Genomic DNA, 144,179 nt, shown 5'->3' on the forward strand with positions numbered 1-144,179 from the left:
TGTGCGTACTTTATTTTGTCCTGTACTACTGTATGCCGCACGAAAAAAAATCGCACAAAAACAGGTTTGACTGTATACAAAGATTTGCTGAATGTTGTTGCCTTCTGTTTTCTACATTATTTTAGATACCGTCATCTACATACCTACATACGTCACCAGATACCTACATTATTTTAGATACGAGTCAGATTGTGCCAGTGGGAGTAATATTTAGCCATCCAACCCGTGACTTGTCTTTCTGGTTAAGTATTCGAGGAAACTTATTCAAGAACTTGGCCATGCGTAGTACCTGCTTCTAGCCCAACCTCCTACACAAGTACACCTGGAGGTCACCAAATCAGACAGAAACACAAATCGACCACGTTCTGATTGACTGTCGGCACTTCTCAGACATCACCGACGTCAGATCCTTTAGAAGCGCTACGTTGACTCGGACCACTACCTGGTGATGGTTAAGATGCGCCCCAAAATCCCCGTTGTTAACAACATTCGGTACCGACACCCGCCTCATTTAGATCTCGCGCGACTGAAGAGGACCAGCTGGAGGAAACTCCTCTCGAGGATTGTTGGAACACCATCAGAACAGCCATCAACAGCGTAGCGGATAACGTCATCGGGCATGGGGGACGAACCCAATGAAAAGAGTGGGTCGACGACGAATGTAAGAGGGTGATGGATGAGGTGAATGCTGCGCGGGTGACTAAGATGCGCAGTGCCACTCGTCAGAGCGTAGAAAGACATAGACCGAAGAAGATGCAGCGAACCCAAATATTCCGGGAGAAAAGGCGCCGCCTGGAGGAGGAGGAGTTTGCAGTGCTGGAACAGCTGCATCATTTTCAGGAAACACGAAAGTTTTATCAGAAGCATAACGCATCCCGCAGAGAGTTTTTTGCTGCGAGCCGAAATGTGCCGGAATAAAGGTGGTAGTATTCTGACGGACGATCGTGAGGTGACCGAAAGGTGGAAGCAGCACTTCGACGAACACCTGAATGGCGCCCAGGCAGGGGACCATGGCGGCGGAAGAAGCGATCTCGCCTGTGCGACAAATGTAGAAGACGTGCCAGCCCCAACGATAGGCGAAGTTAAGTATGACATCAAGCAGCTGAAAAACAATAAATCGGCTGAGAAGCATGGCCTCGGAGCGGAGCTTATTCAGATGGGCCCGGAGAAGCTGGCCACCTGTTTGCACCGGCTAATTGCAAGAATTTGGGATACAGAACAGCTACCGGAGGAGTGGAAGGAAGGGGTTATCTGCCCAATCTATGAGAAAGGCGACAAATTGGACTGTGGAAACTATCGTCCGATCACCGTCCTGAATGCCGTCTACAAAGTGCTTTCCTAAATCATTTTCCGCTGCCTCTCACCCCTAGGCAACAGATTTGTGGGAAATTATCTGGCCGGCTTCGTGGAAGGACGGTCTACGACGGACCAAATCTTTACCATACGGCAGATCCTCCAGAAATGCCGTAAATACAGAACCCCCACGCTCCACCTATTCATCGACTTTAAAGCCGCCTATGACACTATCAACCGAAAACAGCTATGGAAGGTTATGGATGAAAACGGCTTTCCGGGGAAGCTGATTAGACTGAAAAATGCTACGGTGAATGGGACGCAGTGCAGTGTGCGGATTTCGGGTGGATTGTCGGGTCTATTTGAATCCCGCAGGGGGCTTCGACAGGGTGATGGTCTCTCCTGCCTGTTATTCAACATTGCGCTACAGGGTGTAATGAATCGAGCGGACATCAACACGTGGGGTACGATTTTCCACAAAACCAGTCAATTCGTTTGCTTTGCTGATGACATGGACATTATCAGGAAAAACTGCGGCGGTGACAGAACAGTACATCAGACTGAAACGCGAAGCAGCGAGGATTGGGTTGCAGATGAATACGTCTAAAACGAAGTATATGCTAGCCGGCGGAACCGAAGCCGACCGACATCGTTTAGGCAGTAGCATTACGATCGACGGCGGTGAGTTCGAGGTAATCGACGAGTTTGTCTATCTTTGCTCACTGGTAACCGAGGTCAATGGTACCAGCCGTGAGATCCGGAGGCGTATTATCAGCGGAAGTCGTGCCTACTATGGGCTCCACAAACAATTGCGGTCGAACAGACTGAGTCCCCGTACGAAGTGTAACCTGTACAAAACGCTCATAAGACCGGTTGTTCTCTACGGGCATGAAACGTGGACAATGCTCGAGGAGGACCTACGAGTGCTCGGAGTTTTCGAACGACGGGTACTAAGGATGATCTTTGACGGCGAGGAGAACGAAATATGGAGGCGAAGGATGAACCATGAGCTCGCGCAACTCTACGGTGAACCCAGTATTCAAAAGGTGGCCAAAGCTGGACGGATACGCTGGGCAGGGCACGTTGCAAGAATGCCGGACAACTACCCTGCGAAGATGCCATGACGGAATGCCAAATAAATAAATAATATTCAAGAAAAATAAGTCTTGTGATCGCCATGGGATGGCTGACAAACAATGGGTTTTTATGGCACAATCTCATCCTGGTTTGAAAATATCGGTATATCAAAAATATTCAAAATATAGAATTTTGAGGACCTAGTTTCATATGAAACGGTAAATAAAAGAAATAAGCGGAGTTTGGAGAAATGTGCCAAAATTTATATAACAACATTATCCACAACTTTGGTCAAAACACTATTACTCCAAAGTATACTACTGTTCTACTGTAAAAAAGGCTTTTTTTTCTGTGTGGACTCATCACTGCGACCAGAGTTTAGATCTATTGTGATATTGCCCAGGTGTTTTCTATACTCCGCACTTCATATTATTAGCAATAACACTATTGAAGTAAGTGATACGCTTATCATTCATATCAGTGCTTGTGTGTAATTACCTTTCCGTTTCAAACTTACTATCTACTATACCGAGCCTCTGTCCATCCTAACAATTTCGCCTAGTTACAATTCCCTGGAGAGAACTCTCATATGTTACTCACACCAGTTTTATTATAACAGAGACTTATTTTTGTTAGGAGGAGAGTCAACAGGGGTACTGTAGAAGATGTAGAAGATTGAAGGAAGGGTACGTGGTGGGGAGCCTGAGAATAAAACTATGCTTAAAGTCCTTTGACAACCAAATGGCCTGATTCTACTAAGATTCGAACCCACGACCACCCGCTTACCAAGGCGGACTCTGTAACCTTGCGGCTACGGAGCTCCCGTAAAAAAGCTTGAAAGGGATATCAAATGTGTTTTTAAATCGCTCATTAGGTGAATTTTACATAATGACGATGGAGTTTCATGAAGAATTTTTCAAGTCTTCAGTTTTGAGAACTGTTGATCACTTAAAACAAGAAATACTTCAAAAACCCCATGATAAAACTCTGATAAAACTGCTCTCAAACATAAAAAAATAATTAGCATTAAAACTCTTCATTTTCTCATAATTTCGTCGTTCAATCATTATTATTTTCGTAGCTTTCGAAGTCTCGCTTAAACTCTAACACGTAATACTTTATGTTTTCAAGCGATGAACTGTTTGGTTTCAATAAGACCACTACGTGGCGCTATTGGGCGTATAGTTTTGAGTGTTATGAACCTTAATTGTCCTGAAAATCTAACTGCTTAGATAGTAGCGAATTGAATTTCTCTGAAGAAATTATGCAACTTAAATTACTTTGATTTCATTTTGGAATTCCATACTAAATCGAAAATTTGCTGAAGACTGCCGCATTCTAAGAAGTCGGAATCTTGAACTTTTTTTGAAAGATTTGGAACACTGCGATCTTTTGTGGTATACTTCTTCTTTAGTCTATGTACTCGTGGCAGACATATCACTATTAATGGAAGTGATCGTCGTTGTCAATTTGCATCGTGAGCTTCTCACACGCATAGGAAAACAAACCTGGAAAAATATGGCTTCTAACGCGTCTTATAAAGCATAAGAGTAAAATAATCTCCAACCCCTATAACAGCTACAAAATTGATCTTGAATTAGTATCTCATGACTTGAAAAAGCAACTACAGGCCAGGAAAAAAACCTCGGATGGATGCGATTTAAGACGAAAATGATTCCTATTCGTGCTCACAGCTTAGTTGAAACTGTTTCAAAGAGTTGAAACAAAGTTTATGAAAAATAATTTAAAAATTCAACTGCTGAAGAGAAAATTTTTATTAATTAAATAATATATTTTCTCAACAGATTTTCATGTAGATACTATCATTACCACCTCCCCGAAACGAAAAGCTTACTGCAAGAGGTCTCACATTCATTTCAGGAACAATTCCTATTTGATTTGGTATACTTTTCTTCATTAAATTGTTAAACTTAACGTGGAAGTTGAAGCTTCTGGTTGGTCAATTTTTTGTTAAAAAAGTATTGATTCTCGAATAAAATGTAACATTTCCAATTTTATACTAAAATTTGGTTCAACTCCACTCGTATTTTACGCGGTTTTACCCAAATTTTCAAATGAGACGCGTTAGACGCATTTCTTTTGGAATAGATTATCAGTTCCATAGTTATTTGAATGGCAAATTTGATGAGGCTCTTGCTCCACAGTGTTTGCAAGCAGTTTTGAACAGTTGTTCCTATTACATAAACTCGTTTACTAACTAATGGATTATGCTAATCATTCATTTCAAGGGTTTGCTAATATCCTTTGCAACTTGATCAAAAAATTTTTTCCCCAGAAATCTAAATTTTAGACCTTGTAATTTAGTTTAATGCAAACAGCAACAACTCCAGCATGTTTTGTTTTACTGAACAGCTCTTGATTAGGCTTTTCGATGGCCTTGAGGGTTTCCTCGATACTACGTGATAAGATCAATACTTTCGTAAAATTTCGTCTAAACCTGTTTGTTTTTTCGTAGCAGTTCAATAACACCATGCTAATTTTAGACGCATCAAACCGCTTTCAAAGATTATTTCTGTTTTTTTCCTGTTCATCGTATCAGATAGATACACACAAACACATGGGTTTTTTAAAGTAATAGCTTCTTGCTTCGATAAGAGAAGCTATTTCGACTTCTCAGCAGTAACGAATAAAAAGATTAAAAAAAATTCTGAAGTCATAAATTGCAGCGATTGGCCAAAAATCTTTCCACTAACAGGCTAGATAAAGCTTTTTACTGCTCCCAAGCAATGGCCGCCGCGTAGAGCCGTACAGTGGCCTCCAAATTTGATTGCCTGCTTCTTTGTGCACCCCGAGGAACAACGACGAGTTTTAGGCAGCTTCTCGGCGAGGCGGTACGCTGCGTCTGCCTGGGCACAAGATAAACATTAACATGACAAATGCTAATTCCTTAACCTTCTGCCAGATAATTAGGTAAAATTTGACCGCTTCCCATTGCCGGCTTTACCGCAAAAGGCGTGGTCCGGGTGAAGCTGTCATATCGGGCAGGTAACCCCGATGTCCATCTCGGTAGCACTACCTCCACCGAACGACGGTAGTGTGATTAGCAAGGATGCCTTTGGCACCCCACGCGTCCGCGCTCTGGGACCGAATTTCATGCTGCCTAATTGCAAGAGCCTCGATAAGTTGAAATATTGATTTTCCAGTTCGCTTTCCACGGCCACCGTATTCCACTGCTACTCAATTAATGATTCCCAAATCTAATTATCGGGACGGGATCGTTTCACCGCGTTTCGCTTCGAGGGCAAGCAGCGTAGATTGAGTTTTCGAAAAGTTTCCAACGTTGGCCGTTGAGTTTTGCTTACATTTGCCCTCTATTTCTATTGCGAAAAGCCCACTCCGGTGATTGATTTTCCGAAGGTGCGCGCAAAACGAATTGTTTTCCCGTAGTCCTGCAGGCAATCTGCTCAGTTGCTAGTTGTACCTCTCTTTCTCGGTTCTCGTAGGTGAGCAAAAATTAATTTTTTTTTTGAGAGAGAGAGCGAGAGTAAGAAGTGGACAAAAGATTTGCTTTCTAGCGAGGGCACTAACACACACAGCTGGCACGTAGCAGAAACGGGTTTCGTGTGAAGCAAAAAGCAATCAAGAAAGCAGGAATAGGGAAAGAGATGAAAACGTAAGCTGCTGACGCGCAGACGGGTACCGGGCGGGTATACGAAAGAGACAACCATAGTGCTCGAGACTGGTTGGCTTAGGAAAAGTGTGCGGTAGTGTGAGTGTGCTTTTCAAGACTCGACTTTCGCGTCGCACTGTGTGCGTGGCAGAGCATACCTCTTCTCCAGAGTCTTTCATTGAAAAGTTATGAGGTATGGTTTGTTTTTCTACTTAGTTAGATATAAACATTCGTAAGGAGTACATGTGCACAGCGGATTAACATTAATTATAATTTTTATTGTTGTTTGTTTAATTAATAACAATAATAGGTGCAGTGCGTAGTGCGCGAGGCCAGCAGTAGTGTCGTGCGAGAGCTTGCAACCTTGTGCGGGAGTAACTAACTTGGTATTCGCGGCCGCTGCCGAGCTTGACCAGCACTAGCGAGTCTCGTGTGTCCATTGATCCGGCTTAAACGTCACACCGTCGTTGATCCGCTCCGGTAGAAAACAGCTGATTAATTCACTCCCGCGGGCCGCAAAGAGTTTGTCCGGAACAAACCGCCGAATTCGTCCATGGTGGCTGATGACCGATAAACTTGGATTATACTCGGAAGGTTTTGCGTTAGTTTTTGCTTGTTTCTGTGCTCCACATTACGATGTGCCAGTGATCAAAATCAGGGAACGTCTGGTCTAGAGAGGTGACCCGGTGAAGTTTCTGTCAACGGGAACCGCCAGCGATCTTGTAACTAGTGCATTTCGACGAACGGAAAGTTTTGTGCAAGTCGGATGACAACATTTGGAGCTAAGTGACCATCCAGTGCTGCGTATGATCGAAGTTCAGTAGCTGAACGCGCGCTGAATAACGGATAGTGTGAACAAGTGAAAAAGTGTCAGTGTTCTCGGATCGAAACAGTGCGTGCAATACGGGCCGAAAGGTTTGTTTTTGACCCCCGGCTGGAACCAAGAGGCATAAAAATTTTTCCCTTCGGAGAGCTGCATTCGTCGATCGGGAGGTGAGTGCTAGTTTTGAAAAGTAAGTGACTGTAACGTCGGAAAGTCCATAAAGAACCAAAATTCATGGATTGTAGTTCCTTATGTTCGGGTTCCAATTAAATTTCATATCGCGAAGTCATCGAAGCTGTGACTAATCGATAATTTATGCGCAAGAAAAGTTCGCTTCTTGTTATTCAGAAGCAACCTCTTAGCAGCCGCAATTAACTAGTCACTTTAATTGGCCACTCTCTCGGTGATTCAGTCTACCGAGTAATGAAACCAGTATCATCTGGGTGAAAAACCGCTGTTTATGAACTGATATTAATTTTTTCAATATTTTTAGTACTGGTTTGTGGTTATGCATTAGATTCGTCATGTCTTGCTGCATCATACATCGAATTGGTACAGATCTGAACAGGATGATCATTTCGCTGCTAAAGGTGTTTTAAAGGGTCTCAAAGGACGCCTTAGTGGCATTGTGTATAGAAGCTTAGTAGCAATTGTACTGAAACCTGATTATTTCACAGTTACCAAGCAAATGTTTCTTGTAAACTTGTGTCGAACGACCACTCACTTGATTTACGACAAGCTAAAAGCATAATAAGGCCAACTTTAGAAAAAGAGTTAAGAGAAGTTATTCAAAAAGCCACCAAAAAGAAAAGACCCGGACCTGATGGGTTGTCGTATGAATTTTATGAATCAAACTTTGAAAATCTCAAGAATGACTTGTTTTTCCTGTTCAATGGATTCCTCGAGAATTCATTGGAGCTAAAGAAACTGTTCTTTTGGAGGAATTATTACGCTTACACCTAAGACTCAAGACACAGGAAAGTTAGATCAGTTTCGTGCAAAACCCATGCTTAATACGGACCACAAAATATTCACTCAGATCCTAGCATTTCGTTTACATTCCGTTTTTGAACTGCTATTAGGACCAGTTGAAATAGCTTGAACAGGAGAACAGTCCTATAGAAGACTCAAAACAATTAAGATCAGTTGTTGCAAAGGCACAAGCACCTAAACGTTTTAAAGGGTTCATCCTCAACACCGATTTGAGAAAGCTTTAGACAAAGTAAACCACCATTTTTAAGAATGTTCCAGAAAATAATGCTAACTGTATTAAAAAAATTAATTTATAAACGCCACATCTCGCGTGCTCTTTGACGGATTAATGACATTTGATATGGAAATTGAAAGCTCTGTTAGGCAGGGCTGTCCGTTCGGGATGGTACTTTTCGTACTGTACATTGAACCTTGAATCAGGAAAATTTTTGAGAATATCCGTGGAATTTTAGTATCCAGCAGATTTATCCGGCTGCTAGCCTACGCGAATGATCTGATGATGCTTCTCAGGGACGACGTAGGGTTTGATTTGCTCGTTAAAATTTTCAACTCTTACGCCAATATATCCTGCATGAATTTGAATAAATCATCGTTTTATCAGTTTTATAGATTAAAGTTCTAGGTGTACTTTTATCGGGAGTGTTGATTAAAGATATTCAATTTCGATTGCGTTTGCATAGAACTAGGAATCTTAATGTGATCCAGAAAACATGGCTTGTTAAAATATTTCTGCTTTCAAAGGTATGGAACAATTGCCAAGTTTTTCCTCCGAGCTAGCAACATCTTGCAAAAATATTGAAATGTCAAAGTGTCAAAGGTGTGAGCTTTGTTTATTAAAAAAATTTCTAAACTAAGAAGGAGATCCTAACAATGGGGATACGATGATGCTAAATCATTAAAAAATCCAATCTCTGGGGAGAAATACTACTGAATGGTTGCAGCTTGCTATGCGTGTTACAGCAAATCCTGCGGTGGACTGGACATGACAAATGCTAATTCTGGACTGGACTGTGGATAAGTGGAATATAAACCTAAAAATAGAAAGCAAATTCCCTAACCTTCTAATGGTAAACATATGAGAGAATCCCTCACATAGTTTTATTTATAGTGTAAATCACAAATGTTTCTGCTGTATAACGATTTGGTTGTCTCTAAAGTAGTTAAATACAATATAGGAAGATTTCCCAACAATCTTTGTGATGTCTGTGCTGTTCCAGAAACTTACAGACATATTCTCAAGGAATGTGTCAGTACAAATACAATCCGACTATGTTTCGATAATATTAAAAAAAAATTTTGAATAGTTTCTGAAGAATTTCTAAATGATATTTTTAGTTGGAAAAAAATCACTGATTTCTCTGAAATTCTGAAGATATTCTTAAGTATAAAATAAATAAGAAAAGTCAAAAAATAACGGCCGGCAGCGCTTCGAAAAGTAATGTTCACTTTTTCTTATATGTTGCGTAGTTATCCAAGTAGCTGTTAATACATTCTAAAGAAACATATAAGAAAAGAAAAGTGGTACAATCGGAAATTAAAATCAAATTAAATAAAAACTATAACTTCTTATTTGAAATGAATGTAAATTATTTTGTTATAATGTAACACAAAGCTAAGAAACATGTATCATTTTTGCTTAGAGAAAACTTGCTGGGTTAAGTAGAATGACTGTTGTTTCCGTGCGTTTTTGTTACATTTGTTTGCCCCGTTTTCATTCCTAAAATTTTACTCACTTTACTGCTCAGATGATCTTTTTATTCGAATCCACCGCTTTTGTGCTCATTTCACTTTCCGAGGGGCTTTGATAAATAATTCTTCCAGGCTAAATGAAGTTTGTCTATTTCCACGTTACAAAAACGTAACGTGTTGTCATCCTCTTTGTTGTTACTCAGGACTAATTTCGAACACAAAAAGGTAAATAAATTCAGTAGAAATAATGTTACGACTGACAAAAGTTGTTGTTATGTCAGTACAGGGCTATTTTTTGTAGAAATATTTTTTTCTTGATTGTTCAATAGAGCTTTACGAACTAATTTCATTTTTTGTCATATTGACTTACATTTGAAGTTTAGTAAAGCGGGCAATGTATGTTTCGCGGGAATGCGAAGATGAACGGGAATAGAAGGTGTGACTAGAATTAGAAAAAAATTTCCCTCGTCCAGACGGGACTCGAACCCGCAATCTCCGTTGTCTCCGGCAAGGTGTTTTGGCCAATTAAACTACTGGGTAAGGGTAACTCTTTCTAAGACCAATGTCGAATCACCCTCTACTATTGTGTTCCCGCATCTCAGCACGCCGCGATGAAACTGCACACAATAGAGGAAATTGTTTTGTTTCGTAATGAATTTTTATTTATTTGTCATGGCAATGGCGAAGACATAACTTGCTTAAGAACGTAAAAATTATGATAAAAATGAAGGCAGAAATGAAACTTTGCCACAGGCTAAATGTGTATTCATATCTGTGTGTAGCATCCTTACTTGATCAGGCAAAAATTAACAATATCTGGTATATTTCATTACATGTATCTTTAAGCACTAATTCCCAAATTCAACCGTTAAAAGTATCATTTATTGTCATAGATTTCAGGGTGGCCAAAACCTGGAAAAACCTGGAAAATTGGGGAATGTCAGCTAATTCATTTTTCGATCAGGGAAATCAGGGAAAACTGAAAAACAATAAGGGAATATTTTTCAACCGATACGCGATTCTTTTTCGAAACGCTCTTTAGCGCAAAAATTGATTTCTTTAGCATAAAAGGCTAATTCTGGACCGCTACCGTCCGGTTTCATATCTATACTTTTTTCACTGGGATTTCAGTGTCGTGTTCATTTACCTTTCACTTTTTTGAGCCGACTGCCGGATAATATCAGGGAAATTAGTGTTATATTCCAGGAAATATCAGTGAAACTCAGGGAGTTTGATTTTGAAAACTTTTTCGCTACCCTGTATTTGAATTTTCTGCTTTGCAGTCTCTTTTACATCAGTTCACACACTGTTCACGATAGAGAATGTCCTATCCAGTGGCGCGGAATAGCCAGGAATGCACTCAGTAATACTAACAAATCTCAAGTAAAAATTTAAATTATAAGAAAAAACGCCACTGTCGCATTCAAAACAGTACGTATGGTCATAATATCCGACGTTTCGGCTGTTGGTTGCGGTATTTTTCGAAGGAATTCTAAAATAAATTAATTTATGGGACAAACATTATACAAAATTTCTGGTCTATGTTCACTTAGAAAAACAGTGTTTTTTTTATCGCATGAGCTTTGCGTGCTATTGTTATTTATGCATAATTTTACCATTAGGCTTAAGGCCGAAAAGTCGGTTGTGAATAAAGTTGCCGTTTAGATTATTTACAGGCTCTGCAAAGCTGAAAATTCAAACCTCAAATGCAGGTGAAATCCTGCTAATTATATTTCGACAAAAAATAGACCTGTCCTGACATAACAACAACTTCTGTCAGTCGTAACTTTAATTGTACTAAATTTATTTGCCTTTTTCGTGTTCGAAATAAATCCTGAGTAACAACAAAGGATGACAACACGTTACGTTATTGTAACGTGGAAATAGACAAACTTCATCTAGTCTAGAAGAAATATTATTTATCAAAGCCCCTCGGAAAGTCAAATGAGCACAAAAGCGGTGGATTCGATTGTAGCTAGCAAAAATCTATTTCGAATTATTATCGGGGCATGGAGATTTATGTCTTATTTAATCGCTGAAAAAGCGAAATATTTTAATTTGACAGAACTAAAATCTTCTTACATTTACAAGAAACACAATACGCGAAAGATTGACCCTAAATCAATCTTTGCGTTCTTCTAAATCGCACAAGTTTTGATCTGTTTCGAACAAAACATAGGCGAAAAGGTTTACGCCATGTTTTCGAAGACCAAATGCGTGAATGAGAGCTTGAAGCAGAATTGACAGTTTATTAGAAATCTTCCACCAATCGGTGCTACGACCCTTCAACAGATAGTTTGTCCATAGGAATCTCATTTCTTTCAATGTTGACCTTCAACCTCGCCACTTTTCAGCCGCGGGCATTTCTTTCACATAGGGAAACCGCTCCTATATTCATCCCAGCATCTATATTCATCTCATCGCTCTTGTTTGTAGGATTTACCGTGAAATTTTACTATTTTTCTTCGAAGTAAAATTTTCGAGCACTTGAATCGAGAGGTAAAATTAAAATTATTTTTATTTTGAAAAATTAGTTTATTTTAACGATAAATGAGATGAGTCTAGGTGTTGAAGAGCGGCTTCTCTATACTTTTTTTTTACGTAATCTGCAATCGGTTTCTCTTCACTGATAAGCAGCGTGGTTGGTATCACTGTGATTCATTCATTGGAAAATCGGTGCAAATATTTTTCAAGAGATCAGAGTGATACGAAAAGCGAGCAATTTCTATACGATACTCTCACGTAAGTTGTCCCGTTTTAAGGATGGCTAGGGACACAAATATTCATAGATTTTTTTCATTTTTGCCGGTTTTGGAATGCACTTATTTTCAGTCTCGTCGGCCAGTGTTTTCAATCGCTCTCATTTTCATCAATATTTTTCAACTGATACTGAATAATCGTAATGCTGCCATCTGTACAAGTGTAAACAAGAAAGACGAAGCTATTGCCAGTAATTGGAATAATTTTCACCGATTAAAACATCTGAAAAAGTATCATTACGTGCTTGACGAAATTTGCGTTATAGCTTGGTATCCATCGCCTTTGGTAATATACTTTACTATACTATTATTTTGGTGTTAACGCCATTATAAACGGGAAAGAACAGAAATTCATGTCGCTTGTTGTTACTGCATTCAAGTAGGCGTTGCAATGCGTTTCTCATACAATGCTAAAGACAGTTTTATCCAAAGATAGAGGAACTGCTCCATTACTCATTTCATTAAGCCGATATTTACGAAGAATGCACGGATTAAACACCAAATTTTCACGAAATCATTGAACAAATAAACAAAATACGCTTATATGCTCTCATGGAATCGTTCAGCATTGTATTTTTAGTAAACTTAGCTAGATTTATCCTGAATTTTGTAAAAGAAACCATTTTTCACAACGCTTCCATATCGATCTCAAAACTTAAATCACTGCTCAATTATTCATCTCACGACGCCCCCATATTCATCACACTGGTAATCATGAATGAATCACATTATCATGAATGAACGTAGCCGTAGCCCGTCGTAGTAGGTTACCTAGATATCCGCTGTAGTTGTTTACGTGTAAAATTGGTAACCTAGGTAACCGCTGCAGTGCTGTCGATTTATGTCAATTATGTCGGAATAATTCAACATTTTCAGTATGTTCTTTTCGTATTAACAGAAACTGATTTGGCAACTTTTGATTTTCTTCAATGCAGTGAAAACAGATCAAAAATACATATAGTAGAAATTTAGGAATTGTAGAAATTCATCTCATATATTTCTGCTAATTCGAGCTTGTTTTTGGAAATTTGAGGTGAACATTACAAAGATTAAAGTATTTCTAGTGTAGTGAGTGATTTTGTTTAGTGATTAAAATAAAAAGTGGTCCGCTTGTTATGAAAAAAACTTTGGTTGTTTGCTGAACGAGTCCCGTTGTAGCCGTATAGAACAATGCGCGGATTTTGGTTTCTGAGGTAGGTGATTGAATTAAATGAGTTTTCGAGTGCAGATGACCGACTTTAATATCAAATTTAGGACTTGAGTTTTTGAGGATTCTACTTCATGAGTAATCTAAAGTGAACAAAGAAGAATCCATTCCATGGATTAGCAAACGGGTTTAGTTGGAAAATATGCGTTTTTTCCTGTTTTCAAATATGTTTTCTTATTGTATGAGATTAATAATGGAGCAGTTGCTCTAATTATTGAGCTTTATTGAGAAATTTGTGTGATTTTGCAACGCTAAAAGTATTTCTTCGAAATAACTCGTCACATTATAGATAAAAGGGTTGATGAACAGTTACTCTACAATTATGAGTCAGTCATCGTGAAGGCTGAATGTTTAAAAATAATTCCTAATCTTCTAATAAATTCCTCAAACAAAAAAAAACATTTTTCAGGCAACCTATTACCAAATCCATCAAAAAATTAGCAGGTTCTCCGTGCTCACCAGAAGTCAGGAATGTTTCCTACATCCGGTGACCTAGACCATTTTTGTGATCAAAGTTAAACCTTAAAATGTTTCCAGTTACATGGTGCTCAATTTATTTAAATTGAACAATATTTAGCAAAGTTGTAGTATTTTGTAGTTAATCAAAATTTTGCCTATCCTGCTGTTTTTGACTGTCCCCTGTAAGTAAATCTGTTTAAAAAACTACCACAACTAATGAAAATTGTTCAATTTCTTGGGAATCGACGTATTTCGGTAAAGTGACCTTTTTCTGTGGAGTGACTCATATTTGTATGATTAACAAGTGAATACAAGTGAAAGCTCAGTTCAAGAAAACGTTAAATACACTTTTCAGTTGTACCAGAAAATATAGGAAGGAATATTATAATAGGATTATTTCGCCTAAAAAAAGATTCAAATATAATACACATGTGCATATCTATCAAATTGGATTTCTGCTAATGAACAAAACTATTAAAACATCGTACATTTGTAGTGTGAAATTTCAGCATTTCCATTTTATTATATTTGTTTTGTTTTCCGAGGACGGAACATAAGTTTTATCACAATTGTGATGAGGTTTTGTTGGTTTTTGATCTGTAAATATGAACAAAAAACCTCAACCTCATATCCAAATTATCACTCATTCTAGAGGTTTTGAAAGCATTTCGAAGGCCCGTTTTTTACTCATCGAAATAGTGAATTCACTGTTTCTCCATTATGCTGTGTTATTTTTGAAGCACTTATTATTGCTAACTAAATTATTTTCCTCATATTCTGATGCACTAACACAGAAAACGTTGCCAGCCAGGAGTATATTTACTTAATTTTTTGATACAATTTGATACATAATAGAACTGTTTTGCCTTGTTGATTTTCCCAAAAACACGTAAGTAGGAACAATCTGAATACCAAGCGGATTTCTGTGTAGCTGTATGTTTCGTATCTCGAAAAATTGGACTTTCGATTTGAAATAGCAGTTGGCCCTGACGACTCTTTTGATATTGGTTTGGATTTTACTTGCGAACGTGAAGGAGGGAAATATTTTTGCTTTTGTTTCCACACATAAATTGACAATTGCATATGAGAATTCGCGTAGGTGCGAATAGCCTTAAAAATTTCTTTTACTTGTGTCAGGGCCAATTTGCGCTGTGATCAGGCATTGGGATTAGACTTTCTTCCGGGACTTCAGCTCGTGACGACTGTCATATCAGTGAGTTTTCAGGGAATTATATTATTCTGTTTGAAGAAAATGTAAACGATGCAGATTTGAAATGTACCGCTTGCAATGATCTAGTTTTATACGTTACCCTAGTGTGGTTGAATTTATGTAGTTTAAAAAAATAGAATTTCGCAAAATTTAAAGAAAAACTCTGCGTTTCGTTTTTTTAAATAAATTAAATTTCTACAAAAAATCGCAGTGTTTTTCCGATGATCTACCTATATTTAAAAATATTCAAGGAAGTATCGTGATTCGGTGACGGAGAAACTTGAATATTGCGAAACTTTCAAAATTATAAAAAGTACCAAAAATACAGTTTTGTATTTTTGGTACTTAGTCAGGTTGACAGAGAAAACTGGAAAACCATCGGGGAATTTTTTTTTCTTTTTTTATTCTCGTTTATTATTTTTTTTTTATTCTCGCTTATTTTCCGTCGGTCTAGTTCCGCCACTGTTGTGGCCAATCACCGACGTCCAGGGAGGCGACTCCACACCCAGGACCCTAACTCACGACCCGTTTATCAACGGCTTTACTTCCTCATGCGATGGAAGGCGTGATCTCAGAGATTTTTCGCCTCAGAAAATCTCCCGGTGTCGGCTAGGATTGAATCTAGACCAGTTGGGTTGGTAATGAGTGGATCACGCCACCTCACAACCATCGACACCTATGTCGGCGGTGGGATTCGAACCCAGGCGTCGAGCGTGGTTGGCGGAGACGTTACCAACCACACTAGGCCCCCACTCATGGAGAAAATTTTTGGAACGAGACGCGAATCTATTTTAAACGGCCCATTAGTGCTAAAACGGTTTTTTTCAGTATAAAAGGCTAATACGGGACCTCTGATGTTTGGTTTCATATCCGATCGAATACTTTTTCCACTGGGATTTCAGAGGTGCGTCATTTTCGTTGCACTTTTTTGTGCTGAGTGCTGTAAAATATCGGGAAATTAATGTTATATTTCAGGGAATGTCAAGGAAAATCAAGGAGTTCAATTCTGGGAAATATTTTGCCGCCTTGTTAGTATTTGCAAATCTCAACATTACAAACTCCAAAAACAAACTCCATTGATTGTTTGATTCTGTCACGTTGAAATGGATTAAGTCGGGACAAACTTTTACTGTTTGTTGATGGGATCGTAATGAGAATACATCTTTTCAAAAGAGAAGTACGGATAGCAAGCAAATTGAACTATATTTTATTCATTTGAAAGCGATTCAATAAATTGAAATATTGGAATATAAAAAAGCTTCCATACTATGCCTTAACGAAGTGCAAATTTAAATTAGTCGTCGAGGTTGGAACCGAGTAGGTTTGAGGAACTAATTTTTGTCGTACTAAGGACATGCTGCTTTATTTGTGTCTATTGGGGCCACGCTGATACGTAAAACTGGAACACTTTTAATGGATGTACTCGATCGGAAACTATTCAATTATTAATTTAATTAAAAATATTTTATTTAATAAAAAATATTTAATCTCTGAATTAGCTTAAAATAGTTCCACAGTTGTTCTCTTCTATTTACGTCGTAGTAGTATAAATTTCATCTTAAGTAAACTTCACTCGGTCGCTCGGACACGTGTTCGATAGTTATATACTCGAATTGAAGAGAATATGCTTTAGGTGTCAATAATAAAAATAAAATCAGCAAAAAGCTAACAGACCAAGTACTCACTACGTCGTACTGGCGCAGGCAAGAAATGAAAAGAATCAATCGATGCTTTAGAGAATATGTATGATTTATATACAGTACAGCTTACGAATAAAGTATCAGATTATTCACATTATTCGGTTGTGAGAAATGAAATCAATCAATGAATTGGTGATTGTCGATCTACCCTATTGGAATTTTTCGTGCAAAAATAACTGCTTAGAAAACACTCGATATGATATTTGCAATCAACCCAAGTAAATGTCAATTCCAAAATTGGAAAAAGATTTCAACTGAAGCAGAAGTGACGAACTCAAATGTATTCAAACTATACATTGAATCCCTTTGTTGTTCACATCAAGCAAATTGCCTTACGCAAAATCGAACTACCTTCCGGTGGCCACTCAGGCAATAATACAAACGTGTTACCATTCCCACGTTACCTGCCAGTTCGGAATTCGCGCCGTAAACCCAAACTTCATTTCCCACCGCTGCTGCTACTGCTGCGCGTTTGGGATGCGAACTCACCTGTTCTAGCGTTTCCTACCGGACAGGAAGGAAAAAGTCGTCTTCGGAGCATTTCTCTGTTCCCACAGCCAGCTCCGGCCAAACAATACCAACCGAGCATTCTAGAGTGTCAAAATCTCATTCAAAAATTTCCTCTCATTGTCCGTCACATCCACGCAGGTAATCACGTCTTGCGCGAACCTCACCCGCCGAAGGTTAGAAATCGTAGGGACCTGACCGGACGGGGCTAGAATCGTGTGACTCACAATAGTGCTTCGATCTCTACCTCCTACCCTCCCGTACCTATGCCTGAGCCCCTTCTATCCAACGCACACTGTACTCCTAATCAATGAAATATCAATCAGATTGGTTTCTTTTGCTTCTTCCTTCGCATCCCACCAACAACGATCACCTCCGAAACAAACCGGACGGACAGACAGCAAACCCGTCGGTTAGTTTCACACTTTTCAAAAATTATATGACGTTGATTTCTTCCTCACCTTGTTGACCAGAGTGGATGGGAGTTCATTCATAAAAAAATTGCTGCTTTAGATCCTCCTAGCGGTGCTTGCTTGCTTGCCTCACGGATCTCGGACCTAGAATGCTCGCAACTCATTCCGACGGAGCACAACCGTAACTGGAATGCGTGGACTCATTCGACAGCGAAAACGTTCGGATCTTATTGTCAAGATTGATTGTTTGGGGTATGGATTCCTTTTTCGGACCCCGCTCTGCTGCTACCCTAACCAAACCCTGACAGATCGAAACTGAGCTATATTGGGATTGTGCTGATCGCGCGCTTGATTTGATTCGGAGCTGGTCGAATTCCAATTAGAGCCACTGCGATCGAAGTTTGACTGTTTGTCAGGAACGAATCGTAATACAGTGACAACAACAGTCGAAAAAACAGAACATGAGATGGCGGCAGTTATCTGCCGAGTTCCAAATCCTGAGACGTGATTCTGTCAAAGTATGGGCCCACTAAAAGGGTCAAACGAGCGTCATCGCCGATCGAGGTCAGTCCAACGGCGCTCCGCTCCGATCGTGATTTTTTTTAAAACACGAATCTTTATGAGTGCTTAAGTGCTCTTTATCAAAATATATATATTTATACACATACGAAAACGAGCGGGAAAAAGTCGAGTGAACGGAATCAAACACATCACCACGTCAACCGTCGCCGCCGCCGAGTGAAGTACTTGGCTGACCCGCTGAAGAGACCCGCTCGCTGTGTGCTGTGGGGCCACCACCAGTGGGGCTGAATCTGGGGAGATCCTCGGTATCGGCAAACCCCCGCATCGATCCGTGTGTGTGTTTCGAGCTATTTCGGACGGTTTTATTGTTGTTCGATATTCATGAGAGAACTACGATAAAATCGCACTCTCATTTTTATGGTGCGTGACAGTTGGTTGACAAACAACGGGAATCGATCGATTTTTTTTGTTTCTTATACCGCACCTCTCGCCAACTCTATGGCCGTGCAGTTGTGGAGCGCGTCTTTTTACTGCCATTTTTTTATGGTAAGCGGAGTTCTTTATTTTTCACATTTCACGATCGCTAAGTGCGTCGCAGAGATAAACGTTGCCGGGTTTTTCCGCGAGGAGAGCTCAGACCCCGGGCTCCGACTCGTAAAAATATCAATAATTGGAATATGAACCGGCCGTCCCCATCCCGCACCGCAACCGATCCGGCAGACCGACCGCCGATCGATCCATCACGGGCACACATGAAAGCACACACATTTGCCTACGGTATAATATGTTAAAACACTTACGGAACAACATCATTATTATTCCATTTTCCCCCTCTGCGCGCTTATCTTTATGCATAATTATGTCATTTGAGACACGATACTGAAATGGAAATATTTGTTCCGAACTTCTTGGGGCTTCCAATCCAATGTGCGCTGCGGCTCGTCCGATCGTCCGATGACGCGCCGGCCAAGACGACAACTACAACGACGACGACAACGACGACGACGACGATGATCAGTCGCCGAAGTGAAGTGCCACGGGTTCTGCCGAGGCTGTGATCGTTTATTCGAAGGTGATTTCTCTTCTTCCTCGATATGTCAACTTTTGTGGCTAGAGGGGCTTGGATGGGGGGGGCGTGAGGTGCGAGGCACAATTTATAAGACATTAGGCAAAGAGTTTACAATCTTGGCATGTGCTCTCGAATCAATATGCGGCTTCTCTTCGTTTGCTGGGCTCTTTTGCGAGTTATGGATTTGGGTTTGTTTTTTTTTTAATTTTTGGGTTTTGGTTGGTCGAAGGTGAAACAGTATGTGTTGCTTGGGTGAACGAGTTAGACGGACTGGGATAAAGGGGTGGGGAGGGGGTGTTGAGCTTTGTTTTGCAGATTGGTCTAAAATACCGAATTCGTTGTTAAAAATGGTGTCTAAGTTTTGATTACATGGAAAAAATAACGAATTCAAACCGTTTTGGGACTGCTTTATCAAAAGAATTCTAATAATTGATAATAACTACTTCGAGTATTGATAGTTTGTTATGATTTAGTGTTCAAGACATGACCACAATTTCAATGCAGGATTACAACTGGCAGAAAATATTTAGTTAGCTTTTGGATTCTTGGAAAAAGCTGTTCCAATATATAAAATCTGAATCCGTGCCCATAGCACTATTACAAGCATTCTGTCCTGATCTAGGGATCAATTTACTCCGCAAGATATTATTAAATTAATAAAGTATACTCACACACTTCCAAAATATTTATCAATGAATCAAGACAACAATTATTCTATAATTTTACTTGAATGTTATTTCATATCTTTTGGCAAATCGGAGTTTTTAATATAAATATAAATTCTTCGAAAATTATCCAACCAATTTTCTCAAAAGAACGCAACAACTTTTCGGATACACTAGGTTTGCAACCTTGTAACGAGCTGTCATACTCTGATGAAATATTTCACGTGCATCGTTCACGGTCACGCAACAAATTTTGCTGAAAAGCCAACCAGATGATCTTCACCGTTCCTGTGGTAAAGCGAAAATGAAAATCAAGCGGCAAGCTTTATCAAAAAGATACGCCAAAACTGCTCTGATTCATCATTAGTCGCGTAATGTCACTGTAAAGCACACAAACCGAATTAAAAAAAATCACAGATCACACGTACCTAACAAAATTCAGAATAATAAATTTTCAGAAATGTTGAAACGGTGAAAATCAAGCGAACACATTTTCACTGCGACTGACGGATGACTTTTTATGTACAATTTAAAAAGAAGGAAGAGAGAATGAACATTGTATGACAGTGAAACATTTCTTTATATGGTGGCACTTTTTCACTTTCATGCAAAAGCACTGAAAAATATCAGCTTGCTTGCGAGTAATTGGGAACCTAACCAATGAACACTAACTAGGGTTTTATTTTATTTGTGCGGTACTACAATTGCATTACTTAATATCCGATCTCGCTTTACGGATGCTTTCGGAAATAAAAACATTTTTCGTTATATTCGTTCTTAGAACTACAAACATGTATGTCAAATGCACTGATAAACCAGGAAAAATCGAACAATTATATTTTTGCGATTGATCACACACTTTGGAGTGATGTGAATTCCTAATCGAAAATTTCATTTTGTTTGATGGAAAATGGAATTTAATTAGGTGGACCACTTTAGTATAAGGAGGAGCTGTGGAATAACGCTTCCAATTATTTCTCTCCCTTTACTTTGCATTTTTAGCTTCGCAATTTTTAATAGTGAGTTGGTGTTCAAGATATTGTTACTGCAGTAGCTTTTCTATTTTTTACGTTCAGTTGAATTTTACTATAACGCTGAATAAGAAATTATTTGTAAATAGCAAAAAACAGTCTAACTGTTCTTAATAACTCTTCCTAAATACGAATAATTTGAGGTAAAGTAAAACAGAAATTTACCGAATTGCGGAAAAAAAACTGAGTTTAAAACAATATTAGAAATGGTTGGATTTAAAAAAATATTTAAAACTATGCTAGCGCAAAAATCGGAACCCAGATCGAAACACCAATCTCCGAAAATACTATTTAAATCGTTCAAAAAATTATGTGTGGGAAAATTCGTATCATTGTTGCCAGCAGTGCTGATGAAAATCTGGTGAAACTCTTCGAAAATTACAACCGATCTTTTTCAATTGTCACTGCAAATAAAAGCAGCACTCTTTCATACACGTTGTATCACGCTGACATACTCCGATGAAATATTTCACGCGCATCTTTTATGGTCACACAATAAAATTTGTGATCAAAATGAAACGCCAAAATAGATTTCACTCATCATTAATCTGTACAGCTCCCAAACCAAATTTCAAAAAAATCACAATTCACATAACAAAACTCGTAGTAATAAATTTTGTGAAAAGTTGAGACGCTGAAAATCACACGAACACGATTTCACTGCGACTGACGAATGACTTGACCTTTTTCTGCACTGGGTTTCTTAATATCCCATTTTGTCATCCGGATCCCTTCTAATATATCTAAAAATTTCTCAGAACCACGAAAATTTATATTAAATGTACTAATGATTTTGGGTGAAAAATTAACCTTCTGCAAAAAACAGGAAAAACCGAAAAATTATATTTTGAAGTTGATTACACACCCTGGAATGACGTAAATTCCCAATCTATAATTTCACTTTGTTCGATAAAAAATGGAATTCAATTAGGTGGACCACTTTGGTATAAAGTGGAGCTGTGGAATAACGCTTTCAATTATATCTCTCTCTTCACTTTGCATTCTCTGCTTCGCAATTTTTAATAAATTGTTGCCCTTTTGCAGTTTTATATTTGTATGTAAAGCAACACCAATCTCGGAAAAAAACAGATCCCGAGAGGTAACGATCGGTTACCGTTTTGGAAATTTGAGTGCTTCGAATCCTGAGGGATCAACCATCCGACGGTAGGTGTCAATTTGTCAGCCTCATCTTTCGGGTCCGCAGGATCAAGATCCAGCTCAGATCATTCCAGTTTCGATTAGGCTGCTCTATTAGCTCACCTTCGTTTGGGCTGTGAAATTCGACGCAAAGGACCGTGACCTCTTCTTTTTCTCGTTTGTTTGTTTCTTTGTTGGCAAACGAGAAATTGAGTGATTTCCCGAAAAATTTTGACTCACTCATCGCATATTTGACAGACGGACGATCATAGAAAGGAGAAGAAAGGTTTGCTTGCATTTTCTGTTTAGGTAATTTAAAGCTTCTTTTGTCGCAACCGTCATCCCCGGGACGGATCAACAATGGCCGAGGGGACAACCGGAGAAGGGTCACCTGTACGGGCTGTCTGCCGATCAAAAGCTGCATGAGTGACATTTCCAATTTCATAACGTCGTACTCGGAGCCCGTCTCAGCCGGCTGGTCCATCAAGCGACAGTTCTTATCTAGGTCCGTCAAAATTTCCGACGCTGGAATCCATTAAGGCTCCGTGAAATTTCTGACGGCGCGACGGTTGAATCATCGACCGCGCGGTGACATCGATTGGCTGTGAAGTTTTGGACTTCAATTGCTGGCTCCGGAAAGCCAGGAACGGGTTCAGAAGCGTTTGACACAGTACAAAAATTATTTTTTCCTTGTTCAGCTTGATTCAAAATTACAAATTTTTCATGTTCGAGTATAATATTTTGAGTATCCAGCCAATAATTGATACCGAACCGAAAACCGCTGTAAATGTTCGACGAAGCACACGAGAAAAAACGGAGCCTCGCCAGGAGACGCGACGTGACTTCGAGCGCGAGACGAGCCACTTAAAGCCAGAAACACTTAAAAAATCATCTCGAAGAGATACTTACACCTCTTGTGACATTTCTCGACGCGGGGTCTCTGTCCCCGCCGCCGATGTCCTCAATGCGGCCCACAAAAACCCACCGAGAGTGCGAAACGATCGAGAGACACGCAGCGAAAAAAAAAAACACGAACAACACAAACCACCAACGATGTCTATTTTTATGATTTTTGATAAAGAGACTGAAGTGGAGGTGAGTGATTCGAGTAAAAAGCTCTCGAAACTGAAGCTTTTTGCCGGCGGGGAAGAAATTATGGCGGGGGAAGCGAGAGGAAACCAAAATAAATATATCCATTAGACAGCCGATCAGCGAACGATTAATAGCCGCTGGAAGAGAACGAGGTTGCGAGAAGAAACGGAATAACTCGAGGCAATTCCAGAACGTGGGCGCGGGAAGGTTTTTTTCTCTTCTGAAAGCCAAGAACAACCGCAAACGCGCGGACCTTCAAACGGCAACACTTTGGCGACATTTTTTTATGCTTCTCTTTGGCGACCGCTGACAGCTGCTTCTTGCTCTCGTGAATGTTGTCAGTGACTTTCCGCATGCTTTGGGTGCCCGGGGCCGCGAGCGAAAAGCCGCTAGAACTCGAATTTGACAAATGTTTCAAGGATTCCACCGACCGCAGGAGGAAGAAAACAAAAACCGGCCCGCCCCGGGCGTCAAGGCGTGTCTTGCGACACAGAACGCTGCAGCCGGGTCAGGTTATCTTGTTCGCGGATCTTAAAGAACTACAAATTGCTTGCGTGTTTCTGCTTTGTCTGCTGGTTTTTTAAGAAAAAGCACACTCTGCCGGTGTGACTCGTGCTAACCGTCGGACGGTAGGACATTTCGGGTGATTTAGTTTTCCGTGCTGGCGAAATTCACCGCGAAAAAAAAATACCAATATTAATAATAATAATAAAACCAATTGGTCACCCCGAGAGGTTCGGCCGGTGTGCGGGTCGTTTGGCTCGTGTCCGCCGCCCGGTTGCGCTGAATCTTCTTATCGACGATTTTATTGCCGAAATTCTTTGGAGCGGGAATTTGCCTAATGTTTTTTGCTTTTTTTTTTTTTTCGAACAAATTACTTAGATTTGACAGGAATGTGGGCTCTTTCCTTCGGCTGTTATCTGCGGTCGTTTGTCTAGTCGAGGGTCGGGATGCACGTGCGGCCGTTTGAAGAGATGACGTCGGTCGGTCACAGTTTTTCGTTCCAGCTGGATGTATCTGGAAGATTTAGGTTGTATCAAGCGATAGCGATCGTGGCGCGGTAGATGATCGTCTGAAGCTTTGACAGCTTGAATTAGGTATTAGCTGTAAATGAGTTTTTTGAGCCGCTTTCTTGCTGGTACTAAGAGTTGAATTTTAAATATTCCTGCTAGAACTGAGGTTATCATTGGTCATTGAGGAGGTCTAGCAAAGACTGAGAAATTTAGCGTAAAAATCTCAAAAATCTAATTCAAAAATTTAACTAATGCAAAAAAAAACACATTTTCTAAACCTCGTGTATTTGAAAAATAAATTAACAGTTAAACTCTTGCAATTTTTTTTTACGATCTTTCGAAAGGAATTCTTGCCAATGCTACATTCCGTAGCGGTCGTGTTCCGCTTTAGTTTGTTATACACAGACTCGCAGCCAACTGTTCAGTGTACAAGACAATTGCGGGACTAGCGCAGGCGATTTTACTGACATCAACAGTCTCTCCTGAGCCGACACATACGACGGCTGGATTGTGAGGCCAGCATCGTCCCTCAAGACCAGCTGAGAGGAAATTTAACAATATTGTTGAAAACTGGAACTTCGATCAAAATGTCGGCAACCACGAAGTTGCATTTATATAACTAAAAACAAAAAGATAGATATATTAAAACAAATTCTTGATGTGTACTGTCACAAGAACTAACTTTACTTGATTTTTTTAACTTTGTTATTGAGAAATGTAATAATCAAACGGCGCAAGAGCTGAGAATATGGAGAGTGAGTTAGGACTTCCCATCTGAGCGTTTCTGCTTTACCTGCTTTCGCAGTATGAAACCGAGCATTGTCATGCAGTAGGCTCACTTTTTCGTAGTTCTGCTCGTATTGAGACTGTTTTAAGCGCAGTGCTCGGCTTAATCGCACCAATTGAAGTCGATATCGCTTTCCAGTAATGGTTTTTAGGTTTCAAAGCTCATAATAAATAAGACTAACCTGATCCCAGCAAATACACGGCATAAGCTTCGCAGCGTGTGTATTCGGCCAAACCGAAGTCGTAGAAGTATGACCTAACAGTTCCCATGACATTCCTTTTTCTTGGGTTGCTGAAATAAAACAATTTTTCATCACCCATCACGATGCGATGAAGAAAGCTCTTCCTTTTTGCCACTGGAGCAATCGTTTTATTAATTTTAATTCAGTGTCTTTAAAGAGTTTTGGCATTCCATCATCTAAAAAAACGTCTTTCGTCAACATCTAAAAAAAAGGCTTTCAAGCGACGGAACCAATCACAACATTTGGGCTGCATCTCCGTTGTTTTTCAGCTCTCTGCGTTTCAGCTGTCGCTTTCCTCTGATTGAAAAGAGAAAAGTAACGCCTCCAACAAATCACATTTTTACATAACTAAAGGTATATGAAATCACTAACGTGTTTAAGCGGTTTGTATATTATAGATCTCAGCTAGGTTAAACAAATTATAGTTATGTGAAAATCGACCAGCACTTAATATTGGCGCCAGCGAGAATTAAGTTGCGCACCTTATATATTTTCAAGTAAGAAAACTAGAGTAGTTTGAAGTATTTTGTGTAGGCATACTTGCTTCATACTTTTGACGTAGAATTACGTCTTATGGCAACATTATAGCGGTGCAAATTGAAAAACACAGTCAGTTTTCAACGGATTCAATCATTTTTACAGTGTTAATCGATTGTGATCCATTGAAGTGCGGAAAACTGTGATTTTGTGAAGCTAGCTATTGTACTATTGAAACATGTAGAAGCTTTTTAAGAACGCAAATTTTCACCATTCAGAGCTGAAAGCAAGGCCAAATATCATCCAGTATGAAGTATTTTTAGAGCCGGCGGGATATCAAGTACCCTGAAATCGACCCTAGACGCCATTTAGAATTACAAGATGACGATTATTGGTAATGGGGAGAGAAGTAAATTCATTCACTACATTTTTTGGTGAGGAATACCACATGAAAGTGATAGTTTTTCACATTTTTTCAATTATTTTTGGATTTATTTGTTTTGTAAATTTTATTAATTTAATAAATTTGCTAATTTTAAAAATAAATATGTAATTTCGTGATGCAGTTAATGTTATTGATATTGTTTCCTATGTTTCTAAGGTGGTTTCGACTGAAAAATGGCAAATGGTAGTAATGCTAAGAAGCCGTGAATAAAGTTTGACCGTCATTTTGAAATCCAGTATTGGTTTCTCGAAAATAGCCTAAATGGTCAAATAACATTAATATATTTTCGGAATCGTTATGACGCTTACATGAATCCTATCCTGGATACCATTTTTCGGTGTTTGAAAAACAGTCTAACATGATCAAGTACCTGGCAATGCACTCTATTCAACTGTCTGTGTATGAATAAAAACAGAAAGTCGAGTTCCGAATCGAAAAGTAGCACTAAGGCTTTGCTTTTACTGTTGAAAAAATCATACATATATGTTTTACTTCAAATTTAATAATTTTGGCTGCCCAGTTGCATAAGACCACTCAACCGTTCAATCAAAATTATTGGGCAGAAGCAATCAAATCGTCCAAATATGGAAATTAGTAATCTGTGTTACCTTACCAACCTAGAAAATGCGATTTGACATATTGTTGACAAAATTTAGAAGCACAGATTTCTCGATATTTACTCAAGCTTTCAGAATTGCTGCTTTTAGCTTATCAACAGAAGAATACTGTTTAAGTGTTTAACCTCAGCGTAAATTCTATAAACCAAGATTCCCCCGATGTTTTCAACAGGGTTTAAATCTGCAGAGCAAGCGGGCCAGTCCAGCAAATCAATTTTCTGATCCTTGATCCACTTCTTAATCAAACCATACGGTAACCTCTACCAAAGTTACGGATAGAGACATACTGTTTCTCCTCCCTCAAAAAACACCAGTACCCATTGAATCCATCAGGACCATCTAGGTTGAACTTCTTTTCATTGCTGAAAACAACCTGGATAAGTCAAAAGCCCTTATAAATACCTTTTCCATTGAAGAATTTTTGAAACCGCTTCTAGCCAAAATTACCTACGTAATGAGTGAATTTGTTTTCAAAACTTACCAAGACTTGACGAATTGCCTCCCAGAACACATTCAAATTGAAAATCTCCTTGATTTTCGCCAACGATTTTGATGATTTGGAAGCTGTTCTCACGATTTCCCGTTTATCACAGCTGGAAAGTTTTGATTTATCTAAACTCCTTTTTGTTTTCTCCGTATTCTATGGGATTTGCCAAAATAATCAGTTCCACTAAATGAGAGTGATCAATCCGACGATCCCTGATTAATAATAATTCATCTAGATGAAGTTTTGAAGTTTTGAGGTTTTAATTTGTAATTTCTCTCGGCTTTCAGCACTTTTTCCATCGGTATTTAGTGAATTTAACCTCAAACAAGGTAAAAAAGACGAAAAAACCAACTGGTCTTATTTGAGCTGGACACTGCAAAAACGCCTGCGCGCACACATGTGATAATCTTGCTGTGAATAGCTGTCATCAATACTAACACTCTGAAATATGAGTCGAAAACAGGACTGTTCTTTGTGACGCGGGACTAGTAAAATAGCACCTGGTCTTAGAATATAAACTAAATTGGCAATACAGGCATTTTCCCTCTCGGAAATTAACTTCAGACGCCATATTGAAATCCAAGATGGCTCAACATCGCCCAATATGGATGTTTTAGAACCGTGATAATGCCCTGAGAAACGACTCAAAACAACGGCTCCTAGTTTCTGGAGAGTGTTTCCGCTCTGCGCTGGTTTTTCATGAAATTCGATGTGACATTTGAGCTAACAATTGACCTGTAAGATGTAAATTATGACGTAAAATTTGTGAAATGGGTTGTACTAAAAAGTAGGAGGGTGGTATCCAAGGCACGACCGCATAGTTGACGTAGGACGACATTTGTTTTATATTTCCTTTTGAGGTTTTGTTTCATTTGAGCTTGTTTTACTTTTGGCACGGTCGATTTTGGCACACATGTGCCAAAAACGAGCGGTTATGTTTAGTCACATTTTTTTTTTGGTTTTCTTGATTTTTTTTTAAACCAATTTAAGCTCAACATTTATTTTTGGCATGGTACGGTTTTGGCGGTTCTAGCGTGTTACCAAAATCAAACGGGGTCTGTATTTTTATTACAAATTTGCTGCACTCTATTTTAAAAGAAAAAATATTCTCTTTCATATTGATGAATACCTTTCTTTATAATACAGTAAATTTTCTACAATACGCAAATTGAGCACGATTTAGTAGAAATCAAACTTCCTTCTATATTTATTTGTTTTGTGAAAGATGGCTCACTCACCGATCGTCAAGTGACAAAGATGTGACATAAAAAAATTTTCCTGCAGTTACAAGTTTGTGGAAAAAATGACGATAAAGAATTACAGTTTTTAAACGAAAATGTATATTCACTGAAAATTTCAAATTGACATAGAATTTTATAGACATGTTACCATTCAATTTAGGTCAATTTAATATCAATTAAAATTTTACAGATCGCAAAACGACACCTACGAGTTAACCCAACACGCCTCTTTGTGCGTCGACAGCGGTGTCTTTTGGCTTGGCTGCACAGAAATGAATATCGAGTTCTTCTGCACTGATAGATGACGAGTGACCAGCGCTCTATTCATACATTTGCTTGACGCAGTACTGTTGCCTGTGCCAACATGTTTTCCTTCATGATATCAGTTTTAATAACATTCTAACAGCAGAACGTGAAACTGTCTGATGGTGGAGGTGGTTACGAACTTTCAGAAAACGTTTCACCTTCAAGATAGCAAAATAGTCTAGGCTCAAAGAAGCAAATATTAGTTGACATATTGGGACGGGAGATTCTGTCAATTTTTTTTTGCCACTACTATACAGAATACCACAACAGGCAGTTGGTGTCTACTCATGAAGTCTGTGCCAGGCGTGCTTGCATGCAATTGGTACATAGTTCTTTAAAATCTGACCTTGAAACTTTTATGAAATTTTATGAGTCGATTTGCGACTTAGAACATCTATGATTTCGAGAATTGTCATGTTGTGTGATATTTGGTTATTTTATGTAGATTTTCAAAATAAGTTTACTTGGAGCCTCAAGTCGAGAGAGTTTGCAGAGTAATATCCGGTGGTCAATCTTGTCAAAAGCGGTTTTCAAGTCGCTATAGTTTCCACATTTGTTGATCATATGTTTGATAAAGGACAGCACGCGTTTGTCGTGAAAGGATTTAAGTCGCTTCAGGTTCACTGACAATTGTCTGTTGACCTCGAACTGATCCTTCTACTGCTTGATCCACCTTGATCAAGTTGTGGACCTCCTCCTTGATGAACTACTTCTCGGGTGTACGAAAGACTCTTATTATTCAGTAAATCTATTTTTTTCGTAACTCTTCACAAAGGTGTTATACATTTCATAAGCAATTGGAGTGTCCAAGTATTTAAGTTTGTTGAAAAGAAGCTGAGGGTCCCTTCAGCTATGAGTAAGTTAGCATCACGGCGAGCAAGATTCTTCAAGCCAGTCTTATTGGCCGTGATAAAATGCTAAAGAGGGTTATTAGAAAATCGCCTTGGCCCAAGTCAACAATAATTTGCTTGATGCAATCCCATACCCTAAGAAATAGCTCGATTACCGTACCGGTACTGTTTCAGCGTATTCTGACGTCTGGCTGAAGATTGTTGAAAAGATTTTGTTTGGCTTTCTGGCAGAAAACCATTTTCGGTTGGAGATCTCCAAAATATTTTGCTAGTTGGTAGTCTCATATCTCGAGCAGCAATCGAAAAACTGGGAGGAACCTGGTACTCCGGAAAAGGGTATTTCTCGGGACATCGTTTCCGGGATTTGCAACCCTATTGACTACAAAGGTCTTTAATTTAATTTTGGAGAAATGAACCTACACCTGAACATTATCTCGGAATAAAGTTTTATAAACGTGATCACATTTCAAGATAAGGTAATAAGTTTTTCAGTAAGTGCAACCACATCGAAGTAATGGTCGCAGTGGTCCAAATCTTACAAAAAAGTGCAAAAATCATTTATGAAAGCAACATTTTCAGGTAGTTTTATCAAAGATATTTGATTTTTTACCTCGAACCAGTAAGTAATAACACTCTTAAAAATTACTCTCATTTGCATTACTGTTCTTTGTTGTGTACATTCAAACGTCAAAGCGAGTGAGTGAAAACGTTTTACCAGTTAATCCAAAAATGGGAAAAATTTCCACTGACAATCTCCACGTTTTTTTTGTGAAAAAAAAAAACATTAGAAAAATTCTTATAAAATCACTTTTTCAAGCACACTATAACAGTAGAATCGAGGTTCCAATGGAGCAACATCCTAAGTACGGTAGTTTTCAAGATATTTTAAAAAAAATAATGCTCTAGACTAATAACTCTTCTCTCTAAAACGTTTCGAACTGCATACTAGAATAACCTCCAACCCAATATAATAACGAGAATTCATTTACACTTAACATTACTCGTACCAACAATTTTGACAGACAGTTCTCTCGAATTTCAAAGAACAACATCCACTGCAAACTGCGTACTTGACCAAATTTAACAGCGCGCCGTCGCCGCCGCCGGTCAACCTCGGCCGGGTAGGATTTCTACGGGCTTCATCACCTTGACACATTACTGAAAATGCCGCTTTGATGGTGCCAGCCGCCAACTTTACCCCTCCTTCCTTCTCCCCAGCAGGCCCCACAAACCCGATGCAAATTCCATTCTTGCTGCCACCGGTCGGTCGGTGTCAGTGTGTGCACCCGAGTGCGACCCAGTTGCGGTTGCACCCAGCGTTAACAAATTCAATTAAAAGACTGTCAGTGTCTCGGGGTCCTGCCGTGGACCGTGGTGAATTTTTTGGCAGCTTCCAGGAGCGGTACCACGATCGGGCCCGCCCGCTGAGAAGCCCCAGCAGGGGTTCTCCACTGCGGCCAAAGGTATTTCCGACTGTTGCTGGACAGAGTAGGAGAGAGAGAGACAGAGAGAGTAAATGCTGCTGCTGTTAAATCGTTAGAATATGCAAAGAAGGTGCTACCACTTTTTTCCGTCGCATCTTTCTCCGGCTTCGGCCGGCCTTTCACGGAACGGCCCCGTTGCGGGTCGAAATTAGCTTCAAGGCGATAAAAAATTTGTATCTACCGAATCTTGATAGTCGTTGATTATTTTTACGATTATTTTCATCGCTCTGTCTCCGCTGATCGGAACCTCGTCACACTGTCGCGGCGGTATTCGAGCTCTTTGTGGTTATCGATTTCAACGGATTTTGGGGAATTTGGGAGCTACTCATTTTCAGCGCTGCGCCCCGCATACGGGAAGGGTGCAGTAATAAAAATATCCAATTATGCCATTCCGGGATCGGCGAACCGGTCAAATGATGGTGAATTTCTAATTTTTCCGGCCCGGCTTCTGGATGTTAAATCATTAGAGATTCACACCTCGCGTACGGGATTTTTCTCTCTTCTTTCTTGTGTTGTTTTTTTTCGGCGCAGACATCGTTAAGCTTGTGGCTTAGTTAGACTACAGAGGCTTCAAGTCCGCAATAAAAATATTCGCTCTAGCCGCGTTCGTCGTCGCGCGTTCGGGCAGTTCCGTACCTCTGCGTGCAATAAATGAATACAGTAGCGTATAATATCGTCATATTTTTCTTAATTTATTTCTCGTTTTTATTATTATTTATGTAGACAGAGCTTTTTCTTGGCAGCGTTTTCCTCGCACCAAACTGGAGAATGGCAGAATACTTTTTTGTCGATATCATCGGTTAGGGGAAAGAGCAATACTCCCGACGCGAGAATCTGCTCCATTCCTACGAAAACGCGATGGAATGGGCTAAAGGCAAACAACGTATATCGTGACACCGGGGGGAGGCGGCTGATAAAACCAGTTTGAAATTATAATAATAATAATAATAACAATATTTTTCATATACGGATATTTATAATATTTCTCATCTTGCCGTCTCTGTCAGTGTCCCGCTCGTGCTGCCCTTTGCGCGTACCACTTTGCATTCACCGCTTCTTGCGGCCACTGGACAGCCGCTGCCGTATTCGCTGCTGACACTTTGCCGCAGCATGGCAAGATCTTTTGAAAATCACCGCTCCCGGTTTGCCGGCACAGACAAACGCACAGCATCCAGCCGACCGAGGCGCGATCGTCTTGATTACTGTCAAGCACTTCCACCGCCAATCTTCCGCCGCCCACTCTAGCGGCTTCTCGCTGCGTTGCCCTTTCGAGGTTGACTGTTGTGTTTACCATGCTAGTAGCTCACCGCTCAGTGTCAGATCATCACACCGAGGGGTTCAAAGGTGTACTTTCTAGTCGACCCATCAACTCAGCGATATCAACGCCCGCAGACGGCGAACCCCCCTTTAGAGCACGAACAGAAGCACCTAACGAACACTTGCGGTACACGCGGTAGATGTCGCTTTTGCCGTTAATTGAGGTTAGACTCAAGATTCACCGCTTGGCTGACCGATTAAATTAGATGACAAGCGAAAAAGCCTACCCGTGATACACAAAAGACAGCCCGCGGCTCGGAGAGACTTTGAGAAGTTCCGAAAAATGCCTCTTCCCAAATGCGGTAGTCACCCGAAGCTCACCGAAGCCGGAACAATTGTTTGTTTAAGGCCACAAATTCCACCCGCTTCGTGCTGCCGGCTCTTCGCCAACCCATCCCCGTTTCGCTACCGACGCGGGGAAGCCGAAGAAAAATATCTAATAATTAAGATTAATTTAAATGCAATTGATCATCTATACGGGCACATTCCTGCCAGTGGTTGTTTGCTACACGCCGTAGCCGGTCCGTGCACCAAAAAGGTGAACATTCGCGCAACACCAGAGCCGGGCCCCATGGGCGAAGCAAGCGGACGGGTAGATGAAAAAAAAAACGAGTGAAAGAATAAATAAAAATAAAAATAAATAAATATTTATGATCGTGAGCTGCTACTGAGGATTATAATTAATTATGTAGCTCTTGCTTTTATGATTCGGATTCATTTCTTCCCGCGGGAAGTTGCGGGGCCGAAATAAAAAGGAGATCATGGGGCCATTGAACAATTTTGTTCGGTCCCGAAGCCCCGGTTGCTGTTTTCCCATTTTGCTCTGCCTGCCTGGCAGGAACCGAATTAATGAAGCGTGTAAAATTTAATCAATTCATTCAAATTTTGATTTTTGAGCATAACATACGTGAGCAGCTCGCGGCTACCGACCGGCGCGATCTGTTCGTACCGAATTACCGCACAAAGAAAAGTTTTCTCATCAGCTCCGGCCGCCGGTTTAATTAATGACGCTTCTTTTTCTTCGGAGGCAGGAGTGCGAAAACCCCGAAAACTACTCCATCATCGACCGATTCAGGAGGTTCGGGCGCGACTGAGTCAGCACCAGCCGCCATCTTGCCGTGCCGTTTGCGGCCACCGGTGAGGCTAACCTGTAATTACCTGCACAGTTAATGACCGTGTTCGTGCCTGGTGGTAACTAGCAGCAGCAGCAGCAGCAGCATTGAAGTTTCCTACGATGGCGAACCTCGAGTGCGCTCTCGTTGGGCCCGCAGCTAATTTCGGGGAGGGTTCTCACGAACTCGTACTTTCGCTGTTCGGGCGTAGAAAATTGGCTGTTTACCGCGACGACCAGCGTAAGATGGCGACGGTGAAATAACTGATCTGATTGATTCGGTACAGGACAGACCAAGCTTGAAGGTATGCAGACGTGGAGCTTAGGGACAATACGTAAAAGACCTTTTCAATGATACCTTGTGAATTAATAAGAAGTCGTAAAATCGACATTTTATCACAATTTTTCTTTACAAAAAGTAGATTCAAATTCAGGTTTCAGTAATAACGGTAAAATTGCATGACATTACAACCAACTTTCTTTAGTAGAAGTAGAATCATTTTTGACTATCTTCAATTTCAAAAACTCGATTTTATATCTTTCAAGAAATTAATTTATAATCAATAATCGCGATCTTCTACGATTTGATAGTATTTCCCCTTCAAATTGGGTTGAAGGGTATGACGGTTTTCAGTGAAAATTTTCCCATTTTTCGATGAACACGTGAAACATTTCGTCGCATGCATTCCTTTGGATATTTGAGTGGAATCAACATGATGCAGCCAACACTACAAAGAGCATTAATACAAATGAGAGTTAATCTCAAGAGCGTTATTACTTCCTGGGATGGTCTTTTATCTGAAAATCGGAAGATTTGAGAGTATTGTAGGAGAGTGACATCAATTGCTGAACTTGCGGAGTAGGCCTAAGTTAAACAGAAGAAATTCGAGGTCAACATTTTTGTTCAAAAATTCGAAATCAGAATTTTCATTTCCGTTTCCCGAGGAATCGATTTCCGGGAATATTTCAGTTTTTATTCATAAAATAGGAGAGACACGAAAGAGAACTTGAAAATGTTTTAAGCTGACATATTCACTCTCGAAAATTTTAAAATATATTTTTTTTATTCGTGTACCGTATCCAAGATGGCCAATTTTCCTTTTACATTTTTCATGAGTATTAGTACAGACTTGAATCAAGCTTTTTTTAAAATTTTCAACTGTTCTAATGGCTTCATATCTTTTCTAAGGTTTGCTTCAAGTTTTAGCTCGCAAAACGTGTGATACAGATCAATCCTTTCTGATTATATCACGTTCTGATGCTGAACTCTTTCGATTAAGGATTTTTCCGATCTTACTGACGATTTTCGAGGGTGCTGGACTCCCGCATAATCAATAACCATAAAATGTGCTTAGCAACTAGTTCGGGATATAGTCACGACTCTATGGGATATCGTTAAACCATATGGATTATCATCCGTTTATGGTTATTGATTATGCAGGCTACGTTTTGGAAGATCCTGGAAAAAGTTCTCCTCGCTGAAATTATGGTTTGCTGTTAAGGATAATTTTTTCTAGCGAAGTTCTTTTAAAATTTCAGGCAACGTTTTTCAATTTTCACTTCCAATGAATACAGAACCCTTTCGGCTTCCGATTAAATATATAACGTGCATTCTCCACAGTCACGTAATTTATATTTGTCTGTATTTTATCTGACCTGAATAATGTTTTAATGAATAAATGAAAAATACAATACGACGGAATCTTTCCTGCAGCAGTATCTGGTACCGGAAGGTACGTTAAGGGGTAATATCTACCAAATGCTCAAAAAACAAGGCTTTTTTTTATAAATTTTTTACAGGACATTTGAGATGTAAGGTATATAAATAATATATCATTGGATTGAGCAACTCTTGCAAAATAGAAAAAATATTTTTATTGCTATTTTTGTTACAAAATGGCGGCTGTGCAGCGATTGCCGTGAACCGCTTTTTTTTTAAGTTGTTCCGCGGCGAGCAGTAGAAGTCGTGCCCAACTCCATCTATAACCAAAACAAAAATTTTTTCATTATCTTTATAAGTGTCGCTAGTGAAGTACACATGATTATATTTTTAGAATTTTTCTTCGCAAAATGGTTTAAAAAAAAGTTCGGTTTTGACAAAAAAAAAATCGACTTTGATTGTTCATAACTTTAGTTGTTGTTAATCAATCGCTAAAATCGTGTGTACTTCACTAGATAATCTAATAAAGAAGCTACAGTTTAAATTTCAAGTCAATCCGATGTAAACTTTTTCAGTTCTGCTGCTCGCCGATTTTGAAAACATGGTTTTGAGAAATACGCATTAAAAGTTTCAAAATGCCATAAATTTAAAGAATCGCAATAATACAGCCCCTAATAATTTTTTTACCTTCAGTCAGCTATCCCTGCGCCGTAAAGTTGTCCTTCCTGGGTTTTATTTTCGTCTTCTTCCTTTTTGACATCCGATGTATGGCTGCGCCTAGCCTCTTTCGCGATATCAGACATGCAATGCTCAGCGACTTAGACACAGTTGGCACCCGATCCCACGCAAAACTCAAACTTGTCACTCATATTTAAGTACCGTAAACTGGGGTGACTTTGATCACCGGGGTGACTTTGATCACTGTACCTCTTTTTTGAAAATGTGGTAAAAAAGCGCTCGTAGTGCTTGGGACTTGTCGTAATCTTCACTGAATGCGTGGATATATGTTCGCATTGCTACTACTCATGCATTTCCTGCTATTTCAAGAGTGTTTTTCATGCTAAAATATTAATTGAAAATAAAGTGTATTTTTGGCGATTTTTGTTGCATACAAACAATCGGTTCAAGCAGATTCAAAACAACAAGTTGCAATACGTCATTTTCTTTTATTTTGTTCCCAGATTAGTTCTTAAGATGAACAAATATTATAACAATACATTTTATTGTTATTTTTGCAAGTTTTTCCTCAAAGGCAAAGTTGAGTCCCAATATTCTCCACAGCGTATCACATATTTCTTCTTAACAAAAACCCAAGACGTGAAGTAACATGCAAATCTGGCCAATTTCATAAGTCATATTCCTCGTGGACTAGTGTTTGATGATTTTAGACCACCTTCTCTCTCAGTGGATAACAATTCATATATATTCTAAAAATTTTGTATGAATCTTGTACATTCGCCATTATAAACTGTTCACGTAGAATATGAATGGCCCCCAAATTGCTTTCCATATTTATAAACTCGTTTAAGCCGTTTAAGGCTGTTCAATTTAGTGAAAGTAGCAAAGTGTTACACCAAATTCATCAAAATAATAAAGTGATCAAAGTCACCCCGGAATGATGATTGGTGTAAAATTTTTAGAGCATATTTAAAAACAGCAAAAATGTTGTTGAACTTTTGAAGTAGGGACTCAATCTTTTTCAATGCATGCCAGTATTTATTTTAAAAATATCGAATAATACTGTTTTCAGTATATTCTGAAAATATTTGAAATACAATCAAAAAAGTGATCAAAGTCACCCCACTTTACGGTACTTTTGAATATAACTCACAGTTAAAAAGTATCATACAAAGAATGTACACAACGTGGACGGCTGATCGACTAAACAAAGGGAAATTGTGAGTAAACACGTTCTGTAGAGACGCTATAACGGTCGAAAGTTGATGCAGAGACCTCTATACTTCAAATTTAAAACACGATAACGATCATAGGTAACTTCTGCTAGTTTACGAAGCCTCGAAATAAAAAGAAAAACGAGCATCGCCAAATTAAACAAAAAATGTGATTTTGGGATATAAAAGTAGTTCGGTAACAAATGATTCAAACGAACTTTGAGTTTAGATCTGTACTTGGGTGATGTAGATTTTGATTCTTGGATAGTTTTAGCATGATTTAGGCCAATAAAAAAAATGGCGAAAAAAAAAAGTTTTTTGATAGATATTACCCCTTAAGCAACATGGAAATTTAACATGGAGAGTGACTGAGGAGAGTTATTTTGTTCACTGAACAACTTCGCGACAAATATCAGCTGTTAAATTTTACGCCTTTTTTTAAGTGTGTCCATGTTCAAAAATCTGCATCGGTTTTCGTATTTAAGAAGAACTAAAGGATTTCGCCAACCGGATAAATCTTCGCTGAACGCCTTCAATCTTATCAATCCAGCACGTATCTACTGGGTTCTAGACAATACAAACGATTTCAAGAATTGGTCTCACCAGCGCACAATACAGGAACTTTAAGACAACTTTAGAAATGAAACTAAGTTATCGACTGGCCTTGGCAATTATCGAGGTGAAGTGGTTGTTGAATGATGTTGGATACAGTACGACTCCCAAGTCATTTATTTTCTCAACCCTTCAGAGTGAAGTCCCGTTAATGCTATAATCAAGTTTCTTTTTGTACGATGGAACGTCATGCCGGAGCATTTCGGTATGATAACGACCAACTGTCCATAAAGAGAACAGTTAGTTTCACAAACAGTGGCAATATTCAATTGGAATAATCACCAAGTAAATTTTCAAGTCATCGGCCTAGGAAAATTTGCAACCAAAACGCAATTTCGAAGCAACGCCGTTGGAAATTAGCGTAAACAACCGCGTGCCTAAGCTGCTGCCTTGGGGCACTCCGGTCGAATTGTAGAAACTTGATGGGCAGGAGTTCAGCAGTATATTGTGATCGAGTCTGTTGAAAGTCGCCTTCAAATTTGTGTAGATTGCATCAACTTGAATTTTGTTCAAATTCATAACAGATCTTCAAGGTATGAAACCGAGCGGATCATTAGAGATGTAGCTCTTTGGCTGGCTACGAATCACATCACTGACGTTAATCTTCAATAGCTTTGACGCTGCAGATAAGCTTATTATTATTGAACCTCGATAATTTTTCACGTTTTTCCTGTCACCAGCATTGTAATAAAGTTTGTTGGAAATCCAACCAAATTATCTCCATTAAACTGCAGGCGTTATCGGAATGAAACGCCAAAATTGATCCTAGAGTGGACTTTCCGAAGCCGGTTTCTTTAAGGTTAGAAGTTTTCACATAGTACAGTACAAAAACCGAATTTACAAAATTACAGGACAAATAGTAGATCTCAGAGTAATAGATTGTCAGAAAATCAAACAAAAATGATTGCGTCTTTCCAATGTACCCATATTAAACATTTCAATAAACTGAAATTAAATAACTGATTCCAGTTGTGATTAATTTATGATTGGTTGAATTTAATTTCTAGGTTTTCAGTGAAATAGACTTGAAATCATCGAAGTAAATATCATTTTATTTAAGTCATTATTATTCATTCAATCTAACTTGAAGTCGATATGGAATTGGTGATGGGGGAAAGCCAACAGTTAGGCACAAAAACCTACATTTTTATATATTATTATATTATTATAGTCGATGATGAAATAGTTGTACAGTCTCAATTCTAAACGAAAAGTCATATCATAGTCAAAGTTTAATTGTTAATCAATCACGACTCTTGAAGCGGCTTACGTCGGAATAGCTCAGCTCTGTACCTCCAAATTGAAACAGATGAAAATATTCGTTGGTATCGCACTCATCGTATGATTTTGAAGATACTCAGTTCTAACTAATGGACGACGGGGGGAACCCGCTCTAGATCTTAAACGCCTGGCTTGGGCACTAACGTTAAGCTGCCCCAACAGTGAACTACAGTCACAGTCACTGTTCGAAACTTTCCGTCCTTTCACCAACATCGTAATACCCAGCAATTCACAACGAGCTTCATATGGAAGCAAATGAAATGGTTAAGCTATCGTAAGTTCCTGATGGCGTACCAAACAAACTTCCATTGAATGCTTTCAATTTTCCTGATACAAATTGCGTGATACGGTGACCAAATGACAGCAGAAAAATGACTCCAAATGAGATCGTACCAACGTAAAATATAGTGATCGGTATAGCGGTAAGGTATAGCGGATCATCGTATGAGATAGTTATACACTTCTCAACACTAAGGCTCATTCGGTTGACATCACATTACGTAGCAAATTGGGTCAGACGATACTGTCGAATGTCGCAAATCAAGCAAGCCGATAGGCTCGTAGCATCGTTAAAGAATTAAAACAAACAGAATTGACCCGAAATTGCTTCCTTGGGGCACACCGGAATAGCTAGTAAATTTCTGAGACAAAGATGTGCCAATTATGACTTGTAATGTTCTCTATTTTAGGTAGATTCCAGTTAGACACAGAGGCGAGCAGAAAAAACAGGTGTTCGAACTTCTTGAGAGCTACGGCGAGGTCGATATGATCAAAAGGAGCCTTTAGAGCGGTTTGAATTACATCAACTTGGTTACCTCGGGATATTCCGTCAAAAGACATAGATGTGACGTATGGGATGAAAAAAAAAATAGAGTGGACGTGTATAAGTAATCGAGATGTTCGCTTTTGACAAGTACTTTCGACTGTGAGGCTTCATAGCCTCTAGGTTACCGAGTCTACTGTGGGTTCGAATCATACTAGAATCAGGCAATTCGTTATAAAAAGATTTAAGCATATGATTTCTTCTGAGGCTCTATGCAAACTTTTCATTTAAGATGAATTCTCCAATAGTCTGGAGACTGTCTGTTGACAATCATCACTCTTCTAACCACTGGCCCTAATCACTGTAGTTGCAGTGTATTTCAACAGACTAAGGTTATGAGATCGGTATAGTAAAGCAGGAAACTGAAATCCAGGGAATCTCAGCGGTCAACGCTATTCCCAAGTTTAATTGGAATATGGTCTTGAAACCAGAAAACTACTTAGTTCCAATAAAGAGTTGATAATAGTGTACAATTCACAGTTATTTGGTATGATTGTGGTCTAAAAATCTTTAAAAAGGCTTCCTAAATGTTTACAGATTTCGTTCTGCAAGAGAACACCCACAAGCTTTGATTTCACCATAATGTACAATAAGTTGATAATTTTTTAACTCTTATCCTACTAATTCCAGACCTTTCGAAAACTTCGGAATAATCAAAGCCAATGACACCAACGTTTTTTTCTGAATTCGCAAAATTTTTTGATTAAAAAAGATTTTGGGCCGTTTTTCTGTGACCAAAAATATTGATTTTTTTAGATATTACCCGGGTGTTTACTGTATTCCGTACTTCTATAAATAGTAGTTTCAGTATTAAGATGCTTGTTATTAATCCGTGCTTGTGAGTATAATTTTACACTTACTGCTCTACTTTACCGACGGAACCTCGTTCCTCCTGCCAAGTATCGCCAATTATAATTCCCTAGAAAAGCTTCAACTAGCCCCTCTAGCCAATTTTATTGTGAGAGGGGTTTATTTTGTCGATAGATTTAAGAAGTAGCCGTAGCAACTTTAACAAAATACAAAATAGCACTTCTGTATGCTTTTAAAAATCATCTTGGGATATCAGGAAACGTTACTTGTATATATCGAATCACTGAAGAGAGAAAAGTAAAACAACTCTAAACATGCTATTCGCGGCGTAACTAACATGTTCGGGGAGCTTCGTAGTCGCAAGGTTACAGAGTCCGCTCTGGTGAGCGGCTGGTCGTGGGTTCGAATTTTAGTAGAATCAGACCATTTGGTTGTCGAAGGAGTTTAGCTCAAGCTCCCCACCACTTACCCTTCCTTCAATCTGAATTCCATAGTACCTCTGTTGACTCTCCTTCTATATCTAAGAAATAAGTCCCTATTATAATAAAACTGGTGTGAGTAACGTATGAAGTTCTCTCCAGACAATTATAACTACGCAATATTGTTAGGATAGATAGTGTTGTCCGATGCCTACCGGACTTGGGCGAAAATTCAATGCAACGCTTGGATGGTTGCTGGTGGCAGCACCTCCAAAGTTTTTGTGTTGCCAAAATTGAACCGTGCCAAAATCGAACGAGGTCTGTACTGCCAAAAATATGAAGTACGTAGTAATCTCTGGTCGCAGTGATGAGTCCACACAGAAAAAAAAAATATGTTCGGTTAGTATAGTATTCTGATGTCCCAATTTGGAAAATTATGTCACAATAAAATTGCCTCATTTTAGTTGACATTAGCATAGAAATTCTGTAAAACTTCCCCCTCTCAAGGTGTCAAACTGAACCGCCTAAAGTCGTCTGCCTCCAGAAACACCTTAACAAGGTTAGCCAGCAGCTTCTCATTGACGGAAGCTACATCCACCAGAACAGGTACAGATTGACCGTAGGTTTGAATATCTAAATGCAACTGGTCTGTAGTAGTTTCCAAGGCAAGCCGTTACACACAGCGCCCTAAGCTGGTTTCGGTGGGCGAATTTCGCAGTGTGAGTATTTGGAGCAGGTACAACTGCTCTACATATATCCTATGCAAATATGTACCATTTTTCTTATTCACTATTGATTGATTTTGTCACCTCCGATTACGAGCAGCGCGGAGTGATATTTCATTCGCTATTGCTACTGCGTGCAATTCAAGGTGATAAATTGGAACTAGTCCAAACTCCGCAGCTCAGCTCTCTCCCACATGTGAAAGCTTGAAGGAAAAAGTATTGCACACTTCGTCGTTTCATCGAGATCATTCGTTTTCAACTCGCTCACTACACAACATTCCACAACAATTCTCCTGAACTAATCTATCTATCCTAGATTGACGTGTGTGACTGGTAGCGTGTGCGTGTGTGTGTGTGTCTCGCGTGCATGATTGATTTCCATTTGCAGTAATCAGAACGGTCTACATGAGATCGCACTTTTACACCGTCACACGTCTCGGAGTTCGGCCTGGCCCCGGGCACCAGGCAATTGCGTAATCTGGTCGGGTTTGCTTTTGAATTTGGGAACTATTCGACGTATTCTTCCGACCCGGCCGTCGCGTCGTCGAGCTTCGACTGCAAAAGGCCATACCGTCACCAGGACTGGTTATAGATAAAGCGCGATTGATAGAGTTTTTTTTTCTCTTTAATGTCGAATATTCCATTCCACCGTCGATTGATGAAAGATTTGTCGGACCAGGGATGGATGTGGAGGCTGGATTGGGACGGTTAGGAGCACGGGAATCGAGGCCACCTGCTTCAGCCCTGGAATTCTGACAACACACGTGATGAGCTTCGACCGCTAAGAGCACCGACCGAAGCAAAGAGACAGCAGAAACAACTTTGATAATTTTGGAATCCAAGCCCGCTGGAATAAGAAGGGAAAATTTTTCATGAATATTTTATTGATTCGTTACGGATTCGTGGCTGCTTGTTTGCTTTAACTTCTGCAGAGACCGGCCGGAGTGGAGGGCTCTGTGTGTTGCTTCGAAACAGTGACAGGAAGCCGCGGTGTGCTCTCGTGGGAGGAGAAGCGAAATCAAGATTCCAAATTGGAATCAAGTTCAGCTCAAACTGCGTGTATAATTCAATTAAAATGAGTGGGCTTTCCAGTGTGATTTTTCTCCCTCCGGGGCGTCGACCGCCGTCGGTTGCTGATCTATTGCAGGGGTCCCGATCTAGGCCGAGAAGAAAAACACAATTTCTTCGGTGTTCCCGAAACCGCAGGGGCGCCGCTAATCGATTAGGAAATTAATAGCCATAGCTGGGAGATCTGAAACAAAAGGCCCAAGCCCATCAGGTACGATCGATCGGGCAAAACGGAATGGAACACGAAAATCGATGGAAAAAGGGATCTCGTATTTATTACTTTTCACACCTCATTACCAGAAACAAACATAAATTTGGGGGAAACTCGAGTCGTCTCTGATCGATCGGTGTTAGAAAGAGACACGGAGCAATTAAGACGTGAAACAGACATTCCAACTGAAATGAAAACGTAACAAGACGAATCATAAATTCGGTTGTAAAATGTTCAATTAAGTTGTAAAACGTTTACATATTTTTAAAACTTCATTAGGTGTCACATTTTTGAGAAAGCTTCACAAGCTTTTGTGGCCCATCAATGGCCATGTCAAAATTCAGCCAATTACCGAGCCTCAAGTACGTATCCAGCTCAAAACCCATACATAAGCACACACCCATCCGCGGAGTTGTTTGGCTTTCATTGCGAGCAAATCGCAAGCACCCAGGTCCATTCGACGGCTCACCCGCTCGAGTGCTTGTTCTTCAGAGCTAGCAAAACAAATCAATCGCTCTCAGTGTTTGTGGACATAAAAAAGTTACACGCGTTTGTTTACGTTCAGGTGATTGGAGCGACGAGCAACGGCGAGTTTGATTGCGTCCTCGAGTGGGTGCCCTCTAGGCTGAGACCGCAAATCAATGCGTTCGTTCGGTATCGATCGGCCGACCGTTCGCCACCCATCTGAGAGATCGTTGGCCTGTCAGTGTAGTCTGGGAGAAACGGTCGAGTGCGCATACTGTTGCTGCTGTTGCTGTTGCCGGGTGGTCTAGTCAGGTATGCAGAGCTCTGTTCAGTTTCACTATACGAGAAACGGGGCGTCGACGTGCCAGAAACAATGTCGAATTCCTCACGTTCCTCACATTGGCTTATCCTTTTCTGGGTCGAAAGAAGCCCTCCCGCAGAGGATATGTCGTAAGAAAAATATGACCTTTCGTAACAATTGCCGGTATGGCAATTGCAGTTCCCAAGGATGGAAGTAAATTTTCGCTAACATACGCGGGTTCCTCGCACGGGACAAATCAATCACCTTCCCCAAAGGTATCATTTTTCACTCATCACTGCCGCTCATGATCCGACCTGGAGGATGGCCGATGCTGACTCAGCACCGTAGCCCCCGTCGCGTAAATCGTGGCCGGCGCCTCGCTTTATCAAAACTTCTGCCGTTGCTAGCTGCTGGCGGCGGCGGTCGCAGTCTGCCAGGTTCCCGCTAGCTGCAAGCCGGCGGACCTCCGATGCGCACGCAAGAAAGAGCAGACGCGGATAATCACTTAATCAATCCTTCCCAATCCGTCCGAATGTATTTAAATCGATGTAATTTGAATCAGATATCAGAGGTGAGAAAGATAAACGATCCAGCGTTCAGCGCCACCCCCGCCGCCTCACCACCGGCAGCCGGCAGGTAAGACAAGTTGGCCTCACCGTGACAACGAGGAGGAACGAAAAAAAAAACCAAATGAAGGGAGCCCCTGTGTGTGTTGCGCGTCGGGAGGATGAAACAAAAAGCAGCACAATGTGCCGGTCATTAATAACATCGGAAAATTAAATTAATTTTATCTAATCTGATCAGCTGAAATCAAACATTCACGGCGGCGCACGGTCAGGTGCCGTGGAGGGACGAGGTGATGACGATGGGGGTGCTCCAAAGAAGAGACAGTACCACGGGCACAGTGCCGCTTGCTGTGTAATAATCCATCGAGTGACGTTTCGCGTTGCATTTTGGGGTGATGCTCCATGTAAAATTGACGGGTCAGAGACGATGGGATTGGGTCGGGTTGAAAGTAGTCGCGAAACAAGTTTCGCTGTTGGATGTTGTTAGGATGGATATTGATTACAATGGATGAATAACCTTCTCAATCAGGTTTTGGTAAAAAATCGTTACTATGATTTTCAACCAGCTTTTTATGACATATTTATTTCTAGTTTTAATTTGATCTTCAAATCCAGTAACAATCCCGCAAGGTAGCAATTCAAGCCCATTTTGTTAAAACTAGTTCATATTTATTTTGCTATCAAATTGAAACTTATTCAATTATTTTGTAAAAGATGGTAATCAATATGTCTGCCAAAATTATACTTCTAGTCTTGTTGTGATGATAATTCTTCATAACTTCAAAACAAATATTTTGACTGTGAAAGTTCGCTTGAATAATTACCTAGTAAACCACTTTTTGACGGGATGAACATTTTTGCGAAAAAGGTTAAAATTCATTTAAGGTCGCACAATAAAACTAGTAGCGTCTAAGACTTATGAACTATTATTTCGAGAATCGAGCTGCTTATCTAATTACCACTCACTGTAAGCATTAAACTGGGAAATCTCGCTGCCTTATATAAACATGTCAGATGCTTTTTGCTGTATATAAGCATACTGAAGGTATGGATGTGCTATAAAAGCATACCATAAACCTACTGTTTGATACTTCGTATGTCTAGTAAACTTTTGGTATGGTGAACCAATTTCTGCTTAATAAAAACCGTTAAGATTTTCTTTTGTAGAAGGCTGAAACACCGCGATTTTATCTATCGTGGTATTAACCGGTTAGATATTAGCTTTATTTTTTGAATCAACGGGAGAAAAAACTTGTCCAATGTAATTAACTCGAGCCCCCTGCGAATATGCAACATCAGTAACTGTTGACAAGATACTAACAGTAACATTTACGGTTTTGCTTTTGTTTAAGAAGTATGTGTGATTGAGTTACTTCTAGGCGCAGACAGCAAATAAAACTATTTTTACCCATGTGAAGACAATGCTTCATCATATTCCTTCATTGTAGAGCAAAAGCGAACCAAATAATTTAAAAATACGCAATAATTCAATGATTCAAATAAAACCTTACACACGTATTTGAATTAACTAACTTGGTATTTTACACAGGTGAAACAAAAATGTTAGACTCAAGAGTACCCGTATTTAATTTGGCGCTGGCTTTTTTCAAAACTTTGTACTTCTGAAACCTTTGGTTACACAGGTAGGTACACAAAAACTAAGCACAAATTGTAAGAAACGAAAGCTGTCTTATAAAAATATACACCGTGAAAAAAAAATTTGTTAACCAAAAAAATCTAAAACTAAATGTTTTGTTTCAATTTCACAGAAAAATGGACCATGTTTAACTAATTTTTTTTTTTAATTGGAGGTTAAATTTCAAAGCATTTTTCCACTTTCGACATTTAAATTGCATTTAAATGATTAATACATTTATTTAAAATCAAGAAGCTTATATTGATTAACTTCGTAAAGGCATCCGTTTAGAAGAAATTTTGAAAATAAGCTTGAAAAATTAGGAAATAAACACTCAAGTGTATATTTTAAGAAGAGAGAGTTAAATTTTTTTTCTTCCAATTTATTTTTCGTTGAAACTTGACGTTACTCCTAAACTTTTAACAAAAAGTCCTGGATGGAGGAAGGTAGGATAAATTTTAAGTTAAAAGATAAGTTGAGCACACCATTCCAAATTTCAAATCTTTCAAGATTATTTAAATTTCAATAATGCAACTGACTTTCTGAGATATTTCTCAAATTAAATTTAGAAAATTTGGTTTTTTAATGAAATATGCGAGTTGTTTGTGGTTTTCCAGTAGCAAACATAAATTTATTCAAATGTAAGGTTAATAATTGTTGCTGAGACTACGACTATTGGAGTTATTTGAGCAATAGGTGTTTTTAGGTGGAACAGTCTCAAAAACAAAGAAGAAAGACTTGTGTTTTTTACTATCCGACGTATCGTCATTAATCTTTGACATCTTCAGGGGAAAACTAGAGGGATTTATTACCAATCAGTAGCTGTTTTAGATAATAAAATGATTAAAAAATATGTCTAGTCTAACTAATTATCTGTGGCGATTATGTCTGCGACTTACATGTTATTCCATGTCAGTATACTTTTTTGAGGTTATAGTCAACACCAATTTGGACGATTTCATGTACATTCTGCGCTCGAAATTTTTTACAAAATTTGTGGTCAGTTATTAGTTTATTCATATTATGAATAAACCTGCAAATATATTTCCTGTGGATTTATTGCTATGGCAGATGATAACGTTATAGAGAGTAGTTCAGATTTGGGGGAGCAAGATTTATGTAAGTAACAGACCCTATAGCCACTTACAATTAGTTAGCCAGACTTTTTTGTTAACCACTGCAATATGTAGAACAGCTTAAAGCAAAGCAAAGTAGCAACATTCCGATTCGGGACTCGACCTTCTGTTTATTTATACAATAAAGTCACTTTTTACGAGGGGGATACGTGCCGCGTAAAAAAACCGCTTGAATTCCGGAATCCGCGCAAAAAAAACGCGTAAAAAGCGACCTTAGTGTACACAGATTTCGCAGCCAACTGTTTAGTTTACAGCTCAATTGCGTGGTTAGCGCTACGATCCTACTCACACTAACAGTCCCTCCCGAGCCGAGATTCGAACCCACGACGACTGACCTGTTGGGCCAGCATCGTACCACGAGACCATCTGCGAGATAAAAACAGCTACTAATGGTTGATATACCTCTGCAGCTTCCCCTAAAGATGTCACTGATCAGTGATGAAACGTTTCAAAGAGTTCGGCTATTGAGTTGGTACACTTTGAACTAGAACTATCTCATATTTCTATTTCCCGACGGTTCGTCACCGATCAGAAACATTTTTCGCCATCGCAATAGGTCCACAGCGAATAGATTTAATGTACTTCAAATGATCGCAAATAGTGTTGACAATAAGCCAGAAAAAGCATGCTGAAAAGTAGCGATCAAATTATTTTTTCTCCTGAAGATGTCGTTGATCGTCTTCAGCCAAAAATACAGCCAAAAAACTTTTGGGCAAAAATCTCAAATTTCTATATATGACTTTGAAGAAAAAAATTAAGCGTTTCTTGATTGAAAATATAGTTTAAAGATCATACTTAACCCTCTAGTGCCCAAGTTAATTTTTAGACGGACTTTGGTAAAATCACTATGAATCTTTATAAACATTTTTTAAGTATTTATTGAAGCTTTTTAGAGGTTTGACTGAAGCCCGCCTAAAGGCGGCACCGGGAACTAGAGGGTTCAACGACGTAGTATTTATGGGAAGAGGAAAAGTATCATCGTTTTGTGATAAATTGCAACAAGGGGGAGGGAGGGGTTTGGTACAATTCACGTAGCATTTTGTTGGAAGGACGGATACTTTTTGTATTTTTTTAAAGTACGTTAGTGTACACTAAAAGAGCTGTCAAAATCTCTTTAACTGTGGCATGGTCTTTTGAAAGTTATTCCTGCACATAAATAACCATTTGCATTTCCAACGCTTACAAGCCGGTGAGAACTTAACTAGCTCTCCTGGTAACAGCAATAGTACGGGAGGTTAAACAAATGCACTTCGCGGGCTCTTTATACAAAAAAAAAAAAAAAAAATAACGCGCTGCGCAGTCCAACATTTTTTTTTACTTTCTTCCATAATTCCGTGTGCGTGGCCCCACCTACTTGTTAGTGTTAGTGTTTTCCGCAGGCATTTAAGACAATCGCACGGGTTTATTTTATTTCGCACGATTCGGGTGCATGTATTACGTTCCTACCACGTGGGTAGAAGTAGAAGCACAGCCAGCTGTAAAGCTGCTAACGTCACGGTCAGTACCTGTAAAGTATGCGGGGTTGGTACAGGAGTACCTACCGATCTGGCGGTTACAATGCACATTGCTGCGAAAGTGCTGGAATTGGCGGGGAACGCTGTTAGAGATAATAGAGAGAGAATCATCCTACAGGTGGCATTTCGCAATGATGAGAAATCGGACGAGCTTCTATCCGGTATCACACTAATTGCACAGGAAAATGTTCTTCCAAACAGCCAAGCTGTTGTTCTTGAAGAAAACAGGAAGGAAAGCATTATTTGATTGATTCCCTACTTGGTAGAAATTTAGCCCAGCCGTCCTTATAATGGCCAATAACATTAATTGATTTAATTAATTTGAATCAATTAACAATAATTTAATAATATATTAAATTAATATAATAAATATATTAATTAAAATTAATTAATATATTTATGAATTTAATTTGATTCAAAATTTAAGCACGTGATTCAGGAACGGACTCGAGACATGACCGCAGAATTGGCGGAAGAATGCTTAGTTTTCGCTAGCTGTAAAAAATGCTGATTTCGTTCTGGAAACACTTCATATGAAATATTGGAAAAATTTCAAAAAAGACGGTTATAGTTCTAGACTTCATAGCAGCTTTCCGAACAGTGGGAGTGATATTGTGCCATTCAGACCCATTGTTTGTCAGCCATCCCATGGTGATCATAAGACCAATCTTTCTTGAATAAGTATCCTCGAATACCTTACAAAGAAGGATTAGCCTTCTGACCCGAAAGCGATGGCTGACAATCTCACCCCGGCTTACGTCATCTTTCAACCGCACCGCAAGATTAAACACCCAACAGCGAAATAAACTGTTGCGTAGCTGAGAGTGCTGCATTCTTGCTAAACAAATTCGATTGTCTCATCCATTCAATCCACGACATGATACAACGTGTTATTTCGTTGCGTGGCCAAGAGCATCATCGAAGCTGCTCTACTGTTTGTCAGCACGAGAGAAGATTCATTTTTATACGTCGTTTGTATTATCTACGGAATAAAATCTCTTCTGCGTTTTGCGAAACTGGGGACATGGGGTAACATGAAAAAAAAAAGGCGGAGCCATTTATCACATTCTTCTAAAGTAATCATCGCGAAGCGCAGTAACGACGGGTCCACCTGTGCAAAATGTGCACTGCACAGGTACCCTATTCCCCGATAGCCAGGTATATGCAATTATCGAAATTTGATAACCTACAAAAGTAAATAAGAATACTAGCGAAACCTGATCAAACCAGCATCAAACACATTGGTTTGATTTCCTAAAATGTTTGGTATGCATGTGACGAAATCAGCCACGCGACGCGAGATGATATTATGGTTAAAATCCGTTTGAAACAAAAACCATGCGACAGCTAGATGAAATTTGCAATGGCTAGGGTATTATACACACAGCTGGATCTGATCTGATGGTAATCCTTTAGTAGTTCTCAAGCGATGTGGTGAAGCAGCAATGTAAATTTTCTGAACGTTGGAAAAAAGGTGAATAACTACAAACTTAATGCAATTCGTGTCTCGCTGTGTACGAGCCATGGGTTGGCTTTTCGAACTAATGCTATTAACCTGGACTAGAAGGCTACGTTCGATGAAGTGGACCACGGGATACTGTCTGATAAAATACTTAGGCTCGGTATGGCATTGGATTCTGTACGCTGGTTTAAGTCAGATTTGACTGACCGTAGAGTTACTGTGGAAGTACAACCTGTTGTTCCGCTTTTCCAATATGTCAAAAGTTCCTCAAGGTAGTAATCTGTGTTCGCTACTCTCTCGCTGCCCGCTCTTTTATGCTACGATACGAAATTGTTTGTGTCATTGCATCGAGCTACAGAAATACCTGGACACGCTTGTGAGTTGGTGTTGAACGAACTGCTTAATGCTGAGTACATATAAATGCAACACAATTTTAATCTCTTAATAGAAGGCTTAGAAGAATTAACAAATTCTATAGTAAACCAGCATCTTCTCCGAGTAGAGTGTATAAGAGATCTCGGCGCAATTTTTCAACGCGAACTGACCTTTAAAAACCATTATGACAGCATTATCACCGAGGCTACCCGACATCTTAGATTTATATTCAAGATTGTTGATGAATTCAGTGGTTCGTTGTGCTCAAAATTACTGTATTTTTCCTCGTGTTAGAGACCAGTTCTGCAATATGAAGTCCTTTCCATGCAAATTGGTTACACAGAATGGAAATGGAGTAGAAAAAAATTCATCCGCTATGGTCTTTGCCTTCTCCCATGGCGGGATCCGTAAAACTTACTACCGTACGAAAAGTGCTGCCGACATTTTAGTATTCAACCATTAGAACTTCGACGACAAATAACAAATATTTACGGGCCACATCGACTGTCCAAGTATTTTGACCCAGGTCAATTTATACGCTCCTGAAAGACCATTACGTCACAGGAACTTTCTTTATTTGGAACCGGGCAGCCGACTTGATGGTTCCCACGATCCGATTTGCGCCATATGCCACCGCTTCAATCAGTTTTATGAGTTATTTGACTAACATATGTCGATCAACGCATTTCGTCAGCGAATTATTGATGTTTTACGAACTATCTGACTGTATTTTTAATATGACTAATCATAAGACTCATCATTGTCAGATGAATATTGATTGTGAAATAAATGAATCATATGACATGACAACTCATATAACATATTTAGAAGAAGTCAGTGAGTGTTTTTTTTTAAATTGCAACTATGACCAAAATCCGCTACACATATACAGTAGTTTGACGTTTTCCACAACTCGATAATACTATTCGTTAATAGCGGTACATTCCTAGTAAATCCTCTCTGCTGAAGATTTTGAACTCGTTTCAGAAAATTAATTACAGTTCATTCACAAATATTGGAACGTCTAAAGTAAGACGCAGCCGCACAAGCGCAAGTTGCAACACGCAACAGCGTTTTAAACTGTAGCGTGACTGAAAGCATAATCATGTTTACCAACGTCATGTTCGTCTATCATACGGAATAGAATCTCTGTGTCTTGCGAAACTATGGGATTGATATAACTCATATAAAAAGAGAAGTTATTACTTGCTATCACACTTGAATACAACAAAAAAAAGTAATGTAACAAGCAGCTTCACGCAGTTTTACGTCAACTTGCGGTCGTGGTATTGCACTCACCTGCCCGAATTGTACCTTTGTTATACTAAATCAAAGGTTATAAATTAAATTATAATATATCCGGTCGAAAAATTTATTCCGCTTATACTCAAAAATACAATTTGGAAAACCTATCTCGACTTATTCCAATTCATTAATCCAATCTAAATATTTACACACCAATCGATCTTTATTTGCAGCCGTATCGAATGTTGGCTACCGGCCAACCGGATAAAACGATTCTCGTTTCTAACGTTTTGTCAACCGCTGAATATTTCTAACCAAACCAGCAAACCCGGCGGCAGCTGTTTTCGCTGCAAAGGTGCACCGAGCCGATCTAAATTATGAAATAAACCAACTCATATTTTTTATTGTGTTCACCGGATCAATTGTTCTGGCTCGACCGACTGGTCGCCACAGAACTAACAACAAGTTTCCTCTGTCAAAGGGCTCAATAAAACCGAATTTCCAACGTTCGACCGCTTTCCACCGGCCGGAGAAAGCTGACAGCAAACTCGCGTGTAGATATTAGCTGGAATATTAAAAATCTATAACCACAATTGCTCACATATATCAGCTGAAGCTGATGATTATTGAGGCTTAGGAATGCTTTTTCCTTCCACTCGGCCTCGCTCATTTGTTCTATCTGGCTTTGACCAACCCCGGTTTCGGGTGCTGGTCTGGTGTGAAGGAGAACGGCAAAATAGTGACAAATATTCTATAAATTTTCGGTGCTTTTTAATGGATTATTTATGTTGCTGTCCGTCGTCGTGTTCTTCAACGTCGGTCACCAGTTCCAACACGCGGACCGCTTGTTTTGCGGTTCGTTCTCCTATCTCTCAACTAGGTTCGTCTCTTACGGTTATCACATTTTTCACTTCTTCTTGTCAGTCTGCTTGTCTGCTGCCAGTTATAGAAAGGTTATGTTATTTTGAAAACTCACATTCCTAAGGATCCCCGGGCATTGATCCTTCGGTTTCAGAAGAAGTAAAAAAACCAACATCCAAACAAACTGCTCTACACTCATTGATCGCTGAGCAGCCCTTGCAAGCGCTTATTATCGTTACACGCATGTTTGTCGACCTTTTCGGGAATGTTTTCCCCCTCGTTCGACCTTCTTGTCGTCGGGCTCATCATTGAGGCAGTCTCGGTTAACATGCGCACTGAAAACAAACAACGGGAGTCCGGCATGCAATCATCGGAACAGAACTAACGCCCGAAGCGAGGGAAGGGATAATCCGATCCTGGGGATCGACAAAACCCCTGAATGGGTCGAGATCGAAATTAGGTTGCTCATTGTCCTTTTCAGTTGTGTTTCGTTTTTTTTTGCTCTATCTTATCCTGATTGCAAGGCCCCCGGTAAGCCGGGTGTGCGTGTGAGGATGGGTGAAGTGCACTGGCGGGATTAGAAAATTAGTTGATCTTCAGCCGAACGCTTCTTTCGGGAGAGAGCTCAATTCGGTAGCAAGGAGGCGTAAAATTGTGCGCTTTTGTTCGGGGATTTTCCTTCGTTCGCTCATCGCCGATCGCACAGGCATTTGGCAGAAGTTTAATTTTTCGCACTCGTTGGTGGTATACCGTAAAGTTCGAGAGTCTAGGTGAAAGTTTCTGAAGTGCCGACTGTCGACCACCGGCAATCGAGATCCGACCGTAGATAACTGAAACTAATATTAGGCTTTATTTTCTTTTTGCAGCCCCGGAAATCCTACGTCGCCCGCTAGCTTCGGCTCACCGGTGGACCATTCGTCACTTCAGCAACAGCAACAGCAGCATCAAAAAATTAGCACCGTGGCGCTACACTCGACCGAGGCCCTGATGGCGGGCTTTCTCAAATCGACCGAACTGGGGCCGCACGGTCCGCACGGATACGGCGGCTCGCACCATCCCCATCACGGTCATCCGCACGGACCGCTGCCGCCCGGAATGCCTATGACATCGCTAGCCCCGTTCGGTTTACCCCACGGGCTCGATGCCGTAGGGTTCCCGCAAGGTATGTGGGGTAAATATTCGCTTTTTTCTTCTACTTGTTCATCTGCTAGCTGGTAAGCGCGGCCTGTACGATCAACGAATGGCTCGACGGCGATCGGGTTGCTTGTGTCACTGTGTGCGTGGGTGGCGGGGTGAACTAGCGAGGGGGGACCACTGTGTTACGCTGGGTTGCCGGTTGTCGTGGCTAAAAGTAGTGAAAAGCGGCTTCGGGGAATGTCTAGAAATGGTATGACTGGCAGAAAATCCATACCGAATCGTTTTAGAAACAATTGTTACCAGTGAGCTGATGCCTAGGGTTCAAACTGGAAAAATAAGATAGATTATAACTGTTTCCTCGCAAGTACTGGTAATAAAATGATTATTATTATTATTAAATATCTTCCATTCTAATAAAAAAAACATTCGCGATTTCATTCCAGTTAGGGACCATCCACATACCACGTGGACAGATTTTTAACGATTTTGACCCCCCCCCCCTTCCCCCTCCGTGGACAACTGCCCATATAAATTCTAAAATAAATGTATGGACCGTGGACCCCCCCCCCCCCCAAAGCTGTCCACGTGGTATGTGGATGGCCCTTTACTAGTATGTGAGCGCCATTAGGATTCAAGATGGCGAACGGAGACTAACCAATGCGCGGAAAGATACGTAAATTTTTACCCAAATCAAAAGCCGGTTATTCCGAATTCAGCCTTCGCCGTTTAAAAACTGTTGACCACTTAAAATAGATAGCTTTTTATTCATTGACGAATAGCTAAGTCTTCACAGAAATCAAAACAATTGCTTTCCAAAGAAACCGCTAGTACTGAAACCCTACCTGCTAATCACTAGCGGCATTAGCTCATTGGGATGCGTTTTCCCCCTAGTTGTATCAGCCAATCCCAGCCAATCACTACTTCTACCGACAACCCAGTGGCAACCGTGGGACACCTTAGAGCGAAAATGCCGCTGGCAACCCGCGATGATTCGATTCGGTAGTCACAAAATTGTGAAGAGGATTAAGCCGCCGATCGTTGCTCTCGCCTACTTATTATAATCTTGAAGTTAACCCCCCTCCCCACCCCTTCGACAGTGACCCAACCCGATTGACGGTAGAGAAAGAGAAAAAAAACTAGTAGCACTACACGATTCGTTAATTATACAGTAAGACCGCAAAGATTGATATGTAATATACATTAGTTCTGTAGAGATCCTCAATAGCCTTATAGAGCAGTAGAGTTGCTTATCTGAAACTGAAACCCGCGTGTACACGCAGACGGACAAGCTGTCCATCGGCAGAGCATCGGATCACGCTCCGGTGACTTCGCTGACAATAATTCATCTGTCATTTCGGGCTAAAAGCATTCTCCCGATCCGGTCGTCGTCATCGTGACGAGGGGTCGCCCAGAGCATTCGGGCGGCTTTCGCATCGCATTGCATCGTGCCGCGCTCTGGAAGAAGATCACTTTCTGATAGGTCGATGACGGCTGTTTCACCCGGTACCCTATCTCACCACCACCGCCGCCGGCTCAAGTCGCCATGTTATGAAATTGTTCACACGATCTGGCGAGAGATAGTTGCGTTAATTTTTCGTTAATTCCATCGGAGATCCGTCGGCCGTCGGCGGCGGCTCAACACAAACCGTATCAACTTTCAACTACCGTGCAGTTTTAATTGATCCACCCGGAGTGAACGTGGAGAGGGGTACGGGTAAACGGGGCTGGGAAGTTTTGCGAATTCCTGTCTTCGGTAGCCGCGGACGCAAGTTGGCTGATGAGTTTGAGTTTGATTCGATTTTGATGATTCCGGACTGGCTGGCTCCCACGGCGGCTTCCAGTGTCGTTGCTTGAGGATTTTTGGTTTTAGCAGCGGCGTCGGCGGCGGCTTTCGACGAATCAAAAGAAAATGGCGACGGTAGTCGTGTTCGTGCCTAATTACGGTTTTCGTCGCTGACGTTTTCTACTCATCGAGTTAATGGAAGTTGAATGTAACATCGAATTCGAATTAGCTGCTTTAAACGAAATCCTGACTGCTGTGGATTAATTAGTCGGTTTTCAGTGCTGTTTCGAAAGATGGAAACTTTTATTGACTTGTCATGTTTAGCGATTGACTGTCTTTAATTACCGTAAAAAAATGGTGTAAAGTCTTAATAAAATTCGCCAAAAGTGAGTTCTAGGAATGCCAAGCAATTTCGATCACTCCAAAGTGATTTTTTTGTTCCATCAAGTTTCGAAACATTCGCTCTGATCAGACAACTCTTCCCTACCCGACAAACATGCAGCAAAACAAATAACACGGAATAGCTTGCCGTGCAGCTTCGGGACACGCCAAAGGTCGCCAAACGGCAGCACTATCCTGGTGGCAGCCGGTCGGGAAGGAGGGAAAAGGGTACGCCGTACGACGACGGGTGGAGAGCTCTCAGCGCACGGAGAAGAGACCATAAATTGCCAACATCGTAAAAAGCAACCACTCTTGGCACGTCCTTGCCGCTACAATACAGGCCTCCCTCCATTACTTCTGCCTGCTAGTCGACTGCTTCGGTAGATAGCATCACCATAAAATATAAATGACGTTTCTCTTGCGACTCTTGGACCGGATCCGACCGTTGTCGCCGTTGTTACCGCACCCGGCACATTGGGGGTAAGCTGCGGTGAGGCAGAAAAAATGGCGGTTCGCTCGTGCGTTCGCCACAACTGTGCAAGGGTCCTCGGGAATAGGTCCATGCTGCCGCTGCTCCGCCAGCCGAACCCCCTTCCCAGTTTCTCGTTAGTTACTGTTGTAGTGTGCGTAGCCCGATGTTGTTGTTGTTACTGTTGTTTTTGCTGCGGGGGAAGAATCTTTCGTACCCTAACCGTACCACACATCCATCGCCCGTGGGAGGGGAATATTTTGGTTGCCACCCCAGTAAGCGGTTTATCTTTCTGCTTGCAGGCTTCCCTCGGTGATGATAATGCACAGAGGATGCCTGTTCTTTTCGAGTGTTTTTCCTTCTGCGACTCTCGGCTTGTGATTTCGAAACTAAAAGACTCTGCATGAGTGGAAGCCGTTTTGTGCGCCTCCTTGGAAGGCAGGAGGGGTGCTTGTGGGGCTGGAGAAATGTGCACCACTGTACACGAATGCTCCGGCAAACAATGGTGCAGCTCGAAATGGGGTAGAGAAGTCCTTTTGTAGAGCCGAACAAAACTACCGTTACTAAGGGTTACTTTGAGTGTATGCAGTATGAAGTAGTTTTGTTCGCTTAGCAGAAATTAGTAAAATTATTCTCGAATCAAGCGGTAGAGTTTTCCCGAACAAATGTCACTTAGAGCTAAACAATGTGGTTTGAAAAAGAGTTGAAGTATTTACCGGCTCACAGAGCCGTAAACCCCACGCTGTGCAGCTAATGCAGAAATACTGCACGATAAGACGACTGAAGTGTAAACATACTTTGATAACCGCTTGCTCTATTCTGTTGAACAGAAACCATTATTAGTAAATATATTTCACGGATCTGGCCTTTTCAGCCGTTCGAAATCATGTCACGAACAAAGCCTGACTGATAGCCCGAATAAAAGTTAATTCTCCGGTTTCCCCCGGCACCGGCGTGGCGACACTAAAAATTAGAAACCATTTATTAAAACCCGATTTAATGGGCCGTGGTTTGCTGTCGACGACGGTCACAATTGCACCGGCACGATCGATCAGCTGGGTACCGATATTTCTTCCACCATTATACGCGCTGTAAATCCGCTGAAACAACAACCAGAAGCAGCAACACCGAAGAGAACACAAAAAGTAAAATAATAAAAAAAGAAACATTGCGCCATTCGTACGAGAGCTACCTCGCTACACTCTCGCACTATCATAAATCAGCATTATCCTTTTGAACGGCGACGGTGGCGGCGACACCGTCGTCGTCGTCGAAGCCTGACACTTTTTCCCCTTTTTTCGGGTCCGAGTACCCTTGCGAAAAGTGACAATTTTCCGATAGTTTTTTTTCTATTTTCGTTCCGATCGAATAGGAACCCTTCCCGCTTTCAACAGTGAACGCCTCACTGAATAGTACCATATTGCTTTTGGATTTGGAATTTTCACTTTTGATGAGCGAGCGAAACCGGGTGACAGTTACAATTTGTCACCGATCCTGGGCTGTTGTTGCAGCCGAGGGTTCGCGCTCGGATCACAGTGGGACGTCCGTCTGTTTTGTCTCGTCGGTCGGAGGGTTACTGCTGAATTTATTCCAAATCACGCCTCGCTGCTGCCGTGTTACACTAGGGTCCGGGATGCCAGAAACAAAGAAAAACACTGAAAAGCATCCATTGCTACGAACATTCAACCAGATGGGCGATCGTGATCGACACAAAGAAATATAGCGAAGCAGTCGCTGTATATGTGTGCATGCATTTGTTAACACAAAGCTGTCACTCAACAGATGCGCCGAACGAATCACGGTCGGTTGTGTGTTTGGCAGCTGAAGCACGAATATGTGCTTGGTATGCCACTGTCAACGTCGTTGGGTGGCGCCATTTTGGTGGATATTTGCTGAAAGCAAGTTTTCGGGCTCAACACACGACTAACACAGTTGTGTTGTACAATCTTTGTCCTAGAAAATAGTAGCTTTTTGTAATGAAACTGTTGCAAAATATTACACACGTATAGCAGGATATCTTTTCTGATGGATAACTTATATTTGAAGCGAGAAATAATGTTTGTAGGAGCCATTTTTACGAATGACTTCAACTTGATGCAATATCATGGACAAAACCACTGTTTCAAGAGTCACATTTGAGCTCCCGCATAATCAATAACCAAAAAACTTACTTAACAACTAGTTCGGGATATAGTCACAACTGGGTGGGTTATCGTTAAACGATCTGCATTATCATCCGTTTATGGTTATTGATTATGCGGGATATGTTGTTAAATTGAAAATTGACACGGGATATGAAAAGAATAAACCAGAGGTTCTCAACCGGATTCAGATCCGGAGAACAGGCTGGCCGCTCGATAATTTCGTCGTCTTCTCAGCAAACCACTGTTTCACCAGCTTTAAGTTGTGGATTATCTTGCTGATAATCGAAGTTTTGATCCATCAAAGCCTCGCCGTGTTCAATTAAACTTATTTTTAGCATTTTTACATGGTGCTCAGACATCATTTTTGTTGTAATCTCTTGCCAACGGAAGCTTTCTTTCAAAAGGGAAAAATTCTCCGGCACATCGCTGTATCACCTTCAAAATTTCTGCTCAACTTGACTCCGGGTCATTACGCAAATCGTGCCAACAGTACTACCAACCATCTGGTTCATCAAGGTTAAGCTTTTTACATTAGAGAAAAAAGTGACGTTTTTCCACTCATCGGTCCAAAATCTGTACTTCTCTGCGAATTTGAAGCGATTCTGTTTATGTCAACTTAGGCTTTAAAAGCCATTTATATGTACGACTCCAAGTTTGAACTGCTTGAGAGTACTTGTTTTACGCGGCATGTAGTTATCGCAAGTTCCAATTCTGCTCGAATTTGAAATGCTGTTCGTTTGGTTCACTGCAATTACACGAATTCTATACTTATCCTTCGTAGAACGCTCACTTTTATACGCCATTTTTCAGGGAATTTCTTCCAACCGTAAGTGCGCCATGAATTTTCCGCCCAATCTCTTTGTTAGAGAAGCCTGAAACGTGGTAGGTTTTGATTTTCACCTTTTCATCAAACGTAAGATATTACAATCCACTCGTATTGGAATAATTGCACAGGAAAAACCGATCTCTCTCTCTCTCTCTCCCTAGTAAACAAACTTTGAGACTCAATTACTGACACTAAACGACACACAACATAAAAACTGCATGTTGTTTCCAACAAAATCAGCACATCGCACTGAATGTCCATTGTTGTTTAATATGTCTGTAAAATCAAATCGAATATAAAATTCTGAACGCTTCTAAAGCTTCTTGAAATTTTTGTAACAGTGGTTAATACCTTTGAAATATTTTTTTGAGTTAATAGAAACTTACCGCGAAATGAAACGGGGCTCTCAGCTGATAAAAAAATCGATAATGGATTTGTGTGAACTCAAACCACCAAAAAAATTACGTCAACTTTACAGAAAAAGTTAAACGAAAAAGACCCACGAGCCATTCATGTAGATTTTGAGCGAAAGTATTCAACTGGTCACGGAAATTTGTATCTAGTATAGCCATTAGAAGTACAAAAGTTTAGAACATTTACCAAAATAATTTAGTTGTGAATAGTCTGTCAGAGTCGATAAACAGGACCTGTCTAAATGAAGAAGATTTCGATGTTACATACCCTACTGAACCTAACCTATTGGTAAATGATAAGGTTTATCAAAGTAGTATGCTTATGATAGTCAGGCAGGAGGAGTTTCAATGCACTCATTCCTTTAGTTCTCGCCATCGCCGATCGGTAGAAGTATGACTGACTTTTCAGTCATATTTTAAAACATTTCTTTAAATGTTTGAACACTACAGACTTAGGACACTTCCCGACCATGTGTCTACTTTAAATATCTCTTACCAGTGCTGATAAAAACAGTTCACAATCAAAAATCTTCGAAAACTACAATCAATCTTTTTCAATTTCCACTTCCAATGAACGAACACTCTTTTTTTGATACACTGCAACGAATTGTCATACTCTGATGAAATATTTCACGCACATCGCTCAAGGTTACGCAATAAAAATGGCTGAATGATTGAATCAGTCTGTTGTTGTTCACTGTTGTTGTTTGTTTTAATCACTTTTAAAATGTGAAATAATTAAACAATGTCGTGCAAAAGATCTGATCCTTGCTTGTGAAGCATTTACTGATAGCTTCGTTGAAGATTGTCTCGGTTTTGATCTGGCTACATGATCACTTTTACGAGGAAGAATAAAACGTTGTTGAAAAAAGCATTGACACTTTAAATACAAACGTTATTTTTTACAATATCCATTATGGGACTGGTATGCGATTAATCTTTAGATGGGACAAACTGACATGATATTTTTTGAAAATTTAGCAAAACAAGTTATATTATTTTCCACATTTATTTTAAAAAAGCATTGACGATTTCAACCAACGATGGCCATAGCTCAAAATCGACGAAATTGTGGATGAAACTGATAGGAGAACTGTTCCATTATTCGTCTCAGCCCATATATCATCTCATACAACATGAAAACACAATTGAAAATAGGAAAAAACGCATATTTTTTAACTAAACCAATTTGCTAATCCACGGAATGGATTCTTCTTAGTTCACTTTAGATTTCTCATAAAGTAAAATCCTCAAAAACTCACCTAAAAGCTCTAAATTTGATATTATAGTTAGGTATCTGCACTCGAAAACTCATTTATTTCAATCACCTACCTCAGAAAACAAAATCCGCACATTGCTCTACGCGGCTACAACGGGACTCGTTCAGCAGTCAACCAAAGTTTTTTTCATCACTAGCGGACCGCTTTTTATTAAAATCACTAAACAAAATCACTCACTTCCCCAAAAGTATTACTATATTACCAAAGTTCACATCAATGGACAACGTAATTCTAATTCCCTAACAAAAAAAAAATAAAAGAATACCTACTTTAATCTTTGAAATGTTCACCTCAAATTTCCAAAAACAAGCTTGAAAGCTTGACAGCACTGCAGTGGTTACCTTGGTTACCAGTTTTGAACGTAAACAACTACAGCAGATATTTTGAACGTAAACAACTACAGCAGATAGCAGATATCGGTCTGCGGTTACGTTCTTTCATGATAATGTGATTCATTCATGATTAACAGTGTGATGAATATGGGGGCGTCTTGAGATGAATAATTGAGCAGTGATTTAAGTGTTGAGATGGATATGAAAGCGTTGTGAAAAATGGTTTGTTTTACAAAATTTAGATTAAATCTAGCTAAGTTTACTAAATATACAACGCTGGGCGATTTCATAGAAGCACGTAAGCGGTTTTTGTTTATTTGTTCAATGTTTTCGTGAAAATTTGGTATCTAATCCGGGCATTCTTCGTGAATATCGGCTTAATGAGATGAATAATGGAACAGTTCCCCTATGTGTTTCATGGCAGTTTAGTAAAGCGAAAATGAAAATCAAACAGCAAGCGAAACGCCAACAAAGATCCTTGCTGGAGCTGATTGCTCTCGGAGTATCAAACTATACAGTTTTTTTTTGTAAGGGGAATAAAATTACGTTGTCCAATGGTGTGAACTTTTGTAATAATAAACACTGTACAGTACCTTGAATATACAAAAACTAACTGTAAACACAACAAAACTAAGAAAAATAAACTTTCAGAAGGAAGTTTTCACTGCAACTGACGGATGATTTGATTTTTTTTTATGAATAATGGGAAAACGAAGTAAGAGAGATCAAAAATGGCATGATAGTGAAATATTTGCTTGCCACGGTACAACTAACGTTTATGATAGATATTTTCCATAGCGCTGAAAAATATCAACCCTGTTTTTTACCAGTGTCACACATAAAACTTTCATAAGACACCTTTTTGCTTCTATATGTTATAATAAAATGAACATGAAATGAGATCCTACTTTTCAATAATTATTGCAACAACAAATGTATAAACGATATTAGGAAGAATCTTCGTCTTCAGAAGGATCACAGATAACAGACATCCAAGCTAATTTCGTTCATGTGTAAAAAGATGCAACGGTTTTTTAGCATGTCACAATTCGCAGTAAGAACTCTTAGTAGTCCATGATTTGATAACATCGACAAGGGTTGCCGTTTTTCGAAGTAGAAATTTTGAGCAGTCGTAATTTGTACATAATCGACAATTTATTCCATCCCAGTTTATATTTGCGATAAATTCGTATGTTTTACTGTTGATTTGAAAAAAAAAAAACACAAACCTTACAAAATCAGTGTTATATCGTTGCAAAATCTGTGAGAACTTTCATGCGTCTGGCTGCTTTGACTATAATCAAGTGATGCCATCACTAAAGTGATTAAAGTCGCAAGTTGCATAAACATGGCGTTAGCATTCCAAAAGAGTAAGAATTTGAAATTTCACACGCGATTGTTGGAGTTTTTTGTTCTAGCTTGGATGTCTGTTATCAATGGTAAGATTTATGTCACTGTTATCTCTTCGAATCCCAAATAAAGTGCTTAAAATCAGTTCGAAACAGAAAAAAAATACAAGATTACTATTTTATCAAAATGTTTAAGGTATTTATTTTTCCTGTGTGGACTCGTCACTGCGACCATAGATTAGATCTATTGTGATATTGCTCAGGTGTTTTCTGTACTCCACACTTCATATTATTGGCAGTATCACTATTGAAGTAAGTGATACGCTTATCATTCATATCCGTGCTTGTGTGTAATTTTTACCTTTTCGTTTCAAGCTTACTGCTCTACTATACCGAGTCTCTGTCCATCCTAACAATATCGCCACAATTCCCTGGAGAGAATTTTCATATGTTACTCACACCAGTTTTATTAGAATAGGGACTTATTTTTGTTAGAAGGAGAGTCAACAGGGGTACTGTAGAATTCAGATTGAAGGAAGGGTACGTGGTGGGGAGCCTGAGAATAAACTCATGTTAAAGTCATTTGATAATTAAATGGCCTGACTCTACTAAGATTTGAACCCACGATCAACCGCTTATTAAAGCGGACTCTGTAACTTTGCGGCTACGAAGCTCCTATTTTAGGTAACAAAATTGATAGAAAAGTTAAAAAAAAAAACTACCCATTTTCGAGCATAGTTCGCCCCTACGATTACCTTCTCGCGTATTCAATAACCATTAAACGTGCTTAAAAACTAATTCGGAATATAGTCCAAAAGACAAATTCTGCAGAACAAAGAATAATTTTAAAAAGCGCAGTCAACACCATACGAAATGTTATAACAAATGTATGGATGATGAATAAATTAAACTTGACACGGTGAATTTCTTCAAATATTTTTTAATAAAAGTGACAGCTTGTTTTTTGTACGTTTTTTAGAAGGGAAGGGGGGGTGTTATCCAATGCTACGTATAATTTTAGGGGGCTGAAATTTTCTGCATTCCGAGTGAAGGGAAACCGAAATCCGCGCAAAAAAATACCGCATAAATTCCGGAATCCGAGTATAAAAACGGTGTAAATTCCGGAACCCACGTAAAATAAGCCGCGTAAAAAAAATGCGTAAAAATCGACCTTAGTGTACCGCTAATTCGACGTTTAAGAGCACTGCGCTCTGTAATCAACTTAGGTCCTTTTGAAAAGTGACTCTGAAATTGATTGCGTTTCACTGAAGCATGCGTTTTGCAAAGCTACTTTTGCAGTAAAATATGCTTATAATTTGAAGTAATGTTAACGTTTTAACGCCCTTTTGGGGAGGTGCGTAGCCGCTTTGTCAAGTGGATGATCGTGGGTTCGAATCTCAGTAGAATCAAGCCATTGGATGCCAAAAAGGACTTAAGCATCGGTTTATTCTCAGGCACCTCACAACTTCCCCTTCTTCTACACTGAAATCTATAATACCTTCGCGTGACTTCCTCCTAACAAAGGATAAGTCCCACTCTTTAAAAAAAACTGGTTAGAAGGACGCACGATAGAACTCCTCCAGAGAATTATGATTGGCGATATTTGGCAGGAGGTAGGAGGCTCAGTATAGTAGAGTCGAGAGCGTGTAAAAAGAAGGATAAAATGACTTTACACACAAGCACGGATAAAACAATAATAATAAGCATGCCACTTCTCAATAGCGGTATTGACAACAATAGACGTGCGGGATACTGCATACATCCGGACATAGATTAACGATTCTGGTCGCAGTGAGAAAAAAAAAAGTTTTCCTTTGCTTCCATTTAAATTGAGCGAAATGAAATAAGCGTTTCAATGGCCAAATTTTTAACGAAACTTTTAAAACCCTGCATTGCTAATGAGGTGAAAATTTTCTCTAGTTTCTCGTACATACATTCATCAAGTTGACTATATTCTTGGAGCATTGGAGCACGTCTTATGTTGTACTGTTTTTATTAGGATTGTTATTTATTCCTACAACACTAATTAACACAGATCTCATCCCAGGACTAAAAACGTCGCTTTTACGTTTGCTTACGGGAAAACTTCATTAGGGTCTTTGAAAATATCACGCATTTTCGAGCTTTCCAGGAGCACCACCATTGACAGGCATGGTTAGAAAGCTATAATCTTTCTTTTTTTTCAGTTTGAGTCAGCGTATTTTTTTGAGATATTTTAATAGTATCTTTTTTCGCCTTTATTCAGAAACTAGAACAGACTTAATTGAAAGTTGAGTGTAGACTGAAGTGACTCGTTAAAGTTCTATTGCGGGATATCAATTGCAAGAATAATTCCGGGGGTGGAGGGGTGTTGTGGATTCTGGTTAATGCCGAAATATTGTGAGATATACACTAAAGGTACGTTTTACGTGCTTTTTTGAGTTTTTTATGTAGCGTGTAATTCTACCCGGATTTCGGAACTCGATGGTTCTTTTATTTGTATTTCAAAATTTATGCCGGTGTGGATTTGGGAGTTTATGCGTTTTGTTACGTTAATTTCGCAGAAAAATTAATTTTGATGCTACGTTTTTAAATATTTTTTATGTCAAATTTCCACTTGCTTTTCAGTTGATTTTTCGTGCGGATTTTGAAATTTACGCGGACTCAGGCATTAAAAGCGGCTCAAATGGTCAAAAATTACATATAATTATTCGCAACAGTCGTTTTTTATTTACAGTGTTGTTTTCTTCTGCATGAAGAACGTTCGGTTTTATTTTCATGAACTCAATGCGAGATATTTCAAACGCAACCCTGGGACTGTCCCGCGATATGTCATAAATCGAAGTTCAGATAGAGTTGTGTATGTAACTATAACCACCAGAAATTGCTCTAAATTCGAAACTTTGCTTAAAATTGCCCAAAAAGTCGGCGCAAATCGGAGAAAAATGTAAGAAATTTAGAATCAGTAAATATCTGCTCTTCAATTAAAACCTGCACACACTCCAGAAACTTACATTTCGCATACAAAATGAATATCACAAATATATCATGGCAGTGTGGCCGAATCTTATTTACAATGGTATCATCAACCAGAGTAAACAACAGGAGGTATTTTGTTATGCAACATGCAAAACAGCATCGTTCTCCGTTGAAATGTTTGTTTTGTTTTTTAATAACTGCTAAAGCTGAATGTTGTACAATTTACAAAACCGCTTCACCAGTTGGATATTCAAAATTTCATTGCGCAATTCACGTAATATTCCCCATATCTTATCTCTCCTGAGTTGGAGTCTTTCAATGAAGCTATCCCGTTTTAGAAAATGGAACGTATCCATTATTATTTTATTGCCAATTATTGCGGCAAATCGGGTATCGTTTGTTATTTAAGTACATGGGTTATGTCCGCTAGGAATCGGTTTATGAATGACAGAGTTTATTGACATCACATAAAGTTTCGATGGTGATGCGGCGGTGCACTTAATAGTGAGAGGTGCACTTTTACATTCAAAGATCTAAATTGATGATCTGTTGACACAATTCATGTTGACCATAAAATAGAAAATATTAAAAAAGAATGGAATATTTATAATTTGTGCATTCCGCGTCACAGTTATTCGCTCTTGTTTTCCCCACTCTTGGACAACTTTACAGCAGCCAAACACTTAAAAATTTTAACTACCGTCTCGCTTGCGTCAAAACACTTGGCGTTGAAAAAACGTTTCTTCCGAAAGAAAACACGCAACGTGTGTGCCAACGCCAGCGGCGGCGCCACCCTCACCCGTTCTGCTCGAGAAAAAAAACCATTTCACCCTCTTCGATTGTTTGACCCGCGTGCCGTTCGGGCCACACTATTTACATAACTTCTTCCTTGGCTGCCGCCAACCAGGAAGCACAAATCCTTGCAGTCAGCGGATAATCTGCTCAGCAACGACGAGTCACCGCCGGCGGCGGCGTCGTCCGCGATTCCGGGTGTCGTGTTTTCGTAGCAATTAATTTTTCCAGCCTAATTGAGATCTAGTGTGTGTGTGGGCTTTCCCAGACTGTGGGAAATGCGAGGGTGGCACTGTAAATATTTGCTTTTCGCACTCATCGGGCACTCTAGGCAGAGGGAGCGGAGGCGGTGGGTGTAAAACGGAAAGTCACGTGTGTCTCGCCGACTTATTTGTATGGTTTGTCTAGTGTTCAAATTGGTAATTGATATTCGAGCTGTGGAGGACGACGAAAAGAAAAACAAGGTAGAGTCCCGAGCCACATTCGGACTGGAAGTGAACCTTAAAATTGAAACCTGATAGTTTTTCCGTTCCGGTGTCCTATGCTGTGCTGTGAGTGGGCTTCCCCGAGAGCTCGAGTGTTCGTTGCTGTCTGGCATTCGTTTGGCTTTGGTCGATCGATAAAAGGACTCTTGAGTTGTGCACTTTGGGTTCGATCGTGCAGGTCGATGGCCTTGTGGAATTCAAGTAATTCACACCTTTTTTTCGATGCGTTGGTACACTGTTGATTGGTAATCTATCGTAGAAGTCAAAAAGGCCAATAAGTTTCAGTTTCAGATTTGTTTCATACATGTTAAGTATTTTAGAAAAAAAAAAATAGGCTACGATTTAGTTTTAATCAAATTGATGTACGGGTAAAAATCTTGGAATGTGTTTAATTTTTTCTTTTGTTTGCTTTTTTTCATAATTTTCAGGTGTTAATCCACGGAAGCAGCGACGAGAGCGGACCACCTTCACCCGTGCTCAGCTGGACGTCCTGGAGGGACTGTTTGGCAAGACGCGCTACCCGGATATTTTCATGCGCGAAGAGGTTGCAATCAAGATCAACCTGCCCGAATCACGAGTACAGGTTAGTAGCCCTCGAAAAAGTTTTTTTTATTTTTATTCACAATTGCCGTCGGAGGATGCTTTTTTGAAGGCCGTTGGCGGTTTGTTTGTTGAAAAACAAAAACAAACTGGAAAAAGTTAGCGCGGAAAGTGCTGAAAGCCGCCTGTAGGCGGCAGTCGGTGAGAAAATTTCCTCCGGCAAACACGTGAAACGATGGACCGAACGCGTGTGATGTTGATTTAATTTTAATTTTTAATCATTTTTTCCCGTTCTGGCCGGCGCCGGCGGCGTAGTGCTTGCAAATACCGAACAGGTTTTCGTGCGGCGGGGTGACAGAGTTTTCCATTTGCCTGCTCTCGAGTGAGTGGCTGGAGTGGGAGTCGGAAGTTTTTCCGAGAGGGTGAATAATAAAGTGATAATCGCGTGGATTTGTTATTCATGGGGAAAAGTACAGACGGATGCGAGCTGAATCTGCTGTTACCGTACCGTTGGTGGAGTGAAGAAGGGCGCGAAAGATGCGGCGGTCGTAGACGAATCTTCGCCTGGCGCTGGCCGTTTGCGAGGTATCGAATTTCACCGTCGGTTGACGAGGAAAATTAAATTTCACGAACCGTTGGAGTTCGGTAATTGAATGCGCAAGTTTTCGGGTGCGGCGTATCGAAGTTTTGGGACGAATCTTGCAAAGTTTGAAGCAAGGGAGTTTCTGGTTGGCAAGGTTGAGTAGGAATGGTATTAAAAATTGATCATTGTTTTCTGAGATGTTATCGTTTTAGAAACTGTCGCTTTGTGGTAAATTTTCTCAGTAAAAACTGAAGAGAGTGAATTTAACGAAAGTTTCCAATCAGTTTGATTAACTCTAGCTTTTGAAATTAGGTTTTTCGGCTTTGGGACGTTTTTCGTTGGTTTTAGAACAACAAATACCCAAACCACACTTGCATGGTTTCATAAATATTTCTCTCGGTTTTTGGAGACACTTTTTTTATACAGTTCCGACGTTATTGTTTTATGTGTAACAACAACATTCATTTTTCTACCACAACTATTCTGTTTTATGGTCTGGTCTGGTTCTTCACTAGCTTGATACGACTTGGTTTCATCACGGAGTTAAATTCTTCTCACGCTACTATAGGCAGTACCGAATTGGAATTCCTCTTGATGGTCTTCAAAATCTAATCACGCAGTTTTCGATCGAAAGTTCCACTCCGATGATAAGCTTGAGGCTTCTGAATCGTTGGCAATGTTTCCTCATACCGTTTGATAAGCAGTTTCAACTTTTTGCTATCCTAGATGCACACCACAATGTATTTTCCAAATGACTGTGTATAATTTTCTACCTTTTTTCGGCTTCCATGTTGTATACAAAATACAGCCGTTTAGCGGAATGTCAAAAATGTCACGAACTTCCAAATCCGTCCACCAGGAGCGTCACAATATAAGCAAAACTTTGTTCCAATTCAAAATGAAGCAAGCTTTATTGTATCGCTTTTTTCTGTCTTTTAAGCTATTGTATTTTGAATTTCCTCGATTTTTTCGAATATACGGTTGAGGTTAAACCTTTCTGTAGAATCTTTCTTAATTTGCAGTGTGATTTTAGTTAAATCTGCTAAGTGTAATTATTTTGTTTCATTTTTCCACCGTGTGTGCTAAAAAACTGTAATGTTTTGCTCTGTGGCTTCGTTACTTATATTCAACTTTTCTTGTGGTAGCGGTGGGAAATCTCTTATTATGTTTGGTCTATTTTGTGCTGATTTAATTTCTTTGGGGTATTTTCTGTTGACTTCAAAATGCAAAGTCTTGTTGTAAGCCATATCTTCTCCTATTTTATTCTGTCTATTTCTCTCGGGGCAATCTTCATGAGACACTTTGTGACTTCCACCACAATTTACGCATTTGTAAAATGTTTGTCTTACACATTTTTTTTTGTTCTAAACCTTAGTTGCAGCATCCAATTTTTCGGGTTTTTCCTCTAACATTTACAGCAAACCTTTAGAGGAAACAATTTGCGCTCATATCATAAATTAATACTTCTTTAGCAGATGCTGCCCTTTCGCAAAAAAATTGATTGTATTCGTTGGTGTAAATTTTTCCGCTCTCAAAATGAATAATTTTTAATTTCTTTTTCAGCTGCACTCAGCAGGGCAATTTGATATTCAAAATTAGATATGATGCTGATCGCAGCCTTTGTGCTGCCCCGACAGTGAGGTAATAAGGCCAACCGGCAAGCAATTTGCTTATATAAGACCGTTCGTCTGTCCCACAATCTATCAAAAGAATGTAGTTAGTCTAACCAGAAGCTTCGATTATAAAAAAGTGGTTTGAAATAGGTCCCGCCTTTTTGTCAAGTTTCGCATTCTCTCATCTACACTAGACGAAAGACTTCATGGATCGCATTTCATTATTGCAACCAGCGAAAAAAGACCTACGGTGCTCTCACACGCGCAACAATATAACCCGTATTGTGCTGCGGCTTCGAACGACAAGCGATTTCTTTTGCTCGCTGTTCCGTGTGCGGCATATTGCAATTATGCGGCTGGGGGACAAAAATTCTGTTCATGCTGATTGGTGAATCAAGTTCAAATTTTTGCTGCTGTAGAGTCGAAGAAACCATTGTTAAAGCGTTCTAACATTTTAAATAAAGTGTAATACTTTGCAATTTTCTTGCAAAGAACCATTTGGGGGGCTATTAGCTATGAATTCACATACATCAAAATACGATAACATTGATTGAACAGAACGAAAAAGCATTTTATTTTCCAAAGTCTAACACTTGAGACCTTTGAAAAAACAAAAGAAGAATCTTCAACTACTTGTTCAGCTGCTTTGAGAAGGGTAGTTTGCTGTTGGATATCCTGATCGCAACCTTTGTGATGCTCCGACCGTGGGAAAATAAGGCACTCAGACAACACACACCGTAGAAGCTGTTTTCGCACTTAGTAAATTGGTCGACCGCGGTAGATTTTAATTGCGAGGATTCAGCACAAAATGCTTGTTTGTGTTGTTGCCAAAATAAAGCAAAGCTTCATCGTGGGGAAGAAGACCGATGTCCTCAACCGGCAAATCGAAACATTTGCTGCTACCGCGCTGCTGCTGAGATATGTGACCAATCGGCAAGTGATTTGTTTAAGCCGAAAGCAAATTCGGAAAGCCAGCTGATACTAGCGCAACTCGCTACACTACTGCTAATATAGGACCACACGTCCTATATTAGCTTAAAGAGTGCTTTTCCGGCTAACTAGGTATACTATTCTGTCGACCTTTTTAGGGAAAGCCAGCAAGCGACCAATCAAGAGACGTAATTTTCGATCCAAAAAGGCTTGCTAATATTAATTAGTACAATAGTTTGCATAATTAAACAACATTTTTCCTACATTTGGGTGGATGCGTGTTTGATATTCCAATCGACTGCGACAAGAATGAAGGAAATCGGTTGAATACACCGACTTATAAGCATTTAAAAAGGACAAAATGTCGTCCCCTTTCCGGTTATAGATTGCCTTATGTGGTGGGCTAAAAACAACGAAGTTCTGTATCGAAAGAGAAGGGGACCGACTGCTTCCTTAAACTTAACTACTGTAAATTCGAATTGTTCCGTGACTATTTTCGAGTTGATCAACTGTTCTTCGGCTCTACGTTTGGCATATTTAGCACTTACCCCTGCCAACTGGCTTCATATCTTTTGATATTGAATAATATATTCCCTACTACCATAGGATATGACTGCCTTTTCGGGAATTTTAGTGTGCCGATTTCTGCTTCCGTAATGTTCTTAGCGCACTTTAAATGTAGAGACTGAGTTGACTCCCTGGAGTTCTTGGTTTATTTGTCTTTTTGTTTGCAGTCATTAGCCAGTCAGTGTATCGTAAAACGGGGTGAATAGAAATAAATCTTCTGAGCTTGAGAAATGTCATTATTAAAACTCATTATGTGAAAAAAAGTGGGAGGTTGTTTCCAAGACACGACCGCATAAATGGCGTAGAACTACGTACACTATTAACAAATGCATTGAGTGTTTCATTACCCTAGTAACAAAACTGGTTTTATCAAAGTTTTATAGCGCTTTTTTGGCTGTATTGAGCGCTATAAAACTTTGATAAAACCAATATTTTTACTTGGGTATTCTGTATGGAAATGGAATTTTGTTGTACTTTGACCTAGTTCGTGTGCTGTACTGGGACGACAGTAGAGCATTTCTAGTTTTTATAGTGTATTGAAGAATTGCCGTAAGGTATTTATCAACCTTTTCACTTATGTTTCAGGGAAAACTCCCGGTTCGCAAATTTACGGGACAAATAGAAACAACGTATATTTTCGCACAAAACTAGTAGTTTTGAGAAATGCAATCATATTTTTTATGTAAATTGATGCCTGAGACATGTTTTGTACATTCTCAGCCCATCTTGGTCAGGGTTTACGAGCAAAAAGGTCCAAAAACGTACAATAAATCTGATCCACTACACCAAGCAAGCTGTAAAAATGGTTCGTATAAAAAGTCTCAGCTATCATTAGAACCACATCCAGCGGACAGCAAAACTATTAGCCAAAAACTTACTTTTTTTTACTTTAAAAGCAATAACTGAAAATTGTACCTTTTGTAACAAATTTGTTACTTGAAAACCAATAACAAACTCCTCAGTCAAGAAATAGTATGTGTTATTTCACATATTTTGCACAAGTTACGAGATCGCAAACTTCACCACACACTTTTCACTTGTTTCTTTTAAAGCAAAAACGAAAACTTCTCCCTTTTGTAACAAATTTGTTTATTGAAAAGTAAAAACATCTCCAGTCACGAAAAACATCTCCAGTCACGACCAGGCTTCGGTCACGGTCGAACCACTTTTTACTGCGATAATCGTCTTCTTCTTCCCCTGACCCTAGCAAGGCTCGCTGTCTTAATACAGTCTTGAACAAACATGTCAAACGAGCACCGCCACCACGACGTTTTTTTCCTCAAACGTATTTTGACATTTTCTCTAGAAATGAGAACTACGCACGTTGGGTGCGGATATTTCGGAAATTATTTTCATCATTGTGCCTGTAATAATATTTATCAACATAAATACAACGAAGTAGACAGAAATAGGCCGAAACAACATCGCCAAACGAATAGCAGTGTGAATCTCTTTGATGCGCGAGTGTCGAATGACCACCCTTTTCTTTGTTCGAGAGGCGACGGTTGTTTTACATTCACGAGCGAAAGTCGACTGTGATGCACGATGAGGAAGCGAGATCAAATGAAAATGCTGACCGTTTCGAAGCCTGGTCATGACACAACACATACTACTGCATATTTTGAACATGTTACAAGTTTCTTACATCTCCAATTCCCGTGTGCGTGTACGTAACGTATACAGAATAGAAAAAAAAAATGGAAAGAGCTCTTTTTTTGTTCTTCGTTATACACTATACAAACGTTGATGATTACAAAGACTTCATCTGTAAACTGCGTTGAAGAAAAACTCAAAAATTTGCTTTTTGCAATCGGTTGCCAGCCATGTTGAACACTCATCGCTTCGTGGAAACTCGATTGGACCTGTTTCATGATACCAAACTCGTGCTCATCTAGAAAACCCGTATTCGCATTCCTGCCCTGCTCCGGGCATCCACACGATCGCAAGGTTTACGTTGATTGTGGATTGTCATTTTCTGATGATACGAGATGATTTCAGTTTTCTTGTCTCTGTTCTCCACTCCGCACACACCACAAGCACGCAAACAAGATATAACAATAATAACAGATACTACCGACATACTCAGAACGATTACCAGTGAAAGTAAACACAACGCGCCAAATTCGAACAGAAATAACCCTTTCCCGGCCTTATAAAATGAACTTCAAACTCTCATTACATATCAATTATATGCACAATTGACATAGACTGCAATACATATCAAAGATCAATCTTTTCTCTAACCATACTGAATAGTTTTATCGTGCAAATTTTCAAGTAAATTTGTTAAACTTGAATCAAAGTTTGAATGTCAGGTGATGTCATATGTGTCCGCCGGTTGGCGTACGAAACGCTGCGAACGAATGAGTCGCTTGCTCAGCCTTGCTGCGCCAAAATCAACTGCTCTACATTTTTCAATAGTACAATAGGTAACATGACAAAATCACAATTTTCTGCATTTTGGTGAACGCATAGCTAATTTTTCAATCGATTGCTGTAAGAATGAAAAAAATCCGTAGGAAACTGACTGAGTTATAAGCATTCGAGAGGCGTCGTTGTATGGAAAAAAATAAACTTGGTAGTACAAAGCCAGAACCAAGTTTTTTTTGTTTCATTCGATGCCCCATTGTATTGCATTTCAAAACAAAATTTTGATTTATTTGCTGCGTGATGCTTGACATGAATTGACAAAAACATCAACAACCCGAAAGAAATGGATCCAGATTCGAGTTCTACCAGCACAAAGTGCTACTGGACGCCGTGTCTAGATGGAGTACCGTGTCTATACGAAGAAGATCCTGAATCGGTAGAAATTCCTTTGAATCTTTCCGTTCCTAACTCTGTTAGGACTTATCCATACTTTGAGATGAAATACATGAAGTAACAAACTGAAAATTTCAGCTATTCAAACACTTTTTAACGTTTTTTTGCATCAATGAAAATGATGAAATATGCAACATTTTTTAAATAAAAGAATGAATCATTTAGTACCATTTTTCAAGATGGTATTTACACCCTCTGCCCATGTTTTGAAGGTTTTATATTCGTTCTAGACATTACAGTATTTTTGGTACTCTGCAAATTATAACGGAGAAGGATATTCACCCCGTTTAACGGTATCTACCTTACCTTTTTCCTTCGCTTTTATTTTTTCTAGATTTCAGGAACTGGTATCACATTCGTTTTACCTTCCTCACTAAATTTGTTCCATTTGACAATTGCTTCTTCCTCTGTCATGTTATCGATTAGATTCCATTATCATTTCCTTGTGAGGATCATCATCCTCCTCGTCAATGGCCATTTTTCACCTTGTATATAACTGCTCAATAACTGTTTTCGCAATATCAAAATTCTGTTGTCTAACCTTAACGAAAGGAAAACAAATAAATGTAATATCGTACGTAGACTATTATTAGCTAAATTTTCAATCAGATTTTGTTATTAACACTCTATGCACAGCTTTAAATTCATCAACTAGAAAAACACGTGGTTTGAACTGCGTGATTTTTTTATTTTTCCCCCGTTCCTGCAATTGATAATAACTTCACTTCCATCAATTCAAGTCTACTTGGATTGCGTTCACTATCGGTCGCTAGTGCCGTTGATTTCGCATGTCGGCTAGCATCATTCTGTTCAGAATTTGTTCTGTCATTTGCATTCGTTAGCAGAGATGCTAGTGGTGCAGACATGTTTCCGCTTTGAAATCTGATTGTGATTGTGTTTTGGAAAGAATCGAGAGGAAATCTATTGAAATAAAGTCTGTATGATATTGGCATGACTCTTCAGAGTGATTAAAATTACTGTTTTATTGAAACATTGCTTATTTCTGAATCATTACATATTCTACCATCCAACCAAAATTGTGGTAAAATAATTATCAAAAACCCTCTTATTTCGAATGAAGACTTAACAAACTGCTATAAAAATATGTATTAAGATTAGATAGGAACATGTGAATAAAAAACATATGACCACATACATATGATTATGACATAAATTTTCTAGAAAGTGATAACTAAGACGGAATTGCAACCATAATTAATTTTTGGGTACAATTAACATGTTGTTTCACACGTTTCGAAAATTCGACGAAACTGTAACTGCAATACGCAAGGCCCCTAGCTTCTTGTCCACATCAACCGACCAGGTTCACACGGGTGTTTTTTCTTCCCAGTAGGGGGCTTGAATCAAAACCGAAAACTTCTGCGGCGCCGACAGCGGCTGTATTTGCGCAACGGATCAATCCGTAATTGATCGAAAATCTGCTGCTAGCGACGTGGTTTGCGTGTTCTGCTCCGCTCGAACAAAAATAGGACCCCGCGTGTAATAATTGTTGGTTGTGTAAACAGCAAACCTGGGTCTGAAGGGACGAAAAGAGCAAAGATCAAAAAACGGAATGAGTTTGCGAAAAATACGTTAGGGTCTCTTCATGTTACGTGCTCTAGCTCTGTTCGGGTGAAAGGTGATAATGGACGGTCTCTCGTTCTGCCGTGTTATTAAGGACATTCCTGGAAGCGGATTTCATTTTTCTGCCAACTCATACCGAGTCCCAAGTGATGATTGATCACTGCGGACTGCCGATTGGGAACAGATTGAGCCGTAATTTTCCGGGCGTGCTGTTTGTTTTGGCAAACGCTGACAGGATCGCCATTGTTATCGAGCTTCCAAAGTTTGTTTTGCTTAATATCGGTCAGTTTGGTCAGCTGCTTATGTTCGGCTTTTGTCATCGTCCTGTTCAGTAACAATGTGATGTCACTATTTGTGCGTTGCGCGATTGTGTTCAACTGAAGCTGCAGAAGTTTCTCAGCTGCGTGTAATAATCACAATAGCTGACATGCTGGAACAGAAAAAACTTCCGCTTCGTAGTAAAGTTGTCAAATCCCCGCTCTGCCAAAGATAACAGATTATTTATGTAGCTCATCAGCAACTATTAGCAACTTCATCGAAACATAACGCCCGCAGTCCTTGGGGACTCCGGCCGACCCTCGTTGCTAGCAGCATGAGCGAAGTCACTTTTGCGGAAAAATTCCAGCTGTGCGACGAACCAACCGCAGTCCTCCGAAGTGGGGGAGGAAAAAGGAAAAGGTAATGATTTCGTAATCACGTTTTCATTACCCGAACAAATAATCCTCCAGAGGGAAAACGAAGGGCGAACAGAACAAAAAAAAAAGCGCAGGGAAATCGAAAATCTGCCGCTGTTATTGTTCCGGCGGCTTCACTCGTACTCGTACTCGGTGCGTGTGGGGGAGGAAAAAGTAATAAAATCAAATGAATTGAAACAAATCAGGACGGGCCTGGGTTTGATCCGTGTGAAGGGCGGAAAAGTCCTCCTGCCAGGTTGAATTCTTCGACCGTGTTGGATATCGGTTTGCAGCAGGGGGAGGAACTGCGGTAAACAGCGAACAAGTGCCGGGATATAGAAGATATTGAATTACTTCTGTACTTTTAAGAGTTCTTCAGACTCGACAGGAGTCGAACGGTCCGGATTGCTTTATATAGGTCCTTTGTTGAGGCCGTTTGTGGCGTGTGGCAGTTTGCTTTGTTCTGCTGCTAGTTTCGTGACTAGTATTTATTATTACCTATTATTAGCATCTGTTCTGATCTGTTTTTCACCCGTTGTTTTTTCTTCTGATTTCCAGGTTTGGTTCAAAAACCGACGCGCCAAGTGTCGCCAGCAGCATCAGCATCAGACCGCTTCGAACCTCAACAGTAGCAAATCATCCAGCAACACGTCCAGCTCATCGACGCGGCAATCCGGAACCGGTCCGTCGTCGTCCTCCTCTAACAACAACAATAACCACAATTCGGGCGGCGGCACCGGCGGTAGCAACAAAAGTTCGATAACCAACGCCAACAACAAGCCGACGATCAAACACACACCGATGAACAACCACAACAGTGCGGGCAACAACAGTGCCAGTGGGCCCAGTGTCTCTGGCAACAGTGCAAACAACAATACCAGTAGTCACAATGGTGCCAGCTTAGGAATAACGCATAGTAACGCCTCGCCGATTCTGCCGATAACTCCGTCGACGTCGGTGAGTCCTCCGATCAATGTGATCTGCAAAAAGGAGCAGCCGTCCTTCCATCACGGCACCGGAAATGACGCGATGAAAGGCTCGTCCGGTTATGACCTGCTGAAGGACTCCGACATGAGTCTGTCCCATCACACGCCAGCCTACGTGAACATAAATTCGCGGTTAGGTCAGTCGCTAGGTGCCGGCGGCGCCGGAGTGTCGAACGGGCCTTCGGCCGGCAATCTTACTCCCCTCGGTTCCAATTCGTCGATCATGACTACACCCTCGCCTCCCATCACCCCGCAAACCTCACACAACCCCCTCTCATACGTGCCAAACCACGAAACGTATAACTTTTGGCACAATCAGTACCAGCAGTATCCGAACAACTACAACACGTCGTCCTACTACAGCCAGATGGACTACTTCCAGAACCAGAACCAGAGCAACTACAACATGGGCCACACGGGCTACACGACGTCCGCCAACTTCGGTCTCGCCTCGACCTCCGCTCTGGCAGGCCCCATGGGCGGTCAGGCCTTCAGTCCCAGCGGGCTGGATTACATGAATCCCCAGGACAAGTATGTAAATATGGTAGGATAAATTTCCACCCGAGTCCTCACCGGCAAAGTGCTGTTTTGTTTGTCAGCCCCTTTCCGATCTACATTCCGTGATCCGCGACATCCATATCATTCTGAAACAAAAAAAAAATCACCGTTCGTTTCCTCTGTTCCTGTTCAACGTTTCTGAAAGAAGTAAAATATTATTTATCCGTTAGACTGCTTTAGGGAGGAACAAAAATAAACAAACCGTTTCCGAACTTGGACAGAGATCAGTGTATAGAAAATCAATCAAAATTAAAGAAGAAGAATCGATATCAAATTGTTCATATCAGTATGTTTGATCAAAAAACCGACAAACAGCGAGCGCAGCAAGGGTGTGCTTAGCCACAAACAATTAAAAATAAAGAATACTTCATACATCGACTTACCAGCGCCAAAATGTGTTAACACAGAAAGCATTCCTTTGTGAAGAAAGAAAAAAAAACGAAAAAACCAATCAATATCAGCAAGTGTGAAAAACTCCTCAAATCCTAACAAAGCTTAAATTTTACCCACACTTGTATAGGGAGCACATTGCTGAGCCACACAACCTGGGGGGAAGACGCGGCCCGAGTATCTGTGCAATTTAAACGAGAGAAAGAGAGAGCAACTCTAGCCCGCGAAATACTCAAAGCGAATTTCGATTTGTTGTTCACTGTTTAATTTTATTTTTAGTTTTTGTGCTGGAAAAAAAAAAACAAAAACAAAAAACATACACTTTCAGTCCCGTGACATGTTTTATATTTGAACAAAATACAGAACGTAACCCTGTATTTAACTCAATTCGCGTGCGAACGTGAGCATCCCCGATTAGAGTTAGATATGCGTAAGATTAAACAAATAAACGAATTGAATCCCACAGCCCTCTAAAGAAAAGAAGAACAAAAAAAAATAACAAAAAACAAAATGCTATATAGTTGTACATGGATCGCAGATTTAGAGATAATGTGTAAGAAAGTATGCGAAATGGGCTCATTTCGGTTCGCGAACGTAGACAAAAATAAAGAAATGCGAGAGGAAAAGAATGAGTTTACTCGAAAAACACACACACACACAGACACCCCATTACACACAATCGAGCGGCGTTGGAACGGATTGTAACCGAGAGGTGCCGTGTAACGAAAAATTCAATTGCAGCATATTAAACGAAACACTATTGATTATGAAATTGAAAGATGCAGAAAATCTCTAATTGTACATAGTAAATCGAAATATTATATAATTATATTATCTCAAAAATAAAAAGAATGAAAGTAATTTTTCGGTTTTTTTTCTGGCTAGTGAAATGTAATATCACAATCTTCAAGTCTCTGAATTACGATTGTTTTGGAAAGGTGTGTACCTAGATGTTTGGTTGAGAGATAATTTGAAGTTTGCTTCTATTTATACGAAATGTCACCAGCAATCTTTGATAAATTTCGCCTATATAAAAACTTGTATTCTTCACCGGGTTTTCAATGGTATAAAAAAGCAGAGGCACATCATTGATTTTCAGCGAGTAAACTGAACAGAAAAAGTTTTCGAGAATCGCTCAATGTAATTTTTATTCCACAGAAAGTAATGAAGACTCATGACACTTTTGTGTTTCCGTGACTTTCCGACGGTAAAGTATTCATTAAGTTTTCCATTGGTTACACAGACTTTACCCTAGAGCTTAAACTGGGAAAAAAATGAAGATTATAGCTTTTTAACCATTCCTGTAAATTTTGGTACCACTAGTAAAAATAACTCTTTCGAAGACTTGAATGAATTTTCCCACAAACAAAAGTTTAAGTGACTAACCCGACGAGCAATTATTCTTGTTTTAAAGATGACTACTATGGTAAAGTAAAGAGTAAAGAAGAGGTTGGAGAATGATTAACATTTTGCCATTCTACGATTAGTTATCTCAGGTTTCATGTAGTTTCCTATTAACATGGGAGAACTAGACGTAAATCGTATGTTAAAATGAAAGAATTGTTGCTATTTTTTATTTGCCTCGGAATATTATTTACATCACTGGCTCGAATGTAATACGAAGGTGCAGGAATAATTATGAGGCTAAACAAACTTTCATTTTTCCAAATGACAGAATGACATAAACTATTTCATCAGTTCTCGGCAATCTAATCAGGTACAGTTATCAAATGTTGTCTCTTATTTGTATTATACTCTCCTGCTGTAAATTGCGATTAATTTCATGAAGGAAAGTAGCGAAATGCTAAACCAAGCTTTTGAATGTATTTGTTAAGAACTGCCTTCCGATTTTGTTTTAGTCAAGTAAATTTATATTCTCGCTAATGGTTTACTTCTTCAATGCAAAAGTAAATATTTATTTTATGTTCGTAAATAGCAAATTTGAATATTTTTTCTGTGATTCGATTGTCCGGAAAACTTGATTATCTGGAATGATATTTTTTTGATGTTCCGGACAATCGAGTCCGACCTGTATTTTAATTTTTGTTTGCTTATGATTTTTTATCAAAGCAGTCATAGCATTGTAGCTCAAAAACCATTGGTTGTATGGGAAACTGTTTGAGAATGGGCTGTAGGGAATGGGTGCTGCATCATTGAAATATATACACTATTAAAAAAAAATTACCACAAAGGATTCTAAATAAACACTTGATTTTAATCTACAAAACAAGATCCAATCTCATTACTGTCAAAGTATAATGCTATATTAGTTTCAAATTCCAAAAAACTTATTTTGCTCTTGGAGAACCACAAATAACTTATAAAAAGCGTATTTTAATAAAAATTTCAAACTTTAAGTCCGAAATAACTTAAAAGCGGGTGCATTTTGAGAGATAATTTCTAAAGGCCTATTATTTGAAATTACTATTACGATTATATTACATCATTTGAATTTGAATATTTTAGAAAAGGTTCGAGTCCCAGCCCCGACATCCGACATAGGTGTCTATGGTTGTGACGTAGCGTGATCCACTCACAAGCAACCCGACTTGTTTAGATTTAAACCTTGCCGACTGCGGGAGATTTTCTGAGGTGAAAAATCGTCAGGATTACGCCTTTCATCGCATGAGGAAGTAGAACCGTTGGCGCCGGTCCGTTAATCATCGGGTGTGAGTCAGGGTCATTGGTGGAGTCGTCTCACCGTCGCACAGTGATCCAATAAGGCAAAAAGTGGAACTTAATTCCATAGCGTCTTTTACTTTCATCCTAGCTTAAAAATGTCTTCGGAACAATTGTTGGTATGAATGACCCGCATAATCGCAAATTGTCAAAAAATATGAAAAGTTTACAATACTTATAATAAAAAAATTTACTTTTTTGCGTTAAGAGATAGAAGAAAAGTTTGTTCAGCAAAGTTGTAGAAGATTGAAAAATATGAAACTTTGTTGAACAAATGAAAAACCCATCTTTTTTTGGTACAAAGTTGTAAAGTGTATTACATGAGACTTACTTAAAATTTAGTTTTTTGTACTTAACTTTTGTTAGTTACATTTTACAAGAAAACGTTATTCTAGAGCAGCATTTGTACATACAAAACACACGATTTTGTTGAAAACCACACATCTCCAGAATTTATCCTTACAAAGTTGTAGCACATTTTAGCATATTTTTTCGATAACTTTAACAACGTATAGAAAAAGATTAGGTGGATTGGGACGGAGGGAACTAATAACAGTTTTGGCACTCGAGCTAAACTTCGAGAAAAAGTATTGACATCATGATTACACTTGCCCCTTTTTAACTTATACGTTGTTGAATTTATCGAAAAAATAAGTTAAAACATGCTATAACTTTGTAAGGAAAAGTCCTGGAGATGTGTGGCCTTCAACAAAAACGTGTGTTTTGTATGTTTAAATGCTTCTCTAGAATAACGTTTTCTTGTAAAATGTAACTAAGAAAAGTTAAGTGCAAAATATGATAAGTTAATTTTAATGCACCATGCACCATGTCAACTTTTAAGTAACTTTTACAGAAAATACTCTGTAACTCTGTACCGAAAAAAAGATAGGATTTTCATTTGTTCAGCAAAGTTTCATTTTTTTCACGTCCTAAAACTTTGCCGAAAAAATTATTCCTCTATCTCATAACACAAAAAAGTTAGTATTTTTGATATATGAAAACCTACTGTAACATATGCTCGCCGTACTCCAATATGGGTGAATTGGAACAAATGGAGCCTAAATGAGTTTATAGTACTTCAGCTTAACTTCAAGGAAAAGTATTGACATCATGGTTCCACTTGCCCCTTTTTAACCTATACGTTGTTGAAGTTATCGAGAAAATAAGCTAAAATATGATATAACTTTGTATGGAAAAGTTCTAAAATTTAAGGTCTTTGACAAAAATGTGTGTTTTGTGTGTCCTAGCAATTCCTCTGAACAACACTTTCGTGTAAAATGCAACTAACAAAAGTTAAGTACAAAAAATTACCTTTCAAGTAAGTTCCCTGTAATATATTTTATAACTTTGCACCGAAAAAAGATAGGATTTTCATTTGTTCAACAAAGTTTCGTATTTTTGAGTTTCCTACAATTTGCAGAATAAACTATTCTTCTATCTCTTAACATCAAAAGTAAATAAAAGTTTTTTATATTTTTAGTATAGTAAACTTTTCATATATTTTGACAATTTGTGATTATGTGGGTCATTCATGCAAACAATTGTTCCGACACACTTTCAAGCTAAGATGAAAGTGAAAGGCGCTATGGAATTAAGTTCCACTTTTTGCCTTATTGTACCACTGTGCACTGGTAACACCGAGCGAGGGGTAGTCCAATCGTCAAAAAAAAAGTTGGACTTTTTGCGTAGGCTGACTTTGACAATTTTGAACTGTTTGGATACTTCTTGGAAAATTCTTGAATGAAACTTCAATGAACACAGAGTCATTGACAGGTGCGAACCCTTGGTTTCAAATATTTCCGGAATAAACAATATGTTTCTAAGCTACGAGAAATTTGTTTATCTTCTTCTATCTATCTTCTATCTATAGCTATAAATGCGAATGTCTGTCTGTCTGTCTTTTCCCTATAGACTCAAAAACTACTATACCGATTACCGTGAAAATTCGTACATAAGGGGTTTCGAGTACGTGGATTAACACTAAAATATTAGTTACACTCTATCTCATGAGCGTACGCAAGAGGGCGAATTCTTAATTAACGAACATGAAAACTTCCACCCCGATAACCGTGCCAGTTTATATACAGTTGTTTTTGAGTCTGAGATGTATCTTTGAGACATTATTGTGCCATGTCAGACTTTTCTGTATCTCAGACGCGTTGCAAGGATGATGGGGAGGCGTGAACGATGTCAACCTTTGATGACCTAGAAACTGCTGCACCGATCAGTTTGAATTTTATATATTCCATGAGCGATGCAGTAGGGGGGGTTTTTAATTGTCGGTATGTGGGTATGTTTCTGTATATCCCGTATCCCAGTAGTGAGGTAGCGAGAGGGGTGGGAGGAGTGGACTAATTTCATTGTTTGTTAATTATTAGAAAGCACACGGTGAAAATTCATGTACAGTGATCACCCGATTATATCAGTACCCGATTTTATCAGCCTCCGATTTTATTACCCTTTTCACCCGATTCTATCATTATATAACATTTCATCAAAAAAAAAAACGTCAGTATGAACTGATTTACTATTTAGATTCAATATTTTAGTACTTTTGCACAACTCTGGGTAGAATAACATCATCCTGGATATAGTTTTCTTTGAAAACTCAACTTTATTTTGGCGTTTTAGTTCGAATAATTGATTCAAGCCATAACGTATATTCATACCTTTTTTAAGCTATTAAGCAACGCATCTCTTGAAAAACAAAAAAGGGGGATCAATTTACCTAAAAGTTAAATAGAAAATTTCCTTTTTCATTTGATTGAGATGGACACATAGTGTCTTCAGCAAATCTCTTACATTATACGAACCATATGAAGTTTTCTTTCAAAAAGTACTTAAAATTCCAATTTTCGTTCTAACTTTTTCCCACATTTTTCCGAATATTTAAACCTTCTACAAAGTTTTTGCAAAAAAATATTATGTTTTTTCTATTAAAATAAACAAGCTATTTGCCATATAATAATATTTTCAGGGGTAATTGCACGTCCACCATCTCCAAATCTCGCAATCATTCACAAGTAGCAGTTCCACTGTCAATTATGATACAAACTTTTGTCTTTTAAAGTGTGTAGGCATCATCCTCGATAAAATTTTATTTTTTATTTCATCGCTGTTGTTTCAACTACGTCATCGATTTGTTTTCTTCTGTTTTCTGCTTGCGGGTGAATGAAGAAAAAGTAAAAAAAGTCTTTCGGTTGCTGAGAAATAGCTAAAAATAGTCATTCCATAGCCTAGATGATGTGATGAATGTGGAAGGCCCCTAAGGCGCTACGATGCTTGTAGAAAAGGTTATTAACCCCAAACTGATTGAATGTCTAACGAACGGCTTACTATTGAATTTTACTAGCAATACTGCTGCAGCATGCTGCTGTTGCAAATTCAATCATGTGATAAGAAATGATATCTTGTATAATCCGTCTTGAAGGTTTCTTCGAATATACTATTAGCAATAACTACACTTTAAAGACTACTTCCACGCAAAATTATTTCTCATCCTTAAGCAAGTGTGCAATAGCAGCATACTTTAGCGATGTTGCTGGAAAAATTCAATGATGAGCCGTTCGTCAGACATTCAATCAGTTTGGGGTGAATAAATTTTTCTACAAGCATCGTAGCGCCTTATAATCTTTAGAAGAGTTGTTCCCAGAAAATTTCCTGCAAATATCATATATCGATATATTTTTAGGAGCCAACTGGGCATCTCTAGAGAATATGTTTTGAAAAAGTAGATTTTCCCATATAAAATCATATGGAAGCTTAAAAAATCGGGCGCAAAAATATAGTTCCACCGATCGATCTGAAAAGTCAACGGTTGTTATAGGACCCATAAGGAACACGAAAAGTGCATGGGAGCGAAAAAATAACATCATTACTTTTTCCCACATAATCGTTTCCCAGTGAAATAAACATGTTAGGAAATGTATAGATATTTTTTTTAATTTATAAAACAAAAAAACCTAAATTAATCCACCTAGCGGTCAGACCCAGCCTTTCTCATTCAAACTTTTTTTTTGTAAAAATAGATTTACATGAACGCTTCAATCCAATAAATGTATGTCACTCTTTAGGTTCTAAAACATTGATGTTGTAATCTATACATATAAATGTAGTCCGGTCTGTCTGTCTGTTTGATCCATATAGCCTCGAAAACTACCGAACCGATCGACGTGAAAATTTGTATGTAGGGGTTTTTGGTCCCGATAAAGGTTCCTATGATAGTTTGAGACCCCTCCCTCTTCTGGAAAGGAGGGGTCCAATACAATTGAGGCATACATTTCTGCACAACTCAAGAACAAACCAAGCAAATGAAACCGAATTTGGCATGTGGATGTTTTAAAGGGTAATAAATATGTCCATAATGGTTTGACCCCCTCCCTCTTATGGAAGCACATGTTTCTGCACTATTTTCTGCACATCTCGCGAACTAATCAACTAAATGGAACCATATTTGGCAGGTGAATGTTTTTAGTGGTAACAAATATGTTCCATAATCGACCTCAGGCAACATTTTGGATATTGTTTTTGGCACATTTTGCATGTGTAGCATAAGTACAACGATACACCGTGCCCCAGTTCTGAGTCGAGAAAATTTCCAGTTCAAAAAGATCCTCGACATCGCTAACCACAGAGCCACGGGGACCACAAGAAAGATACACAGGAGGTAAATTCGACCACTGATACCATTTTGAATTCTAATATGGCGACTTTCGGCTACGGAAAACCAGCGGCAAACGACCAAATACCACCCAATATGGGTATTTTCGGAATCGTAATGATGCACTGGAGCCACAAATCAACTTCAGACACCGTTATGAATTGTAGGATGGCTACTTGTGGTTTCTGGAAAACAGCCAAAAAATGGCCGATTTCCGTCTAACATGAGTATCTCCAGATCTAGAATGATACACAGCAGCTGAAATCGAAAATGATCAAATTGCACCCAATATGGGTGTTTTTTCAACCAGAATGACGCTCAGAGGCCAGAAATTATATTAAATACCATTTTGAAATCCAAGATGGCGACTTCCGGTTTGTGAAAAACAGCCTAAAATAACCAAATACCATCCAATATAAGTAACTCTGGAACCAGAATGATGCAATGAGCTAACAATTGAAACATTTCCGTAATCGAGATGATGCATAGAAACCAAACATTGACCCTTGACACCATTTTGAATTTAAAGACGACCACTGTTAGTTTCTGGAAAACAACCAAAATAACTAAATACCTCCCATTATGGGTATTTCCGGTGTTAGATTGATGCCAGAAAATTTGCTGAAAATGACCGAATACCACCCAATATCAATATATTTAGAATTAGGGCGATGTACAGAAGCCAAAAGTCGAGGATGTTGAGAGATGACTCGTTCGTATGACACTAGTTATGTTCAAATAAGTCATGTGAAATAATAGACTTTCATTGTTCTATTAACAATTTAATACATAACGGTGGCTTAAGTTCAATTATAATCAAATGAAATAGGAACGTATAGGGCAGCCAAACTTTGAAACCACGTGTTCAATCATAATTCATCAGTTAACCCTTAACTAGCCAGCTCATCTGATAATAATATTGATCAAATCGGTTGTGCAGTTTTTGAGATAATGAAGTTTCGTGATTTACAGACGAAGTTACAGTCCGATTACAGTAAAATTTAATAGGGTGTTACGAGGCAGCTAGACTTATTGGTTGACACTAATTTTGTCAGTTCAAGTAGTCTTTGGAATATGTACCTTTTCATAGCTGGATTTCACATTTTTAAACATAACAGGGAAAGTAATAGTCCGATTGCAAAACAAATCAATAAGGTCTTATGGGGCAACTAGACCTTCCGTTTGACACCAATTTTATGAAAATCGGTTCAGCCATCTCTGAGAACATGAGTAAGATTAAGTAGTCTTCAAAACACGTTTCTTGTCATAACTTTTGAACCACAAGTTCAATCTCTATGAAATTCAAAATTTGAGGATAATTTAGGTAGCCCGTTCATTTGAAATCAATTTTGTTCAAATCGGTTGTGTAGTTTTTGAGATAATGATGTTTCATGATTTTTACATTTTAAAACATAACCTCTAAACTAAAAACCCGATTACAATGAAATTGAATAGGTTCTTATGGAACAAAGAGACCTTTCATTTGCAATTAATTTCATGAAAATCGGTCCAGCCATCTCTAAGAAAAGTGAGTAAGAATAAAAATCTGCACATACACACACATATACAAAATATGCTCAGCTCGTCGAGCTGAGTCGAGTGATATATGCCATTCGGCCCTTTGGAGCACTTTTATACTTTCGGTTTTGCAAGTGATTGCTATACCTTTCTAGGAGAAAGGCAAAAAACTTCCTTAATTATCTTAAATAGAAGTAAAATATTTCTATTTGTTTATGTTTGGCACCCCAGTCCTTTTTCACGTGTTGCTTGATTAAAGATTAAGGCAATTCTGGATCTATCCTTGGCCAGAATGCCCGAAGAATTTACAAATAATTCCATTACAAATGAAAACACATAGGGAAACTGCTCCATTATTCATCTCAATAAGCCGATATTCACGAAGAATGCACGGATTAAGCCCCAATTTTCACGAAATCATTGAACAAATAAACAAAATACACTAACGTGCTCCTATGAAATCGTTCAGCATTGTATATTTAGTGAACTTAGTAGGATTTATCCTTTACACCATTTTTCACAACGCTTCCATATCCATCTTAAAACTTAAATAACTGCTCAATTAATCATGAATGAATCACATTATCATGAATAAACACACATTATCATGAATAATGATTACCTAGATACCCGCTGAAGTTGTTTACGTGCAAAAGTGGTAACCTAGGTAACCACTGCAGTGCTGTCGATTTATGTCAATTATGTCGGAATAATTTAACGTTTTTCGTATGATTTTTTCGTATTAACAGAAACTGATTGGCAACTTTTAATTTTCTTCAACGCAGTGAAAATAGGTGGAAATACATAGAGTTGAAATTTAGGAATTGTAGAAATTCATCTCATATATTTCTGCTAATTCAAGCTTGTTTTAGGAAATTTGAGGTGAACATTTCAAAGAATAAAGTATTCTTAGTGTAGTGAGTGATTTTGTTTAGTGATTAAAATAAAAAGTGGTCCGCTAGTGATGAAAAAACTTTGGTTGGCTGCTGAACGAGTCTCGTTGTAGCCGTATAGAACGATGCGCGGATTTTGTTTTCTGAGGTAGGTGTATGAATTAAATGAGTTGAGATGCCCGACTATAATATCAAAATTAGTGCTTTTAAGTGAGTTTTTGAGGATTCTACTTTATGAGGAATCTAAAGTGAACTAAGAAGAATCCATTCCATGGATTAGCAGATTGGTTTGAGAAGAAAATTTGCATTTTTTACTGTTTTCAATTGTGTTTCCATGTTGAATGAGATGAATATACGGGCTGAGAAGAATAATGGAGCAGTTCCTCTATTATTCCTAGATTCCTTGTCTAAGTTACTCTAAAACTACTGTGTTAGTTTATTCTAGACATTATGTATTTGAAGCCATAATGAAAAGAAAATATGGAGTTTCGATGAAAAAGACATGAGGTATGCACATTTGTAATGGAATTTTGAGTTTTGTTCATCTCACAGTAAGTTTTTCTTATAACTACACTAGCTGACCCGGCAAACTTCGTCTCGCCCACTTTTTGTGTTTAATTAAATAATTTAAAACATAGGATATAATCAAGGTCAAAAGATAAACGACTGACTTTTGGCTTCTGTATATCTCCTTTTTTTCTTGAAATATCCCCATTGGATGGTATTCGGTCATTTTCCGCTGTTTTTCTGGCATTTATCTGATTCTGGAAAGACCAATAATGGGTGGTATTCAGTTATTTTGGTTGTTTTCCAGAAACTGAATCATCTGGTCATCTTTGAATGCAAAACAAACTTTTGTAATACTTTATTTTCAATAGGACTCATTACGTTCAAATTGAAATAATGAACACTCTCGAACTGCATGCTTGTTCATTCGTAAGAAATATGTGTTCACCACCTTTGAGGACTGGAATGGGCTTTGAAGGTGTCTTAAGAACCGAAAGCTTCCAGAAAGGTTTGGAATATAGTTTTAGTTGTTCAACTTCTCTCATGAAATCTTCATTTCGTAAGAGTGTGAATCTATGTTTAATTTCCGTTTGTAAATCTTTAAAAACAACTTTTAAAGCAGGATCACGGGATCTTTGATATTGAAGTCTCCGTATGTTCTTCAAACGTACAAGAAGTTGAAGCTCATAGGTGTATTATATTGAAAAATGAAATCAATAATTGGTGTATTATATTTCACTCTTGCCTTAGGAAATGATGATTTCCTAGTATTGAGAATCAAACGGCACAAATCATTTAATACTCCGTCAATGTCAGCACTATTTTGTAAAACAATTCAAGCTTTCTTCGATCGTGGTACGATATCGATCCCAACTGACCTTGTAATAACTAAACACAGACCTATTGGAATTGAAAACAGCTTCACGGGGTATGGAAAAAGCTATGAAAGATGATCAGAATCAAAATCAGCATGGGTTAATAAATCACTGCATGAATAACTTTGATTTGTTGCTACCAAATCAATTGCAGATGGATTTCTTATAGAAGAATAACATGTAGGACCATCTGGAAATCAAACTGAATAAAACCCAGCAGAGCAATCGTTAAACAACATTTTTCTATTGGAACTGCTTTGTGCATTATTCCACGATCGATGTTTTGCATTAAAATCACCCATGATAAAAAACTTGGTTTTTGTAAATCTCCCTTGAAATGTTCTGCTCACCAGTGCATTGGAAAGGTAAATACACTGCGGCTATAAATAAAATGCCAATATTGGTTTCGATTTCTATTCCCAAACATTCGATAACCTTCATTTCAAGATGGGGCAAAACACGATGTTTTATTCGACGGTGGATAACTATTACAACTCCACCTTCGGCAACATCAATACTATCGAACCTGTGAACTATATAGTTAGGGTTTCTTTTTTTAGTTTAATGGAAGGCTTTAAAAGCATTTCAGTCACAACTGCAATCTGTACTGTTATATGGACTGTTAAAAAGTTGAAAAAATCATAACAATATCAGTTGTAAATTTTACACCTACTTGAACAGCGTCGTACATCGAGTTACAGCTCAACAGAGCGGACATTGACTGCAGCATGGATTGCTGTAGGTAGTCAATCTTCTCGAAAGTTGGACTACCTAAATCAATACTGGCTGAATTTTCAGCACCAAACACGAAAGGCTTGTTGCTGTTTGAATTCGAAATTTTACCTGAAAGGCACTAGCGTATGAAATGCCTTGTGGTGCTTGAACAGGATTATTTGTTTTCAATTTATTGTTTTCTAAGTTTGAAATATTACCTACAGACACACTAGTTACAGGAAAGGCTGGCTGTTGCCTGAACAGTATTGAAAGTTTTTTGATTACCTGCTTCAATATTATTTACAGCAGGTTGTTTTGAATACCTACGCTGTCTAGAGGAAATAATTTATGTCTTAACAGAACAATCAAAGGAATTTGATTTGTGTTTACCCCCAAAATTTACACATTTGAAATTTCCAGTGGCCCTATTTTACAGGGCAGATGTCCTTTGTGCGAGAAGAGTCACCACAAATCATGCCTTTTGTTGTCATATGCCTCCATGCCTCTTAAAGTTTTTCCACTTTATTCGCACGTTGAATAAAACACGTACTTTTTTTAAAAAATTTCGAAGTACTTACTTTGTTACGATCAAAATGTACCAAAAAGTTTTCCGGGTGTATTCCAGTATTATTAATTTTTGCGTTTGGTCAAAATTACTTGGTTGGGGGAAAAACCAGGTAATTCTGTCAAACAACCTTCAAAAACAGCCTTGAACGGTCTCTCGTTTTTGGTATCATAGGTATAAAATTTGTAAACCTTTTCAGTCAAATACTGTAATAGATGTTTATGGCCTCCAGAGGATTCGGCCAAAATACGGATTTCGCCTCGGCGGCCGACTTGAAAATGACCTTTTACATCAGAAAAAAATGATGAAAGTTCTGAACGAGAAGCTTTGCAACTATCACCACAATAGGTGGAGCTTCAGCTTTCTTCATACGGGCATTTTGCTCAGAAGAGAAGCTTCAAATTCTTGATCACCAATAGAAGAAAGAATTTCAACCCTCTTGGTTTCTGAATCACGTTTTCTTGTAGCCACATCAAAGCGAGCTTTTTTGGTTCGTCCTGGCATGTCAGGACAATTTTCACTTCACTTTCAGTTTATACAAATTTTGTCAACACAAATTCACACATTAAACGTTAAACGTCACAACAAATTCAATATTTTGCGATGCAACAGGAACTCTTTAAAAAGATTACCTGTTGAAAGCGAAAAGTTTCTAATATCTCTCGGTAGCCTAAGACTGTTGGTAAAATGCGACCGTTCTACAAGGCAGTCGTACTGATGTCACTATTGATTCTTTCAGTGATTCGAAACGGAGTGCATTTTTGATAATATATTTTCATTATCTGATATACAGAAAGAGTTTTCGGTTGTTTAAGCTCGAACCTGTAACCATATCAACCATTTCGCTCTTTTAATCGAGTTGATGGGTCTTTAGGGTTGTCACATTGAAAATTTTTCTTATATTCGTGCCTTTGCTGGCAGTTGTGATGTTTTAGGAATGGTTTGAAGTGATTGTGGACCGAATTTAATGTTAAATCTACCTTCTCTGTTGTTAAAAATGGCAATTTTCAGAAGAAGTTGAGAATAACCTCACTCATTTTTCAACCTTTAAGGGCTTCGAAAGCGTTTTCTTTGTTTTGTTTTGGTAATCATTTGATTGCTTTTTTTTTGGTAGACTTCAAGGGTATAATAGAATATAAAGCAATTAAAAAGAAATTTTAGCGATTAAACCACCTTCAGAATCTTTTTTTGCCATTCTTGGTTGTTTTTTGTTCATCAGCGATATTAAACCAATGTTAGAATTACATTGTTTTACCATTTTTGGCTCAATATGAAAATTTAAGGCCAACACAATAATCACCTGTATTACTTCTTGTATGCAGTTGAAATCAATAAAATTTGCTGAGCGATGGTCACACAAATTAAGTGAGTTTATACGGTAGTTGAGATTACATACAAATCGTTATGGAAATAAAAGTCTTTATAGAATTAGTTTCGTTATCAAATAGTTGTAAAAGAAAAAAGTTCACCAACTCTCTATTGGTTTTTTTTTTCTCTATAAGTGCAGTATTTAGAACTAAATTAATTATATTTTAGTTCAGTCTATTTCAGATATAATCATATACATCTTGTGTTATCCTGGAAGTATACTCAGGTGCAGCTTCTTGATACATCCAGCAAACTCGGATTTTTGTACTCACCACGGAGAAAATAACCGCACTATTTGCCGATTAAAATTTTCAAGTGCATCTCCGCAATTCGTTCCGCTTTTACAACAACGACTGTCAGCAGATTTGCAGTGCAGCCCGAATCATACACACGATGAACTCTTAGCTGGCAGTGGATATGTGTAGCACATTTTCATTCCACTCTTTTTCTCCTGCTCGATGCTATACTAGCTTCACGTTCATTATTTTCCTCTACTGAAGCATGCTTCGAAATTTGATAATCCCCTGAGAGTGGAAAATGTAGCTCGCTTGCAGCTTTTTTTTGAGTTCCATTGGAAACCGAGTTGAATATTTACTGCTGCCCTGCCGCTGTTGTTCAGCTACTGCTGCCACTGCTGCTGATACCCCGATGAGAGTGCTTGATTCCGTGGAAGTCTCTTCTACCCCTGCTGCTGCTTCGGTCCACAATCAGTTCGGTTCGTATAGCATACTAGAAAAACTGGGCTTGTTTGCAGAATCAAATCGAACACACGGTAAGCATTTGATCACGATTGCTCCTCGATGCGCTCATGTGCCTGCCAGCAGCGCTAGTGCCAGCATTGAAAGCAGTTTGAAAAGTGAAGCACAAATCCTATTGCTACTGCTCTTACACGATGATTTTTATTCCTTCATGTCAAAGCGATTGGGAAAGTTCAATCAGCTCGAAAACGATCCCAATGACGAGGACTTAAGGAATCGTGCAAGCACACACGGCCGCTAGGGGGGAGGCAGAGCTTGAATTAAAATAAATTTAATAACGAGATATGTTGCCAATTTAAAACCACAGAAACCTTTTACTTTGACCGCTTCTCGAGTTTTTGTTGATCTAACGAAGCACAAAATTACAGATTTATTGCCACCCTAGAATACGGTCTCATGTGGACACCTAAGTCAGGGCTTCAGAGCAGAAAAATGTCGTAAAACAATAAATGCATAAATCTTCGGCGGCAGTCACGAGCAAACGGGGAAAATTGAAAATGGAATTCTTCTCCGCCCCAAAACGGGTTCCCGCCAGCAAACCGCAACCAGTCCGGACAACCAGAAGCGCGACTAATTTGATTGCATTTGATTAAAGGTTTCTCATAATCAGATGAATAGCGTCAGGCTCGCTGGGCGTATAAATTTATTGATTTAAGCAGGATCAATTTGATCGGTGGTCGTTACTACTGTTTAAGCCTGACTCATTTATAACTCGGAGATGCGGCGGCGCGGCGTGGCGTTAGCGGAAAGAAAATTTCCGATGCAGTCTGCACTGTGGAGGAAATTATTTTGCTTGACTACTGCTTTCGTAGCGAGGTACGAGAGATGAGTAAAGTAATGTATAATGTGGCGAATTCTTGAGCCGAGCCTTCTTCACCTCGGTTTTGTGGTTGAATAAACAATGATTGGGTTGAAGAGAGCGTTCTTCAACCATCCTCAAAAGTTGAAAGGTAAAAATTTTACAGAATGTATGTGCATGTATACATCATATTATTATCCATTTTGTATCCTATTTTTGCTGCTCGCAATAATATTGCAAAACAGTTTTCTATCAACCTAAAATTCCCGTAACATTTCATCCCCCGAATAAACCGGAAGTTACGATCCGAGAATTTTATATTCTACGATTATAACATCCCACCTCTCAACAATGGAACCGACCGTTCTCCTACGCAGCTGCTTCATTTGTAATACAGCATCACAGCGACAGCATTCCTCACATTCCATCGAAGAGTCGCTTCCAGTCTTTACAAGCCAGCGAACGCGGGTGTCCCTCAGCAGCGCTGCCAACCGATGCATGATATCACCTCGTCAGTAGGTACCTACATCTTATTCCACAGCGGCAACTAGTCAACGACCTTCCCTTCCCCGAGCGGGTGTTGCTGGCCGGTCAGTATCATTCTGCAAACGCTAAAGACCCGATGCGGTGCTGGACGCGCCCGGAAGGCGACAGACGCCGAAAGGAACACATTATTTTACACTAACTGACCAGTCAGCTTGCGCCCGAAAAATATCTGAGCACCAGCCGCGTCCGCTGAAAAGAATAAATTACCAATAATGGCCGGTGGCGGTTAGTTTTCTTCGGGAATATTTCTTTTCCTGAAACTACTTTGACTATCCAATTCCAGCTAACAATGGTGACAGCTTTTGGGTTATTTCTTACGTTTGCCTTCAGAAAAATAAACGAGGATAAAGTTTATTGTGGCGAAAAGTTCTCCTCTTTCCGGTAAATTATACTACTGCTAGGTAGTTTCATAAGCCTAACAGCCCAACCGAGTGCGATCAGTGATAAATGAAGCAGCAGGTTTTGTCATGCAAATACGGTTTGTTTTGAAAATTACCGAACGAAACCAACTTCTTTATCATGTGCCGTCTTACATAGAGCGGTTATAACGAATTCCACCGGAGTCGACGGACCATCCGAATTCACGTGCATTGGTAAACTAATAAAATTAAAACTTTAAAGGATGGACGGCCGTTAAAATGTTTGATTGATGCAACCATTAGCCAAGAGGACCGAAAACCATTTTCTGAAAATAATAATAAAAAACTAAAACAGTCTAATCATGTTAAGTGAAAGCATTGCCATTATTCACCTGTCCGAGGCAACGGCAGCTTCGCCCCTAGTGAAGGTTTTAAATCACGAAAACAAAGAAACAACCCGTAACTGAACCAGTCGTCGTTGGTCCAAATTAATTGCGCCGTTTCAATCAAACCGCTCAACCCGGCTGGGCCTCTCGTGTCCTGCTGGGCGAATAAAGCGTACGGCTCCTACGGGGTAATCCACCAAAATTGATAAACAAGAGCGTAAACGAAGCGCGATCCCTTTGATAGAGGACCTAGAGAAGCGAAAATTTTAAAATCGAATTACGCGACGGTGGTAGCCACCAAGCATGAAACATCAAACGATTGAAAAATGAAAATCTTTAAATCAAACAGAATGGATGAAAATTCGATTTGAAACTTTCATACTCAATTAAATGTGGAATTTTTCGAAAACTGTTTGTGTAATTGTGCACGATGGGTTAGATCAAACGGATAGCCAGTAAATCGAATTTGGAGGATTAACTACTTCTTCTGGCTGATTTCGGTTCGATTTGTCACGGTATGTGAATCGTCTTCGGAAGGTGGAATAACTGCGGCTAACAATGCTTTTGATTATTGGAAGGCTGTTCGGTAACATACTTTCCAGACCCTTGTAAACGTGAATATGCACTGTTATTATTCAATTCACTACGTTCACCGATCTGCATTTATAGCAGCAAATTGTACGACCGTTTCGTTTTTTAGTTGGAAATTAACTTACCCTGCAGCTATAAAACATAGCAACATTGTATTCACAAGAATTTTTAACCTCCTAGAAAGGGTTTGCGATCCATCTAACCAATAAATTTTATTTACATATATGGCATAAAAAGTGCTACACCCACCTCCAACCTGACAAAGTCGTATGCAAACTACGAGCAACTTTACCTGTACATTTTTGCAGCATGATGGTGCAGAAATCGATATCAAGCTAGGGAATTGTCGCTTTTGTTATTGTCGCACGACGAGATGCACGTTGTGATGAACAAAAACAGTTTACAAAACACTTCCAACATTTAGTATTGGGAATTTCACTGATTTATCATCGTCCCATTCTATTACGAATCGAACTCTATTATCCGGAGTATCGGTTTTTATTACATTCCGGATAACCACATTACCCATAAAATCCAGTTTGAAATTGACGTACGTGAAATTCTTACTTGTTTGGTATTTTCTTTGTATAATATATAAAATCAGATAGTACTTTTATGAGAAACATAAAACGGGCACATATTAAACATGACGGAAGTGACAAAAAGATAACCATACCGGCGTTACATCTCACAGTGGTTCGCTTATAGGTCAAAAATTAAAAAAAAACTTTTTTGTTTTCTGGTTATCTGGATTTGATGGATCGGTTATAAGCCTGAGAATGCAAAAAAGCTGTTTTTGTTGGCCTATTTTATGAACAGTTTATTTTTGAGCACGTGATAAGGGAAGGTGTTTTACACTTGCAAAATCAACTTAAACAGACGCGTTTTTTAACATTGCGTACATATCCGCTGTAGAACAAATTCAGTTGCTTCATCTGTTTATTTTGGACACGAGCCTTGAGAAAACAGGTTTGTTTTGCTATTGCGGTGTTGTTTGGACAGGTATGTGCTAGACTGTAATCATAATAAGTCATAAGAGAGAACGTAGTAATAAAGTCAAAGAGCACTATCATACTTAAATTCATGTAAATTTTTAAATGTGTTCCGCGCGAGATACTTTCACCAAATTACCACCAAACGACAGATTTAGGACACAAAAAAGATTTGTTAAAGGTTCCAGCTGCATATATTTGCATCTTAGTCGATGACAAGCGGCTAAAGATGGTTACTTTTTCGTTTGTATTTCATACTCTTTACATAGTTTCTTAGAAGGGTTGTAGTACATTCAGCTCAAATTTACAAATTTGTTCTTAAACAGTTGTCTGTATTCGAATTTTGATATTTGGTGTTGAAATACGGGAGGTTTCTGAGAAAATATCAACTATTTTTAAGTTATTCCAGAAGAATAACGTAAAAGAAGAAAAATCAAACTTTGATCGCTTCGAGGGTTCACTTAACGAAACCAAATTGTGCTTAAATTTTGCATAATGACTTTTTTTGAGACGGCAAATCTTTTGAAAGCTGCCATATTTCGCAATTCAATGGTCAAACTTTTCCCTATATTCGAGTAGCACCCTATTATGCATGCAAAATAAGCCACTCGCTCAGCCACAGCCACTCGCTCAGCCTGATCTGTCCGCGCAGTTTCAACAGCTGTGCGGTGTTGTTGAAGCATTGAGCAATAAAATTGATAATTTTGCTACTAGGCCAAAACCGCCCCCCGCTACACCGTCTCTATGCGACACGCCGGATTGGCCAACAAGACGAAGTGCAAAACGTCGACGAGATGAGCGCGAGCCATCCATCCCGGCTGCTCCAGACTGTGGAACAAAAGAAATAAATTTGAGTGATCTTTCTGTTCCTTCTATTCTCCCGGCTGCCGTTTCGAATAAATTTTGGCTGTATCTTTCGGGTTTAAATCCGCTTGCCTCGAATAATGACATTCAGAAAATTGTTTCTCGCTGCTTGGATGTTCCCGATTCTGTAGAAGTTATACGGCTTGTACCCAAGGACAAAGATGTCACCACACTGTCCTTCGTTTCTTTCAAAGTTAGCTTGGATCCCGAATTGAAGGATCGAGCTCTGAATGCAGCTTCGTGGCCCGCAGGCTTACTATTCCGCGAGTTTATTGACCAACCAAAAAACTCGTACCGACGACTCAGGACGGATGTGATATAGATTTAATGCGTACTTTTGTGGACGGTGGGAACCTTCGGGTTTCCACCAGAGGCGAGTATCTGTCTGTTAGTTCTAACTCTTTTGCACTGAATAATGCTGTGTTGCAGCGTGACGTCATTAATGAAAGCGGAATCCAAATCGCCTACCAGAATGTGCGCGGACTGCGTACAAAAATTGATGAGCTATTTCTGGCTACCCGTGACTGTAATCTTGACATTATAATTCTAACTGAAACTGGCTTGGACGATCGGATCAATTCTAATCAGCTTTTTGGATCATCATTCAACGTGTTTCGTTGTGACCGCAGCTCCCAGAACAGTAACAAATCTAGCTTTGGTGGAGTATTAATTGCGGTGGCACATTGTCATGCTAGCTCATTGATCGAGACGGTGAATGGTAACTGTTTAGAGCAAGTATGTGTTAGCACCACAATAAGAGGAACGAAGCTGCTACTGTGCGGTGTATATATTCCGCCAGACAGAAGTCACAAAGTTGACGTCATCGAGAAGCACATCGCTTCTGTGGGTGAGCTGTACGATAAAAGAGGTGATAACAGTATCGTACTGATCTGTGGCGATTTCAATCAACCTCGACTAGAATGGACTGTCGACTCTGCCGTTATTTCAGCTCATCTCCCTGCAGCTAGTGCTACATTGGTAGACGGCATGGATTTCTACAATTTATGCCAAACAAATCTCCAGCGAAACCATCTAGGGCGCATACTCGACTTAGTGTTTTGTCCATCTGATTGCAGAGTATCGACTGAACGCAGCGTTGTGCCACTGCTTCCTGTCGATCTACACCATCCGCCCCTCACTATTACTTTGCCTGTCACTTGCAGTAGTGATATAGCTCGTGCACGTGTTGAGGTAGGAAATAGATCGCTAAATTATCGTAGGATAGATTTTGCTGCGCTGTCTGATTATTTATTAAACTTCGATTGGGAGAGTCTGCTAACCTGCACCGATATTGACGAATTGACTCACCGTTTTTGTGATGTAATTGTTCAGTGGTTACATTCTAATCTGCCTTTTGTGAAGCGCCCTAATTCACCTGCTTGGGGAACTCTTTGGTTACGTGAATTGAAACGGCTAAAGAATAGCTCTCAGCGCAAATATCGCCGATTGAAAACTGCGCTTACGAAGTCTGATTTTAAACGTCATAGTGATGAATATCGTCGTTTGAATCGCACACTGTACAGGTCATATGTGCTACGGGTGCAGACCGACCTTCGAAGGAATCCGCGAAACTTTTGGAACTTCGTTAACACCAAAAGGAAATGTTCTTCCGTACCTGTGAATGTACGTTTCGACAATGATGAATCAACATCGGAATCCGAGTCATGTGAGCTGTTTGCAAAGTTCTTCGCTTCCGTTTTTGCTGATGAAGCTGCCTCTGACTCCGAGGCTGAATCAGCGGCATCTGGTGTTCCCCCCGGTTTAGTCGACCTAAGTACCTTTACGATTACGACCGATATGGTATTGGCTGCAGCAAAAAAATTGAAACGGTCATATTCGGCAGGTCCTGATGGAATTCCTGCTGTTGTTTTTAGTCGTTGTGCTACCACTCTTGCTGTTCCGTTATGCCACATTTTTAACAAGTCTTTTACGCAAGGAAAGTTTCCTGCAGTTTGGAAGCAGTCGCTGATGTTTCCCGTTTTAAAATCCGGCGACCGGCAAAACGTTAGAAATTATCGTGGCATCACTAGCCTTTCTGCTGGGTCTAAGCTATTCGAGATCATAGTAAGCGGTTATATGCTCTCCTGCACTAAGCACTATATTTCAACCACTCAGCATGGATTTATGCCGGGCCGCTCAGTCTGTACCAATTTGTTGGAGTTCACTTCGTCTTGCATCTCACAGATGGAACAAAAAGCTCAAGTTGATGCGATATACACCGACCTCAAAGCGGCTTTCGATCGTTTGGACCACTCAATACTCCTGCGTAAAATCTCACGCCTTGGTGCCTCCCACCAGCTCGTTGCATGGTTGAGCTCGTATTTACGAGGAAGAGTTCTACGCGTAAAACTGGGTTCTAGTATTTCATCGCAGTTTACTAACAAGTCAGGAGTTCCCCAAGGAAGTAATATGGGGCCCTTGCTATTTGCACTTTTTTTCAATGACGTGACACTGCTGCTGGGTGATGGCTGCAAGCTGGTGTATGCAGATGATTTGAAGTTGTTTCTGGAAGTTCGAACTATCGAAGACTGCCGTCGTCTACAAAATTTTTTGAATGTATTTACCAGCTGGTGTCGAAAAAACTGGCTTGTGGTTAGTATAACCAAATGCGAAGTTATAACCTTCCATCGTATTTTAAACCCTGTTATCTTCGACTATCGCATCGACGGATTGGAACTAAGGAGGGTTGATCATGTAAGGGATCTAGGTGTTCTTCTTGACACTAAACTTACATTCCACCTACATCACGCAACGATAATTTCGAAAGCTACACGCCAGCTTGGTTTCATATCTAAACTCGCCCGTGATTTTAATGATCCGCACTGCCTAAGAGCGCTTTACTGTTCATTAGTTCGCCCACTAGTCGAGAACTGCAATCTGGTTTGGTTTCCTCACCAACTTACTTGGAACTTGCGGATTGAGCGTATCCAAAAACGCTTCGCCCGAATTGCATTACGTGAGCTCCCCTGGCGTGATCCTGCTAACTTACCTCCGTATCCAGATCGCTGCCGCTTGATCGGAATTGATACACTTGAGCACCGTCGCCGATTGCATCAAGCTGTGTTTATAGCTAAATTACTCCATGGAGAAATCGACTCACCGAAGCTTTTGTCTCTCGTGAACTTTCGTGCATCACAACGCGCTCTGCGTTCAACTGGATTTCTGCAGACCCCTTTTCATCGCACATCGTTCGGTTATAATGAGCCCGTCACCGCCTGTGTAAGAGCATTTGCTTGTGTTGAGCACTTGTTTGACTTCAACGAATCCGTGAAGAAATTCGTGCAGAAGATTAAAAGAACGAACATTTTATGAACTTAACTCTAATATTGTAATATTTATTAAGACATTGGTCAGATAAATGGTAGAAATAAATAATAATAAATAATAATAATAATAATAATGGCAATGCTAGAAAATTGAAACAAGTTGGATGATGGCAGTCCCAGAAAAGTTTGTTATAGTCAAGACACACCCAATTCTGTCGATTTCAGTAGTTTTCAAGAGCAACACTGTAAAAAAATTATTTATGACCGCCCTTGTCATACAATTCGAACCACTGTGCATCTGTCCCACCGATAAACCCACGGACGCGACGAGCCACCCCTCTCGCTATTCTTCGACGGCACTCGTTTTGGCAATTCCAGTAGGCCTCATTCTGTGCAATTTTGTCTGGGTGCTAGTCTTAAGCCTGTAGTACACTCTTTGTCTAATGGTCAAATATTTGACCTTCTGACATAATGGTCAAATTTATTTGACATCATGGTTGTTGTTTGCCCGTGTTTGCCCCATGTTAAAATCGGAGAGTTACAAATAATTACCCTTGACCAAATTTTTATCTGTCAAAAAGAGACAAATATTTGACGCTCGGTCAAAGAGTGTACTACAGGCTTTACTATTCGTGTTTTCGTGTGTTGTTTTTGACAATTCAAATTCGAAAATATTATCTAAGCTTCAGTGAAAGGAGAAAGGAGAAGAATCATTCTAACCTTCACTACAAAAGTAAAAACTCTCTTGGCCCAGCGGAACACTTCATACATGATGTTGATCTACGGCTATTTGAAAAGCATAAGTGTACCCATTTAACAACCCCAACAATTTGAACCATCGAAAAAAAACCATGCTAGTTCTAGTCCTAGATTTAGTTTGGGCTCGTAGTCGGCAGCGAGGATGAAAAATTTGCTTTAGTCTATAAGATACTCTAGAGATAAGATTTAGTTGGCTCCGTTTAACATTGTATGTATTGTGCCGTGTCAAACAAACATATTGTTAAAACAAGTAAAAACTGTTCATGATTCCGATGGACGAGATCCCTCTATTTGGATTGGTCTAACGAAATAAGGCGAGGAACAACAAACCGAATGTAACAAAATTAACGACAGTGTTTACGCCACATTGAGGTTCTCCAATCACACATATGCAGTATTTCTCCCGTAGCGTCCCAGCCTCAAATGTCTAATTGAAAACGCCACTATTTTGACCATTAGCTCATTTTACGTCACTTTAGTTTACAGATCCATTTAAGAAGCATACGAAGGCTCTACTCCGTATGCGAATGACGAACAAACGAATTCACTAGTGACGTTCGCAAAATACACGGCAGTATGTATTGTTACTTGACTGGAGATAAGTCTTATTGCTCTTTAAGTTACAAATTTATTACAAGATAGAAAACGTTTCGTTTTTACTTTTAAAACAACAAGCAAACATTAAGCGTGTATGGAGCCGTGGATACATCGTCAATCTCATCAAGCGATAAATCATCAGGGATCTTAAAATAACTGGAAGGAAACTTTCGAACAATGCTGCAACCGCTGATACTTACATTATACATTCTGCAACCATCATTTCGAATCGATCTTCTAGTCAAAATTTAAACGCGTGCGAAATCGGACTTTATTTTAAGTACTTCGTCAACAATTGTCACCATGGACAAATCTTCAGAAAGAAAGGAGAACAAGGAGCGTTATGACTGATTCCCAAGGAGTTTTTTCCCGGGGTAGTAGACCTTCCTACCTACCACCAAACACAATAACCTTTGGTGCTGCCAATAGATTAAAACGTAATCCAGAAGAGTTCTACGATAGCGAAAACGCCTCTTAAACTGTCGAGCGAGCGAATGCCTCAACAGTTGTTCAATTCCAAGCAGCATAGAAAACGATTTTGAGAGTGAGCTGGAAACTACTCTCTCCCTGTTGTCAAGTGGAAGATGTGTGATTGAATGTACGAGAGTTTTATCCAGTTGTCCATGGGATCTCGTCTTCCTACATGTCCCTTATATACGTTTTCCTGAAATCCATCCACGCCCCAGTTTAGTCCTATCCCCTTCCGCCTACATCCAACCAAACGACAAGAACACGTTAAGACCCCGGATCCGGAAACAACAATCAGACCCGCACGATACTCTCAAGGCCCGATGGAAACAACCCAATATGCCAGTCCGTAATATCTTGGCCCAGCAGCGGAACAAATTTAATATGCTGCTTACCTATGGCAATGAAAACCATCAAACAGCAAACCTGTGCTTTTAATGCAAAATATTCTAGCTTTAAGTTAGATTTAGTTTCAGGTCGTAGTCGGCAGCGAGGATAAAAACTTTGCTTTTAGTTATTAAGATACTTTAGAAAGTAAGCTACCAGATATAATTGGCGCCGTTAAACATTGAATTGTATTTGTGCCGTGTCAAATAAACTATAGATGAAGAAAAAAAATGGGATCTCGTCTTGTCAATGAGCAATATGTAGCCCGACACCGTAAAAGCAATAACTATCTTGTCTGATCACTCGTCGTGTCCCGTCAGTGTTCGCGTTTATTGTGATAGTTCTTACGTTAGCGTCGAATCGCATTTAAGCAATATTGGCCCTTTATTTATGTAGGAGCCGTCTCAGGGCCTTTTTGCTCACTACATATGCATAATATTGCCTGCAGCGTTCGAGCCTCATATTATATATGGTCGGGTTTCGGGGTTTCAGACCCGAGAAAACATGTGAACGTTGAGAATATAGAAAAGAGAAGCAGGTTTAGAGAGAGCAGCATCTAGCAAAACGGGAAACTCGTCTCGTCACGAGATATGAGTTCGGTAATATTGTAGAGAGAGAGGGCGAATAAGGAAGAACGTAAAACATAAAAGATGAAGTGTTTTCCTGCTATCATTCGTGATACCGCATTCTGTGCAACGGTTGGCTTCAGTCATATCTTGCGGACCGTCGCATCGCTGTTAAAATCGGAGACAACCGATCGAAAAAATTTCATGCTGCTTTCGGAATTCCACAAGGTAGTCATCTTGGGCCGTTAATTTTCTTTTTATACTTTAATGATGTCAATTGCGTCCTTGACGGTCCCAGGTTATCTTTTGCTGAAGACATGAAAATATATGCCGAAGTCAGATGCTCAGAAGATGCTCTCAATTTACAACATGAGTTTGAAAAATTTTGCTAAATGGTGTGATATAAATAGGATGACTTTGAACTCTGATAAATGTTCTGTGATTTCGCTGACCAGGAAAAAGCGGCCTATAATGTTCAACTATCACTTGGGTGCAGTACCAATTAAACGAGAAGGATGCGTGAAGGATTTGGGAGTCTGGATCGATTGTCAACTCACATTCAAGGAGCATATATGCTACACTGTTGCTAAAGCTTCTCGAAATTTAGGACTAATTATGAGAATGGCCAAGAATTTTAAAGACGTGTCCTGTTTAAAAAGCTTATATTGCTCATTAGTCCGCTCGACGCTAGAATACTGTTCGGCAGTGTGGAACCCTCATAACCTCAATGTTGTTAATAGAATCGAGGCAATTCAACGAAGATTTGTTCGTTTCGCTCTTCGTCATCTACCATGGAGTGATCCTCACCAGTTGCCAAGTTACGAAAATCGGGCACAGCTCATCGGTCTCGACTCTTTGCAAATAAGACGGGATCTCTCGCGCGCTATGGTAATTGCCGACACCCTCATGGCGCGAACTGACTGTGCTGTACTTCTGGGTAATATCGACATAAACGTGAATTCCCAAATTGTTCGAAACATCCCTTTTCTACGAGTTCCTTTTCGTCGCACAAACTATGGGGCAAACGGAACTCTCATCGGACTACAACGTGTTTTCAACAGTGTCTCCACCGGATTCGACTATCACCTTCCTCGCACTAGGATTAGAAGTAATTTTTTAAGTATATCGTGAAGCGTCCTGGATGAGGAATTCTGAAAAAGGAATCCTAAGGAATGCCCTGTCTATGGTGCAAGCAGAGCCGGATTTATGGGGGGCCCGGGCCCCCACATTTTTAGGGCCCCCAAAAATTGACAAAAAGATTTTTCTCTTTAAAAATGAGATTTAATCAAAAGTTCGATTTACAGTAAGAAAATTTGAACAGACCATTTCAATCTTACACTTTCCTTCAGTGTTATTTTTTCGCGAGCGCCAATATCACAACGACATCCATAAGAGTTCACCTTGGATTCTCTTGGAATGACACACATTAACATACCATTTGAATCGAACCAGCGCGCATTAAACGCCTAGAGTTAAAGTTTAGCCGACTGTCACTAAAAGCGCCAATCGAACTGTCAAAACTCGTTCCAATCGAACATCAGCAATGTTAAAACTATGATGAAAAAACTGTTGACTGTTTGATTGGAACTTTTCAGTGACAGTCGGCCAAACTTTAACTCTAGAGCTTTGGGAGGTAAAGCAAAGAAAGAAAATAACCCACAAGTTTTTTTAATGCATTGCTTTTGCTTACTTGTCCGAATCAGGGATACCAGATGTGCTTTTCAAAATGCAGATTTTCTGAGCTCGTGTGCAGATTTTATTGACCTGCAGATGTGTGTAGTTTTTTCCTAGTTTCTATATTGTCAGAGTCGTCTTATATTTGCGCCGTCTTTCTCAAATTGTGTGCAAATTTTTGCCTGTGGATCGTTTTTTTTTTCAAATTGCGGTAGTTTTTTTTTTCAGGTATCAAGAAAAAAACTTGAAGATAAAACTTATTAAAAATAGGTTGCGTGCGACTGTGAAGAATGAAAGGCAGTCAAACTTAGCATTATTAAGTTTCGAGTATGAGTAAACTGAAGAAGTTGAATGTTGATTATTTAATTAATAAGTTTTCTGCAAAAAAACTCGTAAAGCATAGTTTACAGTTCCAAGCGAAGTGAAAAATTTGACAAGTGAAAAAGCGTAAATTTTCGCTTGCGAAATCTGTCGTGAAAACCCGTTTGTGGAACACGCAGGTATTTCACCACCCTGCAGTTTACAGTTTAAGTGAAGTGAAACTCACGAGTTTACACTCCGAGCGAAGTGAAAATTGGCTGCAACTGACAGAATAGAAACGCACGCAAGTTTTCGCTTGCTGCTCCTTTTTTCACTAGCGCTTGCATCCGTGAAAGAAATAAACCCAAGTGAAAAAGATGAGATCCACAACCATCGATTTCGCTGGATCGAATTTGTTTACAGTTCCAAGCGAAGTGAATTTTTTTTTCAGGTTACATTTTTCACGAGCGTGAAAAAATGAACATGTTGTATGAGATTTTCACTTCGCTTGGAACTCTAAATAGAGCTTAAGAAAAAATTCTAACAAATTTTTGGTAATTTTTCAATAGCAAATAAATGCTTTTAACTCGTACGATAAAAAACAGTTTTGTTTTATTTTGGGCCCCCCACTATAACTGGGCCCCGGGCCCCCACAATCGTAAATCCTGCCCTCGGTGCAAGGACTCTTGAATGAGAATCGTGTAATGAGAATCTTCCGGATTCCCTAGGATTCCTCACATTGAAATCGTGAAGCATCCTCGATGAGGAATTCTGAAAAAGGAATCTTCAGGAATGCCCTGTCTATGAAGCTAGGATTCTTGGAGGAGAATCGTGCTAGGAGAATTCTTAGGATACGAAACCTTTCACATCAACCGTTATGTGCTCGACGGAATTCTTGGGTACCCCAAATTAAAGTACTTGTAACTTTTGCAATTTTCATTCGATACTTGATTTGTAGCACCAAAAGATTCAGTAACTTATCAACTTATCTACTAGCAGTGTCCCGAAAAATATTCCGATATATTCCGAAACTGGGGAATTATATGCATATTTGAACAGAATCTCACAATTAATGGTTCAAACTTCTTAAACTTACTTCCACAGGCCATTTGCTAGCTTTTGAGGTTTTAAGTGATATGGCTTTAAAATGGTCCTTCCGGAATAGATTCCAGAGAGGCTTCCGGGATGATGCGTCGGAACCGGAAAACGACCTCAGACGCCATTTTAATTTCCTTAATGGTGACTTCCGGTGTCCGAATAATAACAAAATCTGGCCGAACACCTCCCAAAATGAGTATTTCGGGATGCGTAATGATACCCAGAGACCATTAATCAACTCCAGACGCCATTTTGAATTCAATATAGCGACTTCCGGTTTCTGGCAAAAGGCCTAGAATGGTCGAATATCATCCGATATGGGTATTTCCGGAATCGGGATGATACCCAGAGACCGGATAACGACCCAGACGCCATTTTAAATTCCAAAATGTCGCCTGAAGTATCCTTTTGGTCTCTGGGCATCATTTAGATTCCGGAAATACTCATATTGGGAGGTATTCGGCCAGATATTTTTATTTCCCAGAGTCTGGAAGTCACCTTTTCAGAATTCAAAATGGTGACTGAGGTCGTTTTCCGGTCTAATGGCATTATCCCGGTTCCGAAAATGCCATTATTGGATAGTATTTGACCTTGTCCAAATATTCATGAAATTCCTCAGTTTTCGGAATATCGGATTTTCGGGAATGAGAGAATTCTTAGGTACCGCTCACGCTAATTTGAAAGTAGATATGTTAATGGATCTTTTGGTGCCATCAAAATCAAATGAAAATCACAACAGATATAAAAATTTCGAGCACAAAACGGTTAAAGTCAAAGGTTTCGTATCCGAAGAATTCTCATACATGTTACATGTTCGTTTTTTGTCACCATGATTTCTTTCCGGAGCAATTTCACTCTCAAAGCACGGAATTCGTTTTCAAGCTCTTGTAAATCCCCATCTTAGATCCCTGGAAACGCTTCCAAAATGTTATTGGTGCTCGCTAGATTGCAAATATTCTTTGGATTCAGCATCGAGACAGCTTTAAGGGTAGGACCATTAAATCGAACCTTTTTCTCATCTGCTTGATGAGCTCCGCGAAGAAACTACGACAAATATTTTTGAAAATTTCCTGCTTTTCGGCGCTCATTGTTTTAATTTCTTGATCTGCTGCCATTCTAACATAGATGCACTCACTGCTTTTCAGGTATTTCTCGAAATCAGCAGCATTTGCCTCCGACATGGATATTACGCAAGATTCCTTACAAACGTCAGTAAGAATCGTTATATAGAAGTCCTTAAGTTCGTCGTGCAGTATTGTAAATTCAGGTTTTTCAGCCTGGAATCCCAAGCAACAATTGAAACATAATAAATAAATAAATTGTGATTTTTTGTTGCAGTAATGAAATTCCGGGGTTTCAAGAAACATTTTTTGTTACTATGATGAAATTGTAAAGAAACAAGCAACAACTGAAGTTGCATCGCTGCTTCAAAAATCTTCACACCAACAACGTAATTCGCGAGGTTGGATTTGTTGTTGTAACGTGTAAACGGCATTTGAAAACCTAACTTTCACTGAATAGATCTAGTGGGTGGAGCATATAGGTTGCCAACGTGATGCTTGCGTGATACAAAAAACAAACAAACAAAAATACTTCTAAAAGTTGCTGTCATGTTCTGAAGCCATGTAACAGCAACTTTTGTTCGATCGTTCGCCTTATATTTGTTTTTGAGATGAGGTTATTTACTGCGTTGTAATATTTGGGTACTTGGACTAGAAGCCGTCCAAAAAGTGTGGGTCTCTCAAACGAAATATGATAAATTGCTTTGAATTTCATTATCACGCTGAGGTACTGATGAATTGAAGAAGCAAAATTAAAACTGGTAATGACCATTAGCATGATAAGGGAAGCAATATTCAAAACTGAGCCATGAACTTGCAAGTGTTTCTACAGTAAATGACGTAAATAGTACAAACGAGAAAAGTGAATAGAAATTGATAACTGGAGTTGAATCCTCAAATTTCTGGAAATAATCGAAGATAAATCGCTATACGGACAATCTTTTTCCATTCTGATCATTTGCCATTTTACAATATTACCACAACGCCATGAAGTTTCTATTGCGCCCTAGTTGCTGCTACGATGCATCTTCGTAGCTAAAATTTTACCATGCAGCATTTACCATGTTGTTATCAAATTCCATGCATTAGTTCATGCACATTGCTGTTTCATTCTTGAAACTTGTGTTGAAACAACGAAAATGTTGCAATTGGCTCCACCTCCTGCGCTTTTTTCGTCATTGTATAAGAAACTGAGATGTAACTGCAACTTAATTTCGCATAAGAATTTGTTGCTGTGATGCACAAAGTTCATAATCGAAAAAAAATTTTGCTGCTTGGGATAAGCGATTAATTCTACTGATTCGGTGCAAAATATATTCCAAAAAAAGCAACAGGGGTTTGGTCATTGAATCTTCAAGGTATTTTAAAATGCTGTAGGCAGTTTGGTTTTTGTCGATATTATATTGGAATTTGAAGAACAAAATCAACTCGGGAAAACGAGCAATACACCTTTTTACTACAGCCTCCAACGAAAGCCATCGGGTGGCAGACGGATGTAGGATTTTAAGAGGTTTGAGTTCTAATATTTCCTGAATCTTTTCGAATTTGCTAGTTCGTTTTGGACTAATGTAAATGTAGCTATATATATCTCTCAAAAGATGTTCAAGATAATCTGGAATTTTCTCACATGCGTAGCTCGCGCACAATGCCAATGAATGACATGTACACTTTATCACTATTAAATTCGGACAATCAAGTTTCAGCAAACGCATTACTGAATTAGAGACCCTCATCATCACTGCAGCGCCGTCAGACGCAAATCCTTTCAAACGATCCTTGTAAGGAATTTCGTCCTTATGAAATTGGTCAATAATCGCGTTGTAGATACTTTTATGATCAGCAGCACCAAGTGCTACTGCGGCATAGAACTCGTCACGTACCTTAATGTTACGTTGTTGATCTTCAACGCACATTCTTAACACCATTTCCAAAGTTTTTGTTGCTTTTATGTCCGTTGACTCATCGACGACGATGCAAGAGCCGCTGAAAAGAGACTCCATCGCCGGAAGAAACGACAGCATTGGGAGCGTATTCTTGCGGAGGCGGAAGGTTGCTTCTCCAGGCACGATGCGAGGAGCTTCTACAAGAAGGTCAACGGTATCAGGAATCGAAACTTGTCAGCCCCTGTCATGTGCAACGATAGGGAGGGGAACCTGATAACCGATAAAACAGAGGTGGCCAGGCATTGGAAGGAACACTTCAGTGTGCTGTTGTACGGTGAGGGAAACAGTGGAGTCGAAAGGAGCAGGATGACTATTGAGAATGATGGTCAAGCTGTGGATCCACCATCCTTGGACGAGTTGAAGAAAGCAGTGAAAGAGCTGAGAAACTGCAAGGCAGCCGGGAAGGACGGCATTCCCGCCGAACTATTCAAAGTCGGGAGCGAACAGCTGTATCGTGCCATCCATCGGATCATGCTGAGAGTGTGGTCTGATGAAGAATTGCCCTCGGACTGGTTGGAGGGTCTCATATACCCGATCTACAAAAAAGGCCATCGCCTGGACTGTAGCAATTATCGGGGCATAACTCTTCTCAATACCGTGTACGAAATTCTCTCCCGCATCCTGTTCCACAGACTGAGGCCGTTGCAGGAGACCTTTGTTGGCGAGTACCAATGCGGTTTTCGAGGGGGACGCTCCACGACGGACCAAATGTTTACCTTGCGACAAATCCTCGATAAATTTCGAGAATACAACTTGCAGACGCACCATCTGTTCATAGACTTCAGACTTTATTACAAAAGTTCACATCAATGGACAGCGTAATTATAATTCCCTAACAAATAAAAAAAAAATCGGACTCGTTCGTGACGTTAGATGGTTTGAAGCAGGGTGACGGGCTGTTGAACTTATTGTTCAACATCGCATTGGAAGGTGCTATACGGAGGGCTGGTGTGCAGAGAAGCGGCACCATCATTACGAAGTCGCACATGCTTCTCGGTGTTGCGGACGATATCGACATCATTGGTATCAACCGTAGCGCTGTGGAAGAAGTCGGAGCTCTCAGGAGGAAAGCTGCGAGATTAGGGCTTGTCATAAACTAAAAACGAAATACATAGTGGCTGGCAGAGAGCGTGGTAGTCCGTTGGAGGTTGGTGCTGCGGTGGTGCTAGATGGGGAAACATTTGAAGTAGTCAACGAATTTATTTACCTGGGAACATTAGTGACATGTGACAACGAGGTTACCCGTGAAATAAAGAGGCGGATAGCAGCCGCAAACAGGGCCTTTCACGGACTACGTAACCAGCTAAGGTCCCGCAGTCTGCAAATCCGTTCTAAACTTGCACTCTATAAATGATTCTTCCGGTGGCTCTCTACGGCCATGTATCATGGACGCTGAAAGAGGCTGATCGGAGAGCTCTTGGTGTTTTTGAGCGTAGGATTTTGCGTTCAATCCTTGGCGGCAAACTAGAAAATGGTGTTTGGCGCAGACGCATGAACCATGAAGTGTACCAGGCATACAAATTGGCGGATATAGTCAAGCGGATAAAATACGGCAGGCTTCAGTGGGCTGGGCATGTAGCGAGAATGCCGGATGAGCGCCAAGCGAAGGCTATATTCAGCAGGAATCCCGATAGAGGTCGTCGACTTCGGGATAGACACCGCACTCGTTGGATGTGTGCTGTTGACGAGGATGCACGCGAAATAGGTGTTAGGGGCGATTGGAGGATAGCAGCCCAAGACCGAGGGACATGGCGACGTGTTCTGGATTCGGCACTGGATCGATAATCGGTCTGTCGCTTTAAAAGTAAAGTAAAGTAAAGTAAGACTCATCGACGATTAGCGAGAAATTGCGCTGCACCATTCTTGCTACCAATTCCACATGCTGTTCTTCAGCTATCACTCCTCCAACTACAGCAGTGGCTTTTGTCCTTCCGAGTCTGATTTTAGGTGAAATTTTTGAATTTGAGTCGACAGTTCGGAGCACGTCACATAGTTTATCAATTGCGTTAAACGAAACGTTGTTTTCAACAGTCCACGCTGCAAATCTTAATTCGGCTTGCATTGTCGCTACTTCGTCATCGTCCCGAATAAAAGTGAAATCATCTAGTTTGGCATCGGAATCCGGCATGACTTTTGAAGCTGCCTCCTTGTGACGTTTCGTAGAGAGGTGACTTGCTAAATTAGACTTTCCGCCCTTTCTGATACTTAACTTGTCTATGCACAACTTACACCATGCGAATGACTCATTTTGTTCATACTTCTCGAAGCATAGCTACTCTGGGTGAAGGATCCATTCAGCTTTGAACCTTTGAACCTTTTCTTTCGTAGTTCTTGCCCTCTTTGAGGCCGGTTCTTTATCAGCATTTTCTGTGCCATGTAAGACTTTCCAGGGAAAAATAAATTGACTGATTCAGATAACATATTTATTTGCCATAACAAATTATTTTTACCACTCAAAGGCTCGGAACCTGTTCTCGCCAGATTTATCGTTGTACTAGTTCCTGGTATAGGATCTTCTACAGGCTCTAATGTTGTTATATTCCAGTAAAATAAGAAAATGGTCATTTATAGGTACGAGAAAAACGACAGGGTTTTTTTTACCACTTAACATCTGATAATCTTGTTCGTTTGATTTCTTTTTGGCCATGGGATTACCCGTTTTATCACATTGTGAAAGCAGCTGCGAAACATTTTGGTCTAAAAATAAAGTAATCATTAAAATGAAAAAACCAGATTTTTTAGCAATCGGTTTGAAGCATACCTGGAACAGCTTTTTACTTTTTGTTCAAATAATCCTTCAGCGTTGATTTGCGAGACATTATCGACATTTTCGTCAAAACTAGCGCTCAAAATTAAAACAGAATTCTTTTGTTTAAATTCTCAGCAAAACGGTTTGCAAACCTTTCTGTGGGGCCGGATGGTATCCCTGCAGTGGTTTATACCCGCTGTGCGGCCGTTTTAGCTGAACCTTTATGTCGCATATTTAATCGATCATTCGAACAAGGAAGATTCCCGATGATTTGGAAGCAGTCTTACATGTTTCCTGTGTTTAAAAGTGGGGATCGACGAAACATAAGAAATTACCGGGGCATTACCAGTCTTTCCGCTTCGTCCAAACTGTTTGAAATTGTAGTAAGCTCAAGAATCCTCTCGTGTACGAAAAACTACATTTCCTGCGAACAACACGGATTTATGCCTGGACGTTCTGTCGCCACAAACCTTTTGGATTTTACTTCGACTTGTATATCGCATATGGAGCAGAAGGCACAGGTTGACGTGATCTATACGGATTTAAAAGCAGCTTTTGATCGGATTGATCACCGAATACTTTTACGGAAGCTCTCTCGACTTGGTGTGTCCCAACAATTCATTGACTGGCTACGATCCTACTTATGTGGTCGAACACTACGAGTAAAGCTAAGTTCCTGTTTATCCTCAGAATTTACTAACACTTCTGGAGTACCACAAGGCAGTAATATGGGGCCGCTTCTTTTTCTTCTTTATTTTAACGACGTGGCATTGCTATTAGGAGCAGGGTGCAAGCTGGTTTACGCCGATGACTTAAAATTGTATTTGGCTGTGCGGTCCGTAGATGATTGTCGTGAATTACAGAGACTGCTGGATGTTTTTATTAATTGGTGTCGCAGAAATTGGCTCATAGTTAGTATTGCAAAATGCCAGGTCATGACATTCCATCGCACTGCGAAACCTGTTCAATTCGATTATATGATTGATGGACACGTACTCAAAAGAGTTGATCACGTGAATGACCTCGGTGTCTTACTTGACGCTAAGCTGAATTTTAACTTGAACCGCTCATCTATTATTTCCAAGGCAACTCGACAGCTCGGTTTTATTAGTAAAATAGGACGTGAATTTAAGGATCCGTACTGTTTAAAGGCTTTATACTGCTCACTTGTTAGACCATTATAATTGACCATATTGTTTAATAATAGGATTAATGTTTTATGTAATGACTAAGTTGTACCCAATGTATTATTGATTTAATTCTATGTTAGATATGAACTGTTTGTCGTTTTGTTATTGACTCATTGTAACGTAAAATTTTATGTATATTTATCAAAAGATGATGGGGTTTTTATGCCTACATGAGGACGGCCTCAAATAGGCTTTTCCCCATCCACTAACTTTCATGGAGACCTATAAGGTCAGATGGAAATAGAATAATAAATAAATAAATAAATAAATAAATAAACCTCAATAAATGTGCTTACTCTTTCGCCCGTCAACAAAATATTATTTGATTCTTCTTACACTAAAATCGATCCCATCAATCAATGACATACAAAAAATTCATTCGCATGAAAGTGTGTGTGATGCTCGGCCTCGGCGTTCACTCAATGTTTTTAAGTTGGCCGAGAGAGGAGGCAGGACAACAACAAAATCTGGCATGAAAGCACGAGTTGGCACTTCGCATCGAACTATTCACGATGACGACAGTTGAAGAGATTTTAAAGGCTCTCCGTACTTACACGAAGTCTCATATATAGTTATCAAAATGCGCGAAAGCAGAAATATTTCTTTCTTTTTTTTTCGCAAGCAAAAAGTATCAGCAGTTTCATCATCACGAATACAGAAACATTTTGTTTTGTTTTCATTCATGCTAAGGGGTGCATCTACTTGAATTACACTGAGAGAGAAAAAATATCAGTTTTACTTAAAAAAAACTACCCATCTGCACTTTTCGACAAAAATCTGTGATCTGTACCGTACAGAATCTGTACCAGAAAAAACGGAAAAATCTGTACTTTTCCAGATAAATCTGTACCTGTGGCAACATTGGGTCCATGTGCAGTCGCGGTGTTCAGTTTACTTTGGTGTTACCTATATATATATATATATATATATATATATATATATATATATATATATATATATATATATATATATATATATATATATATATATATATATATATATATATATATATATATATATATATATATATATATTTTTTTTTTTTTTTTTTTTTTTTTTTGTTTCAGGTGAAGGGGAAATTTGCATCCAAACCCCTGAGGTGACCAACCTCAGGGAGTGTGGGGTTGGTTTGAATCAGTGACCGGACCCACTAAAACCCCTTCAGTCTCCAGCCCATAATACTCCCCGGGACCACCGCTAGGTATTGCTTCGGGGAGCGGCTTTTGTGCTCTGTGCACCCTCTTGGTTCTTTAGGTCTTTTTGCTAACTTAGCTAACTAACCTGGAGACTGGCCGTTAGCTAACACTGGCGTGTCGGTGGTCAACCTGTCGCCTGTTTTGCAATTCTAAAACTATTTGAGAGGCGGCTGTACAAACCGCCCTCCAAATGTTTGGGTCTTTACACATCCTCCGAACTAGGTTGTCCGGAGTGGTGTCTGGCCCGCTCACTACCATCATGTCGCTCCGCGCATGCACAAAACGAGGGCACACGAAGAAGACATGCTCAGCAGTCTCTTCCGCATCCGCGCACTCGGGACACATGGGGGACCCCGCATGCCCGAATCTGTGTAGATACTGCCTAAAGCAACCATGGCCTGACAGAATCTGTGTCAGATGGAAGTTCACTTCTCCATGGCGCCTCCCGACCCATCCGGATACATCCGGAATAAGTCGATGCGTCCATCTACCCTTCGCGGAATTGGACCACTCCTGCTGCCATCTGATCATCGAGAATGATCTTCTGGTACCTCGTATGCCCCTTGTGTCACGTTGATCGAAGCATTCTACGTCCTCCTTAATGGCTATGCTGATAGGCAACATGCCGGACAGGACGCAGATTGCGTCGTATGACACAGTTCGATACGCGCTCGCAACCCTCAGGCACATGAGCCTGTAGGTACTTTCCAACTTACTCCGATGTTTACTAGTACCTAGTGCTTTGGACCACACTGGCCCGCCATATCTCAGTATGGACGAAGTCACGCTAGCTAGAAGTTTCCGCTTGCTGCCGTACACTGCTGAGTTATTGGACATCATGCGAGATAATGCTGCAATAGCCATTGAAGCCTTCTTGCAGGCATATTCGACATGGCTCCCGAAGGCGAGCTTGTCATCGATCATCACCCCCAGCAGCTTCAGGGAGCGCTTAGAGGCGATGGTGCAATTCCCGACACTGATCAACGCCTGTTGCTTCGACTTGCGGTTATTGACAACTGAAATCTCCGTCTTATGATGCGCCAGCTCCAGTTTTTTGGAGCGCATCCAGTCCTCGACGACGCTTATAGAGTGCGAAGCCGTCAACTCAACCTCCTCGATCGACTCGCTGTAGACCTCAAGTGTGATGTCGTCCGCAAATCCAACGATCACAGCCCCTTGGGGGAGCTTTAGTTTCAGCACTTCATCGTACATGATATTCCACAGTACCGGGCCCAGGATGGAACCTTGTGGAACCCCTGCGGTAATTGGGACACATTTTTGACCCTCGTCTGTGCTGTAAACTAGCACACGATTCTGGAAATAATTTTCCAGAATCCTGTACAAAGACACCGGAATGTCTAGTTTCCGAAGCGAGTGGGCTATGGAATCCCAGCTAACACTATTGAACGCATTTTTCACGTCCAACGTGACGATTGCGCAATAGCGAATGCCCCATCTTTTACGCTGGAGTGCTACCTCTGCTGTTTTGGTGACGGACAGAATAGCATCCACCGTAGACTTGCCTTTTCGGAAGCCGAACTGGTTACTCGACAGACCGTTTGCACATTCGGTGTACCTAACCAGTCTATTGAGGATAACCTTCTCGAGCACCTTACCCGCCGTATCGAGCAGACATATCGGTCTGTATGCCGACGGGTCACCAGGTGGTTTCCCTGTCTTCGGCAATAAGACCAGCTTCTGTCGCTTCCATCTGTCTGGGAATGTACAGTCATCCAGGCACTTCTGCATGACTTCCCGAAATAGTCTGGGGGCCTCTTTGATGGCCTTCTTCACAGCCAGATTCGGAATCCCATCCAATCCCGGTGCCTTGCTCACCTTCAGGGAGTTGGCGATCGCGATGAGTTCCTCATTCGTAACCGTTTCCGCCTCCTCTGCCTCGGCACGGCTAACGCCGTCACTCATATATTGGGTGTTCGGCAGGTTGGCCGACCACCTCTGGTCTGAGTTTGAGATACTGGAACGTCGGTGAAGTGACTCGCCAGCCGGAGGCCAAGGATTTGGCTCGTGGCGTGGAAAGAGTCCCTCTATGATCCGCTCAAGCATCGCTGGTGATTTTTCTGCGGGCGCCATCGCACCCTTAGTCTTGGCCATCACCATCCTATAGGCGTTACCCCACGGGTTAGTGTTGGCACTAGCGCACAGTCTTTCGAAGCACGCACGTTTACTAGCTTTTATTGCTCTCTTAAGCGCCGCTCTTGCGGAACTGAATTCCCCTCGACGATCTTCCCTTTCTTCGTCGGTTCGCGCACGTTGAATCCTTCTTCTCGCTTGAAGACACGCTCTGCGGAGGTCCGCTATCGCGTCGGTCCACCAGTAGACTGGTGGCCTTCCATGCCTAGGCTGGCGGTTCCTAGGCATAGTGGCGTCGCACGCCCGCGAAAGTATGGCAACAAGTTGATCAGCGCTCGGGTTACGAATTCTGCTTGCCTCGTGTTCTAGTCTAATTGCTTCCGCAAATACCTCTTCGTTGAAGTGTGATATCCTCCACCCGCGAGGAGCTGGAGTGTTAATTCTACTCGCCACATGCGGTCTCGTTTTACAGTCTACGCTATAACAGACCGCCAGATGGTCGCTATGAGTGTAGCCATCGTCTACCCTCCAGTTCGTGATCAATCCTGGACTACAGAATGTCACATCGATGATCGACTCCGCGCCGTTTCTACTGAAGGTGCTCTTCAAGCCGACGTTGGCCAGATCTATGTTGAGCTTCGCCAAAGCCTCCAACAAGATCCGGCCTCTCTGGTTTGTGCGTCGACTTCCCCACTCAGTTGCCCATGCGTTGAAGTCGCCCGCCACTACCAACGGTGATAGACCGATCAGCTCCCCGGTGGCTCGGTCGATCATCCTTGCGAACTGCTCGGTAGACCAACGAGGCGGAGCATAGCAGCTGCAGTAGTACACTCCGTTCACCTTGGCAACCGCGTATCCTTCGTTTGAAGTTGACACTATCTCTTGAACCGGGAACCTGCTCGTCGTCCATATTGCCGCCATACCGGACCCGTCCGAAATCCAGTTACCGTTTCCGGAAGGAATTCGGTAGGGGTCCGAGATTATGGCGATGTCCGACAACGACTCAGTGACTGCTTGGTATAGCAGTTGCTGAGCCGCGAAGCAGTGGTTCAAATTTAGCTGTGTCACTCTCACGCCCGTGGCTTGCTAGTCGGCTTACCGGCCGTGCACCTCGGGCCTCCCATTATGTGCTTTGCGTCACGCTTCCCGGCGCACGCCAAGCACTTCGGGGGCTCTCCGCAGTCTTTGCTTTTGTGGCCTGCAGCACCACACCGCCTGCATAGGGAGCTCCTGTCAGGCCCCTTGCAGCTAAAGGACTTGTGTCCTTGCTCGAAGCATCGAAAGCAGACCTCCGGCGGCTGGTAGATGCTGAGTGGGCACATTGACCAGCCCACTTTGAGCCTCGCTACCTTTAGCGCCTGGTTTGCGTCTACTGACGAATATATATATATATATATATATATATATATATATATATATATATATATATATATATATATATATATATATATATATATATATATATATATATATATATATATATATATATATATATATATATATATATATATATATATATATATATATATATATATATATATATATATATATATATATATATATATATATATATATATATATATATATATATATATATATATATATATATATATATATATATATATATATATATATATATATATATATATATATATATATGTATATATATATATTTGATTTCTGGTCTTACTGAATCATATCATTTGAGATTCAGATCAGACGAAGCCAAAAAGGAAGGTGAATCTAGTTTGGCTGAAATATAATGAATTTTACATTGAGCGTCCTAGTAGAATAGAATTAGATATTCAGAATATGCAATGTTTCCATTTAATTCTATTAGTACTACAAAAAATCGAATACCGCTGAAATCGTCCGCAGATACATATTTCGGTTATTACTTATAACAATCATCAGTGCTTATGTGAACTGCTGAAAAAGAATTTTTTTAAGAGAGAAATTTTCATTTGTTAACCATACACGATTGTTTGGTCAATATCAATTCCAGACATAGGTTTTGTATACTTCTAAAGTAGAATTACCAAGTTACAGGATTAAATTAGGAAGTAGAACACTTTGAGAAAGAAATAACTAACCTTCTCAGAAACGCAATTTGATCCAAAACGGGAGCAAGTTTACTGTCTCTCGTGAGGAGTATAATATTCTTAATGATGTTGGTTAGATTCTTCAATTTCATCTGGAAAAGAGATAGACACATAACGACACGTTTTTCTCAGTCTTATGCTATACACTCAGTTTTTTATGCTGGGAATATGTACCTCGTAAAAAAAAAAAAAAAAAAAAAAAAAACAACGTTAAATACGCGAAAATCAAATCTGCGTTGAGAAACCGCGGTAATTCGAAATCCCGCGTAGGCAACATGGTTGATTCGAAAATGCGCCTAAAATCACGCATTTATTCAAAATACCGCGTAAAAAATATCCTTGTTAAAAACCGCGTTAAAATATTCTGTCCGGATCGCAGGGACGATTCCTCTCACGATTCTGTCGCCGAGTCGCCGAGATTCCTAAATTTGGATTTCCATAAGCGATCGAACAGATTCTGTCCGTATCGCAGAAACGATTCCTCTCACGATTCCGTCACCGAGTTATAGGAATCCTGGGAATTCTTTCTCAGGATTCTCAGCGTGTTAGTTAGGGTATTTAGGTAGGTTAGGTTAAAGTTGAAATTGATTTAAAAAAAAAAAAAAAAAAAAAAAAAAAATTACAAGGGTTGTGTGCAAAGCCACGACCGCAAGGTTGACGTAGAACTACATGAGGTTGTTTGTTACATAACTTGTATCGAATATGTTTAAAATTTTATGCAAAATAGGATTTCAAGTGCTACCGAATTTCACTTTACAAATATATCACCGAACTGGAATGGAACAAACACTGTACAACGCAAACAAGTTTCAACAGTCAGAGTGCATGCAAATAAAAATAACATTTTACGTTTAATTCCAGCGCAAAACGAGAAAATATAAAATCTTCAATAATTTGTTCGTTGTCCCCATAAAGAAAATTGTTGTTCAATTTCATATCGGATATAATGTTGATCGTATCTGTGTGCTACCACGACAGAGGGGATTAAGACATTTTTCTGATAACTGTTTTTGACGGGGTGCTGAATCTGTGGCCTCCTAGAGGGGTGTCTCCGATAGTCAAGAGTGGACGTGACTCTGGTCCCCCAACATCAAATAAAATCCACCGCTGAATATGATGCTCACTACCATCACGAAATAGGGCCCGGGGTCGATTATTATTAACACTTTTCATTTAAGTGACTACACGCGTATACTGACTTTTAAACTAACTAACATTAAACATCTAATTTTATACTTATTTTGAATTAAATATCCATAATGTGTGTTGTCAAAATGAGGCAATTTTTCATTGGAAAAAGTACCGGCTAATATATCTTTTACTGCTTCGTAGCTGCAAGGTTACAGAGTCCGCTTTGTCAAGCGAATGGTCATAGGTTCGAATCTTAGTAGAACCAAGCCATTCGTTGGCAAAAAGAAAGTATGGGTTTATTCTCAGGCCCTTCCACACAAAATCTTCTCTCAAGACTTAATAACCACTTTTCTAAAGCTCCGATTCTATCATAGGCACTATAGCACGTTATACACTGTTAGAGTTATAACTTGCAGAAGGACATGATAGAGTCGATAAGAAATGAAGTAGGTTACTAAGTCTGAATAAGAAGACAAAAAGCACAAACGACACGGAGCAGTTAAGTTACACTGCAAAAGGGTAAAAATAAACAAAAATGTGCGAACTACAAAAACGTCCGGACAATGCCACAAAAGATCAAACAATTATACTGGTCGCAGTGGGGTCCATACAAGAAAAAAGTAGGAGGGTGGTATTCAAGACATGACCGCATGACGTTGGACTACGGTATTCTTATATTCCATTAAAACAAATAATAGAGAGAATTGCAACTCTAGTATTTGCTGCAATTTCATCTAACAGTGCATTTCTGAATTCTGAGACGTTAAAACGTTATAAATAATAATATATACTAAATTTTTTATTTAATCGCTGTCATGTCATACATATTCGAATCAAACCTTTGTTCGTAGCTGCACTACCAAGACAATCATTTAATTGAGCGAATTGGTAAAATTTTCTATCCAAGCAAAAAGCAAATTTAACGAAACTATCTGAAATTGGAGCCCAGAACGATTTGAACGAAAATTTTAAATTTAAACATTAATTTAAATTTGACATTAAATCGATAAAACTCATGCTAGGTTAGTTCCAGCCCAGCATATAACTTCATGTATTTAAAAAAATACGTTTATTTCAATAACTTAATATAGCAAGAGCTCAATTACACGTTTTTCGGTAGTTGTTATCAAGGTTTTGGCGAGTGACAGGAAAATATCTTAACTTCTTCAATTGTGATTTAGAGCATTTCCAATTGTTTTGTTATATTTTTCACGATAGCGACAAGTTTGTTTCTTTCTCTGTGTGCGAGAAACAAAATCAAAACCGCGCATCGAGAAACGAAAACGAAAATTTAATGAATGCTCATTGAGAAAACTTGCAACTCTTTTTACCAATAATTTATGATACTCAAAAGAACATGTTTTGATCTAAATGAAATTTCTAGTGAATAAGTGATGATCAACATTCAAATCGCTGCTGTAAAATCAAATTCACAACTGTGTTCGTTAAGTCGTTTTAATATTTTGAATGACAATAATATTCTTCGATAAACACCCGCTATAGAGAGCCCTAACCGACAGCCCCCCACCCCCCCTTTTGGCTACGCCACTATCCTTGGTCATTGCATATGAAATAACCACGAAAAAGCCAACTTGGCATTGACCACCACGGATTTAACTCAAAATTGGAGGAAATATTGATCTGGGTTCACTTTAAAAAATTCAGATTTTAGTCTCGATTGGAATACAGTTTGCTCTGTGGGACCCCCCTCTTCGTTGTAAAATAACCCATTTTTCGTTCAAAATCTCATTATTAGTTCTCTTATAATTCATAGATGTAAGATGACCGAAAAATATCGATAGATTAGTTTTAGAGAAAATAAACAAAGTAATCCAGGAAAATATAGTTTTTGACCGGAAGTGTTGCCAGATAGATTGTTTTTGTATTTTAAAATTCAATCTATATTTTTCGGAAAATGCAGACATTTTTATTTTAAATCTGAAAACTTCACGTAAGAAACAAATATCATCTCGAAGTAACAGGAGTCAATTTTGAGATATACCCTTTTTACATTTTTTTATCCCGCAAAATCACAAAATCATTCACCAGGGAGCATTCCAATCGACACCAAAATTGGGATTTATTTTTTCAAAGTAAACCTCAATAATGAATAATTCCTCAAATCCGTGATGGTCTTGATAAGGACATTTCATTTGAAACGACCCTTGTGGCATTTTTTCTGCATATCTTTTTTTAATTCCGCGAACGTACGACGACAAGCTTATACACGTAGATTGGATTGGAACGTGTAACATGTGCAAAGTATACTACAGTTTCGTTTTCAAAAGTGAGCAAAAGTTTTGAGCTAGATTTGCAAATAGTATGAAATTCTGATTTATTTCAAATTTAATTAAAATTATGTTAAATTTATATAACTTAAAAACATTTGTTAGAATATACTTTTGTATATAATATAACATTAGTCCTCTTTGGAAGTTTGTATTCTACTCTCTGGATTTTGATAGCTTTAAAAATACAATTTATTTACAGTAATTTGTTCAAACACTTCTTTGTGGTTCTACCCCGCGTTTAAAGTCAAAAATATAATTGTAACATTACAGGATTCGACAAAATACTGTGCAACTTACCAAATGGCGGAATAACTATTCTTACATAACTGTCCGTTGGATTCGTTCATATTTTTTGATTAATTGGAGGAATCATCTTATTCATGATTATATTTCCCTGCAGCAGTGGTAAATTTCCTAACAATACAAAAGTTTATTTGTTAAAAAAATGAGCTTCTCGTAATTTGCGAGTATTCAGAAAATTATACATATGTGCATCAGTTCAAAGTCATGATTGACACAATGGCCTAGCGACAATTGAGCTTAAATAGTTGTGAATTTTTTTTTAATTTCTCGAAAACGGCTACAGGATGTGGTAATTGAAAATATTTCTAATTTAAACTACGTCAGAAATCGTTACTTGTGACTAAATGTATAGTTAACATACAAAAAAACTGCAGTTTCACTTTTCTAAAATTAGAAATGTTTTACAGAGTTCTGAAATGTCAAATGAAATGACTTTCACATAATTCCACACATTTATACTTAGTTTCTTATGAAAAAGTCATTGCAAAACAGTAAAAACGTAAGCAACAACTTTCGAGTTCGTTTCCGATGTAATAGCTCCTTTTTTGATTACCACTTTTTATTGGAAAGCACGTCCGTGCTTCCTAAAAATCATTTACCTAGAACCGGTACTGCCACCACCAGCAGCAGCAGCAGCAGCAGCATCAAACACAATAAAGAATAGCGAGGCAATAAATAGTGCAGTAATAAATTTCCTCAAATCTCAAATAATATGACACAAATAGAGGCCACCTTCTTTCCTTCCCCCCGGAGCACCCAGGGACCCACGGTGGCAATGAATGCGATCGCCGAGTCCTTTGTCCGAGCTTTTCCTTTCTGCCGAGGTGATTTTATTTCATCCTACCTTCCTACACTCCCGTTCGGTGCTGCACGCTCGAGGAAACGAAAATTGGTTTCGCCTCGGAGTTGACAATCGATGGGACCCCGGCATGGAAGAAACCGTGACAGAAAGCCCATATCGGACCCGTTTTCTTTGAGCCGACAGCGACATACTCTTGGTTACGTGGGAAAAAGTCGAATTCGGAATAAAAAATGAAAACTTCAATCTAGCGGACTTGCGCTGGCTGCGACGCAGCCGGAATAACAGGAAGAACAGATTAAATAAAAAATAACTAAGCGTCAAGCTCTTTTTTTAATATCTTCCTGAATCGATTTGTTCTTCAATCGATATTTCATCGTTGATTTCTCTCGGTTGGTCCGAGGAACTGCGCGTCATTGTTTTGGTTCGGGTCGTTCCGAGTGTGGTAACGATTTGCCATAAATCAACGCGGGCCCAGTGTCCTTTCGGCAGCAACTAAGTGAGCAGTTCCGGCTTAACCCGCCCGGGGTCATCATCGGGGAGTGTGCCATCGAGCGGCGGCGAATGTTTGCTAGTGCTACTCTGCTGTTGTTGCTGCGATAAATTTGGGGATTTACTGTGCCGGTGGCCTCGCGCAAGAATTGTGTCTACTGTAACACAGTCAATAGGGGTAACTTCCGATAGGGTCACCGTTAACTAATTGATTCGTCGTCACCATTTTTTATGATTCCGTTCGTTTTTTGAACATTGAAAGTCACCAGATGCTGTCAGAAGCATTTTTTCATACATAAAAAAACACATTGACATACATTAATTTATTCTTCCGGGCGATAAAAACAACTCTCCCGGAAAAAATCGATTAACATCTCTCTTAAAGAATGACCAATTTCCTTCCACCCAAATAATCAAGCGAACCGCCAAGCATCATCAACTTTATTAGGCAAATATTTGTCAAATCATTCGGCACCCCTCGCCGGAAGTCAGGAATCTCCGTTATCGCAAACCGTAAATGATACATTCTATCATTGCTTGTTCACCCCAAAAACTAGCAGCCCCCGGGTGGGAACGCTGCCGGAAAATCCCATAAAAATCAAAAACACTCGTTAGTTTGCTTTCAATTAGACGAAATGCTCACCCCCACCCTCTTGACGAGTTTGCCTGCCGTAACCGAAAACAGGATAATTTGTACAACGAGCCCTCTCGGCCTGCAGCTTGTAAGTGATAACGACTGTTTGAATGATGCGATAACTGTGTGTGGGACACGCTTGTGGATTAGCTCACTGACTACCGTACGACTCTGGTGACGGAACGGAACGTAAACTTATATGCGTAGTTATTACCCTCGTATCATCGAATCCTATCTCCTCCTGCCCATGCAAAAGGCCCACACTCGGCGGGGTGCGCTCCGATTGAAGCGGAGATACACGGCTTGAGATAAAGGGCAGATTTTGATCCCTTTTAGATTTCATTTGATTTAGTCAGCTAGCGAAAAGTTGCGAAGCCGACTATCATCCGGCCTTTCACTGGAGAAATACATGAACGGAACGCATCCTCCTGGCGTTGCTCAGCAGCAGCAGTAGCAGCAGCAGGATGACAGAATCGACTTAGATAGGGATAGTGAGGGTGGTAAATTGAATCAACTTGTTGGTGCCACTTGGGTTGGAATCGGGATCTGAATAAGCGATTTCAAACGTTGAAGAGAGCGGAACGAATGGAGTTTGCATATTCGTGTGTCCATGCACAGCAGTCACTCTAGTAGGGCTGGTTTTGTACTTTAATTTCTCGCCAATTAACGTGAGACATCTGGACTGAATTTGGGATGGATAGATTTGATGTGATATGACGAGCAGGTGGAATGCAAATGGCAGATGAAAACAATATCTACCGGATGGGTGTTCTGTGAAGATCCACATTTTCCGAATATTATTACGTATGAGAAATGAAGTACATCAAATCTGATTAGAAATGGTTATGTGAAATGTTACGGTTTCGGGTTGCAATTATGAATGTTTAGATGATTATTACGGGTGTTGTGTCTGTGACACGAACGCTTGTTTACAGATGATATCTTCTTTTTAATGTCAACAACAAATTTCATAAAAACACGAATCGATTGATTCAGAAAATCTGATTCACTCAGTTCTGAAATAAGTAATCAATATTCAAATTTAATCGAATTCAAACTCAAATTAAAAAGTGAAAATTGTGATGTTGGCTTAGACTGGATTAAAACAGCGCCGTGAGGCTGTTTCCAATGACTGTTTAGTGAATCAAAAAATTTACTGAACAGTAAAACTCGCTTCCAAATACGGCGAGAACAGCTCTATCCCCTGGCATCAGCATTCTCGAAATGCATGTAGGATACTTTCCACTGAACTTTAACAGAAAATCAATTTACTATGAGTATCACGCAATATTACTGGAACGTTTAAGTAATAAAAAAGTAGCATTATTGCAATGAACTTATTATTAAATTTAAATTATTGACTTCATGTTCGAACTGTTTCTTAACGTATTCGGTTCGTGAAACGTAGCTCCCTCAGAATGTTTTCTGTTTTTAAACATGAAAGCATAGCTCGGAGAAAAATAACATGTAAATAATGGGGAGTTATACACCTATCGCCTCATTTTTTTATTTAAGAATAAATTAAAAAACCACTTAAGGGTCTTCCACATTCTACGTGGACACAAAAATTATCATTTTGAACCACCGCGTCTCTGTGGATAAGCGTTGACATTAACCAAAACCCTTCTCCCTCTACCCTCTTCGTCCACGTGGACATTTTTTAATAACGAATAGTTGAGAAATATTTGTTCCTGTGGTTTATTGAGCAATTAAACATAGAAATGTCAGCGAAAGATAAACAAAATTGATTTCAGAATCAGCCCAATACCACCTACACCAGAAAGCCATAAATGAAAAAAATCCCATCACCATTTAGCCTAAGAGTGCTGAGAAATACACCAAAACAGCAAACAAAGACATAGGAAGCTTCCGAGAAACTGAAAAGGCAAAATCTTTTCTGCAAGTTAAAAAAAAATTTAATCCCCTAAGTTTACTTCGAATTACATGAAAACGATCCAAGTGGCAACTTAACTGAAAACATTCTAACAGAAAGTAAAAAATATATTATTTCCATTTCAGTTCAATAAGTTCTTAGCGAAATCTAAAAAAATGAACTTTAGTTCACCTAACGTCCGAAAAAGACCGATAACGCATATAAAGTTGAAAATAAAATAATCCTGAATATAACTTGAAGTAACTAACAACACATTTAGGTAAAAACGAAACAATTTAAAATCGTATCGGATGGTAAGAAAAATAAAAGAAAATGGAAACAATTATAAATTTTTAGGCCTTTTGTAATCATTTCATTTTCGAAATTTTCATACATGTAACACGCAGTGGAAAACAAATCGAAAAAATCGGATTCTAACGCGGCATAAAAAGCATGGAAATAAAATTATCTCGAACATATCTCCTACTTTTGAAAGTCAGAACGGTTTGAAAATCGCATGATTAATATTCAGCCAAAATGTCCGAATTGGCCTCAAATAAGTAGGTACCTAATAACTTAAAAAAGTTTTTATGAACCAGAAAAATACGAAAATCAAAAAAAACTAGGATATAAAATAACTTTAGAAGTGTTTTTCTTCGATAGGTTTTTGCATAAGATGTTTGATACCCTATATCAAATTTAATTTAAGAATGCAAATAACTCTCGTTAATGTAGTTTGAAGCATGTGAAAACACTACGGCTTGAAAGAATAAAAAAAACTTTTTCAATAGTACAATAGTAAGCAACATTAAATCTCAATTTTCCACGTAGCTAATTTTCCAATCGATTGCTACAAGAATTAGAGAGTTCCGTTGAAAACTGATTGAATTATAGGCATTTAAAATTGGATAATTCTCTCGATGTTTTCGATATTTTATTTTTTATCCCCATATCAGAATGTTAGACATAATTCCACTTTAAAAATAAATACACCTCCTGAACTACACTTGGCAGAAGTAACTAACGAGGTTCGGTAAAGAAGAGCAGTAGAGTTTTCATGGAGGGATGTTTTGAGGAATAAAAATTTGGCACTTACCCCAGTGGCAAAATTTGGCTTGAAATGGTAAGTTGACAACCTGGAAGAAGCGTCAAACATAGCTTCGACCCTCACAAGTTGCTATCTCACACTTCCACGAGTCATATGTTTACACTAGACTGCCGGTTGAAACATGGATACAACTGGTTGGTGTTGCCTGGGCAATGTTGTCATCCGACAATAGCTAAGTGAGAAGGGGTGACGCGATCATTGGCGCGTTAACCATATTCCGGTGGTAAAGGAAATGCGTCTGTTCACCAAGATGGTGCGGCTCAAAACAGCGTCTTATCTCCATATTAGGAGTGGCTGATAAACGTCCTGGTGGCAGCGTGGGACTCTAAACAGAGCTGACACGAAGGTCCCCCAGCGAGACAGGGGGTTGGGGAAAGCCCAACGAGACGTCCCGGAAAACAACATGTTTCAAACAACGTAAAAGATAATACGGGTCGGAACAGTCGGCATGGACCCAGGCAACGAAATAAGGACTACGATTGGAAACTTGGAACATGGAACTGCAAATCGCTCTGCTTTCCAGGATGCGACAGGATAATATATGACGAGCAACATCCACGCAACTTCGAAGTCGTAGCGCTGCAGGAACTTTGTTGGACAGGACAGAAGGCATGGAAAAGTGGGCACAGGGCGGCTACTTTCTACCAGAGTTGTGGCACCACCAGCGAGCTGGGAACCGGCTTCATAGTACTGGGCAAAATGCGCCAACACGTCATGGAGTGGCAGCCGATCAACGCAAGGATGTGCAAGTTGAGGATAAAGGGCCGGTTCTCCAACTACAGCATCATCAACGTGCACTGCCCACATGAAGGAAGACCCGACGACGAGAAAAAGACGTTCTACGCGCAGCTGGATCAGGTCTACGATAGCTACCCGCGATGAGACGTTAAAGCAAACGTTTAGTCGAGAAAAAGAACGCAGCACGGGCGAGAATGCTGCACCATCGTACGATAGCGAACGTGGAACGATACCGACAGCCCAAACTCAGTTCTCCAAAAGAAGAAGCGCCAGCAAGAGGACGGAGATTGTGTAGCGATGGAAGAGCTGTACCAAGCTAACGACACTCGGAAGTTCTACGAGAAGCTCCCGCAAAGGCTTCGTGCCGAAAGCCGATATGTGCAGGATATTGGACGGCAACCTCCTTACAGACGAGTGTGAGGTGATCGAAAGGTGGAAGCAGCACTTCGACGAGCATCTAAACGGCGATGCAGTAGAGCGCGAGGACGGTAACTGACCTTGGTGCACGAGCAGAAGACATCAAGATTCCAGCCCCTGAGGTGGAGGAGAAGATTGGCTGGCTGAAAAAAAATAAAGCTGCTGGAGTGGACCAACTTCCTAGCGAGCTATTGAAATACGGTGAAGAAGCGCTGGCTAGAGCCTGGGTCATTGTCAAGGTTTGGTAGGAAGAACGAGTACCGGAGAAGTGGATGGAGGGTATTGTGTGTTCTATCTACAAAAAGGGCAACGAGCTGGCGTGCTGCAATTACCGGGCAATCACTCTGATAAACGCCGCCTACAAGGTTCTCTCCCAAATACTCTGCCGTCGACTATAACCATTTGAGAAGCAGTTTGTGGGGCACTACCAGGCGGGAATCATGGGTGCCCGCGCCACCACGGATCAGATATTCGCGATTCGGCAGGTTTTGCAGAAATGCCGCGAATCAACGTACCCACACCTTATTTGTTTATCGGTTTTAAATCGGCGTACGACACAATCGATCGAAACCAGCTATGGCAAATTATGCACGGCTACGGATTTCCGGACAAATTAATGCGGTTGGTCAAAGCGACGATGGATTGAGTGATGCGTCTAGTTCGATTATCGGGGGTACTCTCGAGTCCCTTTGAAACCCGAAGAGGTTTAAGGTCTACTGTTTAACATTGCGCTGGAAGGTGTTATTAGAAGAGCGGGAATTAATACGAGTGGCGCGATATTGCAAAAGTCGGTTCAACTGTTTGGCTTCGCCGACGGTATCGACATTATGGCTTGGACCTTTGTGAAGATGGCGGATACGTACATTGGGACCACGATTGGACTAGTCATCAAAGCATCGAAGACAAAATACATGAACGGAAGGCGTTTACGAGAAGGCAGTGCTAACCTTCCACCTCGAATTCAAGTTGGTGGTGATGATATTGAGGTGGTCGATGGGTTCGTGCATCTGGGCTCCCTGGTAACTGCCGACAACCGTACCAGTAGTGAAATTCAACGACGCATTATGGCAGGAAATCGTGCATACTTTGGTCTCCAGGGGACGCTCCGAACGAGTAGAATTCGTCGCCGCACCAAGTTAGCCATCTACAAGACGCTGGTCAGACCGGTGGTCCTCTACGGGCATGAGAAATGGACTATGCTTGTTGAGGACTAACACGCGCGTGCGGTCTTTAAGTGGGAGATGTTGCGTACCATCTTCGGTGGACTGCAGATGGAGAACGGAGGGTGGAGAAGGCTAGGGAACCACGAACTGCAGGAGCTGCTTGGGGAGCCATCTGTCGTCCACACCGCTAAGGTTGGCAGGTTGCGGTGGGCTGGGCATGTTGTAAGGATGTCGGACGACAGCCCGGTATAGATGGTTCTTGAAACCAATAACTCACCAGTCATTCCAAGCTCAAAATGAACCCTGAAAATTGTTCAATAATCCAGAGTTGGGGTTTCTTCAAAGTCTTGTTGGAAAGCCCAGTCCCTGGTACCAAAATGCTGACGTATCCACGGTTCGAAAATGTTCTGCAGAAAAACCAGTAGAGTTCGGCCATCATGGATAATTTCGGCCCAAACCATCACCGATTCGCGTTTCTGTCTTCTGGTGGTCATTATCAAGTCAGTACACTGCCGGTAACCGCAAGTCAGTCCCATCTGTAATTTTGTCAATTTTGAGTTAGCATCGTATTTTGGCCTAGCTTTGAGTATATTTTCAGATGGACTGATAAAAAATAGTGGTTTGTTCAACAAAAGTGGAAATCAATACCAAGTCGAATTGTCACATTAGGCAAAGTAACCGCAAGTCAGTCTCAGAAGAGAAATAACCGAAAGTCAGTCCCGATTTACAAAAAAAACATGCATAATACAACAGTAAAATGAATGGGGAGTAAAAAGAGTTCGATACGACCGTTTAGATGTGTTTATTACTAAAACTTGGGCCGGATCAGAGCGGCCACACTGTCGGGATTTTCGGTGCTATATACTGGAACTAAAAACTTGCACGGTTACACTGCTGGGACTCTGGGAGGCACCCAGCCTTTATTCGGACGTGGAGAGATCTGAGGCGTCACAACCGTTTCATATGAAGGTTTATTCGAGACTGATATCTATCACATTTTATCGTTCTACTCAGGCTGAGATGCGATTCTATGGATGCTACCGGGTGTCGATAAGAATCGATCTAATCGATATTATATGATCGTAGGTGCGATCGTGTGCGTGTGGGATCAGTGCCTGGTAGCACCAATCAATAGCGTTATCGAACTCTGTCTCTGTTTCGCAACAAGATGAAAATAAGTTATCTAGTAATAATTATCAATTATTGGGATTATTTTTTAGTTTGAATTGGTGATGAATTTATGTGGAGCAATTTCCTGCTAATACGAATTCAAGTCAATTTTTTTTTGGTTCGCTTCTTCGTAGATCTATCCGCAAAATCTTGAGTATCGAAAAAACTTCCATCAGAATCCAGGGAATCGTTCCAAGAAATCTCCAAAGGTGATGCTCGAACCTCAAATGATTTGGATCATCTTGACATTTGTTGTCAGATGAACCAACTGCAGTCCCGGCTTCAGTTTCTTTATCCGAGTCCTCACCGGATAAGCTTTCATCGGTTCCGTACATCATGAGATGTTCCAACGTCGACAATTCTTAAAAGGTTCTCATGGACATACACTTCCAAACAGCGAAGGATTGACAGTTTTCCACGGCAACGAATAACAACACGTCAACACGCACTATAGTTTCAACATGACAATGTGACTGATTTGCGGTTACTTTTCTCTTCGGTGTAGAATGTAACGGCAAGTCAGTCACACTCAAGGTTTTTATCATAAAATCAATTATATCAATGGTTTTCACGACGTAATTAGTGCAGGCTAGTATGCAAACTATATTTTAGCATGAATATTGTCAAAATAATTCATCTTAAATAAGTGATAACTGAGCGTGAATGAAATATCTTTCGAAGCTGTTTTCTCGTTTTAACATTTTTACAGATGGGACTGACTTGCGGTTACCGGCAGTACAGGTTCGTGACCTTTCTAACAACCAAACTCTGTCGTTCTGCTTATTCACGAATGGTTTTACGTTTCTCGTCAATAAACACGATATTGTCCAACCTTCCTTCCACGATTTCTTTACCGGTGCCTTCAACTCGTTCTTTTGGTCTTGTAAGACTTGGTCTGGGGTTTATCTTTCAGGATCCGACGAAGACTTTTCCCAGATACGTTGAGATCCATCGCCAATTTAGTGGCACTACGTCGAGGACTTCGCTAAAGGCGCTTCTTGACTAATTTCACCATGGTAGGTGTCACCTCAACAACTTGGCGTCCTCCTTCATACTATTTTTGGTACTTCCGGTCTTCCGGTATTTTTGACTGTACAGTACACAAAGCTTCTACACATACATAAATCGGACAGCTCATGAACTACACTGTAAAAAATCGACCCTTTACTGCCAAGTGGATTGCACTTAAACAATATCGCACGCTAGCCTGGGGGCTAATGCGGTCTCGATCAACTAGATTAGTTGAGAGAACTCGTTATCGATATTGTTTTCGACACATTTTTTTTTTTTTTCACATAACATTTATTTGACACGGCACAAATACAATTTAATGTTTAACGGCGCCAATTATATCTGATGACTTAAAAACTAAAGCAAATTTTTTATCCTCGCTGCCGACTACGAGCTGAAATTAAGTCTAACTTAAAACTAGCATGGGATTTCCAATCAGTGTTTTGTTGTTCAATGGTCGTCTGATAATCGTCGAATGGCATGTATGGATTCGTACTGCTGAGCCACGATGTCGTGAGTTGGGACAGAGGCTCGTAGTCCTTGGGTCCTGGTTCTATTGTGCGGGGTCTGGTTGCTGGTTTTGTGCTTAAGGTTCAAACGTGTTCTTGTCGTTTTGTTGGGTGTAGACGGAGGGGAACGGGACTAGACTGGGGCGTGAATGGATTTCAGGAAAACGTATATAAGGGACATGTAGGATAGGTCACGGCTCGCCAAGACATCACGAACAGGAACAGCCGGCTGTCTACCCTCGGCCTGCAGGGAAGCTATTAATTTAGACCTGGCGTCACGGTGTACAGGGCATGACCAAACCACATGCTCTATGTCGTGATAACCTTCACCACAGGCACAGATACCACTTTCCCCGAGCCCAACACGACGGAGGAGCGCGTCAAATCTATAGTGATTGGACATAAGCCGGGACATCACGCAAATGAAATCCCGACCTACATCCAACCCCTTGAACCACGGGTTCGTCGATACTTTGGGGATTATGGAATGTAACCACCTTCCCAATTCCCCTCTGGTCCAAGCATTTTGCCAACTGATGATCGTATTCTGACGTACAAGTGCGAAAAATTCATTAAAGGCAATTGGTCTTTCATAAATATCACCGTTTGTTGCGCCCACCTTAGCCAAAGAGTCCGCTTTCTCATTACCCGGTATCGAGCAGTGAGAAGGGACCCACGCTAAGGTAATCTGAGTAGATTTTTCGGATAAAGCACTCAGATGTTCCCGTATTTTCCCCAGGAAATACGGAGAGTGCTTAACATCTTTCATCGATCGGAGAGCCTCAATGGAACTGAGACTGTCCGTAAAGATGAAATAATGGTCCGTGGGCATTTTTTCGATAATCCCTAGGGTGTACTGAATTGCAGCTAATTCTGCGACGTAAACAGAAGCAGGATTATCGAGCTTATGGGAGACGGTTAAATTGTTATTGAAGATACCGAAGCCAGTGGACCCATCAAGAAGTGATCCGTCAGTGTAGTACATATTGTCGCAGTTGATGTTTCGATATTTATTGGAAAAAAATTTAGGGATCTGCTGCACGCGTAAATGATCCGGGATTCCACGAGTTTCTTCTATCATGGATGTATCGAAAAACACAGTAGAATCAGAAGTATTTGATAAGTCGACACGATTTGGAATATTCGAAGAAGGGTTAATATTTTGGGACATGTGATTGAAATACAATGTCATAAAACGGGTTTGAGAATTAAGTTCGATTAACCTTTCAAAATTTTCAATCACGGGACGGTTCAAGACCTCACATTTGATTAGAATACGAGAAGACAGGCTCCAGAAGCGGTTTTTCAATGGTAGTACTCCAGCTAAAACCTCCAAACTCATCGTATGGGTCGACTGCATGCAACCTAAGGCGATACGCAAACAACGATATTGTATTCGCTCCAGTTTGATCAAATGTGTGTTTGCTGCGGAGCGGAAGCAGAAACACCCGTATTCAATAACAGACAATATCGTTGTTTGGTAAAGCCTTATAAGGTCTCCTGGATGGGCTCCCCACCATTGTCCGGTTATTGTACGAAGAAAATTCACTCTTTGTTGACATTTTTTCATCAGATACCTCACGTGACAACCCCAGGTGCCTTTAGAGTCGAACCAGACACCAAGATATTTGTGTACCAAAACCTGAGAAATCGTTTTACCCATTAATTGTGTTTGAAGCTGAGCAGGTTCATGCTTCCTAGAAAAAACTACTATCTCAGTCTTCTCCGGAGAGAATTCGATACCTAGCTGTAAAGCCCAAGCAGACAAATTGTCCAAGGTATCTTGCAATGGTCCTTGCAAATCGGCAGCTTTGGCTCCTGTAACAGAGATTACACTGTCGTCTGCAAGTTGTCTTATCGTGCATGAATTTGCCAGACATTCGTCGATGTCATTTACATAAAAGTTGTAAAGAAGGGGGCTTAAACATGAGCCCTGGGGAAGACCCATGTAGCTAATGCGAAAAGTTGCCAAATCGCCATGCGTAAAATGCATGTGCTTTTCGGACAACAAATTGTGCAAAAAATTGTTCAAAATTGGAGAAAATCCTTGTCGGTGAAGTTTACCCGAAAGAATGTCAATAGAAACGGAATCAAAAGCCCCCTTAATGTCCAAGAACGCAGACGCCATTTGTTCTTTACGAGCATACGCCAGCTGAATATCTGTTGAAAGCAACGCAAGACAATCATTCGTCCCTTTGGCACGGCGGAAGCCAAATTGAGTTTCTGATAGTAGACCATTTGATTCGACCCAGTGGTCTAAACGACGGAGTATCATTTTTTCCATCAATTTCCGGATACAGGATAGCATTGCAATCGGCCTATAAGAGTTGTGATTAGAAGCTGGTTTCCCTGGTTTTTGGATGGCGATCACCTTCACTTGCCTCCAATCCTGCGGTACAATGTTTTGCTCCAGGAACTTATTGAACAAGTTCAACAAGCGCCTCTTGGCATTGCCGGGTAGATTCTTCAACAAGTTGAATTTGATTCTATCTAATCCAGGCGCGTTATTGTTACAGGACAGGAGGGCAACTGAAAATTCTGCCATCGTAAAAGGTGATTCTATCGCGTCGTGGCCCGGAGACGCATCGCGAACAATATTTTGCTCAGGAACAGAGTCCGGACATACTTTCCTGGCAAAATCAAATATCCACCTACTTGAAGACTCCTCGCTTTCGTTGACCGTTACGCGATTCCGCATTCTTCGGGCTGTGTTCCAAAGAGTGCTCATCGATGTCTCCCTCGACGTCTCGTTCACGAACCGACGCCAATATCCACGTTTCTTTGCTTTAGCCAAGCTTTTAAGCTTGGTATCAAGCTCCGAATACCGTAAATAGTCGCCAGGTATACCTCCCGTCTGGTAGGCCTTAAACGCGTCGGATCTTTGCGTGTAGACATCGGAGCACTCTTGGTCCCACCACGGAGTGGGAGGCCGTTCTTTGATCGTTACGCCGGGATATTTCTTCGTTTGGGCTTGCAACGCGGCGTCGAGAATCAAGCCCGCGAGGAGGTTGTATTCTTCAAGTGGTGAATGATGTTGAATCGACTCGACCGCTTTTGAAATCATTTCCTCGTATAACTTCCAATCGACATTTCGTGTGAGGTCATACGGAATGTCAATTGGTCGCATGAGAGTTGACCCGTTAGTAATTGAAATAAGAATAGGCAGATGGTCGCTACCGTGAGGATCGAGGATTACCTTCCATGTGCAATCCAACCGTAGTGACGTCGAACATAAGGATAGATCCAAAGCGCTTGGGCGCGCTGGAGGTTTCGGGATACGTGTCATTTCACCGTTGTTTAAAATAGTCATGTCGAAGTCATCGCAAAGGTTATAGATTAAAGAGGAGCGGTTATCATTGTATGGGGAACCCCAAGCCACGCCATGAGAGTTGAAGTCTCCCAAAATCAAACGTGGCGAGGGAAGAAGTTCTATTAAATCAAAGAGCAGCCGTTGCCCAACCTGTGCTCTGGGGGGAATATATATTGAGGCAATACAAAGCTCTTTACCTTGTATTGTCATTTGACATGCGACAACTTCGATGCCTGGAATCGAGGGGAGGTTAATACGATAGAAAGAATAGCACTTTTTAATCCCTAAAAGTACTCCTCCATATGGGGTGTCTCGATCAAGGCGAATAATATTAAAATCATGGAAGTTGAGATCAATATTTGAAGTAAGCCAAGTTTCACAAAGGGAAAATGCATCGCATTTGTTTTTATTTATCAAAACTTTAAACGAATCAATTTTTGGTAAAATACTTCTACAATTCCACTGTAAGACAGAGATAGAATCCTTCATATACGCAGTTGAATTAGGCATCGAAGGATACAATCGCTGCAAGGAGAGGCCATTGGGCAGTCAACTGCTTCAAAAATGATCTAACTGTTGGGAGGAATGCTGTAAGAAAAATTTTAATTGGATCGGGTACATTGAAAGTTTCAAAAATCCAGTCCACAATGTCAGAAAATTTCACTAATCCAGAGTTTGTTTCATCAACTGGGAGTGTAAAAGGAGCAACTGGGGTTTTAGATGTTCCTGGCAGTGCTGGGAACTCCTTCTGGGACTTTAAATTTGCCAGCCCAGGAGGAGTTTGCTTCGGTTTTTCCGCAGCACTGTTTGGTATGTTTGTAACTTTCATTTCACTTTGAGAAATCTTAGGACCTTTTCTGGGAAGTTTAGGAGAGGAAATATTTTTCCTCTTTCTAGACTCCCCAGGATTGGCGTAAGATGCTCCCGCTGGTGAATCGTCAGAATCGGTTTCCTCAGAGGGCAACAGATCGAAGGGGTTCGAAGTAACGGGAGAAGTGGTAACGGTCTTCTTCAGCATGTCAGCGTAGGAGCGCTTTGAACGCTCTTTGAGAGACCGTTTCATTTTATCCCTGCGCTGCATGTACACCGCACATGTCGAGAGCTCATGCAGATTTTCTCCGCAGTGAATACACTTTTCAGCGTTAACACTGCAAGAATCTTCCGCATGAGACTCCCCACACTTGCCACAACGTGCCTTATTGCAGCAGTAGGCGGCTGTATGGCCTAACTGCTTGCAATTCAGGCAGTTCATGACGCGGGGCACGTAGAGCCTCACAGGGAGACGAACCCGGTGGATCGAGACGTGGCTTGGTAGTGCAGACCCGGCGAACGTAACTCGAAACGAGTCTGACGGAGTGTATACTGTTTTGCCACCGATGATCGATGCTGACCGCAATTGCTTGCAGTCGAGCACCTTTACTTCGGGACACGTTTTGTTCTTAAAGCACCCTTTGGCACTTTGCAGTATACACTCGACGGACAGACTCGAATCGGTTATGACACCGTCGATCTCCACGTCTCGTGCGGGTATGTAAACGCGATACTCGCGTGTGAAGAGCTCAGAGCAAGCTATATCGTTGGCCTCTTTCAGGTTACCGACCACGACACGGAGCTTGTTAGGCCGGACCTTGGAAATTTCGGTCACGCCCTTGTACTCCTTCGTCAGGTCTTTAGAAATCTGCAAGAGGTTCAACTTTTTCGATTTCGGTCCTGCCTTTGGCCGAAAATAAACAGTATAGCTGCCCTGGGCTCCGTCTGGGTAAAGCCTGGGGCGAGGGGGGACTGAAGAATGAACAGGGGAGGGGGTAACAGAAGGGTCAGGGTCAGAGGGGTTCGGGGATGGTGGCGCGGGAGGCGAGGGATCTACATCCATCGCGCTATGTTTAGCGCACTAGCGCTGACAAGAACACGTACCTTTTTATTTCTCCCTTCCAGTAAGGTTGGTTGTCCGATCGTTCGAAGTAGCAGCCGTTACAGCCAGCAGCACCAATACAGCAGCACCAAACAGCCACCAGCAGCGAGCCAGGTGTGAGATCACTCCACACAGCGATACGACTCGCTGACACTGATGGCTTCTTCTTTTTCCTCGTTTGTGTCTCGTCCACTGCTGTAGCACAATCCAGCCAGCAGCCAAATCGGCTTACGCACCAGCTGGCAGTCACGATGCGAAACAGTTGCACAAAGGAACGACCTTGAACCCGGATTTATTTCACTCGACCAGGCAAACAATGCCAACACTTGTTCACACGTCTTTTGTTTTATACTCTATCGGACCGATCACCAAACACGTCCAGTACTGATGCGTGTTCGGCACAGAATGATTCGACACATTTTGTATGTTGTAGGATAAGTACAACGATACACCGTGCCCCAGTGCTTTCCAGCTCGAAAAATTCCTCAACCTGTTCGGGAATCGAACCCGATATCACAACCGTGTGGGAGAGCTAGCCGACCGACATCGCTAACCACAGAACCACGGGGACCACAATGGATGCACTTACTTCTGTGCTAATAGATGAAACATTCCATATCTACATGGATTACACTTGCGTTTCAGTTCACAGCACAAAATCAAGTGTCTTACACTTCGGTTTGCCATGTCATGCATACCAAAATCAAGCATTTTACACTCAGATTTCAATGCTTACACACGTCAAATGCCTAAACACGTTAGAATACCGTGAATTCCAATAAAAATCGATATGGGTCGACATAATAGAATGATTAGGTTTGTTTATTGATATTCGTATGTAAAGAGCATTAGGGATTAGCGTGCGATTTATTTTCAGTGTAATGCCTTCTGCCGTTTTCCAGTTCGAAACAAAGGAGCCACAGTAAAAATAACACATACAATCACTGACAGCTGTACAATGTAAATTAAGTGACTAGGGGTTCTCCAATGCTTTTTCATGGGCAACCTAATAATGTTAAAGTAATGTAGCGGTCCAATTGCCGGACCCTGTACATACTATTAATGCTTGAACTCATAATTTTGATTTCGCATTTTGTTCAATAACCTTTGTATCACATATCAATTTATTCGTATTATTATGTGCGCAACTAAGTCCTCGCTATTTGTCAATAGATGGCGCTAAACTCTGACCGATTTGGACATACCTAACCCAATCTGAAACGCATTGACACGTTAGTGATTCTATTATGGCGTCATGTACCTTAGTTGTGAGAAATTGTTGAATTTTTTGCCAAAAAATCATAGTTTTCGGAGTGTTACTTTTTTTATTCTATTCAAAGATTACGACAGCTGAAGCACATCGAAAGCTATAGATGCTTGCCTTCCAGATGTTTGCATTCCTTGGGAATGATTCGAAAACCAGAAACTTGAGTTCCTTATGATTTAAAGCCAAACCCTATAATCTACACAATATTGCACGCTTAGCCTTGGGGCTAATAGCGGTCTCGATCAACTAGAGATTAGTTGAGTGAATTCGTTATCGATATTGTTTTTGGCACATTTTGTATGTGTAGGATAAGTAAAACGATACACCGTGCCCCAGTGCTGGTCGAGAAAATTTCCAGCTCGAAAAGATCCTCGACTCGATCGGGAATCGAACCCGATATCACAACCGTGTGGGAGAGCTAGCCGACCGACATCGCTAACCACAGAGCCAGGGGGACCACACCTATAATCTACTTTGCTGATTTGCAGCTTGTTCAGCTGTTATTAATGGGATTCCGGCTGAAGTTGCCATTATTCAACAAAACTGTTTGTTGGACGTTGAACGATGTCTTTTCGCTTGTGCGCTACAGCTACAGCGGCCAAAAGGAAGGTACAGCGGCCACATAAGCACTGAGGAAGACTGTAAGTCACAGTCGAAATATATATTTGCGGACTGAATTTCAATATTTATTTCAAAATAATTTAGTAGAGTATAACGGAAACCGATAACTATTTCTTTGATTTCTCAATCACTCTGCTAAGACGCTCGGTATAGATTTTCTAAATTTTTCAAAAGGAAGGGTTTACTAAATTACATCGTGACGGATTATGATAAATGGATTTATTACAGCAACCCAAAGAGAAGAGAGTTATGGAGACTGCTGGTCTGGTCATGTTTCTACGCCGTCGCACACTGTCCGAAACTGCAAAAGCGTGATCGAAATTATTTTGACCAAAAAAAAATGGCTAAATAGTATGAGCTATAACGGTTCAGCTCCGGATTGTACTGTCAAAAGCTATAACTAGAGAATCTGAACTAATCCGTCATGACGGAATAGCTCAGAGCCTACTATTCCGTCATGAAAAAATGCTTTATACGATAAACTATGACATAGAAACTATTGCAGTGGTGTATTAGCGTACGTGTGGCGGCACCTTTATTGACGATGTTAATTAAAACAATGCACTAATTTACTAACAGATATCTTCATAACCTGCAAATATCTGCAGACAAAAACATTTCTATATTAAAATACAAGTAGAACGTCATTCAATACAGTTATGAGCATTTGTCTCTCGCTGTCTCCTGTGTAGATATCTGTAAGTAAATTAGTGGATTATTAAAATAAAAATCGTCAATAACTAAATAACTATTAGAGATTGAAATAAAGGTTTCTCGGTGAAGTTATGTGTTTTTTTATAGTAAACAACATTGTAGAGCATTGAAAAATTTTGTAAAATCTCAATAAAAAGTTATATGAAAAAAATTAAGGGTTATCCTCAAGAAAACACCACAAAAGTTCATTTCAGTTAGCAAACAGAAGTACGGTGTCTTCGACAAAGTTGTTTCTTATAAAATGTGCAACAACTTTACCAAGTAAAGTGGATTTTCATATGCAAAACTGAGAAAAAAAATCGTTTTTCACTTTTAGGTAGATTAATCACAAAGTGTTAAGAAAATGGAGACTAATTACAAAACAACTTTGCTGAAGACACTACGGCTCCAAAATCTTTTTTTCGAGTAAAACGTAATTAGTGTAAATAAGACGTCGTACACAAATTACGTAACGCATGAAGGGGAGGTGGGTAGAGTTTGCGTTACTTATTGATTCATATGGGGGAGGGGGTGGGGGTAGTTGAAACAGTTACGTTACTGTGATTTTCCTTCAAAATCGAAAATTTTTGGTGGTTTGACGTTACGAAATTGTAGGAGGGGGGGGGTCATATTGAACGTTACTTAGCGTTACTTATTGGGTCCAGATCTGGATTTTTAGCGTTGCGTAATTTGTATACGACGCATGATTTAAGTAAAAATTGCCAATAGCCAAAGAAGTTTGAGAGATAAAAAAGATAATTTAAAAAGGTAAATGGAAGTATGATGTCTTCAACTAAGTTATTTTTTTTTTCTAAGAAGTGCTACAACTTTGCCGAACAAAGTGGATTTTTATATTCCAAAATTAGAAAAATAAAATTCGTTTCTCACTGTTAAGTGGATTTATCACCAAATTGCAACTTCTATAGTATGAAAAATAATTAATGAAACAACTTTGCTGAAGACACTGTGGCTCTAGAATATTTTTTTGGAAACGATGTGAGTCGACTCGTTCGAATGTACACGTTTCGAAGGTTTTGCTGTGTTACTATTAGGGCCAGATCAGAGTTTTTTTTTAATATAAGCCGAGCACTGCGCTCAAAATGGTCACAATACGATCGTGTCTAGAAAAAGGGATTCTACTGCATGACAACGCTCGGCCTTATACTGCGGAAGTCGTTAAAATGTCCTTACAAACGCTCAAATGGAAAGCCCTGCGCCATACAATTATTATTTGTTCCGTTGTATGGCACATAGTCTAGCTGATAAGCAGTTGTGCTCATATGAGTCGTGAACGAACACTTTCATCGTTACGTAATTCGAGCTCTGGCAAAAATTGGTAATACTTTGAATGATGTATAGGACCCTATTTTTCCAGAGCAAAGTTGCATTTTTATTGAAAAGTAAACCAGCGAGAATTCAGTTAAACAACGAATATGAAATTTAGTAGTTCAATATTTTAGAGATATTTTTTTTGGCACTAATTATATTCAAATTGGTTGTAAAATCTCTGAAATGATAGAGTTTCGTTAATGTTACATTTTAAACATAGCAAGAATTATAAAAGCTCAAATTCGTCCCCAATTCTCAACTCGGTGATTTTCTCTTGGAATCATACCGAACGCTGAAATATATTTGTATACAGGTATTCTTCGTTATAATACAACCTACCCTAAAACGTAACCTTCTTATAACGTAAGTCGAAATAACCTAATTTCCATATAATGTAGTTTTTTTTTTGATATTGAAATTTGGCAAGCAAAGTTATTAGTAGAATAGATATACGTAAATAAAGAGTTACTTAAAGAATAGAATATTGCAGGCATTAAAAGAATTTTAAAAATACCTACAATTAATTACAACTGAGTCGAAATCAATCAGATTTTAATGTTCCCAACAGAAATCCTGCGCACGGCCTTGAAAGAATTTGTCTGTTTAGCTACAATAACAATACACTTTTTATTTACAGGCTCATAATTATAGCCTCTTGCATACGATATTAAATATTATCTAGCCAGCAACAATCCAACAAAGGTACTACTACAGATTTGCTGATGCACAATTTTGTTTCGTTCCTCTGGGAAATGCGGCCATATCCCTATTCAATTAGCAAACCGTACTAAATATCCCACCAGCATTGTATGTTGTCCCTAGGAGTCCCAGGAGAGCGTAAGACAAAAGTGGTGAAACATAATACCACCACAACAGTGCATTGTAGAAAGGGTGGCAGGTTTATGGACTACCGTTCGGACCAGCAGAGAGAGGATCTCTGTTATGCATTGGAATAAATATGCTGCTCGATGCAACAAAACGCAATTTGTCTGTCGATTTATTATACCTTCTCTGCTGGGTTTGTCTGCCAATTTGACACGTCTGTTATCGGGTTCAACGTCTGCAAGTTGTGTCGGTCTAATTCAAAGCACACTTTTGTGGGTGTAAAATGTTTTTGTCATGGCGGGGATTTTTGTTGAAGTTGTACTGTGAAAACGATGAATGGTTACACAGGTTCGTAAAGCTACTGTGAATGAAATCGACGCAAAAGATACCAGTGACCCACTATAAAAGAAAATATTGTGTAAACGACAAATTAGAGCGAACGATTTTCAATCCAGACTAATCCCTCGGAGCTCGCCATCAGGCTGCAAGAAGAAGAAGAAGAAGTAATCGGGAAAAGGTGAAGTTTGGAAACATGATCTCCAGCAAAAGCCACTACGTTTCTCGCTAATGGGAAAGCCACCGTACAGACGAACAAAAAAAAACAGGCACGCAGACAAACTTGTCAAAATATACGCTGTGATAGGATTATTAAAGTTCTAGGTCAAAGTTCAAATCCGATTAATGCATCCGCTGCGTCCCAGCTGACTGGCCCGATCGGAGGCAGAAGCGACGGCCCTCTGCTGCCGTTGTCGTACGCGCTAAAGTGCTGAATGAATTCACTACACACGCAGGCAAACAATAGCGTGCAGGATTAAAGTATGCAAGTCATGTTGGAAAAATGTTTGCTTTGGATACAAGTAAAGCGGTATAACGAACTAGGCGGTTATTGGTTAGTTAGTTCATCATTTGAGTAGGCTTTCGTCGCCTATTTCTGCTGCTAAACATGGTGAAACTGAATAATATCTTTAGTTTTACGCAATAATGTAACATCAGAATTACTTTAAAAATAATTTCAACCAAATATACTAATTTCACTTAAAAAACAAAGAGGTATGCTGCCGTGAGATGACAAAGTGACGTAAGTGCCACTTTCTCGAATATGAGTTTTTCATGCCAATTTGTTCATTATTCGAAGACCTATCTTTAGGTATCTCCCTTTTTGTTGTAACTTATTCGTACGTTGCATAAAATAAAAAAAAAAAAAACAAAGTGACGTTGGCACATATTTCCATACAAAAATGACGAAGAATTCTCTCGTTTTTGGGCCGTACTGAAAAACTGATCAATTGGATCTACGTCACAATATCATCTCACGGCAGTATGGGTAATTGTAACTGATTAGTTTAACAGTTCATATCACACAAACCTTGAGGTAATATTTTAGATTACCCTAGAATTCATGTTTATAATGTGTGAACTGGTTCTGGAACTGTAATAATCTAAAAACTATTTACTATCTAAAAGTAAAACTGATACCAATTCGCGACTAGGTACCTAATTGAACATAACGTCACGTTTTAAAAAAACAATAATATCTTAATTTGTCTATCTCCGTCGGAGATGGGTTGAATCATGTTGTTCATGAGAAACAATCTGCTCAAGAGCCAAGTATTTACAGCTATCTGTTTTGAGCGGCTTATCATAAATTCGCACCTCCAGTACCAGCTTGTGTGTGCAGTGTCCGCCCGACGATAAGCTCGGCTCGTTGCCCGCTAAGACAAGTTAAATTTAAACCGTGTAACCGTCGTT

At 39.9% G+C, this 144,179-nt stretch overlaps 2 protein-coding genes across 4 annotated transcripts; both read left to right on the top strand.

Moving 5' to 3' along the window:
- Positions 1–6,203: 6,203 nt before the first annotated feature.
- On the top strand, positions 6,204–79,174 carry LOC129717547 (homeotic protein ocelliless). 3 transcript variants are annotated; one of them, XM_055667531.1, is made up of 4 exons: positions 6,204–7,014; positions 53,583–53,887; positions 67,494–67,648; positions 76,938–79,174. In XM_055667531.1, the coding sequence occupies exons 2-4, from the start codon at positions 53,704–53,706 to the stop codon at positions 77,916–77,918; spliced, it is 1,320 nt and encodes a 439-aa protein (XP_055523506.1). In that variant the 5' UTR covers positions 6,204–7,014; positions 53,583–53,703; the 3' UTR covers positions 77,919–79,174. The 3 variants fall into 3 exon arrangements, with proteins under 3 accessions (XP_055523506.1, XP_055523505.1, XP_055523507.1); XM_055667530.1 differs by having other exon boundaries at positions 6,204–6,994; XM_055667532.1 differs by having other exon boundaries at positions 6,204–6,994; positions 53,583–53,878.
- Positions 79,175–97,714: 18,540 nt separating this feature from the next.
- LOC129716712 (uncharacterized) lies at positions 97,715–99,356 on the top strand. The gene is made up of 3 exons (XM_055666545.1): positions 97,715–97,774; positions 97,817–99,187; positions 99,231–99,356. The coding sequence occupies exons 1-3, from the start codon at positions 97,715–97,717 to the stop codon at positions 99,354–99,356; spliced, it is 1,557 nt and encodes a 518-aa protein (XP_055522520.1).
- The last annotated feature ends 44,823 nt before the right edge of the window (positions 99,357–144,179 follow it).

This window comes from Wyeomyia smithii, chromosome 1, assembly GCF_029784165.1.
Source record: "Wyeomyia smithii strain HCP4-BCI-WySm-NY-G18 chromosome 1, ASM2978416v1, whole genome shotgun sequence".
In the NCBI taxonomy this organism is placed as follows: domain Eukaryota; kingdom Metazoa; phylum Arthropoda; class Insecta; order Diptera; family Culicidae; genus Wyeomyia; species Wyeomyia smithii.

What these genes read in the sequence shown, in the direction of transcription:
- LOC129717547 (XM_055667531.1), top strand. Translation starts at nt 53,704, where the DNA reads ATGGCGGGCTTTCTCAAATCGACCGAACTGGGGCCGCACGGTCCGCAC. An exon ending in GTTCCCGCAAGGTATGTGGG is followed by an intron (nt 53,888 to 67,493) that starts GTAAATATTCGC and finishes CATAATTTTCAG; the next exon opens with GTGTTAATCCACGGAAGCAG. An exon ending in TGCCCGAATCACGAGTACAG is followed by an intron (nt 67,649 to 76,937) that starts GTTAGTAGCCCT and finishes TCTGATTTCCAG; the next exon opens with GTTTGGTTCAAAAACCGACG.
- LOC129716712 (XM_055666545.1), top strand. Translation starts at nt 97,715, where the DNA reads ATGCGTACTTTTGTGGACGGTGGGAACCTTCGGGTTTCCACCAGAGGC. An exon ending in CCAGAGGCGAGTATCTGTCT is followed by an intron (nt 97,775 to 97,816) that starts GTTAGTTCTAAC and finishes GCTGTGTTGCAG; the next exon opens with CGTGACGTCATTAATGAAAG. An exon ending in TTACGATTACGACCGATATG is followed by an intron (nt 99,188 to 99,230) that starts GTATTGGCTGCA and finishes CATATTCGGCAG; the next exon opens with GTCCTGATGGAATTCCTGCT.